Below are 129,127 nucleotides of genomic sequence, written 5' to 3'. Positions count from 1 at the left end.
TCACAAACACACACACACACACACACACACACACACACACACACACACACACACACACACACACACACACAAACAATGACACACACACACACACACACACACACACACACACACACGCACACACACACGCACACAGAGTCCTGGCTTAGAAATTGGCCACAGAGATAACAACACAAAAAGCAGTGGCATTAGCATGAGTTTGGCAGTAGGATGTGTGAATGTATGTCAGTCTTGAGTTTGTATTCAGCTTCTCAGCCTGTGAAGTGAATCCTTAAACTCTCATGCAATAAACACCTTGTTTAATCTTAAAATGGCCAGCAGTGCCAACATGTCTCTATGAAAACACAGTAAAATGGCAGTGTAGACTACTATCACACATAACATCAACAACTATGTGCTGCACTGAGTTAAGACAACCCACCAAGTTTATGGTGGGAGTGGCCAGATGAAAGATTACGGCACTTGTGATTGGTTGGCCCGTGTGACTGACGTGCGAATAAGGCAGAATATGTTTCCAATGGCAGTGGTACACTAGCAGCACAAATGCTAAAAGCCCTTGAGCAGGCACAGAAGACGGGACAGAGCCGGTTACAATCAACACAAAGCTATTTGTGTTTGACTTTAGCAGTGATCTCAGACATTTTGGGCTTTTAGTTCTAATATTTGACTCTCTTAACTGTATTATTTATATTTGCATATTAGCCTTTTAGAACTTCTAGCAGATCTGGATTAACATCTGTTGATGCATGTTAGCGCATTTTAGACCTAATAAACTATAGCATGTGAGCACCACAGCACCCCTTTTGGATTGGAGGAGTACACAGCAGCGATGGAGCTCTGTAAAGGTTTTAGTCGGCTAAAATCTGGATAGACCTTTTTAAACTCAATAAATAAAATAAATAGGATAAAATACAAAATAAAAACATACTCTGCAGTACTGTAGTCTGGGAAAACTAATTGATGGATCACTCCCAAGACAATTGTGTATCAGAAAGACCTTGTTGAAGACTACAGAGAATGCACACACACACACACACACACACACACACACGTACCCAACCACCGAACCATACAGACGCACACATATGTTTGCAAAATTTTGGTTATACATTCTGAATCATGTTTAATGCTCAGCAAGAGCAGTTGCTAACCTTATAATGATTAGGAGTCATGCAGTACTATACAAAAGTAAAATAGAAATGAAGAAAGGTTCTCCTGCTTATTCTCCTCAAAAAAAAAAAAAAAAAAAAAAAAAAAAGATTTAAACTAACTAAAGTAGTGTGACCATATGTCCTTATTTTCCCAGACATGTCCTGGCCAGGATTTCTAAAGTCAGAGCCAGCCTGCAGATTTGAGCTGACGGATTTCTTAACAAATCGCGTAGTGCATGGTGGACACAGACAATCATTCCATCCAGTCAGAGGATATCAAACATAAAATTGAGCCAATTTTAAAAAGCATTTTGTTTTCAATTGTCATGTGTTTGTCATCTGCATTTGTCAGTTTTTCCTCTGTACCTATTTACAAAGTTGGCAAGTGTATGATGCTTAGTGTTTTAAAATCTGATCAGATTTTAAAAGTTATGTAGTGTATTCCAGCCTTTAGAAATCCTGGCCAAGAAGAAAGCCTGTCCGAGAAAAGAGGATGTATGTAATGACCGAGAGCTTTGTTAGCCTAATGCGAATTTTGTGAGTGTTAGCTGTACAGCGTTTGTCAATGATTGTGTGTTTCTCTGGGTTGTAAACAGATCCAACTATAGAGATTCAATTTAGTGTGATTCTAAACAACTCCTCACCCTCATCTCAGGTAAACCTGCTCTAGCGAATGTACACATCTCTGCTCCACTCCTCCTGGTTATGGTTACGGCCCGTGGTCACCCCGCCACCTTCTGCATCCTGAGAGTAGCGCTCCCTCAGCTTTCCTCGTCCACGCTGGTGCTGATTGGTCGGTGGTGGGACCATGTTGAGGTTCTCCTGATCAGGCTCCGCCCCTTCGTCCTCCCAGGAGGCCTGGCGAGGAGCGTGGTGGGCAGGGTTTAGACGGTACGAGCGACACGGGTCAGGCTCCTCGTATGGGTCTGTCTCCATGTCGTCGGTGTAGGCGGAATCCCGGCTGCCCTGGGTCTCAGAATCGAAAGTGTCCTGCCGCGACAAACCTCGTCCGCCTGTTTGCAACTGGCTGCGTGAAGAGCGCAGCGGCTGCTTGCCACCCAGATCACTCTGGTAGTCGTGGAGACTGCCATGTTCAGGCCCTTCCCTCTTCTGTTCTCCATGCACCAGGAATGGCCCCTACAGCAACCCCAAAACACACCACAAAAGGCCAGTGCACATGCAGACACACAAAACAGAGCAAGCAGCATGTTAATACAAAGGTTAGAGGTCAGCTTTTTACCGTACAGGTTATTTCAACACGTTGCAAGCAATACTATAACCTGAATAACAAATGGCATATATAAAATACATTCTTTACTCATGCTAGTATAGGAAAAGGCCATTTTGAGATGCCAGGGCTCATAGTACTCTTATGCTTTGTGTCGTTGCACAAAGCTATGACTATTGCTATGGAGAAACTACAGTTGCAGTTAGTTACCTCTGATTTCTAAGTGCAATCTCTACATTTCATAAAATGCAATTAGTATGCAATAATTAATTCTCTTGCTTTACTTTAAAAAATGCCTTAAAATACCTTTTAGGTTTTCTAAAAACATTATAAAGTGAAATGTATTTGATAAATTGCAGACATAAACTCACACCATGCACGTAATGTAAAAAAAATATTAATCATTAGTGCCATCTAGTGGCCATATCAAACACACCACACAATAAATAAAGCTGATTTCGACGTGTTTGGTGATGATTCAAAAATGTTTAAAAAATAATTTAGATAATCTAAATTAGATAAGTCATCTTTGGAGTTAAAAAGCATCTCATATTGCAACCCTCTTCCGGAAAAATTATAAACAAAAATATTGACCAAGTTTTTTTTTAAATCTTCTTTTATCATATAAGTTAAGTTTTTATTTTTAAATCTATATATCTATATATCTATATCTATATCTATATATATATATATATAGATATAGATGTAACTGAAATAAAATGTTTAGAAGTACTTATATGCTGTATATTAATGTGTTTGTTTGTATGACACATATATATATAAATAATTCAGAAGTGAATCCATTTAAATATTTGAGGGGCCTCGTGACTATAAGAGGACAAACAGTCTTTTATTAAAAGAGCATCTCAAAGCTGCTAACTTTGGTCTCCTAGACAACCGTGTAATTGTGAAAACTGAGCAGATGGATGCTCATTTTTTGTTCAGATTGCAGTGAGATAGTTGTAAACGCACATCTACTGACACACAGGCACTGATCCATCCTTGGTTTCCCTCACTCACTCGCTTTCTCACTCACTGTCTCTCGCTTCTGCACGCAGACACATGAACACACACTTTCATTTAACATTGGCGTCAATCCACATACATAAGCTGCTGTTAGAATTTCGGCTCAGTGTTAATAGGATAATGGATCTGAGTGCGCTTTTTCAGAGCTGGTGCCATGGCAACCTGGAAGAGGGTAGCGATCTGAACTACGTTTCCCAGATGACAAGAGGCCACTGTAAAGACAGGCAGGTGTTTCAAATGAGGGGACACTGTGACACATGGTGGACTTATGATTATGTTGATCACATATGGGATGCTTTGTTTGTGTATGTGTGTGTTGCATTATTTATATCACTGAGAGATCGGTCAAAGGAGAGGAGCAGAGACAGATAACAGAATTACAGTTGGGCATTTCTATCTCTTGAGCAGCCATCGTTACTTTTCTGTGATTGGGAGACAGGTACAAGACCCTCCAATATCCCACTGTAATCCTGGCCCTGCTTTTAGAGGGCATGTTCCTCTTCCTGTTGCCCTTGCCCTGTAGCAGCGGAGCCATCGAGGAGCTCCAAGTTGCGACGCAGGGAAGTGAGCACCTGTACCTGCAGGTTGGAGACGGGTTCGGGTGAAGCTGCCAGGGCGGCTGTGGCCATGGTGCGATTGAGCAGAGGGTTGGGTGGGTTGCTGCTCGGAGGGTGTGTAGCCTTCCAGTAGGCCTCCAGGTATTCAGCCAGGTGTTCACATGCATCCTCCAGCTGATTCTCATCTAATATTATGTCAAAAAGCTCCTGAAAAAGAGAAAAGGATGTGTTTTAAAAGAAAGCGAACATGCAGTCTACATTTTGGAAACAATTACACTGAGTTTTTGAGCTTTCTATGCTATATATATCTATGCTATCTTTGCATATGACAAGATAAGACTGAATCTGTGAGCACTCAAATTTAAAAAATCCTGTGTGTGCCTAAGAAACAGAGAATGAAGAACGTAAATGAAAAAGAAGAAGGAAATGCAGCTTAGGTATTAAACGTACAGAAGAGTGAGCAAAAAGCTTTAAAAAAAAAAACATTCAAAAACCCAAAAACTAATTATACAAATCTAAAAATTATACATAAATGTAAATCAGCAGAAATAAAAAGTCATATACTCACTGGAGGACACTGTGAAAGTTTATCAGCTGCCACCATTTGGACATTGAGATGTTTGGCCTGAGATTTACCCCTGGACTTTATCAGCCTCTGCAACACCTGATAGTGAGGGGGACACAGAAACACAAATATACATCCAATAAACATGTTAAAATACATTATGATGTACACACTGAAATCTTTTAACAACAACAAAAAAAGCATCTTTATGAGGCAGATGTATTGAAATCAATTTGAGCTGCCATACACTACTGTTCAAAAGTTTTGTGGTCAGTAAGTTTTTCTTTGAAAGAAATTAATACTTTTATTCAGTAAGGATGCTTTATTGATATTTAATTAATCAAAAGTGGCAGTGAATACATTTCTAACATAACAAAAGAAAAAAAATCATGGGATCCACAAAAATAAAGGATCATGTGACACTTAAAGACTGGAGTAATGGCGTTTTAGAATTAAATTTCAGACAGACAGGAATAAATTACATTGTTAAATATATTCAAATAGAAAACACTTATTTTAACTGTAATAATATTTCACAAAATTACTGGTTTTACTGTACTTACTTTTTTAAATGCAGCCATCGTGAGCATGAGGTTTTTTTCAAAAACATTACAAAAATCTCACCGACCACAAACGTTTGAATGGCAATCTGTATATTCAGCTTATATATATAAACCTTTGGAGAGGCAATCTTGATGTAGACTATGATAGGTGCCAGTGACGTCTTGGCCAATTGAGATGGATGGTTGATTGTATCTGCATCCAGAGCCACTAACTGGAGCGTCCGGGCCAGCTCAAAGATTCTCTCGATTTCACTCTGTACCTCAGCTGCCAGATGGGAAAAATGAATATGACAATTTCTGAATATAAAATACATATATATTCATAACTACATCTAAGCACAGAAATCTCCACTTAGTGCTCATCTGTTGCAAATATGTGTTCACCAACGTGAATTTATACACTGCAAAATTAATCTTGTTAATTTGCATCTTGTCTCGTTTTCTAGTAAAAATATAAAAACATCCTGAAAGGATCATAAACTAACTAGAGAAACCACATTGTTATCAATACATGTTTTCAGAGAACGTATCTGGAATATGAGTGTATTTTATCTAGCTTTTTTTCATGTAATTTAGCCATACATGTTACTAAATTTATTTAAAAATGTTTGCAGTGTATAGCAAAGAATACTGAAAGCACACATAAACACACCTCAGATTTTAATAAACAGGATGAATATCAGGAAGACTTACCTTACCATTTTATTTCATACTCAAACCTATGTTAGTATACATCATGCATGTGTGGGTTATTATGGTCTGCTCAAATATATGCATGTGTGAGCGCGAACACGTGCTAGTTTAGTTCCATTTAACTAAGTAAATGGAACCCTGAATAGTATGAGCGTAGTTTCCAGAATGTCGGTTACATGCTTTATGCAGCTTTCTGCATTGATCCATGGAAGTCTGTAGAAAGCTGCAGTTATCCAGATCAGTATGTGTGTTTACGTATGTGGGTGTGAAGTATTATATGAGTAGTGGCATCACACTTCTTCGAGACCAACAACAGCAACTTACTCAACAACTGCAAAGGCTTCTAGCTGAATCGTTGGTTAATCAAATAAAGCAGATTTGTAAGTGAGTGTGCGGTTATATTTCCTCTCTACATAGATTTTGTATCTTCTTTGATTGATTTTTTTTTAATTAAGAAACTATTTTTTTGGCCTATCATCATAATACAAGATGTCTTGAATAATAGGACTTGAGAGAGAGAATACGTACTGTGAATGTTATCTCAGGTTATTCAGTTATAAGGCTGTGTGTGCAATATAATGAAAAGAAGACTACACCACTACTCTACACCGCCATGTGTTGGCAACAATAGCTTGTTATTGGAAAAGCTACACTGTTTCCAAAACAGTTTACCTACTGAAAAATGTTAGTGTTCTTTTTTATAGTTAATAACACCACAACTGTGCCAACAAGTTAAGACTGTTGATTCCAAACTCAAGGTAGAGGGTTAAGTACAGCGACAGATGGATGGAGAGTTAGATGAATGGATGTGGACATGAATGAATCGACAGATGGATGGCCGCAAAGGGGAAAAGGGTGGGATGATAGGATACGTACCCAGTACGTCTGAGGTGAAGAGAAAGAGAGAGGAAGGAAATGTGTGGTGGGAAGGAGTGGCAGGAAGAGAGCAAGATGAAAACGAGAAAAAAGGCAGATCAGACATGACGTAACAAGAGGAGGAAACACTAAGAAAAATGTTCAGGAAACAGAGAGAATGTGTACTAGTGTACACTAGTGAAAACTGACAGGGCTTGACAAACTAATTTTTCAACCATCCAAAAGTAGACTAACAGCCTACTCGCACAGAGAGTGCATTTTTACCAAAAAGTCAAATAATTTCTTTGTACGACTTTTTCTCACTGATTGTAAACACCTTTTGTTTTAGTTGATTTTAAAGTTATTTTAAGTCTGGTTTTTATTAAGACTCGAGGCATCTAGGCATCTTCTTTCAGACGAATCCAGTCTGAGTTATATTAAAAATTGTCTTTGGGAAGTCATGGCCTAATGGTTAAAGAGTTTGACTCCTAACCCTAAGGTTGTGGGTTTGAGTCTCAGGCAGGCAATACCAAGACTGAAGTGCCCTTGAGCAAGGCACTGAACCCCCAACTGCTCTCTGGGCGCCGCAGCATAAATGGCTGCCAACTGCTCCGGGTGTGTGTTCACTGCTGTGTGTGTGCACTTGGATGGGTTAAATGCAGAGCACGAATTCTGAGTATGGGTCACCATACTTGGCTGTATGTCATGTCACTTTGATCTTTTAAGTTCTACCATTTCAGTCAGTGGGTGTTGCATTGCTTTAGTCCAAAAGAAGTGAAATAAAAATCGCCCATCCACAATTTTATTTTTTTATTTTTATGGAAGGGCTCTTTTTATTTAACTTCTTTTGGACTGAAGCAATGCAATACCCAGCCTAAATGCAAACGCAAAACACAGCCTAATTTTCATTTTTGGGTGAACTAACCCTTTAAGCCACTTTCTTTTTTTCCCCTCTACAGCATGCAACTATAAAATCAGAATTAATCTGCATTTCATTCATCCCGACAAACTGGCTATTTGGTTTGCTCTCTATGTGAATAGTTCTGTATTTTGAAATTTGCTTTGCTCTTCAGTGCCTGGACTAACACAAATCCAAAACATTCGTTGTTTTGGTCATTTAGTGTGTTGCTAAACCACATGTTCAGCCTGCTCTGGCTTTATGACCACATGAGGGAGCTCACTGAGTAGCAGTTACACATTTGTGTGCACTGTGAGTTTCATACCCAGACTGGTTCTGGTGCTGGAGCGCTCGATGATTGTGTGTTTGCTGGGGTTGTTTAGGACAGAACGTTTGGCAAGTGAGATGTCTGCTGTCACCCTGGTGATGGATATTCTGGAACAAACAACAACCCATAACCATGGTATGCCAATTATAGCATGAGTGTATTGTGATATTTTCAGCATTAACAATCTAAACAGATCTATGCCATTAATTTTGACAGCATCTTTGACAACATAAATCTTGCCAAATTTCAAAATGATGAAAAATGATCTATTTTCTTTTTTAGATCTTTATTATGACCATGACATGCATATTTTGGTACCCACCTGCCTTCAAATTTGTGTTTTAGAAAATCAAAGAGAGCTTTCTGCATCATATCTGTCACCTGCAACATAACACACACACACACACACACAACTGAGCACATGAACAATATGACTAAAAATTAAAACTGACATGTTTTGAACGAGATATATTATCTTGCCTCATAGCCTTTAAGTGATGGTCCCACCAAAATAATGGGTCTCATGGAAGGCACCACATCGTAAGGAGGAACATGTTCCATCTGAAAGTTCACACACAAAATAAAACCTCCTCAGTGAAATCATGATTTATATACATGTTTGCCAAAACCGACCTAAACCATCTGGATTTACAAACAGCATCCACACACATGCGTTAAAGGGTCTTTTTCTTTCTCCAACTTTTGTTTGAAAGTGTTTTTTTAAACTACTTTCTTCTTTGTTTTCCCTCTCTAACTCTCTGATGTAATTAGCAGTGGCAGTCCATGAATCTTCTGGGAAGCTGATAAATTAATATTTTTTAAATAAAGGCTAATAACTGAATTTAGTGTAAAATAATATTGATCAAACCTGATTTCTTATCATTTCAGTCATGTACTTTGTTTAAAATGTATGCTTATATACACAGTCAATATCTCGCTAATATCTTAAAATAGACTTTATTTATAATGTTAATTTATACATTTAATTTAAAATGAATTAATATTAATATAAATTTTTTACAAATGTCACAAGTTAATACAATAAAAGTTATGGCTGTCAATATTTTATAAAAGAAAGAAATTTACAGTAATATAGGCGGTGTAATTAATAAAATGAATTAACCATATAATAACATATATCAAAAAAAATTTTTTAAACAAAGACATTAGTGTGGTGTATGAACAAGTCATTCAGTAGACATAAAAAAAATTGCCTTTAGAATTCATATACTTTATGCTTACTTCCATCTTCCACATATATACAAAAACCCACCAATTCTCAACAAATTAGAATATGGTGACATGCCAATCAGCTAATCAACTCAAAACACCTGCAAAGGTTTCCTGAGCCTTCAAAATGGTCTCTCAGTTTGGTTCACTAGGCTACACAATCATGGGGAAGACTGCTGACCTGACAGTTGTCCAGAAGACAATCATTGACACCCTTTACAAGGAGGGTAAGCCACAAACATTCATTGTCAAAGAAGTTGGCTGTTCACAGAGTGCTGTATCCAAGCATGTTAACAGAAAGTTGAATGGAAGGAAAAAGTGTGGAAGAAAAAGATGCACAAACCAACCGAGAGAACCGCAGCCTTATGAGGATTGTCAAACAAAATCAATCAAGAATTTGAGTGAACTTCACAAGGAATGGACTGAGGCTGGGGTCAAGGCATCAAGAGCCAAGGGCTACAGTTGTCGTATTCCTCTTGTTAAGCCACTCCTGAACCACAGACAACGTCAGAGGCGTCTAACCTGGGCTAAGGAGAAGAAGAACTGGACTGTTGCCCAGTGGTCCAAAGTCCTATTTTAAGATGAGAGCGAGGTTTTATATTTCATTTGGAAACCAAGGTCCTAGAATCTGGAGGAAGGGTGGAGAAGCTCATAGCCCAAGTTGCTTGAAGTCTAGTGTTAAGTTTCCACAGTCTGTGATGATTTGGGGTGCAATGTCATCTGCTGGTGTTGGTCCATTGTGTTTTTTGAAAACCAAAGTCACTGCACCCGTTTACCAAGAAATTTTGGAGCACTTCATGCTTCCTTCTGCCTACCAGCTTTTTGAAGATGCTGATTTAATTTTCCAGCAGGATTTGGCACCTGCCCACACTGCCAGAAGCACCAAGAGTTGGTTAAATGACCATGGTGTTGGTGTGCTTGACTGGCCAGCAAACTCACCAGACCTGAGCCCCATAGAGAATCTATGGGGTATTGTCAAGAGGAAAATGAGAAACAAGAGACCAAAAAATGCAGATGAGCTGAAGGCCACTGTCAAAGAAACCTGGGCTTCCATACCACCTCAGCAGTGCAAACTGATCACCTCCATGCCACGCCGATAGATAGTGAATTGTTGGGTTTTTGTTAAATGTGAGCCAAAATCATCACAATTAAAAGAACCAAAAACTTAAACTACTTCAGTCTGTGTGCATTGAATTTATTTGATACATGAGTTTCACAATTTGAGTTGAATTACTGAAGTAAATGAACTTTTCCACGACATTCTAATTTATTGAGATGCACCTGTATATATATATATATATATATATATATATATATATATATATATATACACACACACATTACAAGCAATTGTGTAATGCACATTTGTAAGAAACTGAATTAAATGGCAGTAAATTAAAACATTTTGCTAGCTTTGTTCATTTAAAATCTTTTTTTTTTTTTTTTTTTTTTTTGGATGCTTAGTTTCTCTTTCCTCCTCAGATGAACCATCACTTTAATCTAAGATAAGACCACTTCATGTTCTGCTGAGGGTCCTCCACTCCATGAAGTGTGTGTGTGTGTGTGAGAGAGAGAGAAAAATAGAGACAAAGATCTTTTGCTCAATTTATTCCCATTCACTGTGGCACCTCACACACCTCTGCCCCCGTTATATAATACATAAATATCCAAAAGCTTCAGATGGATAGCTAAAAAACAACTGGGACATCTACAATCTACTGTCATCATTTTCAGCTCTAATTCTCACAGTGGGGCGTCTGTGCATGTGTGATTGTGTGACGGTAGCCATTGTGACAGCAGTAACAAGTGTGGGCTACTCTCTATGCCACACACCCATAATGGAAACAGAAACCTTGGAAACCTGTCAGGGTGCTTCTGCCTCATCTTGTGTGCATGTGCAAGAGGATGGCAGGCTCCCCATGTGTCCACACATGTGGGGGGACACATGGGCCGGATTTATTAATTTCTTAGTTCAATCTGAATGAGATGTACATGTCCTGTAGAGCTAATAAACCCAGACACTTTTGTTTTCCCTCTCTGAGCAATTTTTTTGTAAACAGGACTGGAAATATACAGAAACCCTGTCTGTATGCCACAACAATTAACATTCAGTCCTTTAGAGAAGCAAACTAGCATAGAACAATATTATTTTCCTTTTCTGAAATACATTCACATGCTCAGCTGATATAAGAACATGATGACAATAGCCTTAAGACTCAGATATCTTCATAACAAGCACAAAGAGAGAAATACGAAACAGAAAGTTTGTTGTTGCTATGACTCACCGATTTCTGTTTCTGTTTGGCAGGCCCACCTATCATTCCACATGCGCACACACACACCCGCAGCAGGAGACAGAGGACAAGCAAGCAAACAAACAGAAGCTTGTTAGTGACAAATTGTTAATACATTTAGGATGCTGGGAAAAGATGGAACCACTAAGGTATTAGATAAACTTTCCTGATTAATCATCCAGGTTGATGTGTGTAGTAAAATTCTCCCAGCATGAACACGGTCTCATGAGGATTAATCCAAATGACTGGATTTGTGAGTCTAGATTCACCCAAGAATACACATTCTGTCTTTATTTATTCACCCTCATGTTGTTCCAAACATGTATGACTTAAAGGCCCATTCACACCAAGGAGGATAGCTACAAAGATCACGATAAAGATATAGTTCTAAAAACTATATCTTTTATAGTTTTTTTATAGTTAAAGAATAGCAGAGTCCACACTACAACTATAACAATAAAGGCACAGAGAAACGATATTGTTGGAATCATTTTCAGAACAATTTTTTTCCAGCTGATGAACGATGCAAACATTGACGGATAATTTTAATAGATATTTTTTTGGCGAGCTCGAAAATTTAAAGCAGCAGACACGCGTGCGCTTAGAATAAACAGATGATATGTTCACTGGTGTGGACTCTAATATCGTTATGTTTATAGTTATCATTCTTGGTGTGAACGGGGCTTTACTCTCGTCCATGAAACACAAAAGGATGTGAGAAAATGACAAACAGCACCATTAAAGTACCATAAAAGTAGTCCATATGACTTATGCACTATATATCAAGTCTTTTAATCACATGGCTTCAACAGACTTGAAGTGTAGTACTTTTGTGTTGTTTTTGCTATTGGCAGAGCATTCTTCCTAATATCTTATATATAAGATATATATATTCATTCTTAATTATTTTGTTTTATTAATTTCTGCAGTCTGCTATGGGTTGGTTGGGGAGCAATTGAAAATCTTACTGGGTGAGTAAATGATGAAGAATTTTAATGTTTGGCTGGACTATATTTGTAATAATGCATTCACTTAATCCCTTGGATGTGAATTTTTACCAAACAAACACACAAACAGCAAAGACTCCCCTAATGTTTCAAAGACACAGAAGGTGCTGGTTAGGAACGAGTCTGATTATTAGTCACATCTGAAGGAGGCTGTCTATTGATGCATCCTGGGGTTATCACCAGGGTTACCTTCTTAAAGAAAGGGAGGCGGGGTAGGTTGCCTTGAGGGGAGGTGACACTTCCACCCACACCCTTTTGGTCACGGGTGTTGGCAGGCTCTACCTCCTCAACTTCTGAATCCGAATCGTCATAAAGCCCAGAGGACAAGTCAGCTAGAGGACCAATTGGGAGGTGGATGGGTTTTAATGAAAGGATAGAACAAGAGAGGATGGGGGGGTGGAAGAGAGAAATAGAGAAGGAAACGAGGGTGAAAGAACAGGGAAACAAGGGTAATGGACAGAAAATGAGAGAGGAGAAAGAGAGGAAGAACAGCAGCATGATGTACAGACTTCACTGAGTCAGAAAGGTAATGAGAAAACAGAAGGCGTTTTAAAAAGGACAAGCCGAATTAAAAAAAGAAATGACCTTTTCAAGAAATACAAACAAGTGGTGTAGTGTCATGTCCCTTCTCTGAGTCTAGTTTTTTTTATTAATTTTAAATTCATGTTCCAGTTTCATTTGATGTTTATGGTTTATGGATTAAAGGAATATCATTTACCCTACACTAACAACAAGCAAACAATATTATATATATTTTTTCATTAATAATTTTTTTTAAATAATCCACATGAAAGTCAAGTTTTTACACTGATTCCAAAACAATAACAATAATACACAACAATATACATACAATTTGTGTAATTTTCACAGAAAAAAGCTACTGTAAAAATATGTCATTGGAGTTACAATCAAGTTACCTCATATTTATAATTTTTATTTTTTTTGCAGATAAAAACCATGAAATACCATATAATTTAGGGTTAAAAATAGTAAAAGGACCTTCCAAGTCATGCCTGGGTGACACAACAGGATTAGATTTTATATACATAATTTTGTTTCTTCTTGTTTTGGATATTATTTATTGCATTATTTTAGCATCATTTATGTACTACTTGCGATGAACATACAGTGGGTACGGAAAGTATTCAGACCCCCTTAAATTTTTCACTCTTTGTTATATTGCAGCCATTTGCTAAAATCATTTAAGTTCATTTTGTTTTCCTCATTAATGTACACACAGCACCCCATATTGACAGAAAAAACACAGAACTGTTGACATTTTTGCTGATTTATTAAAAAAGAAAAACTGAAATATCACATGGTCCTAAGTATTCAGATCCTTTGCTGTGACACTCATATATTTAACTCAGGTGCTGTCCATTTCTTCTGATCATCCTTGAGATGGTTCTACACCTTCATTTTGAGTCCAGCTGTGTTTGATTATACTGATTGGACTTGATTAGGAAAGCCACACACCTGTCTATATAAGACCTTCCAGCTCACAGTGCATGTCAGAGCAAATGAGAATCATGAGGTCAAAGGAACTGCCTGAAGAGCTCAGAGACAGAATTGTGGCAAGGCACAGATCTGGCCAAGGTTACAACAAAAAAAAGAATTTTTGCTGCACTTAAGGTTCCTAAGAGCACAGTGGCCTCCATAATCCTTAAATAGAAGACGTTTGGGACGACCAGAACCCTTCCTAGAGCTGGCCGTCCGGCCAAACTGAGCTATCGGGGGAGAAGAGCGTTGGTGAGAGAGGTAAAGAAGAACCCAAAGATCACTGTGGCTGAGCTCCAGAGATGCAGTCGGGAGATGGGAGAAAGTTGTAGAAAGTCAACCATCACTGCAGCCCTCCACCAGTCGGGGCTTTATGGCAGAGTGGCCCGACGGAAGCCTCTCCTCAGTGCAAGACACATGAAAGCCCACATGGAGTTTGCTAAAAAACAGAGAAATAAGGTTCTCTTGTCTGATGAGACCAAAATAGAACTTTTTGGCCTTAATTCTAAGCGGTATGTGTGGAGAAAACTAGGCACTGCTCATCACCTGTCCAATACAGTCCCAACAGTGAAGCATGGTGGTGGCAGCATCATGCTGTGGGGGTGTTTTTCAGCTGCAGGGACAGGACGACTGGTTGCAATTGAGGGAAAGATGAATGCGGCCAAGTACAGGGATATCCTGGACGAAAACCTTCTCCAGAGTGCTCAGGACCTCAGACTGGGCCGAAGGTTCACCTTCCAACAAGACAATGACCCTAAGCATACAGCTAAAATAACGAAGGAGTGGCTTCACAACAACTCCGTGAGTGTTCTTGAATGGCCCAGCCAGAGCCTTGACTTAAACCCTATTGAGCATCTCTGGAGAGACCTGAAAATGGCTGTCCACCAACGTTTACCATCCAAACTGACAGAACTGGAGAGGATCTGCAAGGAGGAATGGCAGAGGATCCCCAAATCCAGGTGTGAAAAACTTGTTGCATCTTTCCCAAAAAGACTCATGGCTGTATTAGATCAAAAGGGTGCTTCTACTAAATACTGAGCAAAGGGTCTGAATACTTAGGTCCATGTGATATTTCAGTTTTTCTTTTTTAATAAATCTGCAAAAATGTCAACAATTCTGTGTTTTTCTGTCAATATGGGGTGCTGTGTTAACATTAATGAGGAAAAAAAATTAACTTAAATGATTTTAGCAAATGGCTGCAATATAACAAAGAGTGAAAAATTTAAGTGGGTCTGAATACTTTCCGTACCCACTGTACTTTCTATAGATAGGCCACTTATAAAAGAATTCTAATTGATGTGGCTTTCTGTTGTACCACCTGCATTATTATGTTTGTTATCAGTACATTTCAAGGTACAACACAGATTTTAGTAGATTGGTAAATTAATATGTATTTAATGTAATATACAATTACAAGTAAGTTATAAGTTGATTATATTTAACAGTGGAGTTCTGGCAACCACAGTTGCCATATTTTACTGTATATTTAACAGGATATTTTTTTACTGTGTCAATTATCAATCAGACTTGGTTTTATTTGGTTTTATACTTGACCAAAAGTTACTAGATGCAGGGACATCTATAGTTAAATACGTTTAAAAAATGTATCTGCTGGTGTACAATGTTATTTTAGCAACCTGAATTATTTGTACACTCATACTTTGCTATATTTGTTTTATTTTTGGGTATCGTTTTTGTTTTTTGTACTTTTAATATTTTTCAATCAATTTTACTGAGGACCTCACTTGCCTCCTGAGAAAATGCCCCTGATTACAAATTAATCAAACTCCCCAAGTTGACACAGCTATGACAGAATGCATAAACTACAGGTAGCTCAATGTGAGAAAGATTTGGAACTACAATTACAGATGATGATGACAAAGAGAAAAGGAAGAAAGAAAAACAACAGATATAGACTGGAAGACTAGAAGAATGAGTGATAAGAGGGAAGAGAAGACGGCAGAGGGGATCCTAAAGGGGCGTTCTAACTGTCATTGTGTTCAGTGATTACCCAGTGTAAAAGTAATGGGTTTATGTTCTGTATATTTGCCTGGGTTTAGAGGCACAGGGATGTCATAACCCATCAAAACAGAACCAAAAAACTCACAGCATTACGGTCTGATCATACCTGTTCCAGGTGGAGTGGGCCTCCGGGCACCTGTGGCAACATCCAGACTCGAGCTTCCACCGGACTTACTAGAAATAGATAGAGAGACCAATGGAAAGTACTTAAAACATACAACAATATATAGTTAGTGGCTACATACATAAGTTTCTGGTCTGTAACTATTGTTTACATATTTTTGAAAGAAGTTTCTAATGCCCATCATTTATTTGATCAAAAAACATTAAAAACAGAATGTAATTTTCCAATGTTATTTATTCTTGTGCTGCTTAACTTATATGGAAACTGTGATACATTTTTTTTTTTTTAAGATTCTTTGATAGAAAATTCAAACGTACAGCATTTATTTGAAACAGAAATCTTATGTAACATTATAAATGTCTTTACTAACTTTTAATCAATTTAATGCATTTTTGCTGAATAAAACTTAATTTCTTTCAAAAACAATCATGACTTACCCCCAACTTTTGAACAGTGGAGTAGCTATTAATGCATGGAGTACATGTCTGTTTCATACAGCAACAACAGCATACAGGAAACAGATATAGGCTCATGTGATTGGCTGTTACCTGGAGCTAAGGCGGTTCTGTCTCATTCTCTGTTCTTGTAATTGACGGGTGCTCTCAAGCTTCACTGGACTGGGGATAAACCCCACCTCACATCCTTCTTTCACCAAACGCCCAATCCACCAGTCATTATTATACTTCTGTTGACATAAACACACAAAGAGTGAACACACAGTTTTTCAATCATGTAAGCCAAAGGTACAGTTACCGTCCATATGATTGCATACACATATAATTATACTGCAGATCTATATATTGTTGAAGGATTAAATTATATATCAAAAGGTGCTGTAAGCAATTTCAGATATTTCAGCAGTTTTTGCTGTCACCGAGGTAGATGTGATCTATTTTACTGATGTCTATCATTTTAGCGGTAAATGTTAAATTGCTTACGACACCTCTGAAGGGAAAATATGTTTGTCTGACCTCTTTGATGTGCAGGAAGTCTTTGGGTTCGAAAGAGATAGCCATGCCCTGAACAGGTACATCATCATTAGGGCCTGGGTTATAGCCAACATTAGTCCTCACTGCAAACGCTACAGGCTTGGTCTTCAGAGAGAAAGGGGATGAGAGAGACAAATGGAGAGAATTAAAACAGAGAGAACTGTTTGAAAAGAAAGAGAGCTCCAGTGAAAAACTCGAGAGACAAAGGAAGGACAATGGTCATATGATCAGTTTTACAGCTAACGTATAGAAGTGATCCTATATCAAGAGCAGAGGTCTTCAACCCTGCTCCTGGGGACACACCGTCCTGCAAGGTTTATTTCCAGCCTGCTTCAGCACACCTGCCTGTGTATTTTCAAGTGATCCTGAAAAGCTTGATTAGCTGGTTCAGGAGTGTTTGATGGGGGCTGGAGCTGAACTCTGCAAGACGGTGGATCCCCAGGAGCAGGGCTGAAGACCCCTGATCAAGAGAATGGAATAATACTGCTGAACAGTATGATGCTTCTGAAGTCATATCCCAGTGGAGTACAAGCAACATGCTTTGTGTGGCAGGCCTCAGTCAAAACATCTGATTAAGTTTGTTAATTCATTACAATAAAATCATTTACCCAGATGTTTCTCCATGACTGAGATGGAAACTTATTGGTGTGGGACCACAAGATAACCATTTGTGATAAGTTAATGTTCTATTTTTTTTCTGTGAAAAATTCCCAAATAAAAGTTTAAGCACACTTTGTGTTTCAATAACTGTCCTTTAAGGTAAAGGAGTTTTTCAGAATACTATATATATATATATATATATATATATATTTATATATATATATATATATACACATAACTTTAACATAAATTTTCACACTTTTTTGATGTCTTGTGTAGTAACATTAATAAAGTACTACAATTTCCATAAAGAAATTCAAATCATAGGGGCGTCTCAAAACAACGTTCTTTCTACAATCAAGTCACTCATGGAAGAGTTTGAATAATAAACCAATGAGAAATTGAAAGAGAGAAACTGGAACAGAACATGTAAAAGTAAGACACCTTAGCCTTCTCTAGGGTGGCAAGAGCTTGTCTATCGGCTTCTTTCCTTAGAGCCTCAGGGTCCTCCTCCAGAGACACGTCAGAGTCTGAAGGACGACTGGTGTAGGAGTCTGCTGAGCCCTGCAGGAGAACAGAGAGGGGGAGTGAGAGGGAGGCAGGGACGGAGGGTGAATCTGTGTTAACAGCCTTTGGCACAGTGTTTGAAAAAGCTTTTTAATTAGTATTCTTTATCTAAAACCAAACACAATAACCATTTTACATCTCTTCTTCCACCAGGCCAAAAGAGAAGTGGCTCAGATGACCACACAGTGAGTTATTGTACGACATGCAAACAATTTGTGAATGAAGAACAGGTTGAAGGAGAGGGCAGGAACAGTGTTGGAGGAAGTGAAAGAGAGCAGAAGGTTCAGTACAAACACGAGAAAAGTGTTTCTAAGAATATGAGAGAAGCAAAACAGAAAGAAGCAAATGTTTAGAGCAGCTGAATCAAAGGAGATGAGCTTCCCATGATTCTTAGTTTGTGTATGTGCAAGGATGTAAACAAACATTCAAGATACTGGTATGTCCTCAACTACATGAACTTGGGGTTGATTCATATTAAAATTTACTTTTAATTAATTAATTAATTAATTAATTAATGTTAGGTTTTTAAAAATGTATTTATTTATTTATTTATTTGTTACATTACGGTCACATTACAATAATCATGGAAACTTTTTCTTCACGCCTTCATCATTTATTTATGCTATATTTAAAATTCTTTTGCTTTTCATATGTATAGTTTTTATCGTTAACCCGTTAAAATCCATCAAAAGGTAAAAGCAAATATGAATTATTAATTTAATTATAAAAAAATATATAATTTAAACAGAGTAAAATACTCAATACTTCTGATATATAAAATTAATACCAATTGTTACATTCAATTACATGTGTTACTCCCATCACGATTAACAAATAAGCAATCAATAAAGTGTTATCAAAAGTTAGTGTTGCCAAGGTGACAAAAGTCTCAATGAAGAGCTTAAGATGAAATGACACGACAAAATGTGTACAGACTGTGAAAATCACTTGTGTACAGACTATTTTTATTTCCATCCCAATTATCTTCACTGCAAAATTCTATCAAGCACAATATATAATTAGAGATTATGATAAAACACATATGTCTGTATTGATTTTTACTTGCTTTAGAGTCTGGGTAAGTTGGAAGATACTAAAAGCAGACAAAAACACACACAACGCCGCGGCATTGCCTTTCACAGTACAGTACGGTGTCAGAACCTTTATATAAGCCTCCCACTCCTCTCATCTTTTTTTCCCTACATTCCTCTCGTTTTCCTGTCTATGTTTCAGGTGTTGAGTGGACTCTTATTCGTGGGAGGTGTGGACGGTGTGTGGACAGCTGCAAGAATGACTCATTGGATGGATGCGCTTTGCGTGTGTGAACATGAGTGCATTAGGTTTGTCACATATTTGCGATTATATATGTGTTGCATGTGTGTTTTAAATAGAAATGAGAATGTGTCAGACTGACATATGCCATATGCAATGATGTTAAATTATTCATTGTTAATATCAGGAACCCAGCGCACATACTAAATATCACTGGCTTCACTAGGCAGCAACAGATTGCACACACACACACACACACACACACACACACACACACACACACACACACACACACACACACACACACACACACTTTGCCTGGTAGACTATCACTTTTACAGCAGATAGGTTATATTTGTAATTGTCAGTACTGTGGTCATAAAGTGGGCTAAATCCAAATCCTGCCAGGACTTACACAAACACGCATGTTTTTCTGTCATGGTAGGGATTTTCCACTAACAGTATATTTTTATACTGACCTCATGATATTTCTATCTTCAAACCCTAAGCCAAACCTGTTCTGAACGATCATTGGTAGCCACATTGAACCTGTTGGCTGGTCCTACAGTGTAAGTGATTTCAGGTTTTACGATCCTTGTTGGGAAATTTGATGCCTAAAATGTAGGGAACCTGGCTGACACACACCAATGTTTACTGAGCCATTTAAATGGGGACATCTCACAGACGTCTATTGTTTTAATAAACCGCAAGTTATAAATACAATATCGTAAACCTTAGTACCAATGCTAAGTATTTCAGTTTTGAAAAATAAAATCTGACTTCACAGGGCTAAAATATTCCAAGTGACATTTTCCACTAGTAGCTAGACTATTAAAATTTCAAATAAAACAATTTCCCTCAGACTAGAAGGTTTAGGAAAGTACAGTATCACTAAAAAAAGCAAATCACTTAAGAAGATAACATTCTATTGTGACCATGTAAAAAAGAAATTCATTACACAACAATTAGAAAGTTATATTATTAATATCACAGAAAAGACCTTTCAGGCACAGTGCTGAACAATGCTAACTAGCTAAAGGAAAAGATCCAGTGAATGAAAATTTATTTTGATTATTATGTTTAATAATACCTAATCACAACTGAAATAATCCCAGATTTCATTCATTTGCTCATTTTTGTGCACTCAAGCTGCTTCACGCAATCTCTCACTGCATTAATTCTGGTATTTGCACCTCGGCCCTGTTTTGTGTAACTGTCAGCCGCCTATGTGTTTGGCAGTTTTCAAGGCTGGTACCAGGTCACCTCAGTAAAGGTTTACATCATCCATTCTCTTCATACAACACCAAGAGCTTCACAGTAATATCCCAGACTTAAATGTTATGAAGTTGGCTCCATTGTAGTAGCAGCACATTAACAATAATATTAGCTTAGGTTCTGTAGAGCTCGTAAACAAAGTTGACATTTTCCGTCTTCCCCAAGGCAAATTTCCCCAGGCTGTGTAGAAAGCAGCCGTGAACACTATACATCAATAACACTGTCAGACTCGTGCTAGTCAAGACATCAGCGGCAACAAGACAGGAACATGGAGCGGGGAAGGAAACAAAAGACATGCCAGAAGATGACGGCTGATCGAGAGAGAAAAAGCGAGAAATGGGACAAAATGAAAAGGACTGTGTGGGAGAGGTGAAGAGGAAGGATTATACTCCCACTCACTCATTGTGGGATGATCACATGTAACAACTACGCCTCTCTATATGAAATCAACAATAAATGACTGGTAGATTATTCTGATGTTATTATTTTAAAATTCCTTTCCCAGGTTTTTATAAGAAATATGATTTCAGTTTAAAAGAATGTTTTTCGTTCAGCGTATGTTAAGCTCAAAAATGCAGATTACTACATAAAAAATTATGGTTACAGTACTTACACTTACAATGGAAGTATTCAAAACACAAACTTTAAAATTTCTGTTATTTCTGTTATTCAAACTTCATATTTCTCCTAATTTTTTCTTCTTTGGGTTTAAACAACTATACAGAACTCTAATGGTGAGTAGAAAAATATACAGTGTATGTTCTTTCCAAATAATATTTTACATATAGTTATAATATTTCTATTTTTCATATCCAGTTGGTCACTGGTGGTTAAGGAGATTTTCTCCTTCAAAAATGTGTAAAGCAATTTGAAAAAAACGCTATACAAATATAATGACACAACACAACAACAATATTAAACAAACAAACAAAAAATTACATTATTTTACAGAATTTGGTTAGGTAATATCAGGGAAAATCTATATTATGGTTTTATTCTGCTTTCTAAATAAATAAAAGACTAAAAGTCTAAAATCATCAGATTAATCACAATAATTTCAATCTATTGACAGCCATAGTTTTATGATTCTCTTGAGGTTTATATTTACCAGTACTCTAATGGTGAGCACAAAAATACACAGTGTTACATATAGTTATAGTTACAGTGTTATAGCTATATTTCATGTTACAAATAGGGTCTTTACACATAAAAACATGACTGCCTTTTACAATTCAGGAAGGGGGCAAGTGTATCATTATATCTGGGCATCCATATCATCAAAGTGTCTAAAACCCCCCATGTGTCTCTGATAAAAGAAACAAACAGAGGATCATACAACATACTTATTTCTTTCACTGATTTTTAATGTTTTAAATAACATGTGGATCTGTTTACGTACTGTTTACAGAGTTCAACGAGTGTAACATGAGAGAGTCACAAATGCATGTCACATCTGGGAATCTGCAACAAAACCATATGCTTCTGAATTCATTTGTTGCCAAGGCACTACATGGATCAAATTATGCATTATTTGTCCTTAGGACAGCTGAATTGTTCAGGGTATTATGTGAACAGTCTACACAGAATTACAAATAATGGTAAGCACATGCACACATGCAGATAATATTCATGTATGAATGCACTGACGCCTACAGCAAAGATTAGGATGATACTGAACAAACCCTGAATTCTGTTTGCTCAAGCAAGCATCTGATATCACCCTCACAATCTGCATCAATCTGATCCTGGACACTCAGACATCTTCAAGCCACCTTAGCAATAAATCACAGCTTTATTATTCCACAGAATCTGACCATAAAACTTAAAAAGACACATTTAATGCCAGAACACATTTAGAGATGTATATCTTACAGCTATAAATCTGCAGTGAAAATACAGTGAGACTAAACCTGTTGACCACACAAAAGATGACATTTTACACGTTCTCTGCATACTAATTATTTTATATTTTTAATCAAAAATGATGCCAATCACCAAACCAGGCAATTTTTACAATTTACTGAGCCACATAAGATTCAGTCGACCAGTCACCATTACCCTGATTTTTACCAAATACACAGATTTTCCCTCAGCTTTTCACCTGCTCTTTCACATTACATCACAGCATTTTAGCATTTCAAATGCTTAAGATGGTTGTGAAAGCCTCATCTAACGATTCAACTTAATGTTCCCTGAAAAAGCACCTGCAAAGATATGTTTTCACTTTTATTTATTGTTCCACCTCCACAAAAAAGCTCCTTTAAAAGCTCAGTAAACATAATTAGCATTGTGGAAACATAATTAATCACATTTGATGCAGTTCTATACATTTTTTTTTAACACATCTGTTATTTGTACATGTGATTTTGTTGAATAATCACACTCCATGGGTGCCAAGACCGGATGGAAACCCAGGCAAAGGGCCCTGTGACAAGGCAGCCAGTACCAGCAAGGTCCCTGAGCAGTGCTGGAGGTCTAATTTAAACCCAGCAGGCCTAAGCAGCTGCCCAGCCCAAAATGGAATCAAACAGCAGCATGAGAGAGAGAGAAGGAGAGAGAGAGAGGAAGACAATAGAGGTAGAGAGAAGGAGCAATATTGATAAGAAAAGATCCATGTTTCCAAGGCAGTTTTTTGACGCAGTTGTTAGTACGCTTAATTAACTACCACACAAACTCAAATGGACGTTTCCGGCTGTTTCTTACCATTGCGGGCCTCTGAATCCGTGCGTTGGTCTCCATGGCACTCGCTCCTTGCCACGGTAACACAGAGTCACACCCAAAGATCCGAGTCTACACTGAACACGATGTGTGTGTGTCACACGAGGGTCTGTATTAATGTGTGTGTAGCCGTGATGGGTGTGTGTTGCAAAAGTTAGCCAGGGGACTATACGTGTGTGTCAGGGATTGACCAATTGCTCTGCTAACCTCATCACCCCCTCCTGGCTCATTCTAACACTCACAAACACACACACACACACACAGCTGAAACTTGTACTCAGTTTCCAAGTTGAAGGCGGTAAAGAGAGAGAGAGAGAGAGAGAGAGAGAGAGAGAGAGAGAGAGAGAGAGAGAGAGAGAGAGAGAGAGAGAGAGAGAGAGAGAATTGGGGTAGGGTGGGGGGTCAAATTGCAGGACTTGTGCTACATTTGCAGACTGAGGGGTTAAATTTAGCTGTGACAGGCAGGGGCAGATCTCTCTCTCTCTCACTCAGCCTCTCCCATGTTTAGCTCTGGTATAGAGTGGCGAGTGTCAGAAAGAGTGGGAATGTAAACGTCAGAGAAAGAAAGAAAGAAAGAAAGAAAGAAAGAAAGAAAGAAAGAAAGGAGGAGTTAGTGAGAGACCCTTTTGAACAATCCCCTCTCTGACAGAAGGCCACCTGACTCATTGTGTCTGTTACTGGTGGATCCCACACACCGTTTAGTCAGTCACTCCACCTGAGGTTGACTCACTCAAGTACAACAGCTTCATTTAGTTTAAAATCACCTGCGTGTGACCTTGTTAATAGTGATAAACTGATATATTTATTGGCAAACTGATAAACCGGACAATATTTGAAAATTGAGATTATTGATCAATAACAGTGAATGCAGAAGTGTTTGTTTTTATTGAAAACGTATATGATTGTTTTCTACTATTTGCTTGAGCAAATTGTGTTTGTCTATTGTTGTGAAATAATTAAAAATCAGATCAAATTTTATATTAAATTTATGCAGAAATTTATGGTAAATCCACATTTTCTTCAAACCTTCAATATTCACATAATTTTCCTGCAACTGTGAATAATCTATCGCAGTGCAGTTACTGGCCTCAGTCATTGAAAAATCTGTATTAGTGGACCACTGCCTAGTAATAGATTTAGTGTTTGTCAGCTGAACAAACACTCACATGTCACTTTGGATCGAAGTATCTGCTCAATGAATCAATGCAAATGTCAGCACCAGTAAATAATGTACAAACAAAATAAATAAATAATACTAAAATAATGAGATAAAGCATAAATTTAGAATTTCAGAGTCCTAGACACTGGTGTACAGTATATGCTGACATCCTCAAGTGGTATGTGCTCATCAGAACCACTAGAGGGCGACCTTTGACCTGCAGGAACTTCCTGTCCAACACCACTCACCCATCACTTCACCACATTCACGCTGCTTCCCAATGTGCCTACTTACACTACACCCTTAAAGTATGTACTTTTTTGGTGAGGAAAAAGTACACACTTTTGAGTGTGAGGTAGAAGAGTATTTATTTATTTTTGTTGCGAGATAGAAGAGTAGGCAAGCTTTGGGACATACTATAACGTCATACAATTGTGTCTTTAACGGACCGCTCTGTCGCATATAGTTACACGCACCCTCAATGTAAAATGGCCTGTCAGTCAGCTTGTCACAGTTTATATCCTCCTCATTTCATTTAAATTCCTACCATATCGGAGAGAAAAGAATTAGCACGTTGATCTGCAAGCCGCTGGTCTTCATGCGGAGAACTCTGCTCATATTTTCTTCATAATGATGCATTTAAAAGTAAACGACCAAACGGATATTTATAAAAGTTTACATTGCCGTTGCAGATTAAATATAACACCAATAACATAAAATAAATAAATACTTTCTACCAGGTTAAATGTTGATTAATAGTAACTCAAACTCCTTTATAAGAGCCTCTCTACTTAACTGTCGGTCGCGCGCATCCACCATGTTTGAAGTTTTTTTTAACGCTTTTTATTCATGTTTGTAGCTCTCAACCGAATCCTTCGTCAAAGCGCAATGGAATGTGGGTAATATTAGCCAGGTTAGTGTGCACGGATCCATACTTCAAAAATCGACCTGAAGTAGTAGACCATCCGGGGACTTTTGGCATAGGCTACTCTTTTAAGGATGTTATTATGCCACTGAAAATGATGCCATATGAATTTGAAATTTGTTAGGATTGGTGGTATTTTTATTGTTTTTTTTGATGTCAATCTTTGTCATATTCTCTCTCCTTTATAGCTCAGTGGGAATACAGAAAACAGTTCTGTGGATATGCATGTTTGTGTATCCATTATTAAAGGCCATATAATGAAGTTTGTTTTGAAACAAAAGAGCTTGATATAATATGAAAACATACAGTAAATATTAGAACTTAAAAATGACATAAAACATTCAATTGGGCATATTTCTTGAGCATATACCATTATGCTGTGTTAAACCCTGTTGTCTGTGTGTATCCTACAGAGTCAGTAGCTATGTGTGATATTTTTGTTAATAAGATATCTGAGATCAGACATACCATCAAACCAGTTACTGGCAATCCTGCAGGCCATTTAAAATATACTTGTTTGTTTTGTGGGTTTACATTTATTTTGCTTTGTTTTTTATATGGCTTTGTTTTTAAAATCAAACGTATTGGTTCACCCTTAGATAGAATTTCCCTCATGGTTATTTAAACAAGTCTTCAGTGTAATGGGTCCGGCACTTTTAACGTTGATCAATAAATGCTTTGCGTTAGGAGTTGATTATTTAAAACATGCCTCGGTACAACCCAGTCTTAAGAGGCCTAATTTAGACTCCTCTGATGTATCAAATTTTATACCTATTTCCAACCTTCTATTTTTAGCAGTAATTATAGAGAAAGTGTTTTTTCATATACTACAAAGTTTCTTGGTCGATTACAAAATTTTTGATGCATTCCAATCAGGCTTTAGAAAATTTCACTCCACTGAGACGGTTCTTCTGGCCCACTTAGAACAGGTAGTGGGCATTAGAGGTTCAGCTTAAAATTGGTACCAGTCTTATCTTACGAACAGAAGTTTCTCAGTTAATATTGGCAAATTTCACTCTTTCTCTGTACCTTTGACCTGTGGGGTCCCTCAAGGCTCTACTCTAGTGCCCATGTTATTTTCCTTGTATATGCTTCCCCTCGGTTCTATCTTTGAGAAGTATAGTATAAGCTATCTTTGTTACACAGATGACACACAAATATATTCCTTTGAAACATAAGAATGGATTAGACCTGGTGGCCGACTGCCTCTTGGATGTTAAAGCATGGATGTCTCTAAATTTGTCTAAAAAAGTCTGAATGACAGTAAAACAGATATTGTGGTGTTTACCCCTTCGGATACACATGGTATACCAAATCTAAATCTTGGTGTTCTGGCACCTTATGTAAAGCCATATGTGAAAAATCTGGGTGTGGTGTTGGACAGTGCCTTAAAGGTTGATAGACAAGTCAATCAAGTTGTGAAGTCAAGCTTCTATCAGTTGTGAACCCTGGTAAAAATTAAGTCCTTTGTTTTATTAATTTTGAAAGAGTAATCCATGCTTTTATCACCGTGACTCTTGATTATTGTAACTCTTTTTATTTGGGGATCAGTCAATCCTCCTTAAACCGCCTTCAGATGGTTCAAAATGCAGCTGCCAGAGTCCTGACGGGAGCTCGAAAGCGTGAGCATATCACCCCTGTCCTGCAGTCAGTCGTTACATTGGTTACCTGTGCGCTACAGGATTATTTTTAAAGTGCTCTTATTGGTTTTTAAGTCTACCTCTCAGACCTGTTGATAGTTCACCAACCTGCAACATAAGCCAACATAAGGCTCTTAGTGGTTCCTAGAACCAGACTCAATTCTAGGGGTGATCGCGCATTCGCTGTAGTTGCTCCGAGACTTTGGAATAGTCTACCTACAGAAATCAGAACTGCCCCTACACTATCCATTTTTAAATCCAGGTTAAAAACTATTTTATTTGATCTGGCTTTATAAATAAAAAAGAAATTGAAATTGAAAATTTAAATATTTCCTAAAGCAATAGTTAACACAACACTTTCACTTAAATACATTAACTGAAGCACAGGAGTCATGTGGATTACTTGTGGATTATTGTTATGTTTTTTATCAGCTGATTAGACTCTCATTCTGACGGCACCCATTCACTGCAGAGGATCCATTGGAGTGCAAGTGATGTAATGCGAAATTTCTCTAAATCTGTTCTGATGAAAAAACAAACTCATCTACATCTTGGATGGCCTGAGGGTGAGTACATTTTCTGTGAATTTTCAATTTTGGGGGAACTACTCCTTTAAAAGTGCAGTTGCAAAAACAATTTGTTTAATTATCAGGTACACAGAGAAGGTGGAAAGAAGTAATGAAAAACTAAAATATAATACAAAAACCATAACTAACTTAATAAATGGACAATATAAAAGTGCCACTCCAGACAAAACAGATATAACCCATACAAACAAACACAGTAAACAACTCATGCAAACACGTGCAAACACACACACATGCACTGAAGCAGATAGCACGCAGCGGCTTTTGTGTTACATCAGGTGTGACCATGGCATAAAGGGAAATGTGATGTTCTGTTGTGCAGCTGCCATTTGAAGCCGTGATCAAACACACCAGCCGGTCCTCAGAGAGCCAAGAAGCACTCAGCCTCAGCACCAAAAACCATGGAGGTCTGATCTAATGGCACTGAAACTAATGGGCAAATTAGAAAGTGATCCATCAGGAGAGCCCGCAGGGATAAGGGGGTCAATTATTCAAGGGTCTCATCCTAATAAACACTGGCTTGAGAGCCACACCCATTAACTCACAACACGATACTGTGTGTGTATCTGACAGTGGGACTGATATACAACCCCTGGTTGCGACCACACGTTTTTGTCAGCAATCAACATATCGGCCTATATACTTCCACACACACACCCACTTGCATTTGTGGTTTACGGGGACTCTCCATAGGCTTAATGGTTTTTATACTGTACAAACTGTATTTTCTATCACCCTACACCTAAACCTCCCCTTATAGAAAACTACTGGCAATTTTTTAATTTCATAATCCATTGTTTTGTATGTTCTTTAAGCCTTTTGTTTTATGGGGACAAATTTGTGTCCTCATAAACCATATATACCAGTACACAAACACACACACACACACACACACGCGCTATATACACAAGCACAATAATCCATTTGCCTCCTCCTCTTCCGACTGTGCAGCATACTGCGGGGAGATTCGGGGCCCAGTCACCATGGAAACCTGGCCGGTATAAGAGCACAACAGTGTGTGTGTGTGTATTTGTTCATATGTGTATACGGGTGGGTGTGTATGAGACCAAGGCCTACACAGGTTTTCATACTTTCAGCTGCCAAAGAGGGGGCAGACACACACGGAAACGTACTATACAATCATAAATATTCATGAATCTTCTAAAGTGCGTCCTTACAGGAGCACTAAATATCTTCATCTTTGAAGGTACCCAAGTTTGTGAGCACACTGACAAGAAGAATCAATTTTATGCACACGTATATTTGAAGATGGGCAGGAGTCAACCTTTCCAGTCTGCATGGGGGTGGGGTGGGGGTAAATATCCCCCAGGGAAGGAGGAGGGGAGGAGGTACTTTAGCATGAAACCCCTTGTGGATGGGCAAATGTCGTTCAGCATGGCCTACGAGTACAGCGTGACACAGGAACATTCCTTAAAATGTCAAACGGACAGATAAAGAAAAGTAAAAAGAAAAAGAACTTGATACTAACTATATACTGCCTACTACAGGACCTGATTACATTTAGGGTTGCACCGATATTAAAATGATGACCAAAATGATAAGCCAATAATTATTTCCATGCCCATTAACTGATACAGTTAATTCTATGTTTTTTTTTTTGTTTAAAAAAAAAAAAACTAAAATCGGTTTTGACATCACAACATTATAATATATATAGTGACGTGACATACACCAAGTATGGTGACCCATACTCAGAATTTGTGGTCTGCATTTAACCCATCCAAAGTGCACACACACAGCAGTGAACACACACACACACACACACAGCGTGAACACACACCCGGAGCAGTGGGCAGCCATTTTTTGCTGCGGTGCCCGGGGAGCAGTTGGGGGTTCGGTACCTTGCTCAAGGGCACCTCAGTCGTGGTATTGCCGGCCCGAGACTCAAACCCACAACCTTAGGGTTAGAAGTCAAACTCTCTAACCACTAGGCCACAACTTCCCCTTATATATTTATATTATAAATCTGTTTTTAGAAATTAACTTCAGATGAATTCTAAATGATGGCAAAATCTAAGTGTAAAAATAGTAGAATTAAGCAGGCACTAATAAACTACTTTTCAAAGTTTTGTTGGTAGTAAAAATATTTTTAATAGAAATGAATGCTTAATTAATGCATTAAATTGATCAAGGACATTTAAAATTTTACAAAGGATTTCTATATATTTTTTCTCGACAAAAATATATATATACACACACATACATAAAGTGGGTATAGAAAAGAATCACCCCCTTTAAAATAATCACATGAAAAGAAGAAGAACTGCACAAACACCCACAGACCAACATCAGAAACTACAAGCCAGTGGCTTGACCTCAGACTGTCAGCACAGGAAGACTTGGTATGGTAATGACTGCAAGAGCTACATGCAGCTATAAGTTGGCATGTAACTGTTTTAAAATGATTGCTGAGAACCTGAGAACTAGATTACATCATGCCTGATGGTTCAAAAAGGGGAATTATACCTCACAATGACTTCTGCGACTGAGGCAAGAGTGACAAACACAAGAAATTTTGGCTTCTTACCTGTCGGACAAAGCTGTTAGAGGTTGTGTCTGAGGAGGTGCTGCCATCTGAACGTTTGAAACGGCTCTTCCTCTTTGCATACTTCCCCTGAAACATTAGAGAGAAAGTAATTAGAAAAGAATAGACACTTTTTTGTATGCATGCCCACTCACCCACTCACACACACATACAATGTGGATTTTAGACCATGTCTCTGTGTCCAGATATGATTACCCATAATTACTCATGTCCGCCACTGTTCTCTGGGAATCAGTAATCTGATTGGCTTTAACATTGGCCAATGGCCTAGCTGCTCTCGGCAAGGCCCTCTATGTGGCATTCATAGGCGCCAGACTCCATTGCCATGGAGACCAGAAGAAGGCTAATTGGGTTTGGTGGCACTAAAAGACCCTGATGGATCAGGCAACACTGTAATATGTTCAAAACCTGCATTAACAGCGATACACACAGGCTTTATGACATAAATGCTTGGAGAACCATTGTTTTTATTTACCTGAAACCCACGACTCCTTCCCCTTTTTATCAGGTAAAATGTCTAAATCTCTACAACAACCAGCAGGCAGTTTTAGTTTAAATTGAAATGTGCAAAAGTATGTAAAATAATGATTGTTGTCAAATTGCATGACATTGTATGACACTCATTTGACAAACAGATAGTCCCGCCCCAAACTCACACCATTGGTTCATCCAGTGTTACTATATTATTTCAGGCTGGTTGGGATGCGCAAACAAACAGATCAGTGCTTTGAAAGGGTTTAGACCTTTCAGGTAACCAACTATGAATTACTGGCTTAAAGTTGGGATGTGTAAAAGCACTTTAACAGAAGAAAATTAAACCCAATAAAAGGGATTGGAAAGTTATTATCTAGGGGTCATACAAGGTCCAGACAGTAAACACTGTCATAATTGCTTAATGGGGAAGAACATCTGAAAGTTGCTGTATAACATATTTGTGCTTGAATGTCTCAAATATACAAATATGAAATCCTTTTTGCGGTTAAGGAAATAAAATATAAAATAAAACTAGTGCAAATTCTGACAAAGTCATTTACTGTGTAGTTGATTTTGGGAACACACAGACAGAAAACAAGCCTCAACAACAAAGGTTTACTCTATGTAATATTATGATTACAGACACAAACCAGTTGCAAGCTTACTGCAAACTATTGCATAGATCAAACCACAATGCCACATCTTTCCCAATATTGGTAATATCCCAAGGTCTTGCCTCTATCAGTGCCAGTGAAATCATAAAACATGCATTTAAAACCAAACAGAACAGGACAGAACCGCACTGTCTGCATTGCTACTGCATCATCATAGAAGATTCATAATAGACATTACAGTCACAAAAAGCCATAACTGAGCACTGCCATTGCAAGTTATTGTGGTATATGCCAGACACTAGAAATACTTCTTTACCTTCATTAATGCATTTTATTAAAGTCAACATAAAATTTAGTTAACCCAATTTACTTCCTTAAAGCACAATACTGGTCTTGCTGTGCATAAATCACTTGTTTGCATTATTCCCAGTAAAGAAATGGTTAAAATAATACAGAAATAAAATATATACATTATATTAAAAACTTAAAAAGCTCCAATTTAAATAAAATGAAAAATTCTTGTTTGCAATGATCCAATCTATTGCTAAATTATAAAAATCAAGTCATACACTATACATTTTCCTTCTTAAATGTGTTTCACTCAGAAATACATCTGATTATGGAAGTAAAATGGTTTGAAAACAACATTTGACACTAACTTGTTATTTTTGGGATCCTTTGTCTTTAATTCTTTGTTACTCTCTTAATCCGTTTAATCATAACTAAAACCTTATCTGGGTCAATGACGTGGCGTGTCAATTCTGGTGTCCAAAGCATATTCATAATATTAAAAATGTATACATTTTTAAATGCATTTCATTAAATGACTCAACTTTCCCCTCTTTAATTACTCATGTGAGAATTCATTATAAATAATTAATCTTTAAGGATCCATTGAGCTCAAAAGTCCCAAAATGTCATTCCGGGTAACTGTCCCGACTAAAAATCTGAATACAAAAATACAATAAAAATGTAAAAAATAAAAATAAAAATATTTAAAATCTACTTGGGCATAATTGTATTGATGTTTTAAAACGATACCTGCAAATATGGTTATAATACTAAGCTTAATTACATTTTAATGACAGAAAGACTTTTGGTCCCCAAATTGTGATTTCTGTAATGTCATTCCTGGATAACAGACACCAATGACCATTTTAGACCATAATGCATTGTGGTATGTCATGTGACATAATATTGTATCAAAAAGAAGACCCTGAAGGAGCACCAGAACATGTGCAAAGGTGAGTAAGCGTCTCTTAAAATGTTGATATTTTGACCTTTTCGGTCACTGATGCACTTTGTAGCAATATCATGTGTCCTTTTGGATAACACTGATAAACTATTTATAATGTTTTTATATTAAAACAACTATCTATTTGATCTAAAAGATTACCTTAAAGCGATGATGGCTAAGTTGTAGTTTTCCATAGGTGGGTTTAAATTAGTGCCTGATTATAAAGAAAAATGTTTACTTTGTCATTCCTGGATAACAACATGTCATTCTTGGATAACAACAAAACTTCTGTTAGCCAGGACATGTCATCCGTTATCCAGAATGACATAGGCATAACAATCTAGTTTTTAATTAACATTTGTAAACTTTTAGGTATAGTTATTATAGTTATATTATTAACATTAACATTATTTACATAATTGTATGTTTTTTGCCGTATTTTTGCTGTCATTCATCTTGATTTCATATGATTCACATTCAATTATCATTGAATTGAACTTTTGTAATGTTAATGGTCAAATCATGAATAATGTAATAATTTTTTATTAATATATCCACATTTGGTAATACGTTATAATAACTACACGTTATTAATCATTAGTTAAGCATCATTAAACAGTTAATTTGTTTATAAAGCATTACTTAACATTAATAAGAATTTTATAAATGCAGCTATAAATGCTTAATGCTTGATTTATAAGCCTATCCATAAGTATGAAATTAAAGTATGAAAATACAATTATTAAACACATTATAGATATGCTTTTAAATCAAAAATAAAGCATTTATAGCTGTATTTATAAACTGCTTATTAATGTCTACAGGTCCTTCTCAAAAAATTAGCATATTGTGAAAAAGTTCATTATTTTTCCATAATGTAATGATAAAAATTAAACTTTCATATATTTTAGATTCATTGCAGACCAACTGAAATATTTCAGGTCTTTTATTGTTTTAATACTGATGATTTTGGCATACAGCTCATGAAAACCCAAAATTCCTATCTCAAAAAAAATTAGCGTATTTCATCCGACCAATAAAAGAAAAGTGTTTTTTTAATACAAAAAAGTCAACCTTCAAATAATTATGTTCAGTTATGCACTCAATACTTGGTCGGGAATCCTTTTGCAGAAATGACTGCTTCAATGCGGCGTGGCATGGAGGCAATCAGCCTGTGGCACTGCTGAGGTGTTATGGAGGCCCAGGATGCTTCGATAGCGGCCTTAAGCTCATCCAGAGTGTTGGGTCTTGCGTCTCTCAACTTTCTCTTCACAATATCCCACAGATTCTCTATGGGGTTCAGGTCAGGAGAGTTGGCAGGCCAATTGAGCACAGTAATACCATGGTCAGTAAACCATTTACCAGTGGTTTTGGCACTGTGAGCAGGTGCCAGGTCGTGCTGAAAAACGAAATCTTCATCTCCATAAAGCTTTTCAGCAGATGGAAGCATGAAGTGCTCCAAAATCTCCTGATAGCTAACTGCATTGACCCTGCCCTTGATAAAACACAGTGGACCAACACCAGCAGCTGACATGGCACCCCAGACCATCACTGACTGTGGGTACTTGACACTGGACTTCAGGCATTTGGGCATTTCCTTCTCCCCAGTCTTCCTCCAGACTCTGGCACCTTGATTTCCGAATGACATACAAAATTTGCTTTCATCCGAAAAAAGTACTTTGGACCACTGAGCAACAGTCCAGTGCTGCTTCTCTGTAGCCCAGGTCAGGCGCTTCTGCCGCTGTTTCTGGTTCAAAAGCACACGCCTGTGCACGGTGGCTCTGGATGTTTCTACTCCAGACTCAGTCCACTGCTTCCGCAGGTCCCCAAAGGTCTGGAATCGGTCCTTCTCCACAATCTTCCTCAGGGTCTGGTCACCTCTTCTCGTTGTGCAGCGTTTTTTTTGCCACACTTTTTCCTTCCCACAGACTTCCCACTGAGGTGCCTTGATACAGCACTCTGGGAACAGCCTATATTCGTTCAGAAATTTCTTTCTGTGTCTTACCCTCTCGCTTGAGGGTGTCAATGATGGCCTTCTGGACAGCAGTCAGGTCGGCAGTCTTACCCATGATTGCGGTTTTGAGTAATGAACCAGGCTGGGAGTTTTTTAAAAGCCTCAGGAATCTTTTGCAGGTGTTTAGTGTTAATTAGTTGATTCAGATGATTAGGTTAATAGCTCGTTTAGAGAACCTTTTCATGATATGCTAATTTTTTGAGAGATTATATTGCAGAATGTCATTCTGTCTAACAGTATGTCATTCCGGCTAACGGTGACACAGGCAATTCATTTAACCCATATTTTGTGTGTTAGATTACACAATTCAGTTTTTTTGTTGAGTTAATGATAAAATAAGTCTTATTTACTTTATTGGAAAACATTTTTAAACATTTTCCAGGTTTTTTTTTTATTTGGTTCTGAATTTTGAGTTAGCAGCAGCCAAAAATGAGCCCGTGTCTATATGAAATCCCAAATTGATTATATTAATTGTGATTAAAATGTAGTTTTCTGAGCACTAATTGTTTGTTGAGCTCCAAATATGGAGATCAGTACATTTTTTTATATGCCAACAATGGTAGAAATTTAATTAATTTAAAAATTCATTACGTTACCCAGGAATGACATTTTCATGGGGAAAAAGATCTGATTCACCAAAAAAAATGGTTAATTACATTCTTGAAATGTGTAAATATCATTGCATTACATACACAACACTCTAATAAGTATAGAAAGTCCTAAAATTTAAATTTTTTGCCAGTTTTATTTTTTTTCACATTTTAAATCCTTATCCGTCATTCACCCATCTACCTTATTTTTCCTGTAAGAGTGGGCACAGCCATTTATAATTTTTATGGGTCTGGCTTCCGGTGTCACCCGCATCCAGCTATTTTTAGCTGTACAAAGCTCATTTTGCTTCTTGATATTGCAAATTGGAGTGTCTTATCATATTATATGAATGCATTGTCTTAATTATGAACACACTGCTTTGTAGTGCAAACCGTTTTACCGTTTACTGCACATTGTTATTCTTCTCATTATTTCCCTACAACCGTAGGGAACTATATCAACATATCCCTACAACATGTACTATTCATGTACTATTCATAACTTATTTTATTTAATCTTTATTTCAGTAGCTGCAGCAGTTTTAGTTAACAATAACAAGACTAAAATAACTTTCTTGTATTTTTGGCACCACCTTTACTTTTATCCAACACAGCATTCAAAGACATATATAAAATGTTTTAATCTATCAGCCATCTTTAAACACCATAAACTGTTTAATCTGAAAGCTTTGAGAGAAGCTGGAAATGCTAATATACTCCAAAACCAGATCTTAGAAAGGCCAGCAAAATGTCAAGGGAGGGAGGAGGGATGTATTACTGTGGTGATGAGAGATTTCCTGTTGACAAACAGCCTCTGATTCTAATTAGGTAATAAACGGGGGAAAGCTGTGCCATGGGGCAGATCAGGAGGAATGATTTTAGAGTTACACAGTGTCAACACTAGTTCATCACAGGAAGAGAGGAGAGGCGAGGAGAGGCAAGGAGAGGAGAGGAGAGGAGAGGCGTGGCGAGGAGAGGAGAGGAGAGGCGAGGCGAGGCGAGGCGAGGCGAGGCGAGGCGAGGCGAGGAGAGGCGAGGCGAGGCGAGGCGAGGCGTGGCGAGGAGAAGAGAGGCGAGGCGAGGCGAGGAGAGGAGAGGAGAGGAGAGGAGAGGCGAGGCGAGGCGAGGCGAGGCGAGGCGAGGCGAGGCGTGGCGAGGAGAGGAGAGGCGAGGCGAGGAGAGGAGAGGAGAGGAGAGGAGAGGCGTGGTGAGGAGAGGCGAGGAGAGGAAAGGCGAGGCGAGGACAGGACAGGACAGGACAGGAGAGGAGAGGAGAGGCGAGGCGAGGCGAGGCGCGAGGCGAGGCGAGGAGAGGAGAGGAGAGGAGGGAGAGAGGCGAGGACAGGACAGGACAGGACAGGAGAGGAGAGGAGAGGCGAGGCGAGGCGAGGAGAGGAGAGGAGAGGCGAGGCAAGGACAGGACAGGACAGGAGAGGACAGGAGAGGACAGGAGAGGAGAGGAGAGGAGAGGCGAGGAGAGGAGAGGAGAGGCGAGGAGAGGAGAGGCTAGGCGAGGCGAGGCGAGGAGAGGCGAGGCGAGGCGAGGAGAGGAGAGGCGAGGACAGGACAGGACAGGACAGGACAGGAGAGGACAGGAGAGGAGAGGAGAGGAGAGGCGAGGCGAGGCGAGGCGAGGCGAGGCGAGGCGAGGCGAGGCGAGGACAGGACAGGACAGGACAGGAGAGGCGAGGACAGGACAGGACAGGACAGGACAGGAGAGGACAGGAGAGGACAGGAGAGGAGAGGCTAGGCGAGGAGAGGTGAGGTGAGGTGTGGAGAGGAGAGGAGAGGAGAGGAGAGGCGAGGCGAGGACAGGACAGGAGAGGCGAGGCGAGGCGAGGCGAGGCGAGGCGAGGACAGGACAGGAGAGGACAGGAGAGGAGAGGCTAGGCGAGGAGAGGCGAGGCGAGGCGAGGCGAGGAGAGGAGAGGAGAGGAGAGGAGTGTTTTGGAGTGGTGAGGAGATGAGAGTTTAGGAGAGGAGAGGAGAGGGAGAGGAGAGGAGAGGAGAGGGAGGAGGAGAGGAGAGGAGAGGAGAGGGAGGAGAGGCGAGGACAGGAGGGACAGGACAGGACAGGACAGGAGAGGACAGGAGAGGCGAGGCGAGGAGGGGAGAGGAGAGGAGAGGGAGAGGAGAGGAGAGGAGAGGCGAGGGGAGGGAGGAGAGGCGAGGAGAGGCGAGGAGGAGAGAGGAGTAGGGGAGAGAATTAGGAGAGGAGAGGAGAGGCGAGGAGAGGAGAGGCGAGGAGAGGAGAGGAGAGGAGAGGAGAGGAGAGGAGAGGAGAGGAGAGGAGAGGTGAGGAGAGAAAGCTTAGTGAAGTTTAAACAGTGTCCTCAACTGACCATATGTGGCTAATAATATCCATCCAATTAAAAACTACATAAAATACTCACTTATTGTCCTATCCTTAACAGAAATTCAACAGAAATACACTTTTTTTTCCTGTACTCAACCAGTGTGCTCTCACACACATACACACTCGCTTCTCGACACTCTGCCTCCTCACAGCTATGTATAGACATGATTCAGATAGAGCACCTCTCCACAGCACAGGTCACACACATTCACGCTACCGCATTACATAAAGACCATTATATAAATACAGCCCTAGCCTTCAGAAACACTACTGAAACATCCATCCGCACACCACACGCAGTAATAAGCTGTGCTGAACAGGATGATGAGTGGCCTGTATGGAACAGGTGTACATTCATACATCAACCATCCTCTGAAACAAACCACAAACACAGAAAAAGGCAGAGCCAGAGAGAGGAATCAGTAAATGTTTTCACCTTTTGTAATAGTAGTGCATGAGTCCCTTAGTTGTCCTAAAAAGATGGATCTTAAAATCATAGTCACTGTTAGAAAGGGGTCAAATATGCAGAAGATGCTGGAAAACCAAAAAATTTGCAGATGATTTTTTTCTGCTCAGGACAAACAACTGGCTCATGAACAGCTATTACAAAACATGAAAACAGTCATGGATCATCCAGATAATGACACAGTATTAAGATTAAGGGGTATGTCAAATTTTGAACAATTTTTTATTATTTTTTTTTTTTTTTCCCAATTCAATTATTATTTTGTCTTGGGTAGTGACAGTGCCAAATAAGAAAATAACATGCGATTTTCATGATCTCTCGTATTTTGTTAAACGTATTAACATTTTATATTCTTCAAGGGGTGTGCAAACTTATGAGCAGAACTGTATAGAAAAAGATTAAAGAAAATCAGGCTAAATTGAGATTGGGATGGTGTGTTTTTTTTTTGGTACTTTTTTGGCAACAAATGCTAATTTTGCACACAGTAAGAGATGAAAAGATGGTAAGGTGTGGCTTCTTTTCATTCTTTTTCAATTTCACTTGGGAAAACAAACACTGAGATCACATTTAGGATAGACTAATTAATTGACATTTCTTTACCAATCTTTCCCACTATCCTTCAAACCACTAGGTTTTATCCATTTGTCAGCAAGACGTTTTGTTATCAAAATATAATACAATTTAGTATGATCATTTATTCTTACATATACATTTTAATAAGTACAGGTCAGAATAACTATGTTGTTTTATTTTCACATAAATATATCAGCTACACTTAATGACGATGGAACATTATTTCACCCATATTTTTGACATTTTATTTTCAAAAAAGATATTTGAAACATTAAAGAAAACACTTGCATTTAATATGCTGCATATAAATTCACTTTTTTACATTTTATTTGATGCAATTAACGAAATGGGACGTCTGGTCTTTGACCCATAGATAGATGGATGGATGGATGGATGGATGGATGGATCTATAGATGGTCTGGTAAACAGGGCCGTGCACAGACCTTTTGAGGGGCATGTGCTGAAACTGAAAAAGGGGCACCCCCCTCCCTTTTTTTATATCAAGATTATTTAGTAAGCCTGCATAAAAGGAAGAAATGCTCACATCTTCATGACAAATTCAATAACACAAAATAATAGTCTCAAAAGCTTTAGATTTATTCACGATTACTAACAACCATAATAATAATATTAGATAATTAGATATAAAAAAAATAATACTTGACTCATACATAAACATGTTAATCAAATAATACAAATTAGCTTATAAAAACAAACAGAAACCAAAATCTTTTTTATTGAACTTTATGCACTTTTTTTTTTGAACTTTGCAAAGAAAAAAAATTATATATATATTCTCTTTTTTAGCTATTCTGTTTGGTTTTATAAGCTAATTTGTATTATTTGGTTAACATGATTATGAATGACATTGAGAAGAGGGGAAGGTGAGCAATGAGTCAAGTATTTTTGACAAACTTTTTTGAAGTATAATTTAAGTAATTATGTCCAACTCAATTCCAGATTATAAGAAACTGTAGCCATACCGTTACTATAACATATCCAACATGTATCCGCCTACCTGGCAAAAATTTGATACTGTGGTGGACCAGGGATGTTGGTCTCTTGAAGGTTTCTTATTCACTACACTTTCCCTAAAATTAGCCAGCAATGAAAAAATAAATACAAATAGTGTGAAAAGTACCGTTGCAGTGAAAAGCATTTCTGAAGGATCACGTGACACTGAAGAGTACTGAACTGGAGTAATGATGCTGAAAATTCAGCTTTGATCACAAAAATAAATTACATTTTAAAATATATTCAAATAGAAAACAGTTATTTAAAATTGTAAAAATATTACACAATATTACTGTTTTTGCTGTATTTTGGATCAAATAAATGAAGCCTTGGAATGAATCATGAATTACATTCTGCATGATAAAATATAAAGATTTCACAGTGATCTTCTGTAATTTTTTTTAGTTACTACTACATTACTGTAGTAAAACCATGTTTTACTACATTTTATACATGTGAGGACGAGCGGATAGTATACCATAACATGATTAGCCTAAATGTTAATAAATTAAGTGTATCAGCAATCATAAATCAAAGAAGAAATTTCTTATATATGTTATCTAGGTGACGAGGATCACTCGTCGCTTTGTGAAAGTTCCAGTACGAAACAGCGCGCGGGGGCGCACCTGTTATGATTTTCCGATGGTAAAAACAAATTATATGTTGTTGTATTAGTTATCAATATATAGTTTTTGACCAGCGAATGTGTGCAAATGTGAATTTTGTTTTTTTTTTGTCCGTTATTAAAACGGCGACGGCGCCTCACATTACATTTTCATCTAGCGACAGGTTACAAACTAGTTTTTGTAGCTATATAGACGGAGCGCTCAGTTTTTCCTGTGGTAAAATGCATTTGGCCACAATCGCATTTTATAAAAGATGAAATGCTACTGTATGCACAAGCTATTTAAGTGTTGGCTATGTATTGGCTATGACTAGATGGCAAATTATAGCCCTCTCTCTCAGGCGACGTCCCACATGTCTCAGTCAGTGAGTCAGTCAGACAGACATCAAATAAATAAAATATGAGCCTTTATAGACATAGTGTTTAGTAGTACTTATTCAAACAACAAGATATTTATTTACCCTTCGCAAACCTTTCTTCAGCTCAGCTGTTGTCTACTGTGCGGCTGCTGTGGAACTTCAGTTGATTCAATGAATATAGAGGGGGCGGAGTTATCAGCTTACTGACAGCTTGAGGATCGAATAAGATTTAAACAAGCTCGTTTTAAGAACTTTCATTTTCTAAATATTTGTAAAACAGACAGACAGACGTAAAGGGTGACCAATAGCATTGATTAAAAAAAAAAAAAAAACACCACCAAGAAAAGGGCACTTCGGAGTGTAAGGGCAAAAAGGGCATGTGCTCTGCACAGGTTGAGCCCTACCTGTGCACGTGCCTGGTGTTGATTGTTTGTTTGTTTTATTGTTGTAGGTAAAGATTGATAGCCTGAATGCACTGTAAGTCGCTTTGGATAAAAGCGTCTGCTAAATGCATAAATTTAATTTAATTTTAATATAAGTCACTGGTGGGTCCGTGTGGGCGTGGTTTGTGGTAAAATCCCCAAGGTGTTAGCGCTATAGGATGACATCACGTTTTATAGCTTAAATTGACATCATCTTTCTAGCACTTAGTCTGTCAGCACTTTTAATCAACTTCGATCAGCCCTGCTCTAAAATCAGACGTGCTTTAAACTGAACAAAAAAAGCGATCTCTTGTTTAAGTGTGGTGGTTCATAAGTTATCAACAGAATAGACTGTCATAAAATATGCAAGACTCTAGTAGGCCAGCTGTCTAGAGAGACAGAGTGAACAGGGGCTAGGTGATGAAATAATGTTATCCCACTAAATGCACTTTATGATTAAACAAATATCCCTATTCAAATCAACGTAGCTCACGCATAAACAACTTTCAGTCGCTTGTTTTCTAGCAGCGCACTTTTAAAAGACCTTGTGACGAGCGCGAGCGCAAAGATGCAGCCTTGTTGCCAAGTAACCACTACAAGAGCAACGGCTGATAACCGCTAATCCTCGCGACAAACAAAATCTGTGTTTTTCACTCAGTCACGCTTAAATAGCGAGCCGCAGGTTGTAATTTGTATTTCGCTGGCTGCGTGCACTTGTCTAAAAGCTGTACGGTGTGTCTCTCTCTCTTACCTGAGCGTGAGAGCCGGGGTGGTCGAACATGTCCATTTGGATTTCCTGCGTTGATGTGGAAGGCGTCCTGGACATAATACCCTCCTGTACCATTGATTTGAACTTTAAATTCGGTTTTATTGTTTCATTTAATGCCTGCTTTCAGTTTATTATGCATTTTAGAATAAGTAAAGATAAAATGAAACAGACGAACGTGGTTTTCCTCCTTCCTGTGGCTTACGGATGGCTTGTCACTGCGCTGTTGCGCGCCCAGTCCTGGTAGCGTCGAGCACAAACCCTCTCCCTTTGCAAATACAACGAGCCTAGTCTCCAGCTGTTCAGCCGAGGGACCAAGCCCCGCCCTCCTTCCCTTATCAATCAATCAGATTGGAAGGGGGCGGGGATAGTGGACTATCCTCGCCCCGATTGGTTGATCGAATCGAATTACTATGAGATGACTGTTCTACTGTGTTTAACGGCATAATCGGCACAATGTTGCTCCATACGAACGATAAACCACCACACCCATTGATTCTGTACTATTAAGGAAAATCACAATGTGCCATTTTTAATTGCTGTTTTTATATCTAAAAACGTACCATATTATATGTAGTACATATTATATGTACCATGTTATTGTATGCATATATAGGGAGAGAGAGAGAGAGTATGCGACTTTGACAATTATTTGCACATTTTCTCGCTAATTCTTCTAATACCGCACTTTGCATTATTGTATCACCAATCTATTTGCTTGTCAAATATGAATTCACTACTACAGTACTACAGAATCCACAAGTTCTCATCTTTCAACAGGCAAAACACTGTCCCCGTGTGGTCTTTTCAGTGAAACTGCACGCTAAAACTAGCCTACGAACACCCTACAGTACAGCACCCAGCTGTGTCATTCGTGGACCGTACCATTCCTGTGTTTCGAGGTAGGCATATCATATTCTAAACCCATATTAATACTCTTACGTGATGAAGTTGTAATATAACTGTTTAAAGTACTGTTTACACACCGAATACGTACATTTAACGCCTTTATAACCATCTGCTTTTCTAGTAATCTTACAGTAATTTATTTCTTTTGGAGTAATCGCCCCCCCTCCCCGTAATATAACCGTATAATCGCAAAGTCTCCGACACTGACAACCTCTTTTAACTTCCGCTGAGTAGCAGCCATGAGGTAAATTTTCTTTACACGTGTAATACTCGGTTTTTCTTATGAATCTAACGCTGAAAGATGTTATACGTTGAGGTGGACAATCCTTACACGTTTTAAAACAAATAATTTAACGCCTGAGGACGATTTCTGGTGTAACGTTGCTATTTTGGTAAAATCGCCATGTTGCGTCTTGCGATCTGCAAACAACGTAACGCCTAGATTGTATTACATTGTGCTCAGTAAAGCGATCATAGCAAACGCTTATCATTTTGTGGTACTTTGTTTTAATATACTTATGTTTTACATTACTAAGGTGTATTTTTGTTTATCTGAGTCGGCCAAAGTCCATTTGGTGTGGCGGCTCGAGTAGGCCGGCTAGCAAGCGTGCTCAACATGAACATCAATCATGCCCAGTATAGACTAGGGTCACTTCGACGCTCTGCTTATCCGAAAAGCAAGGCATTTTGGCCTCATCTTTCCATATTTTGCTAGATTTGAGTAAGATGACAGGTCTATATTATAATATTATGTTAATAAAATAGTAGATGCGGGTATGTTGTACTTGTGTAAACAATGCTGTAGCGAGCTTATAAAGAAAAAATGAAAGACTGTCCCCCCTTTTTTTCCAGCATGCTCAGGCTTCAGAAGAGGTTGGCGTCCAGCGTTTTGCGCTGTGGCAAGAAGAAAGTGTGGTTGGACCCAAATGAAACCAATGAGATTGCCAATGCCAATTCTCGTAAGTAATTAGGAGCTCCTTCAATGCTTTTATCTGCATTGGTGCAAACACCGTTTTTGCCACGGAGTAGTAATTTTCTTCCTTTTGATCTTGTAGGGCAGCAGATTCGCAAGCTGGTGAAGGATGGGTTGATCATCAAGAAGCCTGTAACCGTTCACTCTCGTGCTCGATGCCGCAAGAATACACTGGCACGGCGAAAGGGTCGTCACATGGGTGTTGGTGTGTACCAGTTAAATGGCATTTGGTTATTAGTTGCTATTGCCATGACAACAGGAGTCTTGGCAATCCAAAGGAAATTTAAATTAATGGGGGGAAAATCTAGGGCACTAAAAAGTGGTTAATCATACTTGAGCTCTTTTCTGGATGTGATGTGATCGGTTTTGTTTGCATGCAGGTAAGAGAAAGGGTACGGCAAATGCTCGTATGCCTGAGAAGCTGTGCTGGATGAGACGCATGCGTATTCTGCGAAGACTTCTGAGACGTTACAGAGAGGCCAAGAAGATCGACAGGCACATGTGAGCTCTTGTTTTCATTTTAATTGCACAAACTACTCCAAAATTGTTTATTTTTTTTAATGCAGTTATGCTCAATAACCATATAGCAATTTTTTATCTTAATGGCTATTGTGAACATCTTGATTTGGCAAGATCAGTTTTCCTTAATAACAGAATCTGAAAGTGTGGATCCACAAATTAATGAATGTTTAACAATTGTTTCTCCTTCAGGTACCACAGTTTGTATCTGAGGGCCAAGGGTAACGTGTTCAAGAACAAACGTATCCTGATGGAGCACATACACAAGCTCAAGGCAGACAAGGCCCGCAAGAAGCTGTTGTCGTAAGTTATCAAATGACATTACCCAGTGTGCACTGCATCATTACACTGCCTAGCTGCTTCATCGCATTTCATCACGAATCTTTTGAATTGAGAGAAAAATGTGAAAATTTCCATGGCAATTAGCTGTAAATGTGATAAAACATGGTCTTACTCTGCTGTCAAGAACAGTGCTAATCTGTGTGTCCCTTTACCCTGCAGTGATCAGGCGGAGGCTCGTCGCACGAAGACTCGTGAGGCACGTAAACGTCGTGAGGAGAGACTGCAGGCTAAGAAAGAGGAGTTCATTAAAACTCTTTCCAAGGAAGAAGAAACCAAGAAATAAGATTCTCATTTTCCTGCCCCAAATGTTCTTCAGCTCACTTAAGTGATAATAAATACACGCTTTGCCACAGCTCTTTGGTTTCTAGAGTGTTTATGGATGTATATGCATACAGAGGGGTTATTTTGAGGGTCATCAACACAGGTTATGTATTTTTAGATATTATTCTTGTGACACCGTAAAAGGAACAATTTCCAAATAGCACAAGTATTTAACATATTATATCAGTGGCACATTTCACACAGCACATCTTTTAAAAAAAGGTAGGCTCTTTTGAAAATACCAAGAGGTCATGACCGTTTTAAAGAAGTAAAGGGCTAAACCAATCGTTGATGCGTAAGATTTGAAGTGCCTTTTATAAATTTGTGTTAAGCAGATCTCTGAAAATTTCAGTATACATGTGCAATCATTGCTGTTTTGCTGCTTAAGGAAACAATTCGAGTGTTCATGGTGTTTCTATGTTGTTTTCAGCATTCAGTGTCTCTGCTCTCTTTTCCAGTGAGCTGTAGGGCACCTCTGTTAGTTTTTGGTATTTAGCTTTCATCCTGCAGAAACGGAAATACATGGTTATGTCGAAGTGGGCAGTTATCTTTGGGAATGATAAAAAGCATTCAATATTTTTAATGAAAACTAGTAATAGAAACCATACATTGATTTGTAGTGTCAGCACTGTATGATATCATTACAAATATGTAATAAACATCAGTAAACCAATTGATTAAGACTACTTACCAAAAACAAATCACACAGAATGCCAGTGTAATCAATAATGCAATCACCAGGAATTTGATTATCCACCTATATGCATTTCTAAGACCTATGTGGCAGAAGATTTTAAAATCAAGCACTATATTCTATCCTAGACTATAGTAGATCAAGCACTGTACAGTATCAATTAATTAAAAAAGTGAAATGCAAAATGTATTTTACTGCTTGGGCAATATTTAAAACACAGTGCAAAACATTTTTTTCTCATATGTTTTCCTGCTAGGTAATGTTACCTTATTGACATTTAAATCAGCTCACCTTCAATGATGTTGACTGGAAGAGTCATATTTGTCTGACCAAGGTAGTTTCTGCTGACACACATGACAGTGCTGTTACTTGTGAAGTTCACAACAGTCATTGTGAAGGTGCTTCTTACGGTGATGTATGATGCTCTGCCTTTGGTAAAATGGTGTTTGTTTTGTAGCAGAGGCCAGTGAATATCAGGCAAAGGCACTCCTTGACTGACACACACACAAGTGAGCAGATCCTGTAGCAGAGAGCATGCAGAGCTGTTCAGTATCTGAGGATGAGCTGCAAGATACACAATCATGAAACACTATCAGCAAGAGTTATCAAAAGCTTTCCAGTGTAATGAATTATAATGTGAAATATAACTCACAGTGAACCGTCAAAACTGTTTTAGCACTTGCACTCAGATTTTTCCCAAACGTTGCTTCACATGTGATCTCTGCTTGATGATCCTCAGGTACAGGCGTATAAAGGAGCCGTTCAGAAAACCCTGAATATTCTTGCATTTCTTTTTTAGATTTTTGCATTAATAGTGGTTTTGAGTTGAACCCTTTCCAGGTTATCTTTGGATCAATACCAGGGCAGTGCTTTGAAAGGCTACAGTTTAAAAAAGTCTCCTTTCCAGCTAAAAGGTTCTTGGAGTAAGTGCTTGGAGTCAGCTCCACTTTCGCTAGAGAAAATAAAGACATAAAAAGTTTAAAACATAACATGTAATCATGTAAACAACACGAAATATGCAAAATTGAGGCAACACACTGCAGGTGATTAGGGATTTCAATTTTAGATATCATCGTGTTTTCCCCAGCTGATTAATCATATCACTTAAAGACAACTGTTTTATATTGCAAGGTTTCTGAAATGTTACATTTGTTAACATTTGCATGTTAATTAAATATGCACACTTTTGCATTGATATCAAAAAGTAATCTGAAAATTGGATAAAGCCAGATTCAAAATTCTTGTTTCACATTAGAGTTAAATGTTTTTACAGAGGGGCCATTGGAAATGTGTTATCACTCCAATCTAAAAAACACTGTACACAACCATACACCATATTTTAAGGGATACATTATTATATAAATCAGGTTAATGTTATTTGAACAAAACCTCTGTGTCTTGCCTTCAAACTGAATTCGAAATACCAATAAAATACCCATAGAATAACTTAAAAATGTAATAATAATAATACATGACATAATAATTTAATATACTGAAATACAAATGCCTAAGAGTTTTTATGCAATCAAGTCAGATGAATTAAATATATTTAATAAAATATAACAATAAAAATTGCTGTGGCACTGTCAGTGCTGTCATGGCAATATTTCAAATATCAAAACAATGAAAAGCTCTGTTAGGCTACCATAATTATCAAGGAAAGAATATTCATTTCCTTTTTCTTCAGTTTCCACTTACATACCAACACATGAGACCACTTGAACCCTATCAGGAAAAATGTGTCTTTCGTTCGCTCCCCATTCTAACATGAACCCGTACTCCTCAGGTGTGTCCCATACGTTCCGCAAAACAACGCTGCATTCTGATTCCGTGGAAATCATCGGTCTCATCAGTCCACGGTTGTTCTGCACCTCGGCTGGGCTCAGGGGGAACTCGGGACTGCGTCTGAACCAGACCTGTCTGCCGGAGAGCGCTCTCATTGGCGCAGTAAACGCACAGGGGATCCAGGCGCGTCCTCCCTCAGTGGCGATAAACTTTTCTGTCAGTCGTAATCCGAAGTCATAATCTTCTAAATACGATACTTAGCGTTAAAATGGTTTCAAATGGACACAGTTCGTTAGTTAAAACATTAAAAAAGAGCAAAGGCATGACTTGTTTTGGTCTCACCCCCTGGCGCTAGGCATCCATTACATAACCCAGTCATGAACAGGACCCAAAGCAGAGCAGACAGCAACTTCCTGGAATGTTTTGTGCGAACAGTGTCAACAGATTTCACACAGACTAAACACTGGCTTAAAAAGTTGAGGAATGACAAAAAAAATATACCCACCTTTTCATAATTTTTGTGTTGTCCTCGATCTCTATGAATAGCTAGGCTTGCTTGTGTTGTCTAACCTACTTGTTTGAAATAAAAAAATCGTTTTAGAAACCAGTTCCTCATAATAACAAGGCTTGTGAGATCATGTCCTGTGTCGCATACTTTACTAAGCTTGCACTAAACCAATGATTTCGTAAGCGTAAGAAACACCCCAAAAACAATTTAACGCCATCATGCATGCAGCAGCAATATACACAAGCTTATTCCTGACAACGAAAAACTGACCCTTCTAAATCTTCAATCTCAGCCTGTCTCTAGAACCTCAGACAAAAACGAGTTATGATTGAACTGGAGCTGCGTAGCGTTTGCGGTGCATCAGGAGCGGCGCGTCTATTTTTTGCTGCGCTGCACGCGCTGAATTAAAGTAACAGCGCGGTAAAAATGAACATGGATTGACACAGAAATGTAGTAATTTCACAATAAATTGATATAATTATAGTCTACCGTGTTTCACAGTCAACACGAAGCTTTAGCTAGGTTTAAAACAAGGAAAAGTGCACTTTTAGATAAACAAGGCAACATAAAAGATGCACTTGTGGAGGTAGAAAAACTAAGTTCTTTAAGACCCACGGGATTGCTTGTAATATAGATTTAAATGCAAAAGAAAAGGCAAAAGAGTGTCAATAGAGACACCTTTCAACTACTGATGATTCACATGTAGGCCTACTTTAAGTCCACTAATAACACTTTATAACAGTAGCCTATACCATTTTATAGCATTTATTAACCTAAGTTAATATTTATTTAGAAATATAGCCTACTATTATTCATGCTTAAATAACATTCGCTCCTAGGCAAAATTAGATTAATTTATACAGTTTTCAATATTGATAAAATGTTACGTATATAGTAACATCAACCTAGATTTATGAATGCAGTAAAAGTTCTTTATACCAGAATGCATTAACTAATCTTAACAAATTTTATTTTAATTTAAACTGTCACCAGGTCAGTTAATTATTTAATTCCACAGAATTAAATAAACTATAACTTTCGTGAACACAAGTACTAATGCCTAATAAGCAGATATATGTGGTCTTGATTCTATGAGCAATGTAATTTTGGGCAGTGTTTGATGTTTGTCTCCATCTTGTGGTTCTTTTTTATTGTTACAGAAACACCACTTTTTTTTTTTTTTTTTTTAAACCTAACACATTATAGCATGGTGGTAACTTTCAACAGACCACATTTATTTCCCCTTCTGTGCAGCTGCCTGATTTGGGTGTGATTTTTAATGCTCAGTTGACTTAATTCTCATTTTAAAAACATAACAAAACAAAAGTAGCTTTTTACCATCTCTGAATCATTGCTCGTATTAGACTCTTTCTCTCTAACGTTAGGCCTGATGCAGAGAGGCTTATCCATGCCTTTATCACATCGAGGCTTGATTATTGTAGTCTAATTCTCTTTTTGTGGGTCTACCAGGAAGTTCTATCAAGTACGGAAGTTTACGGAAGTTTTAAGCATATTGTAATATACTTACACAATATATTATTCTGTATGTTTTCTAATATACTGTTATATCTTGAAAAAAATTTCTTTAAAAAAATTACAAGACTAACTTTTTGAAAGCCACGTGGCACACATGTAGCCTAATATTAGTTTACATAATTAGTTTTTAATTCTACATTTGAGTTTAAATGACAACATGCTGCTTTAAGTCAAACATACCAGAAGAATAAGATAATTTAACCCTCTCATCATAAATGTGTATTTCATTTGTTCCCCATTTTAACATGAGCCTGTACTCTTCGATTCTTTTGTGCCCACTGAATGATGCTGCATTCATTTTCAGGGGAAAGTAGTGGCCACATCAGTTTGTCCTTTTCTCTCCACCATTGGTAGATCTTTTGGGCAGAAGACACTCACTGGAGTAGTAAATGGGGGTCTGGGCACATCCTGCTGCGGCAGTGATGAGGTAATTTTCCAGTCACCATTCAGTCATAATCACCTGCATAAAACAGTTACCATAGCAAAACAGAAGGATGCAACTGAAGCTTCATGATTATTGAATCATGGTTTCTCATGGATCTAATAATATCTCTCTGTGTTTTAGCATGAGCACCAACATGTTCAGTTCTCCAAAATCATTCTTGGACTGTCCCTCATCTTGTACTTCCTCTATTACTGTAGAAACACAAAAACAAAAATATTGAACTCTGCTTGGTGATTCTCAGAGATGGGCGCATAAATGAGCCATTCTGTGTATATACAATAATTATAAATTTTCAATGGGTATTTGAAAAGTAAATATTGTTTGGAGCCAAGCCCCTTCCACATTGTTTTTAGATCACTACAGAGGGAGAGACCTGGAAGTCTTCAAGATACTGTATAAAACCTACTTTCTGGCTACAAGGACCTCAGTGTTTAGACTTGTTCACTTCTGCAGTGACAAAAATAAAAATTTTGTGTGGGTTCTTATGCAGTTTTGTCAGATAATGTTAAATTAAGCTCAGTGGTTCTCTGTGTGCAACAACAGACACAGCGTAAGATAAAATGACTCTTATGAGTTCTTAACTGACTTCCTCAATTGTTAGTCTGTTTTAACCCATCCAAAGTGCACACACACAGCAGTGAACACACACACACCGTGAACACACACCCGGAGCAGTGGAATGAAGCGGGAACCAGTAATGTAATGTACAGCATTTTTGTAATTTTGTGACAATTGCATCATTTTGATTACTGATTGGTTTCGTATGACAAATAAAATATACATGTTTACGACAAAAGTTTGTTTCTCTAAATTAATAATTGTATTCTGTAATAAATAATGGCATTTAGATATTTTATTGGGATTTTTTACATTTTAGATTTGTCTCCTAAATGTCTAATTTTTGAAGGGAATGGCTTCCTCATCACCCCCCAAGCCCCCCCCCCGCGCATTATTTAGTCTGAAATATGTGCAAAAACTCTTTCTTGCAAAATCATTTGTGAGGTTTGGGTGATTTGAAATAAGTGGATTCAATAGAAAATACGTTACTGTGCACGTAAACCATGTGGCAGAATGTTTTGCAGATGCATCTTGTTACATAATATCAGTTTACATAGTAGCCTAAAGACTGCTCGATCTCCCCGTCTGCAGTGAGGCACCCATTATTTGATCCAGTCCACAGGTGTAGAACAAAGATCAAAACCAGCCATGTCTTGTGCCGAACAGCTGCTAACTTAATCCTGTAGTATTTCATTTTAAGAACGGATTATGAGATTTTGTACTTAATAAGGAATTCCACAGAGAAAATATTTGTGCTGTATTTTTTGTGTCGATCTTGATCTCCCCACACAAAACTTCCTTTGATTCTTAATGCTATATTACAGTTCAATGTACTCATGCATTTGCTTTTTAAAGAAGAGCTTCAGAGAGCAGTAAATAAATAACTGGGCTTGTGGGTTTGTGTCAGGTCCAGTAGGCCTGCTACAGTAAATTAATTATGTGAGTTAGAAACACATCTTTCTGTTAAAAATTCAAATGCTGAATAGACAGAGTTATTTACAGTTTTTTTCAGTCGCTAACAAGCGTTTGTCCAAGCAGTTGTCACATTTTCAAAACTCTAAACACAATTAGCACAGCATCGGTCTTTTGTGGCCATACCATTCACACATTTCATGTCGTTTTCACACAATATGCAGTCAGTGAACACATTTCCACAATGCTTACATTTTCTTAACAGACAAGACATACCTCCCAACAAAATTATGGACTGTTTTTGTAGTATTTACGAATGTTAACACACAACATCCCACAATAGCAAAAACAATATTCCAAACCTTAGATACAGTATAAAAACCTCTGCTTCTGCAATGATATCAGTTCAAAAACAATATATCTCAGCTGATAATAAACAAACAATTGAACAATTGACACACAGCTGATTTATGTTGGGTAAATTGGGCCAACCACAGCTGATTCCAGTCTGGCTTAGACTCAGGGGCAGGGGTTATATTTTTCTATTATATTGAGACTTATACAGTAAAAGGAGGACTTTTTGGAAACAGAAACAGAAAAAGACAAACACTGTAATGTCTGGACGAGGAAGAGTATGAGCAAGGGGCCCAGGGAGAAGAGCAGGCCCAGTGAGAGATGCAGTGAGAGGTGCAGGAGCAGTGAGAGATGCAGTGAGAGATGCAGGAGCAGTGAGAGATGCAGGAGCAGTGAGAGATGCAGTGAGAGGTGCAGGAGCAGTGAGAGGTGCAGGAGCAGTGAGAGATGCAGGAGCAGTGAGAGATGCAGTGAGAGGTGCAGGAGCAGTGAGAGATGCAGTGAGAGGTGCAGGAGCAGTGAGAGGTGCAGGATCAGTGAGAGATGCAGTGAGAGGTGCAGGAGCAGTGAGAGGTGCAGTGAGAGGTGCAGGAGCAGTGAGAGGTGCAGGAGCAGTGAGAGATGCAGTGAGAGGTGCAGGAGCAGGAGCAGTGAGAGATGCAGTGAGAGGTGCAGGAGCAGTGAGAGGTGCAGGATCAGTGAGAGATGCAGTGAGAGGTGCAGGAGCAGTGAGAGGTGCAGGATCAGTGAGAGATGCAGTGAGAGGTGCAGGAGCAGTGAGATATGCAGTGAGAGGTGCAGTAAGAGGTGCAGGTGCAGTGAGAGATGCAGTGAGAGGTGCTGGAGCAGTGAGATATGCAGTGAGAGGTGCTGGTGCAGTGAGAGATGCAGTGAGAGGTGCAGGTGCAGTGAGAGGTGCAGTGAGAGGTGCAGGAGCAGTGAGATATGCAGTGAGAGGTGCAGTAAGAGGTGCAGGTGCAGTGAGAGATGCAGTGAGAGGTGCTGGAGCAGTGAGAGGTGCAGTAAGAGGTGCAGGTGCAGTGAGAGATGCAGTGAGAGGTGCAGGTGCAGTGAGAGATGCAGTGAGAGGTGCAGGTGCAGTGAGAGGTGCAGTGAGAGGTGCTGGAGCAGTGAGAGGTGCAGTGAGAGGTGCAGGAGCAGTGAGAGGTGCAGTAAGAGGTGCAGGTGCAGTGAGAGGAGCAGGGCCAGGGAGACGAGCAGGCCCAAGGAGAGGGTAAGGTAGACCATGTATTCATTGACCATGTAATCAACCTCTGTCTTTCACTAAGAGAGGCTGGTGAAAGAGTGCAGCCCAATTTGAGGCGGTCAACAGTTGCCTCCATTATATGCATCTTTCAACAAACCAACAGGTAAGTATTGCATTTTACGTGGATTGTTTCTATTCTCACTTGACATGTCAATAATGTCATACAGTAATGCATATGTAGAATTTTTTGTCCCTCTAAAGAATGCAACGTCTTCCACTCTCTGGGGGAAGAGGAAAGCTCCTCAATAATGATCAAGAGCTTGCCACTGTAGAAATGGTTGTTGCAAATAATGCAATAAAACTGCATGAAATTAAAACTAGAATTGTGTAGGACCATGAGATATTTGACAATATCGATAGCATCAGCCTCACAACCATTACGCGGACATTGTCCAAACACAGAGTGCGGATGAAGCAGCTCTACACTGTTCCCTTTGAGAGGAACAGTGAGAGAGTTAAGGAGCTACGACGACAATATTTCCTTTCTCAATGATCTCCACCAGCACCTGGTTCCAGAGCAGGATCAGGAGGGTGAAAACATGAGGACCTTTGTAATTACCTGGGACAATGTGGCTTTCCATCATTCGCAAGCAGTAACAACATGGTTTGAAGTCCACCCAAGACTGTTAAGTGTCTTCCTTCCACCCTATTCACCTTTCCTCAACCCCACAGAGGAGTTCTTTTCTTCATGGAGGTAAAAGGTTTATGACCATCAGCCACATGACCAGATGTCCCTCCTTGAAGCCATGGATGCTGGCTGCAGGGACATCACAGTTCATGATTTCTAAGGGGGAATCCGACATACCAAGCGGTTTTATCCCAGGTGCATAATATCAGATGTGATGTTGATGAAAACATGTGGCCTAACCCTGAAGATCGCAGACATTAGATACAGTAATTTTGTGCTTTTTTAGTTCCCCCCCTTTTTATCTGGGCTTTTTGCTGTTGTATTTTTTTTTCTCAGAATGCTCTTGTATGTTTCATGGATATTTTGTTCACTGTAAGCAATACTGTAAACCTTTTTCTGTTCTATCATACTGTGTTTCTACTGTACCTCCTGTAGTAAACAGTAAAGGAAAAAAAAAACTGATTTGCTTTTTACTGGAATACTTTTGAATGTGAACATTACTGTACATGTGGACATACAGTTCCCAACCAAGAAATTTAGTGTAAAAATGGTGGATTGCATGTTTTTGCATGCAAATACCTGTAAAACTGAAACATAAAAGTCTATGCAGTTTTTGTAATGTCAATAATAGCCAGTATTTTGAAACCTGGTGTACTTTGATTGACTGCATGTACCTTGTGAAGTGAAAACAAGTGTTATTCTTTGACAGAATAATTTCATTTTGAGTCAGATTTCCAGTATTTTGGTAAAGTTAGTGTGTGCAGAGAAAGATGTGTTCTGTTTTGAAATGAAGAGTTAGTATATATTTAACAAAATGTGTTTTTTGAGAAGAAAATTATCCATTTGGCCAATTGTGTTTTGTAGGTGTGAGTCTGTGTTAAGAGTTTAGAAAAAGTATCTGAAGAATGGATAAGTGCTTGTTAGCGATTGAAAAAAATCAATGAAATATTTATTTTTTCATTTTAAATCAAACAAAACAAAACCCCCCAAAGATCCTCAGAGATGTCTGACCAGGGCTGCGTTTCTAAAAAACACCATGAGATCAGTTAATCATAGAGGCCACTGGTGACAAAGGATCTATGATCTACTTAGGCTTATGATGCTTTTGGGAAAGCAGCCCTGGACTTGATTCACAGGATTAGACAGTGGACAGTACAACCAGTATTATTTGCTCACAAGCTTGTTAAATGGCTGACATTTTTTTAAAATTGCTGTAAGCATCCAGGGCATCAGGAATTCATGAAGGTTGGCAGGAGTATACTTGAATTCCGCAATATGAGGCTACTGCAAAAAAAAAGCAGCAACTTGTCATGTCATGCAGCTTGATTGTGTTTTGGAGATCACACTTTCTTTTGCAAACTGATAAAGTTTATTCATCCATATGAAACTATAATGATTATTTTTTTGCAGCATCTTGCCAAGTACAAGTCATTATTCTGACCCATTTACACAGACTTCAGTTTATGAGCATTCATGTGTCATTCCCACTGATATTAACAGTTGATCTCTGAGAAATTACTGAAACCAAAAAGAAACTGATAGAAATGGAATGGAGTAGAAATGGAATGTTAGAAATGGAATGGAATGTTATTTAAAGTGATGGAAACAGATAAAAATAAAAGATTTCTTATCCCGTGGTTCCCTCTAGTGGACAACATTAGTAATCCTTCGGTCATTTTGAGTTGGCAAAAACTTATTTTTTCTCCGATCTCCTCTTAAACCACTTGACTGATTCTCATGAACTTGACTGATTCTCACAAACATTTATCAGAAGAATTTTACTTAGTCAAACCGTTAACAAGATATAAGCCAATTCATTTTGTAGCCATGGCTCCATACACTAAACTATATTAAACTATATTTCCTAAACCATTTGATGAATCCAAATTCTTTTGCTAACTTTTTGTCAACAGGGTCTCTAGATGATACATACAAAATTGGGCATTAATTGGACAAATTGTCTAGAAGGAGTTTGGAAAAAAAAAAGGTTTATTAAACAGCTCAAAATGGTGGAATAATTATATGCATAGCAAAAAATCCAAGATATACGTTTTGTTCAGCTTGAGTCTGAGAATCAGGGAAATTTATTTTTGATTCATTTTTTGATTGTAACCAGTATGGTTGTGGAGATATGAGCAAAAATGTAAAAGTACTTCTTATAGCACCACCTATGGTCCGATTAGGGTGTGTGTGTGTGCATCTGAGTAGTGGGGGAGATATGGGACCATCCTGCCATATTTGGTGTTTCCAAATTTGACTTCATGTTTTGGCTGGCCAGAAGAAGAAAAAGAAGAAGAAGAAGAAGAAGAAGAAGAAGAAGAAAATCAGTACAAATACGAGACGGTTCCAGAACCTTCAGTGCTTGGACCCCTAATAATTTTTATTTATTTTTCAGGACTTCCATCCTGTGATGAAATTTATACTTTTGCATTTTAAAAGATAAAACATTATGTGAATAAATGACTTGACTGTAGCTCTGCGCATCATCCTCAATATAAGTATCTGTCAATAATACACAAGTTATATACAGTACAGACCAAAAGTTTGGAAACATTACTATTTTTAATGTTTTTGAAAAAATCTCTTCTGCTCATCAAGCCTGCATTTATTTGATCAAAAATACAGAAAAAACAGTAATATTGTGAAATATTATTACAACTTAAAATAAAAGTTTTCTATTTGAATATACTTTAAAAAAAATAATTTATTCCTGTGATGCAAAGCTGAATTTTCAGCATCATTACTCCAGCCTTCAGTGTCACATGTAACATCCAGTCTATCACATGATCATTTAGAAATCATTCTAATATTCTGATTTATTATGAGTGTTGGAAACAGTTCTGCTGTCTAATATATTTGATGAATAAAAGGTTAAAAAGAACTGCATTTATTCAAAATAAAAAGAAAATTCTAATAACATATATTCTAATAATATATTTTCCTTTACTATCACTTTTTATCAATTTAACACATCCTTGCTGAATAAAAGTATTGATTTTTATTTAAAAAAAAAGAAAGAAAAAAAAATTACTGACCCCAAATTACTGACCAGTAGTGTATATTGTTATTACAAAATATTTATATTTTAAAAACATAGCTTTTTTTTTTTTTTTTTTTTTTATTCATCAAAGTATCCTAAAAAATTATCACATGTTCTGAAAAAATATTAAGCAGCAGAACTGTTTCCAACTTTGATAATGGATCATCATATTAGAATGATTTCTAAAGGATCATGTGATAATGATCCTAAAAATTGAGCTTTGCATCACAGAAATAAATGATGATTTAAAGTATAATAAATTTAAAAACAATTATTTTAAATTGTAATAATATATCACAATATTACTTTTTTTCAGTATTTTTGATCAAATAAATGCAGGCTTGATGAGCAGAAGAAACTTCTTTCAAAAACATTAAAAATAGTAATGTTTCCAAACTTTTGGTCTGTACTGTATATAAATGTATATTTATATATATATATATATATATATATATATAGAAAGAGATAGAGAGAGAGAGAGAGAGAGAGAGAGAGAGAGAGAGAGAAAGAGAGAGAATATGTATTTTTTATTATTATTTACTATTACTATTGTTTGCTTTACTTTTAGTATTGCCCCTGGTTTATTTAAGATCCAATTAATCTATCTAGTCTGAATTGTACATCCCAATTTATAGAAAAAAAACAAATTCATACATTATGAAATGTCTATGTAGAAATAAATTAACATTGATATTAACCTTGATTAATAAATAGAATTATACTAATATTCAATATAGTTTCATGATACTGTTAACCAATGATAATGTTAACCAATTTAATCTTAAACCAAAGTTTCAACAGTTCATTCTTTTAGAATAATATTAGGAATTATTTAAGATATAGACAGTCTCTCTTATTTTCTGTGTTTACTAATAGATTCCTAAAATGCATACACATATAGAATCTCAAGTCATGGTATTTCGTCATGCTGGTATTTTTACTTTGTTTGCCATTGTTTATACATGGAAATTATTTTTCCATGTACCGCTAAAAATAGAAGATTTTCCCAGCAATCTGGATAAACGGAACAGTCAGTTCCTGATGTTTGTCTCTATCCTGTTTCATAGTTATGTACAAAAAGTACATATATTTTCATATGCAGTTTAAATGTTTTAGATATGAGAATTTTGGAATTATTGAGAACAACTTCACTATGGCACCTTTAAGGCAACACAAGTTCTCAATTCCTTGCATTATAACAAAAACATGTTTGAAAGGAATTTGTATACATAATCAACATGCACATATTGGCTGTCAAACAACATAATCAAAGTCTGAAGCTATTTGGGTTTATTCAGAAAAAGATTCGGACACATACTCGTAAATGAATAAATATTAATAACTAATATTAATGTTATAAATAATGTTAATTTTCTTACACAGACTGATTGTTTCACTTCATAAGACCTCAGTGTATGTATAAATGTATGACATAAAACACTACGCTGCCTCTTTTTGCTAAATGTCAGTTTTAATGAGCAATAATAGCCATTAAACATGTATAAGTATCAAATATAAGAGGCTTATATAGTTGGAAATAAAGACAAAAGCTTACTATTCAGGCAAATGTATGCTACATCAGTGCTGCACGACAGTAAAGATAAATTATGAAGACTTTTATGAAGACTATTTGAAATCATATCAGAGAGACGAGCAATTAAGAGAATGATAAGTGTGTTTTAATCTCATATCAATGGATCTCAAAGGTTTAAATCTGGCTGACATATTTCCTAATAAAGTGACTATTAGGGTTCTGAGTGTCATGTTAACTTTGGATTCAGCATCTCTGTTGTAGAAATGTTGGGCCTTTTCTAATCTGACGTTCAGTGTAACACAGAATATTGTATAGTGACGACAGACAAGTGGATAAAAACGAATGCTCATGCAAAGCTTGATGAGGATTTAGTCCAAGCTTTGAAAGTTAAACTAAGATCAGTCAAAGTCTCATGCATATTTATGCAAATTATAATACATATGATATTCAAAAACACCACTCAAAACCACTGATTAATTATTTTTCCTTTCAAAGACCTTGTGATAAAACAAATCCCACAGTGTCTGAATTGCAAGCCCTCAGATGCAGAAAATGCGACAAGTTGTACTCAAAGAAAAATGATCCTCCACTTGCCATTTGCAGGCTTAACCTTGTAAAAGCACTTTATTCACTTCTTTGCTTTATTGTTTTTCAGTAACTACTTTGTGCAAAAAATTGTGCATTATGCATTTTTATTCAGTAATGGAATATTCATAGTGTACTTTGCAGTTATACAGGTATAACAGAAATGTTATAAAGTAGTTCTGTTATAGCATTTCACAGACCTTTATTTTTATTAAAATTTATTTATGATAATTATTTTGGTCAAGAGTTTGTATATGTTGTTGTACTTTTTAAATGTACTTAAGGAATGCATTGTTGAAATTTACACAGGATATACATGAAAGTTTTCTAGATTTGAAAGTATGTGTCAGGATTCTGGAATGTTTTTCCCATGTGCATGTTCTCCCTCGTGTTGATCATTCATTGCTCCCAGGTGTGTCTAGTTAATTACCCCATATATTTAAGTTTGAGTCTGCGCTGTCTGTCTTTGTCTGAGATTGTACGTCAACCCTTGTGCTACCTGTGTTCCTGCCTACCCTGTGTTATACCTTGGATTTTGATTAAATTGTTTTAAATGGTAAATGCATTGGTTATGCATTTCTAATGATGCTATTGAAAATGTTCTAGAAGCACATTAGTGATTCTTAAAATATAATCTAACTGTACTTCAAAAAGTATAAAAGTATCTTTGACTAATATTTAAATTAGTTTGATGATCTGAAACATTAAAGTGTGGAAAACATGCAAAAAAGTAAGAAATCAGGAAGGGGGCCAACAATTTTTCACACCACTGTGTGTGTGTGTGTGTGAGTGTCTGTAGGTGTGTGTGTGTGTGTGTATATAAATATATATATATATATATATATATATATATATATATATATATATATATATATATATATATATATATATATATATATATAATTTTTTTTTTTTTCTATTTTAAATCCAGCAAAACCTTCTCTAAAACCTCAACACCCTCATACTGGATAACTGACCTGATTCATCGGATTGGGCAGTGGATCTACACTTTGGTTGTTTAAGTCACGTCAGACCACATCGGTGACCCCAGTACAATCAGTATTATTTAAGTATGAGCTTCTTAGAATAATACTGACAAGACCAGACAATGAACAGAGAGAAACATAGGGCTTATATAGGGGATGATTACTGAAACAATATATATAGTATGTTCAGATTACATTCATACTACACACATTTAAACTATATATAGAGTACTTTTTAATGGTTGCAAAGTAATTACTTATTCAAAAAGTTGTACTTAGAAAGTATATGATTTCGGAGACACCCAAGGTCTTTATCCGCTGGAATGTGATTACAGTTCTGTGTTTACATTTGTGTCTAAACTGAACTAATCCTGCATATGTTTTGAAAATTCCAATGGCAGAGTGGAAAAAAACGAGTATTTCCACTCTGCCATTGGAATTTTCAATTGTAAACTGCTTGTACATTCTGTTTAGTTCTCAGCTTCTCACATGGCTCTGCATCTGATAAACATCCTTCAGGCATCAAGGTCAAAGAAGCATTCTGTTTAATCACCATTCATCTTTATGCAACCAAAGCAACACTTTTATTGTAGTTTAATTCAAGAGCATATCAGCAGCAAACAGCTTGGAAAGACTATTATGTGTGTGGTCAAGCAGATAACAAATTCAAAGCACATAAAATATTTACTGATCACACTCTTAGATGAAGTTTGTCATGTCACACTGCTTAAAATATCAACTACTCTACATCAGTGAAATATGGTGCAGGACAATGATTGTGCAGTGCATTCTATTTTCTTTAACATTTTACCATAAGTCAGGATCACACTGAGACTATACACAAAATGTCTCACAGTGTGTCATGAGCTCTTCCTCCAACTCAAGAATAAAGTGATGGAGGGAAGGAGACTGTGGCTCAGACGAAAAAGAAGTTTCTTTATATTCATTCTCAGTTCTTTACCCAGGTGATTCGTCTATATTTTCACCCTGATTTCTTTAAAATGTGTATTTATGACATCCATACATATGACGTCCATAAGGGCCTGTGTTCTTGTGCTTAAGAACAGGGCCGTGCACAGACCTTTTGAGGGGCATGTGCTGAAACTGAAAAAGGGCACCCCCCTCCCTTTTTTTATATCAAGATTATTTAGTAAGCCTGCATAAAAGGAAGAAATGCTCACATCTTCATGACAAATTCAATAACACAAAATAATAGTCTCAAAAGCTTTAGATTTATTCACGATTAATAACAACCATAATAATAATATTAGATAATTAGATATAAAAAAAATACTTGACTCATACATAAACATGTTAATCAAATAATACAAATTAGCTTATAAAACCAAACAGAAACCAAAATCTTTTTTTATTGAACTTTATGCACTTTTTTTTATGAACTTTGCAAAGAAAAAAATTATATATATATTCTCTTTTTTAGCTATTCTGTTTGGTTTTATAAGCTAATTTGTATTATTTGGTTAACATGATTATGAATGACATTGAGAAGAGGGGAAGGTGAGCAATGAGTCAAGTATTTTTGACAAACTTTTTTGAAATATAATTTAAGTAATTATGTTCAACTCAATTCCAGATTATAAGAAACTGTAGCCATACCGTTACTATAACATATCCAACATGTATCCACCTACCTGGGCAAAAATTTGATACTGTGGTGGACCAGGGATGTTGGTCTCTTGAAGGTTTCTTATTCACTACACTTTCCCTAAAATTAGCCAGCAATGAAAAAAATAAATACAAATAGTGTGAAAAGTACCGTTGCAGTGAAAAGCATTTCTGAAGGATCACGTGACACTGAAGAGTACTGAACTGGAGTAATGATGCTGAAAATTCAGCTTTGATCACAAAAAAATAAATTACATTTTAAAATATATTCAAATAGAAAACAGTTATTTAAAATTGTAAAAATATTACACAATATTACTGTTTTTTGTTGTATTTTGGATCAAATAAATGAAGCCTTGGAATGAATCATGAATTACATTCTGCATGATAAAATATAAAGATTTCACATTGATCTTCTGTAATTTTTTTTTAGTTACTACTACATTACTGTAGTAAAACCATGTTTTACTACATTTTATACATGTGAGGACGAGCGGATAGTATACCATAACATGATTAGCCTAAATGTTAATAAATTAAGTGTATCAGCAATCATAAATCAAAGAAGAAATTTCTTATATATGTTATCTAGGTGACGAGGATCACTCGTCGCTTTGTGAAAGTTCCAGTACGAAACAGCGCGGGGGCGCACCTGTTATGATTTTCCGATGGTAAAAACAAATTATATGTTGTTGTATTACTTATCAATATATAGTTTTTGACCAGCGAATGTGTGCAAATGTGAATTTTGTTTTTTTTGTCCGTCATTAAAACGGCGACGGCGCCTCACATTACATTTTCATCTACAGGTTACAAACTAGTTTTTGTAGCTATGTCGACGGAGCGCTCAGTTTTTCCTGTGGTAAAATGCATCTGGCCACAATCGCATTTTATAAAAGATGAAATGCTACTGTATGCACAGGCTATTTAAGTGTTTGGCTATGTATTGGCTATGACTAGATGGCAAATGCTAGCCCTCTCTCTCAGGCGACGTCCCACATGTCTCAGTCAGTGAGTCAGTCAGACAGACATCAAATAAATAAAATATGAGCCTTTATAGACATAGTGTTTAGTAGTACTTATTCAAACAACAAGATATTTATTTACCCTTCGCAAAACCTTTGTTCAGCTCAGCTGTTGTCTACTGTGCGGCTGCTGTGGAAACTTCAGTTGATTCAATGAATATAGAGGGGGCGGAGTTATCAGCTTACTGACAGCTTGAGGATCGAATAAGATTTAAACAAGCTCGTTTTTAAGAACTTTCATTTTCTAAATATTTGTAAAACAGACAGACAGACGTAAAGGGTGACCAATAGCATTGATTAAAAAAAAAAAAAACACCACCAAGAAAAGGGCTCTTCGGAGTGTAAGGGCAAAAAGGGCATGTGCTCTGCACAGGTTGAGCCCTACCTGTGCACGTGCCTGCTTAAGAACATTGATCTAAGTATTAAAAAAAAACTTTATTTACTCACCATCATGTCTTTCCAAACCCGTATGATTTTTTTTTTCATATAATGATAGTCAAAGTTTTTGGATTTCATATAATGGTAGTCACTGACTTGCATAATAAGGACAAAACAGTTCTTCAAAAAAAAGACACAAAAGGGAAAGTCACAAAGGTTTGGAATGACATAAAGGTGAATAAATGAATGGGTGAACTATCTCTTTAATGTGTATAGTGTGCAATGCATACAGTTTCATTCACTACTACCACCACAGAATGTTCCCTTTCTCAAAGTATCAGAAGAAAGTGTGGGGTGTTGGGCGGGGGGATCTCTGATGGTCACATCAGATGAGCCTTTCATTGGCTGTTGCTATTTGGATTCTTTGACCATTGGCTGAAATAAATGGGAAAAACCATTCTCTAGCTAGCACACATAACCCTTCCTCCCAGTCATGAGGTGCTGCCATGGGCTAAATCTGTACTCGGCACTCGTATTACCCTGAGAGAGAGAATGAAAAAGAGTGTGTGACTGTGAGTGAGATTGGAAGGGAGGAGCAAGCAAGTTGTGCCCAGGGTGAGCTAGAGGGGGAGGGGTTTGAGAATGCAGAAGCAACAGCTTGAGATTTCTAGGGAACCGGACGGAAGGAAAGTCTGAGCAGTTCATCAGGCAAGGTAGTACTAAAACAATGAGGTGGAGAAGGATGGAAAAATAACACATATGCCTCAAAGGAACATAGCGGACAAGAAAGGAGTTGAGGAATTAATTATTGTTCGAGACAAGAAGACATGAGAAGAAAGTGGGCAGATTGATTAACGGAAGAGCAAAACAGCAGAGAAGTGATAAAAAGCCATCAGTAGAGAAAAGAAGAGAAAGAGCAAGAAGAAAAAGAGAACTAGTGGCAGTTAAACAAAGAGGAGGGAGGCAGGGTGAGGAGATTAACAGTCTGAGAGAAAGAGAGAGAGAGAGAGAAAGAGAGAGAGAAAGAGAGTAAAGGAAAGGGTGCAGTTGTCAAGAAACAGAAACGGTGATAAAATAAGGAGAGGACGGAAGAGCAAGACAGGAAGTCTGCAGCATCTACAAATGAGAGTTTATGAGAGCACATGCATGTCAGCGGCTATGTGTGCGCCACAGTTTGTGTGTGAGAGTGGATGCGCGTTATGAGGACTCTTATGCTTTGGCTCCTTTCGATCATCCTTCTGTGTTTCTTCTGCAGTGTGACCTTCTGGATATTCCTCTCTAACAAGTGAGTAAATCCATTTAAGCCTGTGTGTGTATCTTATCTATCCTTCTATTTGGAGACTGAACTTTAAAAGAGTGCTAAATATTGATATGGTAACCTTCTGGCAACCAAGACTAAAATTACAGTTTTTTTCAATTGCTAACAAGTGTTTACCAATACTTAAAGTACTTTTTCTAAACTCTTAACACAGCAACACACCTACATCACACAATTAGCCAAATAGTTAATTTTCTGGCCAAGACCAGATTTTGTAAAATAAATACAAACTCTACATTTCAGAATGCTGCATACCTTTTTCTTTTTTTTTTACATATACTAACTCTATCAAAACACAGCAAACCCAGTTCAAAATCGAGTCATTCGGACAAAACATTAGCACTACTTTTTTATCCAATAGGAACATATAGTCAATCATAGCACAGTGACTGTCAAAATACTAACAGTTGATGGTTTTATAAAAACTGCATTACTTTCTTGTACATGTCTGACATACAATTTTTTTGTTTTACCTGCTTATAGAGAAGATAAAAATCCATTGTTTTTTGTAATTTAGTTACCTTCAACTGAAACCCATTTTACATTTTTAAGTGTTGAATGTGTTCATTCTTGGAAACATACTGTCTAAAACTGAATGAGTCATTACTTTATAGAATGTACAATAGAAAAAATAGGGTCCTCTATGCAGAAATTCAATTGGAAACTTGATTGAAATTGCTGTCCGGTGGGTTGGGGTTGGATGTGGATGGTGCCCCATAGTAGCTGATGCCAGTGAACAACAAAAATTACAACATACATGGCCTTTGGTTACTATGCAAGCTGGTTTCCGTCACAGGATAAAAACATTAACTGTGAACTTTTTATCTCAAAATTTGGACTTCTATTCTTGGAATTGCGAGTTTACATCTTTCAATTCAGACTTTATCAGAATTCTGAGATAAATTCACAATTGCAAGAAATAAAAGTCAGAACTGTGAGATGAAAAAAAGTCACAGTTACCCTTTACCCTTAATATTCCATGGCAGAAATAAGCTTTCATAGGTTCCACGTGTGTAAGAGGGAAAAACAAACAAACAAACAAACAAACATAGTCCAGCACACATTCTTACCCCCTCCCTAACCTCTTCTTCTCCCTTTTTCTGATCCAACTATTCCTCTCTCTCTCCCAGGCATTACTTTTCTCTCTCTGATTCTTTGTGTTGTTCTGCATTCACAAAACCAATTCAAAGAGCATCAACACCTGACTATTCCTCCAACTGAGACTGGAATCAGCTATTTCTAAATATTTTAGTGATCTGTTACTTAAACATGCTTATCAATTGTTACAATATTTTATATAGAGATATTTTTTTCAATACTTTTGTGTTGCTGTTGTAGCAGAAGTGGAGGTTTAACACTGTATTTAAAGTTTGGAACATTAGGTCCTCATTTTTGTCATGCTGTGTTTAAGCATTTGTAAAAAAAAATAAATAAAAAAAAAAAAATAAGAAAGATCTATGATTTTGGCATGGGGTAAGCTTATGTGAAAAGAAAATTTAAGCATTTTAGAAATGTGTTAATTTACTGAATTGAATTGTGTTAAAGGTATGGTCACAACAGACTGATGTTGTGCTTATTGTGTATAGTGTTTTGAAAATGTGACTACAGATTGCACAAAAGGATGTTGGCAAAAATCTTTTTTTCGGGTCAAGTTAGTTACCAATCATTTTTTAATAAGTAAAGGCCTCTTTAATCTTTGTACTGTCAGATACGTGCAGACATTTGAATAGTAAAAGATTATATTACATTGTAACAAAGCGGTCATGAAAGCAAAGCAAGAATTTGGGAAAATGGTTCAATGTTTTAGAATGCTGGAGAGGTCTAAAAGTTGGACTTTAGATGTTCGCTGTTTACACTGTTTCAGTAAAGTTCCGTAGAACAGTTGACTTTAGAAAAGAATTGAAAGTTTAATTTGCATGTCTGAACACTGATAAAGTCATAAAGTCATTAAACTTGAACATTTCATTTAATATAGTTTTTATTTAATATAGTGCGATATAGTTTTGCATTTCATGTGACAGAACATTTACTGACCGAAACATAATCAATTCTATTATGAATAACAACCATGATAATTAAATTAACAACTAAATGGCATTTATTACATGGCTCTCTATAAAACATAATTATGATCGGTCAATTGTAGTATTTAGTAGTCAGATAAATTCACTGCCGCCAATGGCAACATCTTATGTTTCATTTGTTGGTTGCATTGATATCACCAAGCTTCAGTTAAGCATTAATATTAACCCATGAGCATGCCTGTCAAATTTGCCTAAATGCCTAAAAAGGCATTCTCAAAGTAAAATATATGTTGTTCTTGAACCATTTGGAGTATATGCATGGTTTTGTCTCTTTTGAAAGGTGTCACTCCTTTGTTCCTAAACGGAACAAACATCAGAGTCTCTGTAAGTCTTACTGGTATTGAGTAATAGAACATTGAACACACTGGAAAAAACAAACAAACAAAAAACAAATCTGTTTTTTTTTGTAAACAGATGCCTGCAGATGACTATAGCTAGAAGACACAATGGGATCACAGCATGAATCTTTGTTGGTGGTCTGATAAAGACACTGATATTTCCTGCTGTATCTTAAAATGGTTTGCATCATTTGAATCACAAGAATCTCAGTTTTCTAAAGATATGTGACATGTTTAGCTTTTTATTTGTCTGAGTTGTTGTATGTCACAAAGTTAACCCTCAAAAACATGCAGTGTACCGCAGACGGATTGATAATAATAAAGGTTGGATCAGATAATAAAAAAAACATTTTTAGGTTACTACCTGAGAATTTTGTCAATCAATCTGACATTACATTTTGAAATGTAGTCTAGTGTCTAGCATAGTATTATATTGTGTGTGTGTCAGTCTGTATTTGTAAATGTTATTAAACATGCTTTCACACTTGCTTTACATTACTGTACATTACTGAAATAAAGGAAATATATAAATGATTAGCCATGGCATTACTGAGGGTAATGTTGTGTTTTTCTTCTGTTGTGGCTGTGACCATTCCCTTATTATGTGCTGTTACACTGGCAACAGCAGCCTTTAATCACAACAAGGCATGTGGGAGATTAGACTCTCTGAGAACTGCACAGCAGCACAGAATCACTGGGTGTTTAATGTGGATTAGGTTTCTGTTATGTACATACCATATTACAGGAAACAAACTTAAGTCTTTCATTTTTACATGAAGATAAGAATAATAAAAGTGGCTTTTGGTGAATCACATCTGAAACGTTATAATACTAAATTGCTACATAGGCCTCATAAAGAGTAAACCTACAAATAGACTCTGAATTTGGAAGGTCAAAGGTCACCTAGGCTGTGGCCCCCAACACCTCACAGTAGTTTTTCAGTATTATGAAGACAATTTTAAGATTCTTTTCAACAAGGCTGTTTGTGTTTAGATATATTGAAGGTTAGATATGTGATCTGCTCAGAGGAATTATGTTTTTTGAATAGTGTGCAAGGGAAGCAGATAGTGATATGGATATGGTGTAACAGAAAGTAAGGGAGAGACAGAAAGTGAAAAGAAAGATCGGAAGATAGAGGGAGAAATATATTATACTGTAGAACACAAAATATTAGTGCTCAGCCATTCAAATTCGAAGATGCTGGAACTGACTCTTGTTAATGCGCTCCAAATAAAACCAATACTTACTGATATATATATATTTTTTCTGCTGGTGTGTGAGCTGCAGGCATGCCTACATGTAAATGTATTCCTGTGATCTCAATTATGAGTGACGTTTGTAGTGTTTATTCTTCTGCAACAATACTTTGAATTGCCACTTGAATATTAGAATTGGCTTGCTTGTTAATTTTCTACTATTAATGAGATTTTGCCTCTTCAACAATATTTGAACCCTTATTTATGAGCGATCAATTTTGTTTTGTTAACATTTTAAGTCACTTTCTCTCTACAGTAATGTAAACCCACGCCCTTCATATAAGATTCCTCAAAAAAGACAATCTTGCAAGGAATGCAAGTAAGTATGCAAAGGTGCAAACTTATTTAGATAACACACCATATAATGCCTGTACTTTTTTTCATGGAAGACATTTTAATTAACCGTCATATTTTCATTTAAATTAATCATTTCAGTCATATTAGAAATAATATAGTTATATCAGTTTTTTGTCTATTAATTCATTGTTCATGTTTACATTTCAGTCATTTGTTTTATAGAATTAAACAATTAAATCTGACCCATTTTTAGGTTTTAAAATAAAATATATCATAAAGCATATGTTTGTGAATCACCACAGTATGTCATTTCTGTTTGTATGCATTTCATTCTTTCAGTGACGATGTTTTAATTGCCAAGGCACTGGAAAACTACTCAGACAAATGGAAAAAACAGGAGACAAACTTTAAAAAATTCAGGTAAAACAGTAGCTCGGACCATGGGATGTTCTTATAAGGTTAAACGGAGACATCTGTGGCAAAGCTTTGCTGGATAAGAATAAAACTACTGTTCTGTTGATTATGGATCACATAAACCAGACAAATACCCTGTAGAAATGCTTACTTAATTCGGCCAAAAATCAAAACTATTATCAAAAGATCTGTTCCTTTGAGGTTAGATTTTATGTCTTTATTACACAAAAACATATTGGGATTTTCTGGCCTATAAACTCTAAGGCTTCTTCTTGTCTATTTGTTAGATTTTCACACAATTGCAACACATCAGACTGAGCATCTGTTTCCTTCCAGGTCATTACTGAGTAACAAATGCCATGCTGTGTCAAAGGCTGTGGTCACACAGAATAACACCCCACTCGGGTCAAATGTTATTTATGATGGAGAGAGGAGAAAGCCGCTACACGTGACACAAGCCCTGTTCAACATTTTGGCTAAGGTAGCGTACCAGCATTAAAATATTGGGTGAATTACAGCATGGTTTGTCTAATGAATTTAGAGTTACATTGTGTGTGTGTTTATAGGAGCAACCCTTTGGAAATGCAACATGGGAGTCATGTGCCGTGGTGGGGAATGGAGGTATTCTGGCCAATAGCAGCTGTGGAGAAGAAATAAATTCAGCCCAGTTTGTCATTAGGTATGTATTAGATCAAACTATCTTGGCCAGATTAATGTCAAAATGATCAGAATATCAATTCACATTAGTATCATTCCTATAATATTGGTGGTCTGATAATTATCCATGTTTTTTATGCTCCTAAATGTAGGTACAAGCCTTAATATAGGGCATAATGGCACCTCTCTCATTTTATTTCTATCAGCAACAATGTCTAATGCTGGCCTTATCAATCTATGTCCAACCCTACGTTTCAGATGTAACCTTCCGCCACTGGATAAGGGATATGAGAAAGATGTGGGCAACAAAACCAACCTGGTGACTGCAAATCCCAGCATCCTCCATGAGAAGTGAGTCTGTGATTGACTGTAGGGACAAATGAAATGTCATTCTGTTTAGGCAAAGAATCGGTTTTCTTGCTGCTAATAATGCAGCAGTGCCTAATACATCATGAACAGGATGAATGATTATCAATCTGTACTTTAAACTCACTTAAAGAAGGGTTTTCCATGCATAATTTTTCTATGCAATTTTTTTATGTGGACAGATGAATTACTGGGAGTAAGGCTGGGCGATAAATCAGACAAGCTACGGTTTGTCGCACGTGCATTTTTCTCCGTTGCGGATGGACAGTGTACTTGCTCTAATCTCGTACTCCATGGCAGCGCATTATCACCGACTCTTATGAGCCAGTTCTTTACAGCGATTATAAAACCTAAAACTCCACCAGCCATCGTAGTTTGATTACAGAACAATAATGACTCTAATGAGCAGCTTCAAAGTCCTGTCACTCGGCGGCCATCTTTGAAACGCCTCTCGGGCATGCAAGTGCAATCTCTTTGAATGGGAAAACATCAGATTGTCCAAAACTGTTCACTAAGTTTATGATTAAATTTCATATTTGAAATCACCAAAGAAATCTGACAACAACTTTATCATAAATGTTGTTTCTTTTGCTCAAATAGCGGTAAAAAGCTTATTTTTCAGGCTAGATCAGCCAGTGCGCATGCATGGTCCTAAGCGCACGTCTCAGAACGCTGACTGTTTCTATAGCAACCGGGATGCTTCTAATGGCAGCTGCAGTGACACGCTGACTTTACCAATTAGTGATTGGCTCTTTCATTCAGAAGGCGGGGCTTCCTGTGATTGAGCGGCCATATTGAGTGGTGCATTTTTCCCCGTTCAAAACTATACGAGTGACACGTCTTGGGTATTCTGTAGTCTTTGGCAGCTTCTTTTAATGAATTGAAAATGTATAGCATGCACAGTGTAGTCCAATGACTCAAATGTGTCGGTTTTGTTAATTCAAAACATAGAAGTGAATTTAGATTAATTGGTACACTTTTCCCCAATGAAATTAATGGCTTACATCTGTGAGAACATGTTGTTACTGACTGGTTCTTCATATGACACGGTGTAGCTGAATATACACATATTCTCTTTGTCAGTAGTATTATTTAATGAATATCAGTGAATGAATGTTAAAGGGGTCATATGCTGCAATTTCAAATTTTCCTTTCTCTTTGGAGTGTTACAAGCTCTTGGTGAATAAAGAAGATCTGTAAAGTTGCAAAGACTAAAGTCTCAAATCCAAAGAGATATTCTTTATAAAAGTTGAGACTCGTCCACGCCCTCCTGAAACGGCTCGTTCTAACACGCCGCCTCATATCTACGTCAGTTTGTGGGAAGATTTGCATAACGCCGGCCAGATGTTCATGCAAAGAAAGAAGGCATACCTTTTATTCTTGTTGTAGTATTGTTGCCGCCGCCGCCATGTCGTATACGCTGTGTGTTTCATTGTGAAAGCAAAACTACTTTGTTTGGATGACCAGTTTCACATGTATTTTGTGTATTTTCAAAATACAAAATACTGTATTTGTATTTCAATACATTTTTAAAACCCTATGCCCATCTCTGGTAACTGCCAACATTATAATTTTCAAACTGTCCATAGCTGCGCCTGACAGTTTATAACCAATTATATTCACTGAATTCCAAAATCACATCCAATGATATAAAATCAACAGAAAAACTTAGGTAATATAAAATTAAAATCATATCTTAGTTCGAGAGTTTGTTATCCACCCCCCCAACACACACAAAATCATGTATGATTGCAAATGTTTTTACTTATTAGAAAAATATTGCTTTTGAGTCATAACTTTTGAAGTTATTAAATTATCATAAAACACTTGAAATACTTAAAATGTAATCATTTTAATAAACTGATTGAAAATGTTTCTTTATTTCTCATACCTTTAAAATCAAATCGCAAGAATAGTTTTAATGTATTTATTATTGATATTGTCTTTGGCAATGTTATTGCATTGTTTTTTTTGCAGATATTTATTCCTTACTTAACATAAGTACTACACACAATGTTAATGATCTGGAATCACTGAGAGGAATATTCAGGCTTTTCTTTCTGCACCTCTTCTTTTACAGGTACAGTGGACTGATGGAGCGCCGTCGTCCATTTGTGGAAAGCCTTCGTCCTTATGGACAAGCCTTATTGCTGTTGCCAGCCTTCTCCTACGGTCACAACACACCTGTATCCTTGCGTGCCTTTTACACACTGGAGGACTTCGGCAGCAACAGCCCTCTGCCCGTTTTTCTAAATCCGGATTACTTGAGGAGGTTGTCAAAGTTTTGGCGTGAGCGAGGCCTTAACTCGGTTCGTCCCAGCACAGGACTCATTGTGGCCAGTTTAGCACTAGAAATCTGTTCAAATGTCCATTTGTATGGTTTTTGGCCTTTCAGTAAACATCCATATGACAGTCAGGCGATCACCAACCATTACTATGATAATCGAGAGAGCAAGAAGAACGTGCATTCGATGCCAACCGAATTTGAATATTTATTGAAACTTCACAACCAAGGCGTGATTCGCATACACCTTGGCAAGTGTCAACCCACTCACAGTTAAAACACGAGTCTGGCTGGAAACTAGGCCTTGCCTGTAATGTACTGTACACCTCGCAGTTTAAGGACTACTACAGACTACAACAGGCCACCTGGATGGGTGTCTTGAAAGCTGTGAATGTGAATGTGCACTGAATTTATATAGCCTATATTGCTGTGGACATTTGCTCATAGAAGCAGCCATGACCATGCACAACAAAATCATGTTTTTTTAAGTTACTTTGAGATAATCTTGCAAACAAAAATAGCTGAAAATAAATGTAATTATTTTAGCCTTGGTATACTGTGAAAAGAATTTAATTAGGAAAATGACTCCTAGCAGCATCCCTTAAAGGGGTCATCGGATGCCCATTTTCCACAAGTTGATATGATTCTTTAGGGTCTTAATGAAAAGTCTGTTACATAGTTTGGTTAAAATTTCTCAATGGTAGTGTAAAAAAATACCTTTTTTACCCTGTCAAAAACAGCTCTTTTCAGAGCAAGCTGTTTTGTAGCATTTTCCTTTCAATGTAAATGAGCTCTGCTGACCCCGCCCCTCTCTTCTGAGCGCTCTCGGAGAGACTGTTTACTTTAGCTGCATTCATTGTGAAACTTGATAATTATCACATTATTAGGAAAGGCGATTTGCAAAGATTCATTAAGAAACCTTATACTCACTTTTTCTGTTGGTGAAGCTGCATCACGAATGATTTGCGTGAACATAGACACATTTATGTAGATCGGGGGCACATTCCCTTAAAAAACAAATGTAAAACACTTCAAGCAAATGTCTTCAGCGGCTCAGATGTCAGGAGTAAATGATACATTTTCAGTGATTAAAAGCTCACTGGAGGGGAAGGTTTCAGTGAATAACAGCTTAAATTGCATTTTGTCACTCAAAGCTAAGACTTATGAAGATATAATATAATGCATGAGTCATATTGACTACTTTAATTGTACTTTTATTGTGAATTTAGTTCTCTGAAAGCTCCAGTCCCCTTTCATTATAATTATAAAAAAAGGAGTAAATGGTACTCTATTAAAAAGAAAAAATGAATACCAAAACATGAATTTAGACATGAGTAAATTTTCATTTCTGGCTGAAATATTCCTTTTAATCTTCAGCACATATGTCTTTAAAATCCTAATTATTAGATTAATTTGTTCCAGTCTTAATTTGCTTCTGTCAAAATATTGTACAAAGTACACCCCTTCTGAGTCTTTCCATTTGAGGGGGCATAAACATCGAGACATTCAGGGATAGACTGATGACAGTGAGTTGGCCAGTAGAAAGGCTTTTTGCGGTCACTTGTTCTCACTGGAGCTTGTTATGATAGAACAGCTTGGCAGTTTGTGCCATCTGAAATTCCTCTGCGTGTGAATAAAAGTAGGTGTTGACGAGTGGGCCCGTAATATATAAAAATGTACCATCACACTACAACGGACGAGAAAGAAGTGGAAGCCCATTCTTTTGGAAAAGTTTGTACAGTTAGTGATAAAGATAGAGTCACTGATGAGCTGTCTTTGCAAAACAACTATAAACTATAAACACAGAGACACAAAATACATCTGTTTAAGAAAATGTTGCCTCAAAAGAACTATACATTTTCATGAAAACAAGTAGTTTTGTTAATACGGTTAATACTGTTTGCTGCTGATAAATTGACTTTTTATCATTTTTTAAATGAATACACGTAAATGCACAAAAATAATCACTAATTAATTATTTAAAGGGATCGTTCATCTGAAAATTAAAATTCTGTTATGCTCACTCTTGTATTTCCAAACCTGTATGACTTTGTTTATTCTGTAGAACACAAAAGAAGAGCTGTTGTCCTTATAATGAAAGTCATAGGGTCAACAGAGCACTGGACCCCATTGACCTTAACTATATGGTCAAAACTTTTTAAAATTGTTAAATATAAATATAAATTCTGTGTTCCACAGAAGAAAGATATCTTGAGGTCAACCATCCCTATTATATTTGGATCTGTGTCCTGACCCCTTAAAGTGACAGTTCACCCAAAAATGGAAATTGTCATCATTTACTCACCCTGAAATACAAGAAAGGCGAATAGGCGAGTAAATTTTAATTTTAAGTCAGCTCACTGTATGGGAAGTGTTGCTAAATATGCCAAAATAATTCCTTGAATTAAATCTTGTGTGTAAATATCACAAAACTAAACATCAAATTTATGTATAAACGATGCTTTGGCCAAATCAAGCAGATACTTGCTGTTATGACTGTCTACAACAGTGGTTCCCAGCCACATCCCTGGAGCACCCCCCAACACTGCACATTTTGCAGCTCTCCTTTGTCTGACAAGGAATGTGGTTGGGAGCCCCTTGTCTACAACTATGAAACATATATCTGTTTGAACAAAGGTGCGATACCGTCTCCCACCTTCTTCCTTTTTCCAATATTAGCTCTCATCCTGAGCCTTGTGCTCTTTTCTCTGTGATTTCAATTTGCTGTCAATTCTGCGACCTTACAGAGGATAAGCGGTTTAGAGAATGGATACATTTTGAAACGTTCTGCAAGCTGTTCTATACACACTCGGGGGATTCTGCTCATGTTGGCCCAGCGATCCATTTTTTCTGCATCTGTGTTACACCCTTTTAAGGGAAAGACATTCCCATTGGGAATAACATTTTACACTATTGTTTTTTTTTTCTCTCTTGGTCTGTTTATAGTTCATGAGCCAATCTGATGCCTTATGGAATGCATTCTGAGAGTAAACCTGCTCAGACCAATTCCAAGAAACAGTTGATGTTTTGGACATGAGTTAGAGCAACAAACGTGGCAAACACATCTGTCAAAAACAGGCTGACTCCTTCACAAAACATAAAAATCTTTCCTTTGATGAACAAAGAAACAGTTGACACAGGTGCCTTTAAATGCCAAATATTCATATTCTCTCTTAGACACACAGCATTCCCATTTATTTCATTTTATTAACAAAATAGCTCTGAACATGCATTTCCAAATCCAAAGAGAGGGTTCTCCAAAATTGGAAATAACTGTACATCGCTGGACAATCCAGCTTGGCACATTAAAAAAAAAATGTTCTCCCTCATTTTCAAACACAGTGAAAACATTTATAGAAACACATACCAGTCAGGACAAACAAAGGTCATATTAAACACATTTAAAGTGGCCTGATGATAACCAGGAAAGGGCAATAAATAGAAACGCATGCTTAAACATTCACAAACGCCCGTCAGTAAGAGTGCCATCAGACTTCACTGTGGCTTGCTGAGAAGACTTGCTTTCAAAGCTGTGTCAAACTCTGAAGTAAAGTAGCTTACTTCTTCAGTTTCTTTCTCAGACAGCTGACAAAAGTACAAGAGAGGTTTTTCTTGAGGATCGCCTCGGCTAACCCCAACTCCGCAAACGCTCGCACAATAAATGTAAACACACGCAGTGGTGCTCAGATGTGGAGCAGAGGGGTCTCTTATACTCACTCCATCTGGAGTGCTCCGATATACAGCTGTTACAAACTCCAACACACATCCACACAGAAAAGGTCAAAGTAGTCACATAGCAGAATCCTTTTTGTTTAGAGTTTTCCATTGGAAAGAGCGCCTTGGAAATTCCCCAAAAAACATTCCTATTTTCCCTCCCATGCAAAATCGTATTCGATTATGACTATGAAAAAAAACACACTGGGAAATGTATTTGAACTGGTTGACTACATCACATAGTTTGTTTTGCTACTTTTAAAGGCAACAAAATGATAAAAAAATCCTACAAAACCTATTTTGTCGTAAATCATATGGGCACTGTTGAATAGAATTCCATGTCTTAAAAAAGCTAATAAAAAAGAAACCAAACTGATGTTTAAAAATACAAACAAGTCAAGTCTCGTTTAGAAACCACAAATCTAATGCCACAATCTTCAGCGTCAATAAATGCTGCTGAAATGCTGATATGTAAAGGGTTTTTTCTTTTCTTTAATTCATTAATCAAATATTAGTCACATGCACTCATGCAATCATTCCTCCGCTGCCTCGTCCTCAGCTACACGCAAGCGCACACACGCAGGCACACACAATGGTGTTCTATGGCGTGTTTTCCTCAGTCCGCATGACTGCATAGTAGCTCGATGTCTTTGTGACAAACAGTATTTGGTCTCCCATGGCAATTGTCACAAATTGAAACATCCTACATAAAGGCAAACGTCTCACAAGTTGGAATGTGGCAGTAAGAGAGAATGGAAGACTTTTCACACAGTGTGTATGAAACAGTGTGTGTGAAGCTGTTTGTGTGTAACTTAGATATCTACATTGCATGATCTGAAGAGTGTCACTGTTAAAAACTCGACCTCCATTTGAACCAAGTTAGACCTGCTACTTGGTTTGGCTTTATCAAGTCTGTTAGAACCAGAGGATGTTCCCATAAATACATGTTCACTAGAGCAACAGCAACTATACACAGTGACAATTCAGTCACATGCACCTAAAAATACAGGATTCCCACACTGTATGAGCAATGAATTTCCATGATTTTCCTCTTAACTTACTGATTCATCATTCAATTACTGGATAAAGTTTTTTATAATTTCATAACGACTGAACTCACAAAGAGTAATTTCTATCTAAAGAAATAAGCAAGAAAAGTGAGCACTGAAATTTATTTACTTTCGTTTTTTATTTTTATTTGTTATTAATTTCCTCTTTTTTCAGGTCTGGAAATCACACTTTTAAAACTCCATGTTATTTCCAGGACCGTGGGAACCCTGTACATATTTATATGGCTGATAAGACTAGACTGCAGATGCTTTCTTCACCAGCAGGGGATAGTACAAGAACAGAGTAGGAAGTGGATCCATCAACGCAATATCCTAAGTCTTGGTGGCTAGAAATACTACAGAGATCTCAAAACTATGAGAATCTCTACAACTGAAAGACACTGTACTGCTTCCTCAAACACCCATAGCTATGAAAAAAAATTGCACTAGATGTGTTTGTGTGTTTGTAAATGTAGATTTACAGCTTATTTCATGCGACTGTTTGCTGGGTCTGGAAGACCATAGTGTACCACCACAGCACTGGTGTATTATTGCATTGTTATAGCTTGGCATTGTGATGCAAAAGTTATTGTTTAACACTTGAAAAAGGAAGACAGCTGGTTTGGAATCGGATTGTAGTGTCATCACTCTCCCAGAAGAATCCGATAGGAAGACTTTCTCAACTCACTGAATAGTTCCAACTTTGAAAACGGATGGGTATTTTCTGGATTATGAGGGAATGTTCTCAGAGCTCAACATAATCTTGAGTGCACAAGATTATTTCAGGAAGATCAAAAAATGGTAAGAAAAAAATCCATCTCATTCTTGGAGTTTTTTTAAGGCACTGAAAGCACTTCAAAAAGATATACAGGATTTTTCCAATCGTTTATGTGCAGTCTTTGTAATCTGTGGGATGCACAGGACATTTTTTGTCTAAAAAAAACTTGCAGAATTGGATGATAGTGTGCACCACTCAGTGTAAGGTCAGGTGTGTGTGCAAATGTCAGATCCAGACAGATGGTTTTCCTTCTCCTGACTTGCTGCTGCTGCTGCTGCTGCTTCCAGCGCTCCCAGATTTTCCATGTTTGGACCATTGCTTTCGCTCCTTCTGTGGTGCTGTGGTGATGTTACTCTGAGGCTTCTCGTCTATGTCATTGGTGTGGTTTATCTCATCGTGGTTATTGCTAGCATGGTGCTGCAAGGTATAGGCTTGAATCGCTGCCTCTAACTGTATCACATCTTTGTTGATGGGAGGCGGTCTCGCCTCACCTGCAGATGGGAAGTTATCCTCATTGGAGCCGTACTGCTGCTGCTCCTCCTGTGCAATGTTGGCACGGTTCTGCTTGCACGCCATCTTGGCATTGCTCAGGTCTGTGTACGGCATTGTCTCGGGCTTCACCACAATGTTGTAACCTGGTGGCGCAGAAGGGGTGTTCCAGGAGAAGGGATAACCAACATAGTCTGCTTCTCGTACGCTGCCCACAACTCCGCCTCCTGGTTCCCCCTCGCTGAGTGAAGGCCCACCTACTCCGACAGACACACCCCCTCCCGCAAGCAAGCCGAGCTGGTACTCATCATCGGTGGTTGATTCGTTTCGTTTGCGCAGTGCGTCACGGAGAGTTCCCACTCCAAGGTGAATCATTTCCCATAGGTTTAGCAGCAGGCAAAGGCAGCTGACACCGTACATGATTCGGAGGAAGATGGTCTTTTCGGTGGGGCGTGATATGAAGCAGTCCACATGGTGTGGGCAGGGTTTATCCGAGCACACAAAGATTGGTTCCACACGAAAGCCGTACAACAGGTACTGTCCCGCCAGAAAACCCGCCTCCAATGCGGAGCGCGTCAGCAGCTGTAGCACATACACTCGCATCAGACCATCGTCTCGTATACGCCGGCGTCCATCATGGCGCACTTTGGGTTTGGGTCGCGGTGGCACCAACTCACGACGTGTGTTGTCTATCTCAGGCACTTCGTAGATCATGGGGTCGTCCTCGCGTTCCTCTTCCCCATCCTCATGTCCTGGCCGGTGCTGCCGTGCACCAAAGTACATCTTTCTCGGTCTGCGCTGAGTGTATCCGCCCCCTGCTGAGTCACTTGCAGCTGGAGCCACGGCCCCCGTGCCGCCCCGCAATTCCTCGTTGTGGGAGATCTTATTGGCCGCGTAGCCCATATAGAGCAGAGAGGGCATGGCGGACAGGATGATCTGAAAGACCCAGAATCGCACGTGCGAGAGTGGCGCGAAGGCATCGTAGCAGACGTTCTCACATCCTGGCTGGCCTGAGTTGCAGACAAACTTACTCTGCTCATCATAGTATATGGATTCGCCACCCACTGCAGTCAGTACGATGCGGAAGACAACTAGCGCAGTGAGCCAGAGTTTCCCCACCGATGTGGAGTGGTGCTGGATCTCCTCCAGCAGACGTGTCAGGAAGCTCCAGCTCATGACGTCTGATGACAACGGGGCAGACAGCGTCCCACACTGCACAGCTCACAGACTCTGTGGACAAACACAGAGTTTATCAAATTAAAATGTCATACCTTAAAACAATTACATATAGTATGTGAAGCATAATTATAATATTTTCAGTGCAGTTTTTTATGTATATTGACACTTTATAAAACTTATATGTGACTTTTCATAAAAGTGTCTCAATATGGTAGACATAGGAATGAAAGTCCCATCTTTCAGTTAAAATAGCCAGTCAAACGAGCCAGAACTTTTAGCTATTAAGCTATGAAGGAAAAATGTATGATACAACCATTGTCAATTACTGATTTTTCATTGTCATTTTAGTGATGATTTGACATGTTATCGAAACATAGTTCTGGATATTCAGCTCTGTCATTTTTGAATTAGATATCTGTATATGCATGATGAGAAATATGAATCAAAGACTACTTAAAACCTGAAAGAAAAAAAAGGTAACAGGCTTCTTTGAACACTGTAAGGATGTGCCGATAATTATTTTTATTTTATGGATGAAAACCAATAAATGGCCACTATTACAATTACTACTTTTCTAAATAAAATATTAAAAACTAAAATCAACTAAAATACTAAAACTAAAATAAGTTTTTAAACACTACATTTCAGGCCTCACAGCATTAAAGTATACAGTATGAAATATACATTTGCATTTTAAGATTTGCTGAAGATTATTTTTAACAGTGTTATTAAATTAAAGTGTATAAAACTAAAGTGTTTTTAAAAAATTACTTTGTGAACGTTGACAACAAAGATGAACAAATGAAGGAAATAAAGGAAATTAGCTTTATTAAATATCCAATAATTTTATATCCAAAATTAGAAAGAAAAACTTACATCTATATGTGACCCTGGACCACAAAACCAGTCTTAAGTCGCTGGGGTATATAAATAGCCAAAAATACATTGTATGGGTCAAAATTATAGATTTTTCTTTTATGCCAAATATCATTAGGATATTAAGTAAAGATCATGTTCCATGAAGATTTTTGTAAATTTCTTACCGTAAATATATCAAAACTTAATTTTTGATTAGTAATATACATTGCTAAGGACTTCATTTGGACAACTTTAAAAGCGATTTTCTCAATATTTAGATTTTTTTGCACCCTCAGATTCCAGATGTTCAAATAGTTGTATCTCGACCAAATATTGTCCGATCCTAACAAACCATACATCAATGGGAAGCTTATTTATTCAGCTTCCAGATGATGTATAAATCTCAATTTTGAAAAATTGACACTTAAGACTGGTTTTGTGGTTCAGGGTCACATATATAGTTCATTGTGTATTCTGCTAGATATATTGCTCGATAAAAGGTCAACCTAGTGTTAATAGACTCAATGAACGGAACTCTCTCTTTCACACACACATACGCAGACACAATTACCTTGAGCAGTGAGCCTGAACCACACAAATCTTCCCTGAGGGAGAACAGCTGTAGTGAGCGGGTGAGTGTGTGACCTCTCTGGCTTTTCTCTGCTTGTTCTTATTTTGCTTTGCTTTTTCTTTTTTCTTTTAAATGAATGCTTTGTATTTCTTCTTTCAATAAACCAGGTATTGATTGTTATGACCATATTAAGCAACATCTTAGCAAAGACAAGGAAGACATATAATATCATAATGTCTCATATCTAATATCTATATTATGTGCCCAAGTATATAGTATGCATGTTTGTGAGAACAGAATAGAATTATTTATTTATTTCTTCTCAAAGGTCACCGTTATCCAGCTCAACAGGCCCAGAGGGTCCAAGGCTTTCCTGTTGCTCCTGCCCATTAGAGGATCTCAGCAGTGGGCATGCGCTCGTGTACTAGCCCTTCACCTTTAATCTGTGTCTCATTATGCTGGTAGAGGAACTAGGGGTGAGGAACATAAGACTTAGAACGTTACTCTCCAGGGCAAGACGACCCTTTTGGTTTCATGCCAAGTAAAAAAAAAAAAAAAAAAAAAAGCAAAAAAAATCTGTTATGCTTTAATTAATTCATAACATTACTTAATGAGAGATAAGAATTATTTAATGCAAAAACAAAACAATTAGCAACATCACAGAAGACAGATAAAATTAAATACTCAATTACATTTTAACACAACTCATAAGAGCTACTGTACACACTACATAATGAATAATAATCATCACCAGATATATTTCAATCTATTTCATTTCAGACTTTTGGGGTCCGTAAGCTTTTTTTTTTTTTTTTTTTTTTTTTACATCACAAATGTTTTTGTTTAGCAAGGTTGTTTTTTGTTTTTTAAAAGTGTAAGCAAAGACATTTGCAATGTTACAAAAGACTTCTATTCCAAATAAAATATTTTTTTGAATTTCACAAAAATACTAAGCAGCACAACTATTTTAATCATTGATAATAATGTTTCTTGAGCAGCAAATCAGCATATAGATTTCTGAAGGATCATGTAAAATTGAAGACTGGAGTAATTCATAATTTGCACATGACGTCACAGCCTTACATGGAGGACAAAACAAGGCTTTCCTCCACTGACTGCCAGTTATTTTTATGAGGATTGCAGTAAGTAGTAAATGCAGTTAATGTAGTAAGAAGTGATATTTTAAGGCCAAATTCAGTTCACACCTTATTGATGGTGCATGTTTATACAGGCAAGCAGATGAACCCAAAATAAAAACGCAATGCGCAAAGTTTAATATTAATTGTTTTCCCATAGAAAACCATTATGAAGAAAACACTTAACCATTTAGCACATTTAACCATTTAGTTCATATTCCGTGCTCATCTGCTTGCCTGTATAAACATGCACCATCAATAAGGTGTGAACTGAATTTGATTTTTTAATATCACTGTTTTAAGTGACTGAAATATTCCATGTGTTCCAATATTTTTGGATTGGAACAGATAGAAACTTGACAGACTTGTGCTGCAGTTCTATGGGTGTTTTGCCCGCCTGGTCTTTGAGCCGGTCACATGACTGAAAACCATGAATGGCTGCTGAAAATTTTTGCTGAAAATGGATCCTTTCAATTGTAATATGTGACCCTGGACCACAAAACAAGTCTCAAGTCGCTGGGGTATATTTGTAGCAATAGCCAAAAATACGTTGTATGGGTCAAAATTATTGATTTTTCTTTTATGCCAAAAATCATTAGGATATTAAGTGAAGATCATGTTCCATGAAGATATTTTGTAAATGTCCTACCGTAAATATATCAAAACTTAATTTTTGATTAGTAATATGCATTGCTAAGGACTTCATTTGGACAACTTTAAAGGCGATTTTCTCAATATTTAGATTTTTTTTGCACCCTCCGATCACAGAATTTTCAAATAGTTGTATCTCAGTCAAATATTGTCTTATCCTAACAAACCATACATCAATGGAAAGCTTATTCAGCTTTCAGATGATGTATAAATCTCAATTTCAAAAAATTGACCCTTATGACTGGTTTTGTGGTTCAGGGTCACATATTATAAAATTTAATATAATATGTTTAATATAATAACTTTACAGATTCAGCAAAATGCCCCTGTGACCATGTCAAAGTCAATCTACACCCTTCATCCATGCATCCACACTCCTCTCTCTCTGTCTGCCATCTCATTTGATTACAGCAGTGTGTCCCAACCTTTTCTCCAAGAGTCTTCAAGAGCTCCATTAGTAAGCACCCCTTCACAAATATTAAACCAGAAATGTAACGTTACTCCTTTCATTTAGGGCTGAAATGATTAGTCAACAATTGACAACGTCGACAAATATTGTTGTCAAATAGTCGTTTGATCTCATATGACCTAATGCAGTGGTTCCCAATCCTGGACCTGAAGAACCCCCAATGCTGCATGTTTTTGATGTCTCTCTTATATGACACACATTTGAGGTCTTGGAGTTGTTACTAATTGAGTTGAATCAGGTTTGTTTGATTATGGAGATATCTAAAATGTGCAATGTTGCGGGTTCTCTAGGACCAGGACTGGGAACCACTGACCTAACATAAGGGCCTGCAATAATGCAGTTTGACAGCCAGACCAGAAATTGTATAATCATTTTAATTACATACTCTTAATATGAATTTCAAAAGCTGAAGTGATTACCTTATTTTATATATTTGTTAGAATGTGTATAGCTCAATATTTGCAACTAATTGCAAAAGTTGGCTAATCGAACTAATAACCATTAGATTAATCGATAATCGTTTGTTGCATAATATAGTGAATATCATTTAGAATTTTCATTTGTATTTTTACAGGATTAGTTCACAAACAAACAAATCCTTTTACAGCCCCAATATTACTAAAACTGAAAATGTTAATAATATTGTTTTATAGGTTTGGCTGTTTGATTCTGGTTTAATGTTTGATGAAACATATATAATGGATATCATTTAGCATTTTCATTTGTATTTATAACATAAATAGTTCACTCATAAATAAATTAATATATAAACAAACAAACAAAAAATAATCCTTTGAAAGCCCTTATATTATTAAAACACCAATTTTAACAATGCTGTTTTATAGGTTTGGAAAAGCAAAATGAATCCCCTGCCTGGGATTCAGTGGTTCACAGCGAACAGTGTCACATAATATAACAAATGCCATGTCTACGGAGACACATAAGGTCCCATCCAGTTCACATAAATACTTGAAGCCAATTCAGGTCAAACAGCACTGACGTATTTGCCTGTTAAGTCACACAAGCACATGCTGTGAAAGTTGTACTCACACATACTCAACATTGTCTTTCCCTGCCTGCTTTTCCTCTTCTCATTTCTGTATCCTCCTCCTTTCTTCTATTTTGAAGAGCGCCCTGGAGATCAGAGACCACTGACCTTACAGCAACACCAGAGACCTACACACACATACTGTATGCGCGCACAAAGCGTGTGTCACCATGAAGAATGAGCAAGGGAGAGACTCTCAGAAAAGCGCACAATAGCCCTTTACCCCAAAAACTGGGTCAGAGGGGGTTGTGGTTTGGGGGGTGTTATGGTTTTTATGTGGGAGGCTGGGTGGGTTAATATCCCTGATGGCAGGGGAACAGACGATGATGAGGGGAGAACAAGAGTGGAAAGCCAAAATCAGGGTTGATGTTCAGCCTGTAACAAGAAACCAGAAGATTTCCACAAGCTCCCTCCTCCACACACACACACACAAACAAAGACATACACACTTGTCACAGATAAGTGAGTAAACAATATCTCTCCCATAACCTTATCGCCTACCCCCTCCACTTCCTCTCTAAAGCCCCTCTCTCTCTTGCACTTTCGGAACTTCTTAATGTTTGCTCTTGTATTCATCTGCCCATCTTTGGTCATGGCTTAAATTAGAGCTTCCAGCGATCTCCAGTGCTCACATTCTTATCCATACCCTGTTTTCTCCCTCGTTCTTATCTCTCCCCACTCTTTCTTTATGTGTTTCTCTCACAGTAAAGAGTGAGGCGAGATTACAGTCCCAGGATTTCACAGCTTCTTCCACAGACAGTTAGAGGGAAAAATCTCATTAAAATTCTACACACATTCCCCAAGTGCGATAAGGAAACAATCATTTAATGTGACTACATTAGTTTGGAGAGAGAGAGAGAGGCGTTCTTGTGCTGGTATGTGCAATGAAAGCATTTTCCCATTAAAAATGATTTGTTACGGAAATCAGTTGTTTGCTGTAGATTATGGCTTGGGAATCGATGTGAAAGATTTCTCTGTTAAGTACATATGAAATGTGATTAATTAATTTATGACAAAATCTGATAATGGCCTGCGCTATCTTCATTTTATCCTGGACAATAAAGATCTTAGATTTGAAAAAAAAAAATCTCTCCCAACTAATGCTGTAAACTATACAGGGAACCCTCTCATTTGGTACATTATTATGATATTTTAAAATTAACTACAGAGCCCAAACTATTATTGAACTGCTATTTATTTTCAGATATAATAAATCACACTCAAATAAAAACTGTTTATGTACAATTTAATTGCTCATAAGGTAGTTTTTATAAAAATTGACTTCATGACAGATTTATTCCATCGTACATATATAATTAACAGTAAATAAGCTGCCCTCTAGAGTTTTATAGTGAACTAACGAACTGTGAACACTAGATAACTTTCCTGAGGTAAATGCATCTTTATGTGACATTGTTCACAAGCTGTTTTACTGACGTTATGCTGTGGTTGAAACATTGACTGAGTGATTACATGAGACATGAAAGATTTCAGCAAGTTATACCATATATTTCTTCATGTTCATGCATGTTTATTTCGAGATATAACTTTATAAAATTTGTCATGCAACATGTAAGAGCATCAAAACTACATTTATTGTTTAAATGTTGTGATAAAATGCATAGAATTTGAGAGCTAAGACTTGAACTATAAGAAGTGACAAAGCTCTTTGCAATACTGGATCGGAGGTGTGCTAATGTGTTATCACCTTAACTTCCTATACATAAGAGACATTTTCTTCACACGAGTTGCAGTCTGTTTTTACCATATTTTAATTGACAGGATATGTCCTGATTATCGGCTGTTTTTAAACAATAGGCCAATAGCTGCTGTGTTCAAAATTACCCCATACCCTCATTCACTATTAGTCCACTAATACAGAAGTGAGTGAAAACGACTGAATTCAGACACTGAGTGCACCGGACCGGCTGCCGTTTTTGCATAGTTGTGCTTGCTGTTTAATATTCATTTGAAACTTAGCAAACTGGCAGCACCAGTAGTAATAAAAAGATTTATCCTGAACTCTGTCAAGGAAACTAGCATGTAAAAATCTTAATTAAACTATTTAATAATCAATTAAAAAATAAATTAATACCTTTATGATATTACTCTGTACTCACATGATCAAGCAGGCGGCATCTTCAGGTGATATGCAGGAATTCATTCAGCACGACCTTCACCGTGCATTATGGGCATTCTCAAGCCGTTGAGTGTACATCGGTTGTACACTCGTTATAATGGTGCATTATGAGATAAATGAGTGCACTCGATAATGTCCTCTATGGTTTTGGACACCACTACAAATGTCTGTCCCCTTGAATAGTACCCTATTCAAGGGTATAGGGGACGATTTCGGACACAGTCTAGGAGAATGTCGGTTCATAACTTATTAACTTTATTTCTTCACACCGCAAGTAATGTACACCAGTACATTTGTATGCAGACAGCTGAGTCCAGTTGCCTAGAGATATGTATCTGATATGCGTCTGTTTGAGTCAGCTGTAAATTTAATTATACAGCCTACTAAGCACTTGAACACAATGTAAAAGCCTTAATTTTGTGTTCAATCGTCCAAGGTGAACCTTTAGCATATATGTTATTTTGACAGATGACGAGAGCAGTGGCTGAATCCAGTTCAGATTAGTCTTGAATATACAATGCATGCTTATCAGGGGGAAATACTTTGCATATGATTATGTATGTATAGGGAGGTGTACTAGACTGGAAACATAATGTGTTGGAGCACAGCTTGAGGCATTTGTAAGTGTCATGAATATGCAGTTACTCACACATAAACCCTGCTAAATACATAACTAAGAGAGAGAGGGAGAGGTTGTCATACCTCTGCCTCCCCAGGCATCCCAGCACCCGCCTGTGTACCTAACACTTTTTAATTAGTGGTGGGAGGGCAGATATTTAATTAGTGTTAAGAAGGCAGACAGTGCTGTGAAGAACAAATTGGGAGGTGTATAAGATTAAAATGCTTGCTGTTATGATATGAGATAAATGAGGCATTTATTTTGCGATTATATCATGAATTGAAATTAATCTGAGGGAAAGCCTTATATTCTTCCTACAGAAGGAAAACAAATATATTCATTGTAAATCCTAACATTGTGTCATATCTTAAATATAAAATCACCTGACTTTTAAGAAGCTACAAATAATTACCAGCATTTGTTGTGGTTGCTTGCTAGAACGGTGTGCTTATTAAAGGGACATAAAAAACAGCTGGAGGTTACTGCTAGAGCTCATTACCATGCACTACCTATTATGTCTATAATCCCTGATAAAACCCACAGCACACAGCAGTTAATCATATAAAGCATCTTGCAGCTAAATTAGAGGCAGTATGTTAAAACTTTAGTGCCTAATTATAGACCATCAGTGTATTCAATCATCAAATATTAATTTAATGATTACATTAAACAATGGTGTACCAGCTCTAATGCCATGGTGAAAGTTTGAGCAAAACATACTAACTGCAGTTTACATAACCGACTGTTTTTGCAACTCGTGTGTTTTTAACGTAAACTTCTGGGTGAAAGAGAACTTAGTTAAGTACTCACATGCTGTGACAGCCGCCTTCTGTCCATGTGCTTCGGATGTGTGCTCTCAGAAAACCGTATATCAGAAGTTTTAACTCATAGGGTTTGAAATGCATGATTTCAGCACAATAAACATGATAATCAGAACCAAAACAGATGTTTTTAGCAGGTCCGAGCTGTAACGGCACAGCTCTATTCTGGAGAAAGGGGGCGGGGAGCAGCAGCTAATTTGCATTTTATGATGCATGAGCTGTAAGAGAGCGTGTTTGTTTTTTAAATGTGGATGGGTTTTTTGATAATGGTATAATAAATGTATTTTTTAGTTTTTTGTGCTGATAGTTATATTTAAAATTATGTGTTAAACAGAGACTTATATTACATATTGTAAAAAGGGGCATAATATTTCTCCTTTAAAGGGATAGTTCACTCAACAATGAAAATCTTGTCAGGTCATACATGATGTATGTAACTTTTTTCTTCAGTAGAACAGTAAAGATGATTTTAAGATGACCTGAGGGCGAGTAAATAAACAGCAAATTTTCATTTTTGGGTGAACTATCCCTTTAAGTTCCCACCCAATGCAACTTTCGCCCAAAATGACTGTATTGTGCATTAAATTCAAAATTGTCCCAAAAATGTATTCAAGAACACTGAGATATTCAGGCCCAAAAAACCAGATTTATTTCCAAATCACATTAACCCTTTCGTTCATCGATTTCGCCCTAAGTACACTGAGGCCTTTATACTCAGGAGTAAACACACACACACACACTCTCTCTTTCTCCCTTTTCTTGCTCTCTCTCTAACACACAGATGCGTGCAAACAATATTTTTTGTCATACACCACAGTCAGTTTCAAACTTTTAGAAATTCATCAAAAAAATGATGGTTAGAAAGTCAAAGATGTCATCTCAACATTTATTGATGACTTTAAAGAAGTAAATTGTAACCCTTCACAGAAAACGTTCTTTACATTTAACCACTAGGAAATAAGGTGAGATATTAGGTACATGTTGACTGTAGCAGGCACCTCCACATTGAAGCTAGAAGATTAATCAAAACACCTTCAGGGGAAACATAGCTGTTGATTACATCATGAAAATACCATATAAATTGCACTGCTTGAGTCAGCTAAATGCATTTTTCTCCAAGGAAGACCGTTTTTCATACTGACACCCTGACAGCTTTGATTACATAGGCTTTTAGGCAAAAATACACATATAGGAGATGGAATTATAAATGTGTTAAAGGGAGAAAGAGTGAGAGAATGAAAGGAGAGATATATTGAGCACAAGTGTGAAAGGGAGGGGTAGGCATGCTGGAAAGGTGAGATAAAGAGGAATGGCAGGAGGGTAAAATGCACAAAATTAAGAGAAAAAAGATGAAGAGAAGAACGAGTGTCGAAGAGGATACACATTCTCTGATGCTTAAGGCTGTGTGGTCCACATTTAGAGTCCCACTTATAGCAAATATTCCCATAAATGTAGTGACTCTATAAAAGATTGTTTCTGCAGCAGAATAAAATAAAAAATTTGACTTTTTATGTCATAATTCCTTTTTTTAATATCTGTTTATATACAGGGTGTTTGACCAGCGTACAATTTTTTTTTTGTATGCTATAGTTATTACCAAATACTGGAACTGATTGATCATAGGACTTATTGATCTAAGTTTATGCACCTCAGTTTTTGAGTGAAATTATCCACAAATAAGGCTTTTTCACTCAAAAACTGAGGTGCATAAGCTCAATGATTAATGAGGCCTACAATCAATCAGTTCCAAAGAGAGATACAAAACCTGTGTTAAATTAAAAAACAAGCTGACAAAAAGGGTAGTGAAAGTTGAGTGTGGTTGGTGTAGTTATGGTGACCCATACTCAGAATTCGTGCTCTGCATTTAACTCATCTAAAGTGCACACACACAGCAGTGAACACACACACACACACACACACACACCGTGAACACACACCCGGAGCAGTGGGCAGCCATTTATGCTGCGGTGCCCAGAGAGAAGCTGAGGGTTTAGTGCCTTGCTCGAGGGCACCTCAGTCGTGGTATTGCCGGCCCAAGGCTCAAACCCACAACCTTAGGGTTAGGAGTCAAACTCTCTTACCACTAGGCCACGACTTCCCCCAGATTGAATCCAAGATTTGGTTATTTTTAAAAGGCCGGTCATTTTTGACCGGGAACACCAAATTAGGTCTAGTATTTTCAGCAAAGCACAAGGGTTAAGTGAGGGCCGCAAATAAGAAGTGGTGTTGCAGTGGAAGTTCTCATTAAGGATAATTCAAGAATTTTTTGTGTGAGAACATCTGCTCGGTTTTACCTAATGTTGGGGTAAAGTGATTAGCGATCCCCTACAGGAGTTTTGCAAAGTCATACACACACATACACACCAGCGTTTACACATGTATGGTGTGTTTTACGTTCCGCTGTTGTATGTCTAATATGCAGAATCCCCTAAGAGACACTGTTAATTAAACAGACAGACTGGCATGTCCTGCTGAAGCTCTGGGGGAAGCTGAAAGTGTACAATGTATCATTGCACAACTATGTGAATGGAGTGTTGTTACCTGGAAAGAGATGCTGGATGCAAATCACACATAGGGCATAAAGCTGTGTTGAGAACCCACAGAGACAGAGGTTGTACCATCAGCGAAAGACGGCGCCACAAAGTGATAAAAAGAAATCAACACAACCGTCTTTCACATTATTCTGGCTAAGTGCATGACAAACACACATGTGGTTCTGAGGCCAGTTCTTTTTAATGAGTTTGGTTCATAAATCTGTCTGAATCAAACTCATGAGTTTCACTGGTCTGAATCATGGTTTGAGTTAACAACTGACTCATTTAGTGTGCAAGAAACATTATATCCGACTTAATTTATGCCAAGGACTGTTAATATTTCTTTCCAAAAAGTAACAAAAATGAACTTTTGTATTATCTTAAATTAACCAATACTAATCTTTGCAAAAACATATATTTTTATTAGGGGTGTCACAATTCCTCCTGTCAATTAACTGGCAAAATACCGGAAGTGGCACATTTCACGGACGAGAATCCATGAAAAGCATTATTAGACCGCTTGTAAGGCTGTACGAAATATTAAAACCATTAAAAAAATAATAATAATAAAGCACAGTGCTATTGTGAATTCACAAAGGCTGCGATTCAATTAAATGAATATATGCACTGCAGGTTTACTATGCACTTTATTTATATGCGTGTAGGTTACATTACAAACTCCATCTTTATATATTCTGTGAGTCTTGCTTATAACATTCATCTGGCAACAATGTGCACCATTCTATCAGATTTATACGGTAAATGATTTATAAACCTATGCCAACAGGAGAATGCTTCATCTTTCTAAATATGCTAACTATGCATCGCAACTTCAAAATAAAATTTTAAACCCTCGAGTTTGCATTATTTGATGTTCATGTCCTTGCTCAAAAAATGACAGTGGCTTTGCATTTCTGTTATAAAGTGGCTAAATATTAAAGATTAGGTGGACATTTTAATTAAATGTTGTTTAGTCAATATTAAACAAGGATTAGATTGCACTGTAAAGTGTAATCCTCATTGGCATCCACTGCAGGCATTTGATATAATACACAATGTACATAAGTTATGATTATATTGTTTTATTACATTATGTATTTTAACTGTTTTGTTCAATAAAACCATATACTTTTGCTTCTGATATTTTATTTTAACAAATTATTATTGCCTCATTGCTATTATATATGTATTTTAAGTCATTTTAAATGACTTAGGCCTATCTCTGTCTATTATTTACTTAGGTCTATTTTTATTACCACAAAAAATTATCCGATGACTCAATTAATCGTCTGATTACTTGATTACCAATATAATCATTAGTGACAGCACTAATTTTTATTGTTTAGCAATTTATTCATTATTTATTATTTATTTCATAATCCCTGATGTTATGCCACTGAAATGTAAATATGACATAGTTCCTACATTTCCAGTATTTTCCTATTTCTGATTTATCAGTTTTAAGTCAGTGTACACTACCCTTCAAAAGTTAGGTTTAAGAAGAAATCATTTTATTCAGCAAGGATGAATTAAACGTAAAAAGTGACCTTAAAGATGTTTACAGTTACAAAAAACAAACAAAAAACAAACAAACAAACAAAAAAGACGATTACGAATAATGCTGATGGGTGATGGGAGGGGCAGTTGTGGTTTTGTGGTTTAAAAATTATTAAACTTTGAAGTTTGGTTTGTTGTTTGTTTTTTTTGTTTTTGGAGATTAGGCAGTGTGCTCTTTACAGCTGAGCTATTTCAAGCAGAAGATTTAAATGGCATAATTCACATTATTTAACAGAAAACACACACACACACACACACCCTCGATCCAGGCAGTTTTTTGAAGCTCTGTCATGCAGCTGCTGAGTCCATTTGTAAGACAGCAGTGAGGTGACAGAGGCAATCCAGAGGCAGGAGAAGAATGCCAGCACAAGTGCTCCAGAGGAGCATTTTTATAAATGAATTCAATAATAATGTTGCCCAGCATTTCTATGAATGGTAATGTACACTGATGAAAAAACAAGTGGCCTGCAGAGATGTCATTTTTAAGCACAGAGCAGACAGAGCATGGACGAAGATATCCGTGTATATTTAAAACAGAGGTCAAACCAAACCTCGCTCTAGCTCTTTTATGTATCTATATAAACACACACAAACACTGGAGCATATTCATCAAACCATGCAGAGATTGTAAATGACTTGAGGGAAGAGAGACAGACTGCTCTGAATACACACACGCTACAGCTATTTACATCCACAATACACACTGCTCACATTCATGCACAGTACACAGAAAAGGCCAGAATTTTACATCTACAACCCTCAAAAACATCATACACATAAAAAATGCTTTATGTTAAAACAGAAAACTGTTGAGAAATTATCACGGACTGTTTATGTACACTATGCATGTGTCAATCTAAAAGGGTGAATGGGATTAATCTCCCTAGCAGCCCTACCCCCAATCCCTTCTTTCTCTCGGCTCTGTCTCTCTTCCCTTATTCATCTGTGCCTGTGTGTCATTGTTAACTTCATCCATTCTATTCCTCCCACCTTTACCATCTTTTCCATCAAACTGGATTTTTGGGGGTTATGCAAAGCATGTTTGCTGGACTTGTAGCTTCTTAATTGGACTGTGTACATCAAATTATAGACACTACACTTTCCCCAAAACTCTGCGATTATGAGCCCTTCTCCCACTTTTTCCAAGTCCAGTTTTCTATTGTTTCATGGCAGGCATCTATTGATGATACAATGAATGACCAGAGTAAGTGCATCTCCAGAAGGTGTGCATTCAGCAAAAAGTATGTATTGATGAATGAAATTAGACAAAAGAGATTTCAACAAAAGCCACTCAAAATGATACCACCACACATTACACTGTGAAACCCAACATAATTAACTAGTCATTAGCAGGTTTATATACACTATTGTTCAAAAGTTTGGGGTCTGAAAGATATTTTAATGGTTTTAATGGCCAAATTCACGGTAACACTTTATTTTAGTCTCTTGCTTATTAGCTTGCATATTACTAGCATATTAGCCATTTATTATTACTGATTAAGCACATATTAATGCCTTATTCTACATGACCTTATTCTACATCCCTAATCCTACCCAATACCTAAACTTAACAACTACCTTACGAACTATTAATAAGCAGCACATTAGGAATTTATTGAGGGGAAAAGTCGTAATTAATAGTGAATAAGTGTTCCCTATTCTAAAGTGTTAATGAATTTTTTTATGCTCACCAAGGCTGCATTTTATTTGATAAAAATACAGTAAAAACAGTTACATTCAATTATAAAATATAAAAAAAAAAAAAAACATTTATATTTTTATTTTGACGTCATTTATAACTATGATGGCGCATCTTCAGTGTGATCCTTCAGAAATCATTCTATTATGATGATTTGATGCTCAAGAAACGTTTCTTATTGTGAAAAGTCACTCTGATGTTTGTCCTTGCCAAAAACACTTTTTACTTAAATTTGGCACTTAGGAAGAGTTCGTTTCGGACCCTGCTTACAACCTTCACCTTTATCATTCTATCTCACTCTAGACATCCATTATCATCTGCTGCTCCACCTGTCTGCCAGGCAGAACAACAGTTACTTGTAGGTATGATCTAATATTAATTCTAATACATGCATGTACAAAATATATATACACAAACACACAGGTGTTTGTATTGGAGAAAATGGTTCATAATGCAAAGGATTGTGCAACATCAAGAACAACACACACACAAACACTTACAGAGATTATGGTATTGATTGCTGTCTTTTCTGGAGCTTTTGTCTTTATTAGACTGCTATTAAATTGATGAGAATCAAAGCGATAATCATTACCGGTTACACAAACACTTACATACACACACTGGTACACAAGCGGGTGGCTCAAACTTGGAAAGACCACAATGTCTGAAAGTATTAATATGGTAAATATAATAATTAATAAACATAATCCTCTTGTAATAATACAGAAGCAAGCATTTGACATTATGTTTAGGATCCATCATCTCCAAATTACAGATGCCCAAGTATCTGTGTTCAGAGCCCACAGGATTAAACCCCAACAGCTGAGCGTTCTCTGTCTAAATGATGAGATCATTATTTTTTCTGACTGCAACATCAAGCCTTTGTATTATGCATACAGAATGACGTAAACAGACATTGTTTAAATGATCTGTAAAAACTAACTGAGCTTTTAATTTGCGAGTGTAAATGAGGAAATTTATGAACTGCACTGTACAATGGCTACTGACCTAAGAAGCCCATGAATTCTTCAACAACGGCGCTGATGAGACAGAACAGAGAAAACGTTGCTGCAGTCAATCAACATGCTATAAAATCATCATAAGTGTGTTACACACACACACACACACACACACACACACACAAATTAAGCAGCATAACTGTTTTCAACACTGATAATAATAATACGTTTCTTGAGCAGCAAATCAGCATATCAGAATGATTTCTGAAGGATCATGTGACACTGAAGACTGGAGTTATAATGATGAAAATCCAGCTTTACCATCACAGGAATACATTACTTTTTAAACTATATTACAACAGAAAACAGTTATTTTAATCTAATCAATACAGCCTTGGTGAGCATAAGAGACTTTTCAAAAACATTACTGACCTAAAACCTTTGTACAAATTCAATATGTAATTCATTAGACTGACTCAAACAATAACTTATGGATCTTTTTGGCTGATTCAGTAAAAGAAGTGGCTAAAAAGAGTCATTTGTTTATTAATGAGACTGTATCTGAGCACAGTATTTTTGCATGTAGCCAATAAAGACGTGTTTCTTATCCTCTTTGGATTTTTTTTCTTGAGCTACTCTTAAAATCTCATCAGATTCTACTTAAGACTGCAAACATACAAAGTGGGTAATATATTTTTTCCTTTGTCGTAGAGCAGCACTGCTGTTGAATAGCGATGCTGGAAACAATGCTGAATACACACATACACACATAATTAATCAACACACACAGGGAGTGAATTAACTCAGGGGAACTGCGAATATTACCTCATCTCATCTCATTATCTCTCTATTTCATACTCACTCTCTTTGCTTCCTATCACCCATGATTTTGTTATTTTGTTTTTATCTTCATTTTATCTTCACTTTTTTGCTTTCTATACCTGCTATTAACAGTCTCAGTTGATCAGAGCACAAATGGTCAGCCGAAACAGATTTAATTTACACTTAAAATAACATGAATCTCAAATGTACCTCTGATGAACCTAGCTAGCGAAGTACAAACAACTTTTTTTTTGAGCAATGATAACGTTACGTGCTATGCTGGAGGTGGCACTGAAGCTTTAAACAGGGTTGTGTTCTGTCACGTTGGAGTAAAGGTTTAGTGAGGGTCCACAGCCACGGCTTTGCTTTGAAGGAAAATTTAGCAAGACTGCACTATGTTTGACAATTTATTCTGCCTCGCAAAAAAAATAAAAAATTAGACAAATTCTCAGCTGGACCTTGTGCATAAATGTGGCCAAAACTTTCATATTCCAAACACGTTGTTGGAAATATTTGTCCTTACACATCAACACTAATATATACACATCTTGGCCCTAAAACATCTTTCACACAGATGTAAACAGTAGAGTTACACATGGCTGTTGCCTTGACCTCAACCTGTAGTCACTGCTCTAAAACACACAGCACCATTATTGGTGACATCATCTTCTAGTAGGCACTGCAGGAAAGCCCCTCAACACAAAGCCATGAACGCTAACTGAGAGCTGCTGAAGTAGAACAGTAATATTTACAGATACTTTCCAACTTTGTACTTACTGCATAAAATAGCACCTACAAGTAAAGTCTCTCACTATTCTCTACACTTTTGTGAGGTAAATGATATAGGGCAAATAAAATCCCAAATCCAGACTCCACAGATTTAACTCTTATTAACATGATTTATGCATTAATTTAGGGAGCCATCTTGCACCTTGACTGCTAAAGCTAATCCAGAGCTGAGGCGTATTAGTGCAGCATTTGCTTGTTATGCGACACATTAACACTTTTTCTTGTGCTCTACTGTACCTTCATCTCAACCTCCATATTTGTGTCTTAAAGATGATTCTTGAACTAAAGCTTCTTATGCTTAAGTATCTGTCACTTTTGTTTGATATTCAGATTGCATAAATCCATTTTTATGCTTTGTTAAATGAATAAAAACATTGTAATTTTGACCTGTTGGGTCTTCCTCTTTTAAGGTGCAAAAGCTTCCAAGAACACTGCAAAAAATTATTTTTTATCTCAGTATTTTGTCTTGCTTCCCCTTACGAACATAAAAAGATATATATATATAAAATCATACACTGTAAAAATTATTTTTAAAAGTTGTAAATAAAAAACCTTACTGGAGTATGTTTTCAAGAAAATACTATTTCAGTCTTTCTGTTTCAACAATGTTACATTTAAAACATAAATAAAAAATAGCGTACATATTTACTTGAGAAGCAAAATTACTTATTGTTTTCTGAAAAAAAAAAAAAAAACATAAAAATTAAGTTTTAATTAAAATAAGAAACAATGTCTGCCAGTGAGACGAGACTTCATACGGCATAACTTGTTTTAAGCATTAAGTCACTTAATTTGGATTTTTTTTCTTGAGTCACATCTCAAGAACGTATCTTTCACAGCTTGTTTCACATCTCAAGTTAATGTATTGTCATTTAATATACATCTAAGATATAAAGATAATTCATTTAGATATTTGTACTGAAAACAAGACAAAAATACTGAGTAAGAAAATTATTTTTGCAGTGAAAAGAGGAAGAGAAACGTTAGAAACAGCTTAGAATGAGTAAAGGAGAAATATTTTAGTCTCCATGGAAACAATGACTTGCCAAAGAGGGGATTTCTCCAAAATCTGAGCTTTAAACCTTTGATCAAGGTATGTGCGAGTGTCTGTGTATGCGTTTGAGAGAGCGAGCACAGCAGATATGTGTTCCTCCACGGACGAATCCCATACCTGCAGATGATTCCACAGTAAATGAAAACCATGTCTGAATAAAAACTGAGATTAGACTCAAACAATGGAATTCCATTTCCACGGACACAATCATTCCCAAAGGCAAACAATGCAACTCCATTACAGTTTAGAGTGCTTTAAAACATAGGAAAATTCAGTTGTTGGCCTGAAGAAAAATATTTACAACAATTGCCTTCTACGCAAATGTTTTCTTTTTCTCTTATTCCTCTTTACCTTACACAGCCTTACAGTATAAACACGCCGTCAGACAATATAAATCACCAATGTTTGTAAGTAGGAGAAACTCCTACGTCTCACCTCGTTTTCTATTTTTAAAGGCTGAGTTAAAGGTTGTTTGTCTGAGGGGCACTTGTCTTGTTTCCTCTACTTCTGTCCATCTTTCCTTTCCCCTCATTATTCATGTCTTGCCTTAGGAAGAAACCAAGAAGGAAAAAAAGTGACAACATAAGGGGAGACATTATAAATACAGCAAGCTATTTAAAGCTAAAGAGAGATTTAAGGTTCAAGGACAGAGGGAATCAAAATGAAAGAGAAGGCCAGGGAGGAAGAGCCGTGGAGCAGTCACAAAGTTGCTGGGTTAACGTTAGCACGCTAGCATATGTGTCGCCTGCGGGCTTTTTCCTCGTCTGGAGCACATGGTGGCCTTGCGCTCTGATTGGCTCAGTCCTTGTGGCCATGGAAACCCAGCCATGGGTGAATGATACCCCCACTGAACATGACTTGAGGAAAAGACAGGAAACAAGGACATCTCTCTCTCTCACACACATACACATTCAGTCTAATACTTTCTGACCTGTGTTGAAGGACTCATGTTTCGTGTTGATGATGTAACCAAGGGGTCTGTCACTGCGCTCATGGCAGGATCAGAGTTAGAGGTGAACAGAAAAGAGAAACAGATCACATGGAAATGAAATAAATAAATAAAAACTGCAAGAACAGCTTGTTTTTCTGACTTGTACTTTGCTGTTGATTTACTCTTGCTGTAAATGAAAAGCACAACTACCTCTATTGTCAAAGGAAGTGTTTAGCTAGAAGAGACACCCCGAGTGAAGTACATACTAAACAATACAATACTTTTCTTTCAGACATAATGTTTTGTTTTTGATAATTTTTTTTCATTTAAATAAAAGTGTATCTTTAACATGTTGTCATAAGCATCTACTCAATCAGATGTTAATTCAATAACTGACAGATTTAATATGTAATTTGTTAATTATCTGATGCAAATCAATGACTGTCTGAGACTTTTTGTCTGATTCAACAACAGGACCAAAACAAGGGAGTCATTTATTCATAAATCAGACTACATTTGGTCATGTTGGCCTTTTTTTGGCTTACAGCCAGCAAAGACAATCCAACAAAAAGACTTTTATTGTCTATTTAATGTGTTTGTCCGAGCATAAGAGTAAGGATTTTTCTTCTGGCCCAGTAAGACCAGTAATTCAGATTTACACTTGCCCTGCCATTTTCCCACAGGCCTCAACTTACAAGTTCATTATTTTATAATAACATTTATTATTTAATATATATATATATATATATATTTTAAATAAACCCATCACATTCAATTCAGATGGTGGGGGGCATATATATATATATATAATATATATATATATATATATATATATATATATATATATATATATATATATATATATATTTCTTAACCCTGTTTTCCTCTGTCTGTCTCTGACAGGACCCAGACCTGGCTGGGTCAACAGAGCCCATCTTGAGCCCAGGTTATGTGTCATCAGAGACTTGTGCATGAGAAAGAGAAAGTTTTGAAAAAGATGATGTTGGGCAGGCCATGGGAGGGAAAGCTGTAAATCAGGATGGCTTGTGTTTGTGTGTGTTTAATGTGGCCTCTATTGTCTCTGTGTGTCCTGTCTTTGCAGTCATCCCTCGCTGTCACAAAATATTAATACTGACTGCAGATTGACTCACTCAGCCACAGAAGCTGAGAATGCACACTCACATGTGTGTCTGTGTGTGTTTGGATGGCAAAGGTTCACTTCGGCAATGGGCTGTGTGGAAGAAAAGAATCACATGAGACTCCTTCTATACATCTATACTGCACATCTATAACTACACACACACAAACGTAAAATCATGTTGTGTCTATGGTGTGTGTGTGCATCACACACAATGATGGAGTCATTATGAATCATCATGGTGATAAGGACAGCATTCCTTTGTAGAAAACACATGAGTACACACACAAAAACTCACATAATACATAATTACAGACTCTCTTTATAGTGCGAGTATGGGTGAGGTTTTGCTTAAACTGTGGTTGCCAAATGTTAAAAATCTACTGTTCACTGTTTGCCACCATTCATTTGAATCTCCATATGGATAACAGATTGACAGACTTACTGAGAGGCTTCAGAGCCTCCCCACTTATCTGATGCTGCCTCAATCTGGGTGGTCAAAACTGGCCTTGACCAGCCGTAACGAAGCAGTCTGTTTTGTCTCTTTATGTGTGTATGTACACATTAGAAAGATGTACACAGACCAGGTTCCTCAGATCAGGCTCCTGGACTAGAGTGCATGAGCGTGTGCGTAATTGCATGCCAGACAGAATGTGCTCCTCATCGCTCTTTCACCCAGACGAAGAGCAATTTCCAACCCTTTCTTTAGCTTTTTTCTTCCTGCTGTAAAGTCCAAATGTCTACTGTGTGTATGCATGTAATATGTCACATAGAAACATTGTTGTATCACACACAGATCTGCCTGATAGACTTGAGATGAAACAGTTTAACAGAAAACGAAGAAAAGAAAATAGTATGGGTGTGTGCGTGAAAGTGGGTGTCTTGACATGCCATTGTGTCTGTATGCATATCACACACATATATACCATATAATACTTATTTATATTTAACCCATTCATAACAGTTAGGTAAATTCTTTAAATGATAATACAATTATGTTAAGCATAACCCCCCCCCCCCCCCCAAAAAAAAAAAATAAACAGGTGTTTCTTTTTTTAAATGTTTTTTTTAAAGACATTTTTCACACAATAAATATTCAAATGTTTTTATATTTATATTTGAATATGTTTGTGATGTTTATATCATTACTTTTAAACATGCATTAAACGTTTTCATTAGGTCGGGTACAAGGTTTAGACAAAATCTACAGGGTGTCTACAGATATGAACAAGTTAAATTTGGCATTTTATTAGGAAATCTTTATTTAAGACATTTTAAGACTTTTTAAGGATCTATCTCTATATCTATATCTAACAAAAGATATTTGAAAATAAAATATAAATTGTTTATGCATGCTTAAAATAATAACTAATATGACCTTTATATCTCTAAAAAACCTTTTATATATCTAACATTATATATTTTTATATATTATATATTATATACATTTATTACTATATATATATATATATATATATATATACACACATACATGTATGTATGTATATATATATATATATATATATATATATATATATATATATATATATATATATATATATATATATATATATATATATTTTATATACACAAAAACAATGCAATAAAAATCTTGACAATCATGACATTATTAAAGTTTGCAAGCCCATCAGAGCAATAAATCCATCACTGGGCAAATCAACTTGTCAAGCTTTTCATGATTATTATATCTTTAAGATCATTGTATTTTCAAATAAGATACGTTTGAGAAATGAAGACATATGTCACCTACATCGTAACTTCGCAAAAGAAGACAGAACGCAGAATGGAGGTGTAGGGAATCTTGGAGTGAATGTATGATTAAGAAAATGAAAAAGTAACTACAGCTTACATTGGACTATCACTCTCCAGCTTAAAGACATAAAATACCTGGACTGTTCTGGGAATGTTTTTGATGTTTTTTTGATTGGGTTGTAATTTTCTTGACTGTCTTTCTGCCTGATATGAATTTTTAAAATTGACTGATAGCTGCATTAAATCCTATTAACCGTTGTTTTTAAGATATTGCAGTACAGAAAATATTAATCAAATGCTAGAAAATGGTAGTAAAAACACCCTAGAGGTATTTTGTGCCTTTACGCACCACCTCACCTTTGCTAATGAAATACTTTATGCTCTAATATCAGCTAATTGCTTTAATCAAATGTTTTGGTGCATAACTGTGACAAATACCTGCAAGGCTTGTTGCTGTGGAGCAGTGAGCCGAACAGCAGTACAGTACAGCGCACATTTAACTGGAAAACATGGTGTCCGCTTAGCAGACATTAAACAGACAGACCCAGACCAAACACTGGATAAAACTAGCTGAACGCGAACACTATGAAAGCAATGGAAAAAGAAAAAAATACATTTCATTGCCATTCCACGATAGCACGAACAATCCTTTCTAAAACAAAGATGCTTTTAAGGACATTAATTGATTCCAGAGTATAATCTGACAATAGTGAGGGAGGAACTTTCCTGGAGATCTCTTCTTTATTGAGGGAGACTTTAACAAGTATCTTCTGCTTTCAATCTTAACTTTTTCCAGCTGTTTTAATGCTTATCCATTATAGGAATAAGAAACAGAAAGAAAGGAAGAAGAAGTGACAGGAAGAGGAAAAAAGAAAAGAATGAGGGAAAAATATATTATTGTCTTATTAACTACTTAGTAGAAGAGTTGAACTACTTTAAGGTTAGTGATCAGTTACATAAAACCTGAATGCTACACAAAGTGAAGAGCAGGAAACACCTCCAGTATCTCCAGGAGTCTTCGCTTTGGTTCACAACGGAAGCAGAGAGCACCTTTACTAAAATCTATTTCAGCTTTGCCTTGTTAAGACCATGCAAAAGCAATGGAAGCAGAAAATGTTGAGTCTGTAATGACCTTTTGTTTCTGTCGGCAAAAAAACGCTGAACCAAACGCGCGGATAAAAGTGTCATTACTCGTTGTTCAGTTGTTACCACACCATCAATGTGGTGCTTTTTTACACAGATGTACACGTAACTGTCCTTCATTTAAATATTAATGCCAAAATATGGTAACGCGCTGTAGTTCTGTCATTCACGCGCACGCGCCTGTCTCCACAAAAAATATCTTGTTAGTAAAACACAAATATGACTCTTACCGCTTTGCGAGTCTGTGATGATTATTTTAAGGAGAAGGATGCCCGGTCAAATGACGGAAGGTCCTAGAATTTTAATAGCTGCCCAAGTCCTCCGTTATCGGTCTCGCCTCCGCCTGGTCACCGTAGAAGACTTCACGAGACCTCAGAGCGTGACTGAAACCGTCCAGTTTTAACATACTGCTCGGTAACAAACGCTGTTTTACCACGTATTGCGAGTGCTGTTAAGGTTCGCTTGCAGTCTGTCGTTCTGTTCATAAATTCAGCTGGAGAAATTCAGTCATCACGAAGAAATCACTGCCGATGCTCACTCTCCGCTGAATTCGTTTTCGGCGCGTCTTGCGCGAGATCGTCTCGTGTCAGCATTTAACTGGCGAAATATTCTCGCGCGGTTGCAGTGTCATTTTTTAATCCCGCGCCTACAGTCGCCCAAACACGTGTGAACTAGACATCCTACTAACTGTCAACAATAAAAGGCTACGATTTCAAGCTGCGTCCGCGCCTCGTCTCCGTCCTCGTGGGGAGGTTGGGAAACAATGACTGCTGCCACGGCACACCCAAGAGACTTTTTTGGTTGTTTATCATGGGGAAAGGCGAAAGTGCACGACCTTTTCTGAGGGATGCTACGGCGTATTAACACCGAAGGGGAAGCCTGACGGATGGCTGCACTGACGAGAGGAATTTCTGACGTTCACAAAAGGCGAAGGATGATTGACTTGCGCGCGCGCGCGAGTTCTCATGCATGATTTTCTTTGGGCATGAAAAGCCATTGTTCTAACTTACTGTTCAGCTATTTCGTTTCATAAATATTTCGATATGTTAACATTTATTTAGAAATAAAATGGATTTGTCAAGAAAAAGACAGTTTTAACAGTATTTTTAATGAAATATAAGAGAAAATAAAGCAAAACTTGGGACATTGGATTGGTTTTTCACTTTTAAACAGAAAACCCCCCCTCAATTTCATTTTTACTATTGCTTGCTCATTTATTAGAGGCTCATGAAAGCTTAAGTCTTATTCACATCGCCCCTTCAACTTAATTAAGCAAGACTGCCCAGCCCTATACCCTCATCCAAAATTTGAGCTGATTGTTCTTACCCTGAAACCGTCTGAACGAGCCATTGTAACCTCTCCATCTGCTTTCAGCTCTGACATGCAGGCACTCTGACAGGAACTTTGACAGGCTGACTGGTTCAGGTGCACAGGCTGACATCTTACACAGAGTGACATTGGAAATGGGGTTTCCTCCTAACCAGAGGCATCTCTCTCTCTCTCTCTCTCTCTCTCTCTCTCTCTCTGTTTTCTTTGTGTTCTGTCTCTCTCTCCCTTTCTCACTTGTCAAATGATAGCATGGCTTAGGTTGGTTAGAGTCCAGGAGCATTAAATAATTATGGTTGCTAGGATGGCATGGATCCTATCAAATTGTTTCCATATTTTGACTGGGAGGTAGGATGAAATCAGGCTCCCAAAGTTTGTGTACTCTGGGTGAATTTGTTGTAGAGCAGGGTTTTCAGCATATGGTGCTCAAAAACAGCCTGAAGTGACACAAAGTGCTAGCTCCAATATGTCTGTTTGTCAAATCTCGTGGTGTCTGCCAGAAAATCCCTGGTGTCCTTTCTCTCCAACTTGTAGAAAAGGAGAAGAGTAGTAGGTAGAGGGGCAACACTGAGCTGTCAGATCAAGATGGTGACAATGACACATCAAATCAGTCCAATAATCAGTCAGTCAATATGATTTAACAAATGATCGGACAGCCACAACTCATTAGAAGAAACTTTTTTTTTCCCATTGTGAATGCAAAATGCCAGAGTTGAGATCTAAAACTTTTTCCAATCAAATTATGACACAATTTCATTCAATATCACGATACTATAGTCATCATAACCAATGTTTCAACAGTATCACATTTTCTTTTAATTCCTCTAAAACATAGACCTGTTGCTAACAGTTCACAAAGTTTAGCAGTTCCTTTCCACTATGTTTAGGATCAACTTTCCCAGGGGCAAATTTAGTGATTTGGGGGCCCCAGACAAAATATAGGAATGAGGTCTTATATATTTGCACACATTTACCTAGATGAACCTTTAGGGTTTCTTTTTTGTTGTGATGCTTCTGCTGCACAATGGTGTCCCAGAGTTGTGTCCAATGTTTCTACATTTTTCATGTACATGTTATAATAGCTTTCTTTCATGTTGTAGACCACGAAATAGTAATTGATTTACAGTTGAGATATATGTTTTCACAAAAACAAAATAAATTATAAATCTCACAATTGAGCCTTTAAACCATTTTTTAAGAAAGGTGGTGAGTCAGAAGTATAAATTATCATATTAATTTAAAGGTGACCTATTATGCAAAAATTACTTTTATAAAGTGTTTGAACACAGTTGTGTGACTGCAGTGTGTGAAAAAAACTAGACTATAATGGTAAAAATCCATCCACTCATTTTTTTATAATCCTTATAAATCATAAACAGTCTCTCCAAATGAGCGGTTCCAGATTTCTCCCTACAATGACATCATACTAGGGAAAATCCCACCCATTTGTGACGCTCTCTGCCCTATTAGCATAGACCCCGCTCTGAGTGAGAAGCAGCAGTCCGCCATTACTGTTTTCTTGCTGTAGCTGCTGGAGAGATATAATGTCAGTGCCAAAGAGGCATTACAAGTGTCGTGTGTTGGGATGCACCAACGAACGTCTCCATAGACCGCTGAGGACACGGTGGTTACACTGTAAAAAATGACCGTGGAATTTACAGAAAAACTATGTAAAATCCCTACAGAAAAGTATTGTAAACCCAAAAACATAATTTTTTTGTTTAATTCACAGTGAAATTTTGTAAACTATTAAACATAATATTTTGTTATATTTACAATAACAATATGTGATTATAATCAAAATTATTTGTTAAAATGGTATCAAAAACAGAGAAATACTGTAATACTCATAACAAAACAATTTTGTTAATTTGACATGCAAATATTGTAAAAACTAAAGTTTTAGTCTGTTGTTTTTAAAAATACAAATAAAGTATGTATGTCACTTTACAAGTTTATGCCGTAGGCTAATTTTAGCATGATTGATGAAACGATGCAAATTGAGGTAATAATTTTTTTTTTTTTTCACAAAAAAAAAAAAATAATAATAATTGTGAACCTGAGAGGTTGCCCATCTATATATATATAAATATGGCAAAGTAACACTTCTGTTCAGTCTCAACCTTAATCATTGTATGCTTTATGTTTCTTTTAGTCTTTCAATTTTAATGTAATACTTAGCTTAAAGGTTTTCTATTTATTTTTATAAAAAATAAAATAAAAAAATTAGCATTGTATCATCATCACAGGCTAAAAATCCTAGCAGGGCCTCTAATTGTCTTTGTTTTCTGTCATTGTGCACTGAGTCCGCCTAATTTTGAATTTCATAGCGCGCATATGAAGCTCGTCTCTGATTGGATAATCGCGGGAGGAGAGCGGGAGAAGCACGAGTGACGTCAATAATGAGCGCGCTAGAGAAAAAACAGAAGCCCAGCAGAAATCTTCGGACCGCTTCATGTTTCTTTTAGTCTTTAAATTTTAATATAAGTTTTCTATGTATTTTTTATATATATAAAAAAAAAAAAAAAATTAAGCATTGTATCATCATCACAGGCTAAACAACCAACAGTGCCTCTAACTGTCTTTGTTCTCTGTCATTGTTCACTGAGTCCGCCTAATTTTGAATTTCATAGCGCATATGAGGCTCGTCTCTGATTGGATAATCGCGGAAGGAGAGCGGGAGAAGCACGAGTGACGTCAATAACGAGCGAGCCAGAGAGCTGCATTTACTAGAGAAAAAAAAACAGGCGCAGCAGAAATCTTCGGACCACTTTGTTATTTTAAAATCATTTTAAAAGTTTTTAGGACAAATCTACGATTTCAACACAAGTTTTTTGGGGGATCTGCTGCTGTTCATCCAGAAAATTGAAAGTTTGCACGGTAAGCTTCACATTTAGTCTTCTTTTTTTCCGAGACCAAGTGAAAATGTGTGATGAAAGCCCATGGTGTAGGTTAACTGTTAAGCTAGCACTAGTTGATATTTAAGATAGCTATCTAGATCAATGCGTGATAACTTAGTTCAGCTGAAAAGTACAGGCAAACACTTGAAATCCTAAAAATGATCACCTGCGTCTTTTGTAAAAAGAATTTGGATACATTAAGAGGCTATGTACTACATTGCAGAGTGCTTAGGAATGAGCCCCGTTGTCTTTTCAAATGTGTTGGCGCCAACTGTAGTCAAACATTTACCACTTACTCAGCTTTCAAGGGCCATTATTATCGTGTACACAATGCACCTGCACCGCAAGCTGCTCCTATAGCTGTTGTTGCGGATTTAAAATGCGCCATTTCATTATGTTCCCGCCATTTTCACACGGTGAAAGAACTAGTGTCTCACTTAAAAGATCATATTAGAGAGGGCAGGTCTGTGTCGTGTCCAGTAAGTGGTTGTACGATCGTGTTTACAAAAAAGTCATCATTTACTTCTCACATGTGTAGGAAGCATGTCGCCATCATGGAAGTCCTGCCACAACTTCAAGCAATAAACAAACACATCCTGGAAGAGCACTTGCAGTCCATTGGAGTCGAGACGTATGATGATCTAATGTTCATAACGGAGGCTGATTTGTTGACTGCATTAAGACCTGTAGAAGCCAGTAAGCTTCTTTCTGTTTGGAAACAGAAATGTAAGTAAAAACACCACACACCACCACACAACTATTCAAAATCAAAAGCAGACATGGACATTGTGTAATATTTTACAGTGTGAATCATAATTTATTTTTTTGTCATTTAAAGACCACACTCCTGAGAACAGCTCACTATCATCTGTGGAAGCCTCATTTACCCAATTGCTCTCTGTTTCACCCCGAATTTCCTCGTCAACCTCCTCCACCTGATATCTCAGACCAGACAGACGAGATTACATTACAAGAGACCGCAGCAATATAGGACACTTACCGGTGCATCTAATGCCATGTAAAATTTGTGCCCATTTTAGAAACTCAAGAGAGCCAACAGCAAAAGATGGAAAAACTCCAGGTGATGTTCCAACGCTCTGATGCCAATCCAGAGGAGGTAAAATGTCTAATGAAGTCCATGTTTTACACACAGCGTCAACATGTCAACCAGGGAAAAAGTATCAAATGCCTTAGAGAGGAGTGGCCGTTTTGGTTTGATGAACTTGGCATGTCAGTCCACTTCAAGGAACTCACTGGGATTGACCTCAAAAAGACATTCACACGAAATTCACTCAGCTACTTTGAGGAGGAGTCCATGTTCTTCCATGTAGAAGATAGATTTCTGGCAGAAGAGGTCCAACTGGAGCAAGTGCCTCTGACCCCCGCTGTTATTGTCTGTGGTAAGTCTGTTTTTATTTTTTATTTTTTTCAATCTTTTTTTTATTGCACTGTTTATAGAATTTGTCATGTGAGTGCAGAGCTTATTGATATAACCTGTTAAATTTGTTCTTAGGACAGTCCTGCTATTCCTCAAAAAGGTACATGCTGAGTCTGGATCAGAACCTAATCAACACAAACATCTCCTCATTCATTTCTGCATTGTGCCTCATGTTCAGGAGCTACTGTTTTAATATCTATTATCCATCTGAGCTAGCTTCAACTCTGGAGTTTCTTCAAAGGTGAGTAAACATGGCTTTCTCATTACTACTTGCCCTGGTCTAGTCTGGCTCATACACACGCACAGACAGACGCGTACAGACAGGCAAGCAGGCAGACAGACGGATAGCAGACACACACAGACACCGGCAGACACACACACATACATTCATGCATTGACACATGTACATGCAGACAGACACATGCATACACACACACACACACACAGAGACTCACACATACATGCATACATACACAGACACACACATACATACAGACATGTTTGTGTATATATATATATATATATATATATATATATATATATATATATATATATATATATATATATATATATATATATATCTCTCTCTCTCTCAACTAAAATGCTTAATATGCTTTTATTCTACAGGTGTTTTTTCTCAATAAACCCAGAAAAGGGAACCAAAGTACAGAATAAAAACTCCAAGCGTCCTCTCAACTTGAACCCTCGAGTCCTCACCCTGATACAGGAACTCTCCGATCACGAGTGGCGTTAAGCCTAAATATGGACTCTTTCTGTTGACTCTGACTGTTTGTTTGAGAAGAGGTACTGTTTTCACTGTTAAATCCACAATGTGTATTATGGTTAAGGCACTATGTAATTTGTTTTAAACTCTTAAAGGTGCACTGTAACTCTTTCTGGTAGAGGGTCCGTATGTATCTTGCATTTATTCAATTAGAACTGTTTTTAATGCAAAAATATACCTTAACAAACCTGCTTTCTTACTATAAAGGGGCTCGCCTCTCCACAGATCTGACCTGTAACTTGGCCTATTGGCATCACCTGATTGTCTCTATGGAAATAGATAAGTCTTATGCCATACTGTGGAACATTCCAGACAGGGAGAGTGTGGGTTGTTGTTGTGAATTGGGTTGTTGTGCGCCTGGCACTTAAACTTGGTTAAAAAATAACTTTTCAAACTTGCTTTGAAAAAAAAAAAAATGCATCCAGTTGTTTACAACTCTTTTGATGGCTGCTAAATAAATTTTGCAAAAGTGATATTTTCCTCTCTTGTCTTATTTCAAGATATATTTTTTAAATTTACCACTATAACTTTATTAATAAAACATAAAAATACAGCATATTATGGATATTTTATGTATAATATACAGGACATCTCCATTTAAAATGCAAAGTTTTACTGTTGTTTTACCAGTTTAAATTAGTTTTTTGTTTGATATTTCCCTGTTAATTTGATCATTTATTGATGCACAATAAGCAATTATTACATGTAAAAAATACAGGAAATTGTCTATTTATATACAATGCAGTTATGTGAAATTAACCAAAAAAAATTGTAGACTTAACAATTTTTTAATGTGATTCAGCCGTCATTTTATTCACTGTAAATCAGTTTACATAATTCGCCCGTAAAGGTCATCTACGGTGCTGCTGTATTTTTTACAGGAATTCTCTGGTAACCACAGCTGCCAGCGTTTTCCTGTAAAAACAACAGTTTTCATTTTTGACGGAAAAGTCCTATATGTTTTTGCTAATCATTTTATGCTGGACTGTCTTACAAACGAGGGTCAGTTCAGTGCTGGAGTTGTGCAAGGGTTGATTCTGAAAGAAGGATCGATACCAACGTTTTGTGCGCAAATGTCAGCTCCAGACGAAGTAAGCATCACGTGTCATATTTTGCTTTCCAAAAGTCTAATGTTGCTAAAGCTACCATCGTCTCTGCATGTTTTCACTGATGCTGCCTTCACGTGCTACCAGAATGATCGTAAATAGGAATGTGGTAGTTAAAAATTGCATATGGAAGCAATGTGTAGTCAACCGCTTGAATCTGTCGAGCTCATAATGTGATAGGAAAGTCCACTAAAGGAGGTAGAGCTTTTTCGCATTTGGCTCCCAAACTCTGCATAGGGCCCCCAGAAGTCTAGGATCGGCACTGTAAACGCTACTTTATCAGAGAAAATGAAAAAGCTATCAAAACTTTTATGAAGACAGCTGGTTCCCTTCAGAAATCCATTGATATAAAAACTTGAATTAGTGAGAATGAGAAAAGTGTGAAAAATATCCTATATTGACGATGAAAGTCCACTGAGTTACCAGCGTAAGCCTGTGTGCCTGGGCTCTCCGAAGGCTGTCTAATTCTAAACTTTAAAATACATGTATTTTTATTATAACTACAAATTTAAATGAAAAAAAAAAAATAATGAAAAGGAAATGATACATTTACACACCTAAGAATTATATCAACCAAAAATGTAACTGCGTAAGCATCCTTGGGTCCTTCTCATAAACGAGTAAGCGGCAGTTAAAACAATAAACTTGTAATATGCCCTGTTGCTCAATATTTAATTACAGCTTAAGATGCATCTGATGATATTTTCATTTGCTAAAAGGATACACAAGAAGCGGTTGTGGTGGTAATAAACACCTTAAACAGCATCTATTCTCGTGTTCGCGTTTAATAAGCATCTCATATATGAAAAGCATTTTGCGGTCCCTTGGCTTTGGGGAGCACAAGGCGGTCCCCTACCTTTGCCTATGGCTAAGTCTGCCTCTTAACTTTCTGTTAAACATTAGTGTCTCTTACATGGACTGTTACTGGCTAAAAAAAGCTGGTCTGACTTTCCATCCTATTAATGCTTCAAGAGGCTTTTTGAAAAGCTTTGGATTTATGGCAGTTTTTTGACAAATGAGCAAACCTGAACTTGACTCTAAATTTCCCCTGAGATTTATCTAGCCTAATATTTTCAGGATCAGGAAGACTCTATCCACTTTTCCTCTTGTTCTTCTGTACAAGGTACAATTCTAGCTTGATCTCTTTCTCTGTTTCTTTTCTACCCTGATTCATAATTCCTCTCCCTGCTGCTGCCGTGGAGTGGCAGTCTCATGTCTGTGTTTATGTCATTGCACTGACTGCATGGCTATATCCATCCAGGTTGCCGTTATTTTGCCAAGTAAGACATGTTCCTGGATCAGTATAACTTGGATCAACTTAACTTAGTTGATCAACAAGGATCAACTTAACCCAATCCCTACCTCTAAACCTAACCTTACCCATAATTTATTCCTAAAATCAAATGTGAAATGATAGCTAATTAACAAGGGTGTAGAAGCACATAACCCTATTAATAAGCCTAAAATAGATATTTCCTGAAAAGTTATCCCTCAATTCTGACTGGTTGATAAGACTGTTGTTTTAGGATCAACAAGAATGTTGTTTCAGGAATATGTTGTACTTGGTGAAATCAGGTTCACCATCCAGAAAAGCATATATAATACAAATCTTATTATTATTGTAATACATTTTATTTTCCGCACATTTTCTTCAATTTCTAGTATGATGAGTAAAGTAAAAGTAATATTATTGATTATTTTATTGGATTAAAAAATATACCAATATCATACCATTTTATACAACATTTTACCTAAAAGTTACCATTTTATACAAAAAATATACAAATTTTGCACAAAATCTGGATAAAAAAACAAAACAGAACAAAATAACCAACTTTTTTGTGTTACTGAGATGATGAATTAAACATGCAACATAATGTGGTTTCATGAGTACAGGGAGTACGTGCAATAAATATGAAAAAAAAAAACAGAGCATGTGTTGTTTATGTCTCTTATATTACTGTGAGAAACGCTGCCCTCATGTGGTGTCATGACCTGGTTCAATCAATATGTTTATTTTATTTTATTTTATTTTATTATTTAAATGCCTGAAATAAAGTCTGTGGTTAACACAAGCTCATGATATTTTTGTGTTTTATTCTACAACATAAATACATCATTAATGCCAACTTGTTATTTTTTAAAGCTTTCACTTGTTTTGAAAAAGGTGATTGCTAACTGGCACAAACAGGAAACTACTCACTAGTCTGCTTTTTATATCCTCATTGTGTTTATAATCACACTCCTGCAAACTGTTCTCAGGACTCAAAGTTACAGCTATTTTTTTCTTTCTTTTTTCTTTTTTAAATAAAGACTACAAGAGTTGTTGGAAGCTTAAATTGGTCATATGATGCTGCTGAAAAAAAACATTATTTGGTGTATTTGGTGTAATGCAATGTGTTTATGCGGTTTGAGGTTCAAAAAACACATTATATCCATGTAATTTACATTATTGTTTCTCCTCTATGCCCCGCCTCCTGAAACGCGTCGATTTTTACAAAGCTCATCGGTCTGAAAGGCAAAGATTGCTCTGATTGGCCAACTATTCAGTGCGTTGTGATTGACCGAATGCCTCAAGCGTGTGACGGAATTTTACGCCTCTTAACATACTATGCTATCTCCCAGCAGCACGAGACTCAGTCCAGCTGCTCTGCTCGTGCACATCCCATCATCGGTTCTCTTTTAGCAGTTCAGTGAATGTACTGTTAGGAGTAACTGAATAACTCGGGATATTGGTTTATTTCGCGTCAGAGGGAGTGTAATACACGTTTATAAACCGAATAACTTAAGTAATTTGTGGATTAGTGCATACTGTAGACGCGAACCGAAGATCCGGTTAAATAGAAAGATTAGTTCGTGATCCGGACATCACTAGACAAGGCAATCAATAACTCATTACAAACGAGGCATTTGTTGCATCCAGTGGGGACATATACTGATTATACTGTCTTTTTACGCGTTGCGTTGCGTATCGCGCCGCGTACACATAAAACCATGTCTGCACTTGTGATCTGAGAAACAACATGCCTACTCTACTGCTCAAAACTCGCGTTTGTATCATCATTGGCAAATTATCTAAAGGGGTAATACGATGCGATTTAAAATTTTCCTTTCTCTTTGGAGTGTTGCAAGCTCTTGGTGAATAAAGAAGATCTGTAAAGTTGCAAAGACTAAAGTCTCAAATCCAAAGAGATATTCTTTATAAAAGTTGAGACTTGTCCATGTCCCCCTGAAACGGCTCGTTCTAACGCACCCCCACATCTCTACATCAGTATGTGGGAAGATTTGCATAATGCCGCCCAGATGTTCATGCATAGAAAGAAGGCGTACCTTTTATTCTCGTTGTAGTATTGTTCCTGCCGCCGCCGCCATGTCGTATATACACTGTGTGTTTCACTGTGAAAGCGAAACTACTTTGTTTGGCCTTCCAAAAGAGGACAGAGCGGTGTCCAGCCCGGGGTCGTCACATGTGGTTACCGCAAGCCCAAGGTACACTCCTTCGTAGAATCCGCCTGCCACACCATTCTCAAGCCGCCCGCCTCAGCTCACTCAAGCCAGCCGCGGCTCACTCTAGACCTCTGGCCTCTGCTCACTCAAGGCCGCGGTGTGTGATGCTGCTTCGTTGAGAAAGCGAAACTACTTTGTTTTTGCCTTCCAAAAGAAGACACGACTAGAAATCATGTTTATATCACGTTTATAAGGGGTTTTATGTTTTTGTCTCGTCGCTCCGGCCGGACAAGGCATCACAATATGTTAAGAGGCATAACATTTCCGTAACACTCTTGAGGCATTCGGCCAATCACAACGCGCTGGATAGCTGGCCAATCACAGCACACCTTGCTTTTCAGAGCGATGAGCCTTGTAAAAATTGACACGTTTCAGAAGGCGGGGCATAGAGGAAAAACAATAATGTACAGTATGCGGAAAATATTGTGTTTTTTAACCTTGAACTGCATAAACACATTTCATTACACCAAATACACAAAATAATGTTCTTTTTAGCAGCATCATATGACCCATTCAAATATAAAAATCGTACCTACAGGCTGTGAGACAGAAGCACTGTTCTTTCAAAGTTTGAACTGCCCAACTTTATAGAAACAGCTGTTGTGCCACAGACGCATTGTAGGCTACTAGTTCAGGAAACAGTCCTCATCCTCCAAAAAATGCGCAGCACAAATCTGAATATTTGGGTTGAACTGTTCTGGAACAGTGTTGAAATACAACTTAACCACTGATTTCTAGATGTCCTCTTTTGGAAGGCCAAACAAAGTTTCACTTCAACGAAACACACAGCGACTCCACAACATGGCAAAAGGGTCTGGCTGCAGACTTGCACTTGCACTCTCAGACTTGCATTCTCAGACTTGCACTCTCAGACTTGCATTCTCAGACTTGCACTCTCAGACTTGCACTCTCAGACACTTGCACTTCCGGTAGTGACATTACTTAAAGTCTTTATTTTATATTTTGTTCTATTTATTTTTTGTTTGAATCTCTCAACATTTTACAACAGCAGCCAGGTGTTGAAGACAAGAAAAAAGAAACTAAATTACGAAGTCACTTGCAATCGCCACTTGCACTCTCAGCTACCTGCGAAGTCACTTGCAACCAACACAAATCGTGCATGTTGCCAATGGAGACAAGACGCTGTGGTGATTAAACGATTAAAACTAAATTAGTAACATCACGTACAGGGGTCCTGCAAGAAAAAAAAAAAGACCCGCAAATCCGTGGCCACAAAACAGCAGAATATGAATGCAATGCGCAAAGTCTCTCATTAAGCGTTTTCCTCCCGTAGAAAACATAAAAACTTAATATGGCTTATTAATGTATTAAGATGCTATTCAAATATCAAATTCAATATAGTTTATTAATATAACGAATAATGTATAAAACATGGCAAAACAGGCGCAAAACATGGCATAATGTGGCATAATAATAGACTAAGAAGATAAAGAAGAAACTCAATATGCTCCTCTTCATGATTAAAATATACATAATATGTACAGGCAACCGGGTGAGCCCAGAATAAATGCAACATGCAAAGTTTCGCGTTAAGCGTTTTTCCATATAGAATAACTGTCTACAGCTCTTTTATTTCTTTGTCTTTGTCCATTAAGTTATGCGTTTTATTTATAATGATTTTCTACGGGAGGAAATGAAACGCTTAACGAGAGACTTTGTGCATTTCGTTCATATTCTGTTCTGTGGCCGCGGATTTGCGGGTCTTGTCTTTTTCTTGCAGGACCCTGTACGTTACGGTACTAAATTAGTTTTAATCGTTTAATCACCACAGCGTCTTGTCTCCATTGGAAACACATACGATTTGTGTTGATTGCAAGTGACGTTGCAGGTAGCTGAGAGTGCAAGTGACTTCGTAATTTTGTTTCTTTTTTCTTGTCTTCATCACCTGGCTACTGTTGTAAAATGATGAGAGATTCAAACAAAAAGTAATCAATAAATAGAACAAAATAAAAAAGACGGATGTCACTAGCGGAAGCGCAAGTGTCTGAGACTGCAAGTCTGAGAATGCAAGTCTGCAGCCAGACCCTTCTCCAACATGGCAGCTGCGGCAACAGAGAGAATAAAAGTTACGCCTTCTTTCTTTGCGTGAATATTTGGGCGGCGTTATGCAAATCTTCCCACACAGTGACGTAGATATGTGGGGGTGTGTTAGAACGAGGCATTTTAGGGGGGTGTGTTTGACCCTTAACTTTTATAAAGAATATCTTTTTGGATTTGAGACTTTAGTATTTGCAACTTTACAGATCTTCTTTATTCACCAAGAGCTTGTAACACTCCAAAGAGAAAGGAAAATTTGAAATCGCATCATATGACCCCTTTAATGGTGGTAACGTAATAATTGTGTAGTATGTTTATAGCCTACGTTTACCTTTTTACTTCTGGCAAATAATTTAGGCTTCAAAATTTTGTTCAATTATGAAGATTATCATGATGAACAAAATGTATCAGAATCATAAACTTTTGTTAGTCACAAAGCTTATTTTCTACAATAATCCAAAAGCCAAAGGAAAATTCCTGTTGGGTGTTTCTGTGGGAACCAGGGTGATGGTAACTTCCGGGTTGGCATACATAATGCTGCTTTTTTCCAGTTCAGTAAAACTAAATGGAAACCAGGGGTTGCTGAGCTCCAAAAATGGCAAAAAGCAAATAAAAGTACAGTAATCATAGCTCATCACTACTGCACTTACACAGGTCATATGATCATACCGGTTTGGAACAAGATAACGTTGAGTAAACAATGACAGAATTTTAATTTTTGGGTTAAGTATTCATTTAAGAAGATACCATGAATGTCTAGAAATATTCATTCATGAACATTTGAACCAAAGCCTTGTATAGCACTTGACAAGATGGACAACAACATGCTCAAAATAGGTCATTTTTGATTCGTCGGGATAGAGCAGCGGTGACGCTTGAGTAGCCAATAAATGTACAAGACATGGAAGAAAACATCTGGAGATAAAAGTTGCTTAAATTCTTCTTCTGGAATCAAGGTGAATGTCAGTGTTTGGTTTAGAACTTATAAATAAGCTGCATGCACATCTTCTGGTGTTGTGCAATCATGAAGTGTGTATTACAAGATTTCTGACTCATAATGCGATTGTATTATGACAGTTTTCTGACTCTGAGGCAGAATATGTCTGTGCACATGCAGTGTGATTGTGTGGAGCCCAAGGCATCTGGTCTGATGGCAGCGAATGTGAAATATGCCCAAACACACACTAACACACACATTCACACATAACCTTTGAGCACAATTTGAAAATTGCTGCTAAATATAGAAAAAACACACCAGAAAGCCAAGACCTTAGGAGAAGACTTTCAGTCAGAATATAATTTCACCATTCATCCTGCTAGAAAGTGATCCTGGTATTCAATCCTTTCCTCCCCACTCTCTCGTTATCTTTTCCCTTGACAGGCAGGTTTGGTTTTCAATGAAGAGACCACCTCAGAGCTGTCTGACAATCTTAGCTGAAGACCAACGTACTTTCCACAGGAGCATTATGTATTTCTCTGTGGTGAGATTAAAAGAAAGGTTGTTTAAAAAGGAGACACTGTGATTTCTGACAACTATAAGGGCTTAAGTGTTGACAGATATATTTTATTATGCAAAGTGGTATGTGCTGTGCATGAAAGCCTGTCACTCATGCTGCCACAACCATCTCACATATTTACATCACACACAAACACACATTATTCATGCAGGGAATCAGCAATGTAGTCCGAACTGATTATTCATCATCATGTTACCCACAGACATAAGTGTACAAACACCCCGTCTCTGAATTAAAATTATGATTCCCTCTGACACACGGAAACTTCAGCCAGACTTTGATTAGATAAATGTCAGAAAATATAAGCAATGTCATTAAAGCTAAGAATTATATATTTTTTTCAGTTTATTTGAACTTTTTTTTTTTTTTTTTTAACTTTTATATATTTTAAAAAGCTTTTTAATTATTCTATTATTGTTATTTCATTAAAATTATAGGGATAGTTTATTCAAAAATGCAGTTAGTAATCATTTGCTTATGTTGTTTCATATTACTTTCTTCCATTTTTTTTCTTTACTTGTTTTAGCATTTTTATTTGTTTTAATTAAAAATGAAAATTTAGTAACCATTTACTTTTGTGTAGTTTTGTACAACTGAACTGAAGTTTATTTAATATGAAAGCAAATACTCACCTATTTTTTCCTTTTAAGGGCAAAGCACAAAGACAGACATCTGTGACATTCACTTAAATGTCAGACTCGTGTCTGTTGAATGGCCTTCACTCATGTCAGCCTTCCTCGGTTCTGCCTCTGCATCTAATAGTGTGTCTATTAGACAGATCTGTTTTTACCTGCGTGTATACAGTGCGTCTCCTGCCCTTTGCATGTTCTTCAGTTTTATTCTGCATTCAGCAAATGTTCTCGAAGTTTGCCCTGCCTTGAATATTCTCTTCCAAAGTTTGAGCATACTTTCATACTGTATGTCCAAACCACCTTTTCCTTGACATCAAAGAGTTCTCAAGCTTTGAGAAGTACAATGGCTATCACCTTCACGGATATCATAAAGAATACATCCATAAAGACCTCAAACACAGATTCACAGGCCAAATGCTTTTAATCACACTTATACAAATGTAAGATTTTAAAGAGATTTCAGACATTTCAAAAAATCTTCTTCAAATCATCTTACACTACAAAAACACTTGTCAAATATAAAAATAAACAAAGAACAAAATTATGAGGGAGCTCTTGTCGTTCACTGGTTAATTCAGGGAAGTCTGCATTAACAGCAACAGTAATCGGTGTTGATGTTTCTAGCATTTTACATTTTAAAAAAAGACATTTTTTAAATTCCATCACACAGAACTGGATTGATTTGTAGTAGGGGCAAGTCTGGTGAAGCTGAAGGGGAATGATGGGATGAGTTAAGTTCATTTGTCGGATCACATCGGGTAGTTGAGCACCACATCTTGTTTGGCCAGCTCCAACAACATAGGGTCATCGAAGAACTTGCTGATACTGACGTCCTCGCTCAAGCCCTGGAGGAAGAGAGAGAGAGAGATGATTATGATAATAATAATAATGTATGATGCATATTCAAACTAAACAAGTTGATTGACATTACAGAGACATCAAGCGTGTCTTACTTTGCGCCTGCGGGTTTTGATCATAAACTCTCTGGCCAGATGAGGGGCCGGCTGAGGCTCTAGAGGACGAATCACAATGCTCTTGTCCAGAGGATCACCGGGAACAATCTAGAGTGAGGGGCAGAGACAATAATTACACAGGACAGTGGTGAAAATCTAATGCCAGGTGACAAACATACACACACACACAGAAACAGTGTTAAAGGCAAAGGGGTCTAAGATAAGCTGCTGCTGACTCAATTTTCTGCTACTCAACATCAAACACATCAGAACTAGACACACACACACACACACACACAATTACGGGTGAATCTTACGCAAGTCACATTTACCCCAATAAAGAAAACAAAGCCTATTTTTAATTAGTACTACTTGCATTTTTACATTATCTTTGTGAAAATTCTCATTAACCATATTTTTCCAATACTCTTAAATTAAAAGTGATTCTTATTAGATTTTCTTCGTTTAAAACACTGCAATAATTTTTTTTTTGAAGCAGCATACATTAAAGTACAGCAAATACTATTGTGTCTAAATTCATTCTATATTTTCTTCATCAAATTCTCACTTTTTAAATTCACCAATTCCATTTTTTTTTTATTTGTAATTATCTATTATTTCATTTGAATCTTAAATCTCATTTGGTTCTTACAGTAAAAATACTGTAAGACATTTTTCAATAATCCATAAATTAATTTAACAACAACAACAACAATTACTATAATAATTTACCAATTAATATAATTTAAATACTTAAATATTGATATTACTGTTTCATGAATTGCCTTCATGAATGTCACGATAGAAAAAAAAAATCATAATGGCCCTAGAAATAGGCTTCAGTTTGTTTAACCAAATTTTCTATTGTTAATTTCCAATGGTGAATCTCATTTTCTCTCATAAAAAATACTGAAATACAAAAAAAAACCCCAGCATAAATTAATAACTTTATAATTTTAATAACAACGATTTATAAATTATATTAATAATTCAGCAAATTATTGTAAATATAATTTCCTCATATATAAATCATCAAACTACTGTTTTAATTAAATGCCATAAAAATGTCATGTAAAAAAAAAAAAATCCAGGTCGCAAATTAAAATTAAAATTAGAAATCATATTTTGCTAAAAGAATGTATGATTTCTTATTTACATTTTTTTTTCATTGGGTGAAATATGATCTGGCATGTTTTTGACGGGTTTTGTGAGGTTCACTTGCACATAATACTTCTTACACTCATTTAAACACACAAACACACACGCAAGTAACAAGAAAAAAAAATGTGGGTGAGTTTGTACCTGCCAGTGGTGGAACACACTGAGCGCGAAGGCCTGGCCCTGCGTGTGTGTGCGGAGATCAGTTTCAAAGCCAAACGAGTCAATAGCGGGAATGAAAGCCTTGATGGCGTAGAGAGGAGAGCCAGGGATTGGCGCATCCTGTGTCACATGACCTCTACGGGACACAGAGACAAGAGATCAGTCAGAGGCTTGTTCTAAAAAGAGACTGTCTTTATTAGAGACTTGCTGACTTGAGCAACAATCTGCTTAATGTGAGTGAGTGTGTGTTAACAGATGAGGAGTCAGCAATGTCTTATGTGTATTGTACCTCCTGCGTGCCAGCACCGTGTACACAGCAGAAACGCAGTCAGCAGGGGCCTGAACCTCCACAAAGTAATAGGGCTCCATCAGCCTGGGCGTGGCCTACAGAAACCAACCAATCACAAAGCAGGGAAAAAAGAGAGGGAGGGCAAGTGAGAAAACCAATAATGATAATCAACTTAATCTACTGAACTAAGTTAATGGATCACGTAATTGAATGAAACCGTCCAATAAGACTAATGGAAACAATGATTACACAGAGAAAGGAAACAGAGGAAGATGGGGGGGGATATAAATTACCATCAGGAAGGCAGAGTAGACGACTCTGCGAGCTGTAGGGATGACCTGTCCTCCTCCTCTGTGCAGAGGCTCCTGAGCGATCACTGCGTCCAGGATCTTAAACTTCACGTTGCGGATTGCTGAATGCAGGGAATGACCAGGCGATATATTTTTTATTTAGTACAAACAGAAAAACCAAACTGTAGCCAATTACAAAGAAGTAATTTACATATGAATAACTTAAAGATACAGCAACAAAAACAGCCTTTTTAATTGTGAGGGTCAAAAAGAGGATGGAAAACGGCAATGAAAGAAAAAGAGGGGAAGAAAATTTAACGCTACAAAAGTGCAAGTAGACATCACAACAGTTTAATGTATGTAAAACATTAACTTTACGTGAGTGTTCAATGATGGCAAAGGAAAACAATGTAAATACCATATTAGCTGATATATATCAAATATCAGCTGATATCAATATACAGAACACTCCTAATTTAATTCCTAATGAAAGTTTATTTACCCTAAGAATGTTTTATTCATTCTATGGTGTTTTTTTAGACTGTTCTGTCTTTGTAACCACTGAAACCTCTCATATAAAATGTAATGCATTGTCTTACGTTCATCACACAAAGGACCCTCGCGTGTGCCCCACTGGAAGCCCTGTACAATGCTGTCCTTCACTGAGCCCAGAAGAGCTTTATCTACCTACAACACACACAGAGAATGAAAACAGTTATCGCGTTATTTAGCTGTCAACAAGCATGCCAGTGCACGACTTCTCACAAAAACAGACAGACAGTCACATACAACATGCCAATTTTTTTCACCTCTGATTGCCTGGCAAAACACACTCCAAACAATGACACACCAACACATCCATGCCAAAAGATTTTAACACACACACATCTACATTCAAATGGCCAAAGGCACTATTTTCATTTATTTGTCAACAGAGTCAGAGATGAAGTCAAACCTTTTCTAAATGAATTTGCTACCCAATTACGCCTGAATTTTATTAGAAAAAAAATAATAATTAAATTAACCTTGCAGAGCATGATTAATGTCAGCTGATTACCTCAGAGGGCAAAGTGTCATCTACTAAAATGTTGGGCCCGGTTGTGTCAGGACCAAAAGCCCAAATTGAACGAGCTGCTAGCAAATCCCAGTCATACTTTGTCTGGAAAAACTCTCCCAACTTCTTTCTATAGAGAGAAAAAGACAGAAGCATTTATTGGTTTTAAGATAGTTAACAGATTATAGGTTTGTGGGTGGTAAAATATTTTAATGTTTTTGAAAGAAGTCTCTTATGCTCACCAAGGCTGCATTTATCTGATCAATTAATCTGATTAATACAGTTAAAACAGTAATAATATGAAAATTTTTTGTGCTGATTTTATCTAGTTATATTATTTATTTTTTGTTGTTATAATTGTTATGTGTTTTTTTTTTTAGTTTTATTATAGAGTTATTTGTGTTATATTTATAATGTGTTTATTCTACAGCTTTGACGTGTTTTTACCTGTTCCATGTGATCTGCACCACCTCGTTCTCAATGTCTTCGGCCAGACCCTTCTCCAATGGCTCAGCAATCATGGTGATCTTATTCCTTCCAATCACACACAGAGTAACAAATCACACATACATATACAAACACTGATGCACGGCAAGACTTTTACAGGTCACTTAAAAAAAGAAATCATCAGAACTGGGTTTCTAAATGGTGGTGTTGAGAAAAAGGAAGTTTGTTTCTTACTTTTTATTGGGCGTTTCCGCAAAACACTTCAGGGAGGACGTCTCTACCACAGTCTCACAGAAGGTCACCACTGGATCAGCCACCTAGAGCAAGTTATCAAAGAGAAATCACATGAAAACAAAAAGCATAGGCAAGAAGGGAGAAAAGAAAATTCTATGACAGCAAAAGAGCACCTTAATGTCGATCTCAGAGTACATCTTCCGCAGGTCGTGCATTACACAGTCCAGGTACAGCTCACCTGTCCCAAGAATCACATGTTCACCTGACTCCTCCACCTGAACACACACAAACCAGCACAGATTAATAAGAAAAAAGTCAGTAATACATCTTAGTTATGAATCTTGAAAATGTCATAAAGTAACCCTGCTGACTGCCACTGCAAGTATAAGTGATATTCGGTTTGGACCAGAGGCTTAAATCATGACAAAAATAAGGTTTTAAAACAATATTGGTATAGTTGGTTGTTCTAGGGAGTGTTACCTTTGTTGTAAGTGATGGATAACTCTTGTTGACTTTTCTGAGTCCATCCAACATCTTGGGCAGTTCTGAGGGATTGACCGGCTCCACAGCGATTTTTATCACCGACGCTGTGTTAAACTTCAATGGCCTGAAGATCTGAGCCTACTCACACCAGTACAAAGAACATTCAGCTTCCAAAGTCTCTTTAATTAACACTGCTTTGTTTCAAATAAACCTCTCTCTCTTTCCTACCTCTTCATTTCCACGAGGCTCTGTGATTGTGGCCGTTTTAACAATAGGCTGGTCGCACCCTTCGATCAACACCCAGTTACCAGCAGGGACACGATTCACTTCAATCTGATACTTGCATAACAACACATTAAACATAACATTTACAAAGACTACAGTGAAAAAAATAATACTGATGAATAGTACATTTTTTACAATTCATTACAAAGAAACAACAAGTAATGCATCGAAAAAAGTGTGACATTTAGAAGTAGATGAAAGACTGAAATAGTATTTTTTTTTGTAAAACGTTCTCCAATAATCTTTTACTTTTATCTTTTACCTCAAGATGGCATAAAATGATGTAAAATAAAACAAAACAATCATTAAAATAATAATAGTTTTGAAAAAAACTAATTTTTAAAGTGTGGCTTCTAGAACCAAATTAATAAAATCATATAACTGCATGGGCATTTTATATATATTTAAAAGATCCTTATCCTTAAATCCTGAACAACTAGAAAAGACATGGGGCCTTCAAATATTGGTGTGAAAAATGGGGGACCATGGACTAATAATGCTAGCAAAAAAAATTATCAGAAAGACATGTGATGGTCACCTAGCAACAGAAATCCACAGGCGTCCCACAGTGCAGATCTGAGAGTCCTCCTCATCCTCCAGGCTGTAGTTCTCTCCCAGAACCTTCACCGGCTGACCCGCCTGCAGGGTTCCGCTCAGGACTCGACCAAACGCGTGGAACTGCACGCCATCATCTGTGCTGTACATCTTAGTGGTGTGGCACATCAGTGGACCCTAAGAAAAAATAAAAGAGTTTGACTTACTTCTTTGGGCCTGTGTCACTGAGATACTTTCATTTTTAGGCTTGTTAGAAGTGGATACATTTTTATTTGCCAAGACAACATGTGCATTAACTATATTTACCAGATACATTTTAAAACGCACACAAGGAAAAGTCATGTGATAGAATAATTCACTTAGAGAAGAAAAGAAAACATTTCGCTCTGGTCATTCTGAAACGCTGGAGCCAAAGCTTGTCATCGAAATGATTTACTACTCCCAGACCTGTCTGACACGCTGTCGCTCCCAGACATAAAGCATCTGCCACAGGGTTTTTTTCTGTATGCTCTGAACCACAAATTATTTATTACTATTTATCTAATAAAAGAACTACAGTGGCATCCCCAATGGCAACGACTTCCATTTCCATTTTGTCCCAATTTACATTCACATACACACACACACTACCGTTCAAATTTTTAGAGTCAGTAAGATTTTTTTTCTGGAATTTTTGTTTTAAATACTTTAAAACATTTCTAAATATCTTATCAGCCCCAACATTTTTAACACCGTGTATAAAGTGATGATTTTGTCCTTTTGAACACTAGGGATGGAAACTCGTACAAGCTGAATGTCACAGCACTGACATCATTCTCTGCAGATCCCACACTTACATCAGGGTCACACTCAGACATAGTCTCTCCGAGGTCTGAGTCCAGTCCACCTGTGTAGCTGTGCTCTATCTTGGCTTTGGCACCCCCCTGAGGAGATGGTATGTGTTGCACGCACATGTCCACAAAGCCTGTTGAATTAGCACATAATATTAGACCGAACGAACCTCACAGGCGTGCAAGAATTATAATTTATTACACACACAAAAAAGAAACTTGCCTGTAAACTCTCCAAAAAAGCGGTTACAAACAAGGCGCAGCAGAGGTCTGATGTTGAGCTTTAACTCCTCTTTAGTCAGGTGAATGCCGAGCTCATCCAAGACACGAGGCAGAGACGTATCCACATCCCCCACCACCTACACACACACACCACAGTTATACAGCCTAGATGTTAGTGTGTGTTTGACTGCCTATTTCTGCCTGAATGAGCATACATTTTACCCAAGTAAAGTGACTCTGGGTGTATTTCTCACCTGTGAAAGAATCTTGTACAGCGGCTCCAGAATGAATTCAACAAAGCTGCGCTGAGAGTTGCTGTTGGGGGCTTTCTTTGTGAATTTCCTCCTGACAGGCACAGAACGCGACCATTTACAATCAAGAACCAAAAAACATGTGTCCATTATGCAAATTGTCTGTGAAATAAAATTAGCTTGAGATTCTTACGTTTTAGGGTTGAAGTAAATGTCTCCCCACAGTCTTTTGGCAAACTCCATGTAGTTGATGTCACCTGGAAAACAATTGAGAGGAAAACAAGGTTGAGGTTTTCAGACAGAAGCATCGAGGATGCATTTGAACAATATTTTAATGTTTGCATTGCTCACCATAAGTGTCTGAATAGATTTTGGCAAAGGAGCCAAGAGTGAAGCAGATGCTGTATTGTGAGGAAGCGAAACACACGTTCCCTAGCAGGGGAGACACAATCAGAGACTCATCTGTGGAGTATGTGCTGCCAGAGGAAAAAAAACAGAGATAATTATTCTTTGGAATTTCAAACTGCTTGGTAAAAACAATTAAATTCATGAAGCAAGTGAAAAATACGAGAAAGTAAAAGACAAATAGTAGTTCTAGGATTTGTTTCAATAGCATGTAGTATCTACAAAAACATCTTCCTGTAAACATTGTGGGGTACCTCAGCAAGCCGTTGACCTCATCCACAATGTGGCGCAGTTTGTAGTAGGCATCAGTAGGGGGCAGCTTGAGCTACACGATCAGACGATCCACTTTATTAATACAGATAGTGATGGCCAACTTCTCCTGCACTGCATGCTTGATCAGTCGCTCAGTGTTCAGCATCACCTGAACACATTCAAAAGTTTAAACTTACATTACACAATATAAGCTTACAAAAACATTATGTTAAGATGATGATTTATATAACAGTGCATTATGACGACAACAACATAATAACTGCAGTACTGGAGCCAAAAACCTGACATTAGCAGTAGACTGTGTATGTGTGAACTCACCCCCTCAGCAGCATCGATAAAAAGCACAATGCCGTCAGACAGTCTGACTGATGATGTCACCTCATCAGAGAAATTCACATGACCTGAGGACGAGTTCAAGAGATAAATCTCCTGCTTTTGCACAGCAAATAGTTTACTTATAGTTTTCTAAGTGATATTTTAAACATATGTCAGATACGTCGTTGTGTGTGTAAAGATGAGCACAGGGAAGAGTGAAAGAGGGCAGGAAGTACCTGGTGTGTCCATGATGTTGAAGAGGTAGGATTTGCCCCGAGAGTCAGGCAGCACCATGGTTACAGGTGTACTCTTGATGCCAACTCCCCTCTTGTGAGAAAACACAAAAACTTACATGAGATACTGAATGCACTTGCTTACAATCAGACAATTTAACTGATTTCTTACCTCTTGCTCTGTGAAGAGGATATCGGTGTATCGTAACTGTGAAAAAGTAAAAGATCAATATTGTAAAATATTCAGTGTTACTGTAGAGCGAAACATTGAATGTCATCTTATCTGTTCAACAAAACACCTCTCTGCATGTGAAAAGCTGTAGATGTAATTTTTTCCCCCCACACACTTAAACATATATACAAATAAGCAGAAATTACAAAGAAAAATAAACACAGACACATTTATACTTCTTTATTAAAAACACAATAATATAAATAAATATATAACAACTAAAACCAATGGTGTATTTTATTAATATTCATATTCTTAATATAAACAACAAATACATATTGTTTATATTTAATAACGATATACTTACATCAGAGTCATCTCTCTTACGGATTTCAGGATGCGTCTGTTCAATGAGGCAGTCCACAAAGCAAGTCTGTGGGGACAAACAAATGCATTTTAGCTTGCACTCAAAATTAATGAAATCAAACTCAGCACATATAAAAAGCACCACATGACGCACCTTGATTTATTAGACAAAACTGAACAAGCATGACAGTGTCCTTTACCTTGCCATGGTGTAAATGTCCACACAAGGTGACATTTCTGATCAGTTCTGAGCTGTCCATCAAATCAGCAAGGAACCTGTGGACAGACATGCATGTAACAATATGCAATTCAAACAAACAGGGAGAGAGAGAAACAACACAACAGTGAACTCACTCCATGTCATAGACGGTGGCGGGAAGCTCTTGCTCCATCAGAGTGAACTTCTTCATCTTCACAGGTTTGATGATGGGCTCTGAGAAGGAAATAAAATGATACACATTTGATTTTGCACTGGGTGTGCACGTAGTGCATAAACTAGTATTCCACCAGCATGTCTGTTACCTGTCAATGGCTGTGTATCTTCTTCTTGGACGATAGTCTCCACCTCAGGACCATAAACTTCCTCAGCTGTGGGATAATATTTTTTATCCTCATGCAGAACCACCTCCATACCACCACCACCCTCCTCCTCATCAACCTCAGCCTGGTCTTCATCATCATCCTCCTCATCCGCCTGCAATAAGAAAAACTGCACTCAGATCCCACTTATATTTACTGCAACTTGCACAAAAAAATAACATCTTTTACAGGCTTAATTTTTGTGATTTACAGGTTTCTATTGTAATATACACAAATGAACAGAGGTCCATAAAACATCTGAGACGCACCTCATCAGCATCCCGGTCCTCTGCATCTACTTCCTCATCTTCATCAGAGTCCAGCTCTGGGCCAATATAGTTTCCGAACTCATCATAAAGATCCGTCTCCATGCTGACGAGCTCTGATGGGACAAAACAGATTGAAATGACATTGTTCCACTGCAGAGAAGTTTTCAGCATGCGATTTCATTCAATTAACGTGCAGAGCTATGATCTTTAAACAAAATATGACTACTTTGAAAACGTTAAAGTAGAAGATTAAAACTTAAACTTTCTTATGATTCTGTTCATGATGTTTCATATGATGATTAACTACTGTTACTCCTTCACAAATACTGCGCACAATGCTATCTCTGTAGCTCCATGAGTTTATCTTTCAGAGCCCAGTAAACACCGCCAATATTACACACACAGAATGTTCATATGCAAGATGATGAAACAAATTACTAACTTGCTGATAATCACAATATATCTAAGAGTTAAGGGTTTAGAAAAGCCTCAAAGAAAGCGGTTAACACATCTGAACGCGCAACAAACGTTCGACAGAATACGAATGAATGAATGGCTCATTAAATAATCTTTCATTTCTGTCCACAGCATGTAAGTGCACTATGTATAAAAGTTGTATACCTGTATGCGACTGTTTATGCCTGGGGTGATTTTATTGTTGTTTCAAAGTTATCCCTCGTACTGTGTCCAAACCATGCACCGCGAGGTCCTCACTCAGAGCAACGTATGTCGTACGTTGGTGACGTCATCATCCGTCGCCATGCACGTTGCCTGTTTGAAAAACAATTCCCGGGTAAAAAAGGATGTTCTTGGAAAAAAATAAAAGCAAAAAAACTTCTTTGCTTCAAAAATGATGATGATTATTATTATTATGGAATATGATTAATACATTTTATTTAATAATTGTGTTATAATTTTGATTAAACTCCATTTACATGTTCTTAAATATACTAATAGAAACCATAGGCCATTAGAGTCTCTTTAAATAAATACAGCCATCAAGATTTTAAATGATTTGTCAAATACAGGTGCATCTCAATAAATTAGAATGTTGTAGAAAAGTTCATTTATTTCAGTAATTCAACTCAAATTGTGAAACTCATGTATTAAATAAATTCAATGCACACAGACTGAAGTAGTTTAAGTCTTTGGTTCTTTTAATTGTGATGATTTTGGCTCACATTTAACAAAAACCCACCAACTCACTCTCTCAACAAATTAGAATATGGTGACATGCCAATCATCTAATCAACTCAAAACACCTGCAAAGGTTTCCTGAGCCTTCAAAATGGTCTCTCAGTTTGGTTGACTAGGCTACACAATCATGGGGAAGACTGCTGACCTGACAGTTGTCCAGAAGACAATCATTGACACCCTTCACAAGGAGGGTAAGCCACAAACATTTATTGCCAAAGAAGCTGGCTGTTCACAGAGTGCTGTATCCAAGCATGTTCACAGAAAGTTGAATGGAAGGAAAAAGTGTGGAAGAAAAAGATGCACAACCAACCGAGAGAACCGCAGCCTTATGAGGATTGTCAAACAAAATCGATTCAAGAATTTGAGTGAACTTCACAAGGAATGGACTGAGGCTGGGGTCAAGGCATCAAGTGCCACCACACACAGACGTGTCAAGGAATTGGGCTACAGTTGTCGTATTCCTCTTGTTAAGCCACTCCTGAACCACAGACAACGTCAGAGGCGTCTAACCTGGGCTAAGGAGAAGAAGAACTGGACTGTTGTCCAGTGGTCCAAAGTCCTATTTTAAGATGAGAGCAAGTTTTATATTTCATTTGGAAACCAAGGTCCTAGAGTCTGGAGGAAGGGTGGAGAAGCTCATAGCCCAAGTTGCTTGAAGTCCAGTGTTAAGTTTCCACAGTCTGTGTTGATTTGGGGTGCAATGTCATCTGCTGGTGTTGGTCCATTGTGTTTTTTGAAAATCAAAGTCACTGCACCCGTTTACCAAGAAAGTTTGTAGCACTTCATGCTTCCTTCTGCCTACAAGCTTTTTGAAGATGCTGATTTCATTTTCACCTGCCCACACTGCCAAAAGCACCAGAAGTTGGTTAAATGACCATGGTGTTGGTGTGCTTGACTGGCCAGCAAACTCACCAGACCTGAACCCCAGAGAGAATCTGTGGGGTATTGTCAAGAGGAAAATGAAAAACAAGAGACCAAAAAATGCAGATGAGCTGAAGGCCACTGTCAAAGAAACCTGGGCTTCCATACCACCTCAGCAGTGCAAACTGATCACCTCCATGCCAGGCCGAATTGAGGCTGTAATTTGTGCAATGGGTTTCCCTACCAAATATTGAGTACATGTACAGTAAA

At 37.2% G+C, this 129,127-nt stretch overlaps 7 protein-coding genes and 2 long non-coding RNA genes across 24 annotated transcripts; 5 read left to right on the top strand and 4 right to left on the bottom strand.

Annotated features, from left to right (window-relative positions):
• Positions 1-225: 225 nt before the first annotated feature.
• Positions 226-42,174, bottom strand: LOC109059460 (voltage-dependent L-type calcium channel subunit beta-1-like). 8 transcript variants are annotated; one of them, XM_042726847.1, is made up of 16 exons: positions 42,025-42,174; positions 41,832-41,915; positions 30,319-30,405; positions 18,072-18,191; positions 17,010-17,132; positions 16,587-16,723; positions 16,021-16,088; positions 12,585-12,727; positions 8,345-8,425; positions 8,187-8,245; positions 7,862-7,971; positions 6,660-6,668; positions 5,204-5,355; positions 4,531-4,626; positions 3,984-4,169; positions 226-2,288 (listed from the first exon to the last, which is right to left on the bottom strand). In XM_042726847.1, the coding sequence occupies exons 2-16, from the start codon at positions 41,904-41,906 to the stop codon at positions 1,818-1,820; spliced, it is 1,917 nt and encodes a 638-aa protein (XP_042582781.1). In that variant the 5' UTR covers positions 41,907-41,915; positions 42,025-42,174; the 3' UTR covers positions 226-1,817. The 8 variants fall into 8 exon arrangements, with proteins under 8 accessions (XP_042582781.1, XP_042582776.1, XP_042582787.1 ...); XM_042726842.1 differs by having other exon boundaries at positions 41,832-42,169; XM_042726853.1 differs by lacking the exon at positions 12,585-12,727 and adding an exon at positions 11,380-11,408 and having other exon boundaries at positions 41,832-42,165.
• Positions 42,175-42,929: 755 nt separating this feature from the next.
• Positions 42,930-44,941, top strand: LOC109059508 (60S ribosomal protein L19-like). Its single transcript, XM_019076703.2, has 6 exons — positions 42,930-42,999; positions 43,608-43,714; positions 43,811-43,933; positions 44,109-44,229; positions 44,440-44,550; positions 44,749-44,941. Exons 1-6 carry the CDS (start codon positions 42,995-42,997, stop codon positions 44,870-44,872), a joined length of 591 nt encoding a protein of 196 aa, XP_018932248.1. The 5' UTR covers positions 42,930-42,994; the 3' UTR covers positions 44,873-44,941.
• A 4-nt stretch (positions 44,942-44,945) lies between these two features.
• Positions 44,946-48,296, bottom strand: bckdhbl (branched chain keto acid dehydrogenase E1 subunit beta, like). 5 transcript variants are annotated; one of them, XR_006155089.1, is made up of 8 exons: positions 48,168-48,296; positions 47,895-47,959; positions 47,732-47,802; positions 47,307-47,633; positions 46,257-46,556; positions 45,896-46,124; positions 45,602-45,686; positions 44,946-45,414 (listed from the first exon to the last, which is right to left on the bottom strand). XR_006155089.1 is itself a non-coding variant. In XM_019076665.2 (8 exons), exons 2-8 carry the CDS (start codon positions 47,900-47,902, stop codon positions 45,315-45,317), a joined length of 1,164 nt encoding a protein of 387 aa, XP_018932210.1. In that variant the 5' UTR covers positions 47,903-47,959; positions 48,168-48,295; the 3' UTR covers positions 44,946-45,314. The 5 variants fall into 5 exon arrangements, 4 of the variants coding, with proteins under 4 accessions (XP_018932210.1, XP_042582758.1, XP_018932217.1 ...); XM_019076665.2 differs by having other exon boundaries at positions 45,896-46,168; positions 48,168-48,295; XM_042726824.1 differs by having other exon boundaries at positions 45,896-46,168; positions 47,307-47,630; positions 48,168-48,295.
• A 14,960-nt stretch (positions 48,297-63,256) lies between these two features.
• LOC109062112 (alpha-2,8-sialyltransferase 8F-like) lies at positions 63,257-72,330 on the top strand. The gene is made up of 7 exons (XM_019079202.2): positions 63,257-64,056; positions 68,024-68,086; positions 68,404-68,484; positions 68,815-68,959; positions 69,045-69,157; positions 69,394-69,486; positions 71,582-72,330. Exons 1-7 carry the CDS (start codon positions 63,962-63,964, stop codon positions 72,060-72,062), a joined length of 1,071 nt encoding a protein of 356 aa, XP_018934747.1. The 5' UTR covers positions 63,257-63,961; the 3' UTR covers positions 72,063-72,330.
• A 417-nt stretch (positions 72,331-72,747) lies between these two features.
• Positions 72,748-74,066, top strand: LOC122137809. The gene is made up of 2 exons (XR_006155071.1): positions 72,748-72,972; positions 73,026-74,066. It is a non-coding gene; the product is annotated as an uncharacterized LOC122137809 (long non-coding RNA).
• Positions 73,822-103,165, bottom strand: LOC109062113 (gap junction gamma-1 protein-like). 3 transcript variants are annotated; one of them, XM_042726800.1, is made up of 2 exons: positions 103,033-103,165; positions 73,822-79,045 (listed from the first exon to the last, which is right to left on the bottom strand). In XM_042726800.1, the coding sequence occupies exon 2, from the start codon at positions 78,989-78,991 to the stop codon at positions 77,552-77,554; it is 1,440 nt and encodes a 479-aa protein (XP_042582734.1). In that variant the 5' UTR covers positions 78,992-79,045; positions 103,033-103,165; the 3' UTR covers positions 73,822-77,551. The 3 variants fall into 3 exon arrangements, with proteins under 3 accessions (XP_042582734.1, XP_042582737.1, XP_042582727.1); XM_042726803.1 differs by lacking the exon at positions 103,033-103,165 and adding an exon at positions 97,157-97,934; XM_042726793.1 differs by lacking the exon at positions 103,033-103,165 and adding an exon at positions 101,937-102,820 and having other exon boundaries at positions 73,824-79,045.
• LOC122137806 lies at positions 80,196-80,988 on the top strand. Its single transcript, XR_006155069.1, has 2 exons — positions 80,196-80,484; positions 80,752-80,988. It is a non-coding gene; the product is annotated as an uncharacterized LOC122137806 (long non-coding RNA).
• A 2,318-nt stretch (positions 103,166-105,483) lies between the features above and the next one.
• LOC122137797 lies at positions 105,484-108,627 on the top strand. Of its 3 annotated transcripts, XM_042726782.1 has the most exons (6): positions 105,484-105,912; positions 106,471-106,658; positions 106,771-107,013; positions 107,086-107,332; positions 107,446-107,611; positions 107,998-108,627. In XM_042726782.1, exons 3-6 carry the CDS (start codon positions 106,999-107,001, stop codon positions 108,122-108,124), a joined length of 555 nt encoding a protein of 184 aa, XP_042582716.1. In that variant the 5' UTR covers positions 105,484-105,912; positions 106,471-106,658; positions 106,771-106,998; the 3' UTR covers positions 108,125-108,627. The 3 variants fall into 3 exon arrangements, with proteins under 3 accessions (XP_042582716.1, XP_042582709.1, XP_042582706.1); XM_042726775.1 differs by having other exon boundaries at positions 105,492-105,912; positions 106,471-106,563; positions 106,999-107,332; XM_042726772.1 differs by having other exon boundaries at positions 105,501-105,912; positions 106,771-107,332.
• An 8,749-nt stretch (positions 108,628-117,376) lies between these two features.
• Positions 117,377-127,389, bottom strand: LOC109088383 (116 kDa U5 small nuclear ribonucleoprotein component). Its single transcript, XM_042726757.1, is given in 28 exon segments — positions 117,377-117,819; positions 117,928-118,035; positions 119,230-119,383; positions 119,537-119,631; positions 119,830-119,948; positions 120,426-120,513; positions 120,884-121,010; positions 121,328-121,414; positions 121,562-121,644; positions 121,735-121,836; positions 122,042-122,182; positions 122,273-122,384; positions 122,868-123,061; positions 123,721-123,848; positions 123,938-124,073; positions 124,191-124,281; positions 124,381-124,444; positions 124,539-124,663; positions 124,847-125,013; positions 125,184-125,266; positions 125,417-125,507; positions 125,586-125,621; positions 125,953-126,018; positions 126,152-126,227; positions 126,306-126,384; positions 126,474-126,645; positions 126,800-126,912; positions 127,242-127,389. Coding segments are annotated over 27 exon segments (2,922 nt in total). The 5' UTR covers positions 126,902-126,912; positions 127,242-127,389; the 3' UTR covers positions 117,377-117,723.
• Positions 127,390-129,127: the final 1,738 nt, after the last annotated feature.

This window comes from Cyprinus carpio, chromosome A3 (genome assembly GCF_018340385.1).
Source record: "Cyprinus carpio isolate SPL01 chromosome A3, ASM1834038v1, whole genome shotgun sequence".
NCBI classification, from domain to species: Eukaryota; Metazoa; Chordata; class Actinopteri; order Cypriniformes; family Cyprinidae; genus Cyprinus; species Cyprinus carpio.
The sequence above is the reverse complement of the archived record's forward strand: the minus strand, read 5'-3'. Positions and strand labels throughout refer to the sequence as shown.

What these genes read in the sequence shown, in the direction of transcription:
- LOC109059460 (XM_042726842.1), bottom strand. Translation starts at nt 41,924, where the DNA reads ATGGTACAGGAGGGTATTATGTCCAGGACGCCTTCCACATCAACGCAG. An exon ending in CCACCCTAGAGAAGGCTAAG is followed by an intron (nt 17,133 to 18,071) that starts GTGTCTTACTTT and finishes TTCTCTCTGAAG; the next exon opens with ACCAAGCCTGTAGCGTTTGC. An exon ending in GCCCACTCCACCTGGAACAG is followed by an intron (nt 12,728 to 16,020) that starts GTATGATCAGAC and finishes TTGGTCCTCTAG; the next exon opens with CTGACTTGTCCTCTGGGCTT.
- LOC109059508 (XM_019076703.2), top strand. An exon ending in GATTGCCAATGCCAATTCTC is followed by an intron (nt 43,715 to 43,810) that starts GTAAGTAATTAG and finishes TTGATCTTGTAG; the next exon opens with GGCAGCAGATTCGCAAGCTG. An exon ending in GGGTCGTCACATGGGTGTTG is followed by an intron (nt 43,934 to 44,108) that starts GTGTGTACCAGT and finishes GTTTGCATGCAG; the next exon opens with GTAAGAGAAAGGGTACGGCA.
- bckdhbl (XM_019076665.2), bottom strand. An exon ending in TCCAGTCAACATCATTGAAG is followed by an intron (nt 45,687 to 45,895) that starts GTGAGCTGATTT and finishes TCTGCCACATAG; the next exon opens with GTCTTAGAAATGCATATAGG. An exon ending in TTCTGTGTGATTTGTTTTTG is followed by an intron (nt 45,415 to 45,601) that starts GTAAGTAGTCTT and finishes CCGTTTCTGCAG; the next exon opens with GATGAAAGCTAAATACCAAA.
- LOC109062112 (XM_019079202.2), top strand. Translation starts at nt 63,962, where the DNA reads ATGCGCGTTATGAGGACTCTTATGCTTTGGCTCCTTTCGATCATCCTT. An exon ending in TGGATATTCCTCTCTAACAA is followed by an intron (nt 64,057 to 68,023) that starts GTGAGTAAATCC and finishes TTCTCTCTACAG; the next exon opens with TAATGTAAACCCACGCCCTT. An exon ending in TGTTCAACATTTTGGCTAAG is followed by an intron (nt 68,960 to 69,044) that starts GTAGCGTACCAG and finishes GTGTGTTTATAG; the next exon opens with GAGCAACCCTTTGGAAATGC.
- LOC109062113 (XM_042726800.1), bottom strand. Translation starts at nt 78,991, where the DNA reads ATGAGCTGGAGCTTCCTGACACGTCTGCTGGAGGAGATCCAGCACCAC.
- LOC122137797 (XM_042726775.1), top strand. Translation starts at nt 106,999, where the DNA reads ATGGAAAAACTCCAGGTGATGTTCCAACGCTCTGATGCCAATCCAGAG. An exon ending in CCCCGCTGTTATTGTCTGTG is followed by an intron (nt 107,333 to 107,445) that starts GTAAGTCTGTTT and finishes ATTTGTTCTTAG; the next exon opens with GACAGTCCTGCTATTCCTCA. An exon ending in ACTCTGGAGTTTCTTCAAAG is followed by an intron (nt 107,612 to 107,997) that starts GTGAGTAAACAT and finishes TTTATTCTACAG; the next exon opens with GTGTTTTTTCTCAATAAACC.